The 124882-nt window shown below is 41.2% G+C and overlaps 1 protein-coding gene across 1 annotated transcript; it reads right to left on the bottom strand.

Annotated features, from left to right (window-relative positions):
* Positions 1-54896: 54896 nt before the first annotated feature.
* On the bottom strand, positions 54897-120973 carry LOC147703314 (uncharacterized). Its single transcript, XM_086929494.1, has 3 exons — positions 120869-120973; positions 111156-116798; positions 54897-54950 (listed from the first exon to the last, which is right to left on the bottom strand). The coding sequence occupies exons 2-3, from the start codon at positions 116757-116759 to the stop codon at positions 54897-54899; spliced, it is 5658 nt and encodes a 1885-aa protein (XP_086785620.1). The 5' UTR covers positions 116760-116798; positions 120869-120973.
* Positions 120974-124882: the final 3909 nt, after the last annotated feature.

Raw genomic sequence — 124882 nt, forward strand, 5'->3', positions numbered from 1 at the left:
AATGTTGTATTATGCTAAGAGTCCAGCAATTATGCTTAAAAAATTAAGCAGAGCTCTTTTGCATGGTTCTGAAGTAGATGTGAAGAATATTTGTCAAGAAATTGAGTTCTGTTACTTTGCTGGTAAAGAGAACAATGTTGATATTGAACCACTAGAAGAAGGTAATGTGGAAGACAGTGTACAGATTTTCAGTACAGATAAGTTTCACAAGGAAATTTCCACGTTTATGGTGAAATCAAGTGAGAGGCCTAATTTCACTTGTGTGTGTTGTCGACGGACTTATTATAAGAATCAGACTAAGTTAGTGGATATATATGCAAAAAGTGATATGGAAAACAATAGTGAATGGAAGGATTTTGCCACATACTTGATGGTAGAAAATTGTTCTGATTTGGGAGCGGACCAACGTATGTGCACTTATTGCTATAACAAAGTAAACCAAAACCAGATGCCTGCTAGAGCGGTTTATAATAGTCTGGAATTAGATGACATTCCTTCTGAATTGAAGGATTTAAATACTTATGAATCTATTTTGATTCAAAGTGTCCATCCCTTCCAGGCTATTGTACGAATGGAGCCAAAGACAGGGAAGTTGCCTCCATCAGATTTACAGAGAGGATTAAAGGGAAGGGTTGTTTATTTGCCTTTGGATTTGAAGAAAAACATTAATACAATTGGAGTAGAGAAAGTGGAAGAGGAACCTCTGGTTATCATAGTTAATGGTGTTCCGACAAAGAGTAAGAAAATCTGGCAAGATTTAGTGGATGTTAGGAAAGTCAAAAAGGCAACATTGTATTTGATAAAAAATAATTAGTACTACAAGAATGTATGTGTTGCAGAAGAGGAAGTAAGTGAAGAAGAGGACAGCGATTTGTGTCCTAGACAAATTGAGAAAGTAGAAGCCTCTAAAAAGGAAGAAATATATGAACATTATAGTGTTCATCCTTTGCATTCCAAGGAAGTCATGGGGAATGCTATTGAGTTGTTTCAAATGAAACAAGCCAAAGGGAGTCCCATTAGTGTTTGGGAGGAAAGTTTGGAAGCTCGATGTTTTCCACAGTTATTTCCCACAGGTCGAGGAGGACGATATGATGAGCGACCTGTTCAAATTCCTGCTTCAGAATACCGGACTTTACGATTGTATACAGAAGATCCTAGGTTTCGACAATGCATTCCCTATTTATTTCATCTACTGTTTGAAAGTGATCTCTCTGGATTGTCTTATGCAGTGAACCACATCTTGAAAAGTGGTGTACAACTGCGAAATATCTCGGCAAGGGACTTTATGGATAAAGTCACTGTGCAAGACAGTATTTTGGATTCTCACCTGATTAATCTCATGGCTTGTCAGCGTGGTTCTAATGAGTATTGGTACCGCCGTCATGGTGACGTAAAATGTATGCTGAGGAACTTAGGAACTCCCACATGGTTCCTCACTCTCAGCTGTGCTGAGTATGGCTGGGAAGACTTACTTGAATTTCTACGAGAGGTAAATGGAAACATTGAAAATATTGAATTCAAGACACCCGGAGAACTGTGCTCTTTGGATCCAGTGAATGTATGCAGGTACTTTAATCATAGATTTGAAGCGATGATGTCTTTCATCACGAACAAGAAAAATCCACCTCTTGGAGAGGTGTTGGATTTCTTCTGGAGAAAGGAGTATCAAGCAAGAGGTGCTCCTCATATACATATGCTGCTATGGATCAAAGATGCACCCAAATTTGGAACAGATCCGGATGACTTAGTGATGAGTTTCATAGAACAGTATGCTACATGTGCTGTTCCAAAGACAAACGAAGACAAAAGTCTAAGAGAACAAGTTTTACAGTTTCAAAGTCATCGTTGTGGAAAGTACTGTCGTCGTAAATTCAGAAACAAGGACAAGTACTACACCAAATGTCGTTTTGCATTTCCACGGTCGGTGATATCAAAAGGAAGAGTTAACAATTTGATGTCATCGCTGCGACATAATGTGACGAGGAAATCACCCAAAAACACATACAATTTGAAAAGAAACGAAGAGTCCAAGTACATCAACGACTACAACCCAGTGATTTTGTCCATGTGGAATGCTAACATGGATATACAGTTTGTGGCTGACAACTGTATGGCTGTGGCTCGGTATGTGACGTCTTACATCACCAAAAAAGAAAAGACAGAACTGAAGGATATGTGGGAGGATATTTCCCATGAAAAGAGCCTCAGTAAGAAGTTGTACAGTTTCAGTCTGAAGATGTTGTCGCATCGAGAAATCGGAGCTTACGAATGTTCTGACCGGTTATCTTCAGCAAGTCTCTATGCCAAATCTAGGAGTATCATTTGGGCGAGTCTTGGTCTTGCTGCAACGCGTAATCGAGTTCTGAAACCTGTACGGGAAATTGAGTATTTGGCGGAGAAGGAGCCAAACAGTACAGATATTTTGAAGAGCAACATGTTGGATACATATTATCCAAATAGAAGCAGTCACCTGGAGAATGCTTGTCTGTATGATGTTCTTCAAAATTACGTTTTCAAGAGCAACATCAAAGAAGATATTGATAAAGGAGTGTATGCTGTAATTGGAAGTGAGGGATGTCTGGTCAAGCAAAAAAAATGTCAATTGATAAATCATCGAAAATTGGATTGCGAATCTCCCGAAAGAAAAGAGTTTTTCTATTTAGCTCTTTTGCAATTTTTCAAGCCTTGGCGTGCAGAAGAGGAACTGCTTGGGGCTTTCCTCTGTTACGAAGACTTTTTCAATGCAGCCAAGGAGTCCATAGAATGTCCTGTTTTTCCAAAATATCTACAAATGTTGAATGCAGAAATTGAGCAGGAAGCAACAATTGCAGCCGAGATTGCTAGAGACAGTTCTCAGGACAGTCAGAGTTCTGTTTCATTTAGTCAGGATCCACTAGGAGAACCAGTTATTGAAAATGAAGCTGCCACTGCCATGATTGAAGTGGAAAGAGCCATGGCACATGCTCAGAAGGATGCGGTTAACTTAGAAGAATTGAAAAGACAACTTAACATTGAGCAGAGGAAAATATATGACGAAGTTACCAACCAAATTGAGCATGGATTAAGTCATGAGACGGAGGAGTGCTCATGTACGTCGTTGAAGCCTGTCCGACTGTACGTGAGTGGAGAAGCAGGAACTGGAAAAAGTTTCCTTATTAAAGCAATTTCATGTTATCTGCAGAAAAGGACTGAGTCATCGCTGTCTTGTGTTGTGACCGCTCCAACTGGACTGGCAGCTCATAACATTAAAGGGATTACTTTGCATCGGTTACTGATGCTGCCAGTGGAGCATGATAACAAATTACAATACCACAAGTTATCTGGAGATGCTTGTTGTGAAGTATCTAGAGTCCTGAAGAAGATGAAACTTCTTATCATTGACGAAGTAAGCATGGTTTCCAATGTCATGCTTGCTTTTGTGCATTTGAGAATGCAGGAAGTTCTTAAAACAGAGTATGATGTGTTATTCGGTGGCAAACACATCATTGTTTTTGGTGATCTTCTGCAGCTGACACCAGTGAAAGGACAACCAGTGTTTAAACTGCTTACACATGAAGATACCAAGAAGTGCCTAGGGAGCATTGGCAACGTTAACATATGGTTAAACTTCAGTTATGCTGAGCTGCGTGAAAATATGCGTCAGGCGAAGGACGAAGATTACAAGAATATTCTACAAGATATTAGAATTGGGAAAGTGACTGAGCGTGGTAAAGAAGCTTTACATGCACGCTTACTGTCCAATTTATATCCAGAAGAAGACGTTTTGCCAGAGGATATTTTTCAGAAAATTACTGTGAAGAAATCTGGAATATGTTTGATGCCAACTCTTGCAGAATGTTCCATCTTCAACAACAAAATGTTGAATTTAGAAAAACAAGAGATTGTGAAACTGGAAGCTATTGACAAAATAGAGCATATGGGAGCAACAATTATTTTGTCGGAGAATTTGAAATCTAAATTGGATTCATTAGAGAAGACTATATCTAAAACTGCGGGTTTTGAAAAGACTTTGAATGTGTGCTTAAATTGCCGAATCATTTTGAGAAGGAATTTACATGTTGAAAGAGGTCTGGTAAATGGATCAATGGTTAATGTTGTTGATTTTGAGAAATACAGAAGTAGAGATGGAATTGAATTTTTAAAAATTAAATTTGATGGCATTGAGGAAGTACAGCTAATTGGTCGTTGCTCTGCTAGATTTTTGCTTGTTAAAGACTTATATGTTCGCCGTAAGCAGTTTCCTGTTTGCTTGGCATATGCGGTGACAATTCATAAATCGCAAGGTTTAAGTGTAGATACTGCTTTAGTGAATATTGGCAGTTCTGTATTCAAAGAGGGTATGGCTTATGTAGCATTGTCATGAGTCAGAACTTTATCGGGTTTGTACTTGATTGACTGTGATGTCACAAACATTTGTGCGGATCTAGATTGTGTTAAGGAATACAATAGGTTAAGAAGAGAGTATGCGCCACATTTGCCTCAATATCCTTTGATTGAGAAACGTGTGGTAGGCCGGAAACGAAGAAATATCAGTAATAGTAGGGAGGTTGTAGCAAAAAGACAAAAAGTCGATGAACCCAAAATTGTAAGCAGGAATAAAATGAATTCTGTTGAAAATGTTGTTGGTTTTAAATTTGAAAATAGTTCTGGTGTCAACTGCTATGCTAATGTAGTTGTTAATGTTCTCTTTTCACTAGAGACTTTCAAAGAACAGATTGTGATCAATTCGGAACAAAGTTTATGCTGTTTGTTGAATTCTGTGTTAGAGAAATGTAGTGCTGATAGAACCAGAGTAGAAAGTGTGTCTGAAATTCGTTTTCTGTTAGACGAATGTTCAGGTCAAACAGAATTCTCTGAAAATATTCAGCAGGATTGTCAGGAGTTTTTAATGTATATGCTTGATGTATTGCAAGATGAGGGTGTAGATGTAGATTATCTATTTGGCCTTTCTTATCAATGGCAGCATGACTGCGAGAACTGTAGGCTATCAAGTACTACTAGTGTAGACTCAGAAAGATTTATATATTTAACTTTGCCTGACAGTAAATCAGTATCCTTCAATAAGCTAGTAAAGGCAGCCGATCAAAACATGGAGTGCAGCCAATGTAAGTCTGGAATGCTGTCCACGTTAATTTTACGAAGTTATGGCCAGTATGTCATTTTAATGTTCCAACGATGTAGGCCTGATGGAACTAAATTGACAACTTTAATTAATAATTTTGTGGCTTCGCAGTTGTCAATATCAGGAAGGACTTTTATAACTACTGCAATTATATATCATAACGGTCCTTCAACTAATTCAGGTCATTATACAGCTTATTTGAAATCTGGAAACGGTTGGTCATTCTGCAATGATTCTGTTTTAACTTTCAAAAAAAGATTGCCTTTCCACCTTCAAAATTCTTACCTGGTGTTCTTACAACCACAATTTTAGGAAAGGAAGCTTGGGATTTGTTTAGAGGAATTTACAGAGGTTCTAATGGCTCCTACTCTATATGGCCGTGTGGATAATTGTAGTACAGAGCGAAAACTGTTTGTTTTTATAAGCTAAGTCAAGCAGCAGATCAAAATAAAGAGTAGAGGAAATGTAAGTCTACAATGCTGTCCATATTTTTTATGGAAACTTATGGGTGAAATGTAATTTTACAATTTGAACTACATAAACTGGATGAAAAAAAAGTTGTTAAGTCTAATAAAAAAATTTTGGGCAACACAGTCATCGATTTCAGGAAGAACATTTGCAACTGCAGCTATTATATAATATGCTGGTCCTTTGACAACATCTGGATATTACACAGCTTATTTGAAATTTAAAAAATGGCTAGTCTTTCAGCAAACATTACTAATTGAGTACGAAGCAATGTTGCCTTTTGACTTGATTTTTGAAGTCAGAATTTAGGGTAGGTAATTGGACTATAATGATTCTAGGTGTTGCTGTAACTTAGTGTGCTGTTTTAAATTGCTTTGTATGTCTCAGTTTTCTTAAAACAATTGAGTTTATCTTTCAGAAAGTGGCGGGCAGAAAATAGTAACAGCACAACAGAGTATAAGCTGTTCATAGGATATCCTTTGACGTCATAGAAAGTAAGTTACTTTGGAGAAGTTCCTATTTCTGCTTATTTATATTATTTGGGTTTTTTAAACACAATCATTTTGATTGTGTTTTTTTTCCCCGCTGTTATATGATGAAAACCTTCAACTCACTGTTTTCAGTGAAATTTGATATTTTCTGATAACAGCAAAAATAAACCATTAAATATGTTTAATTAATTTTCTACTTTGAATTGTGATTTCTAATATGTATATGGATTGGTGTGGCTCACTGGTTAGAGGCGGCAGACCCGGAAGCAGAGGTCGGCCCGGGACCAGGTTCGATTCCTGACGTGGCAGGGTCTTGGGCCATGGTCAGCGGACTCGATAATTCTCGCCTCGGTGCCTACTCCAACCATGGGTCCCACTCAGCAACTCTGGGCAATAGCTTGCTTAATCTCTACTAACGGCCCCATCAGCGCCGGGGATGCCTGGCTTCACCTTGGGGATGCCCAGGAGGGACCATCTCACAGGGAAAGCCAGGATGGGTTCCCCAGCGGTATACAGCGCCGGGACGCCTCTTTGCTGGGGCAGCTGTGCGCTTTACAACTATACCACATTTAACATTTAACATTCATTTTGTCTCATGCTCACACTTTTTTTACCACCTTGTATTAATTAAAAAAATTTTGTTCTTTCTTACACAGATTAAAAGTATAAAAAAGATAATTTAGTACGGTAATGACAATTATAAGATAAGTGTTTAGTACTCTTTATGTTACATGTCTATCAGATTTAACTTTTATTAGTTCCACTGCTTCTTTTCTTTAATCCTTAGTTTCCTGTCTCTGCTACATCCTTCATTTCTTTTTCTTTTACTTACTTATACTACTCTTTTCACTTCTTTTATCAGTCCCTCTTTCAACAGTAATTGTGTGTTACTCCCTCTATTTGTCTTTCTTTTCACATTACTCTCTGTTTATTTACTCGTCTTTTTAAAAAAAATATTTTCTTTAGTTCGCTCCCGGTTCGCGTACCCGAACGCTAACCGGGAAGCGAATCAAAAGAAATAGAGGATGCTAGAGTGCTAAACATTCTAGCAATTTTTTTTAAAAGGGAAGGTAGTTCTGAAAAGAACTTTTTTTTATTCTTTTTGATGTTTTATATTTTTTTGTGTTTTTTTTGAGGAAGGGGAAACAAAAATGGTTCACTTCAAAGGGCTCAACAGGAGCAACAAAAAAAACCAAATTACTTTCTTGGACGTTTTTGACATTGATGATTTTCAAATGATCTATTTATTAAAGTAATACTCATCTCTCTGCATGAAATTAATTTTCCACATGCTACACATGTCAATCTCATCTGCCCAAAGTTCTTTTGGAGATTTGGGACCGTTTCCCTTGCCTCTGACTCACTTATTGCTAAGTCATTGGTGGATATTTTAGCCGGTCGGGGGTTATCCACCAAATCTCGAAGTTGTGCTTTAGAATAATTAAGAGGGTGCCAACTCTCCATGTGCCGATGCATGGTATGATTACCATAGCTATATTTTTTTTCGGTCCCTCTCGAGAGGTTTTTTTTGCAGATGAGGCAGGTAACGTACCTGGCATTAACTTTCTTTTCATGAGAAGGAAAAGATAAAAATTGCCAGATAAAATTCACTTTCACATGGGACGTTCTTGGCATTTCTTTCAGAAAGCCACTTGTCCCTTGCTCCTGTTCCTCGTCTTCCTCTTCTTCTTCTTCCTGGTCGAAGATGACCTGGCTAGTCGGTCCTCTCTTCTTTGGTGGTGGTGGAGGTGGTGGAGATCCACCAGCTGCAGCTAATACAAATGCCATGTCTTAGCAAACAAAAACAGGTCTTTCTCTCATAAAAATGAAAGTCGGAGTGAGGAAAAAAGGTGGGACTTTCATCATTTGAGAAAAGAAAATGTTCTAAACCAATGAAAAGTGTTTATTTTACGTCATATGATCAAGCGTTCCATCATTAGGAAACTAAAAGTAAAATGAACCAATGAAAAGTTTTATGAACTAGTCACATGACCTGTTATGCTTACGTTCCGCGCTCCGCGCTGCGCCTCGGATCGATTCCGGGGCTTTACGTTTCGCGCCTTGGTTCGCGTTCCAGAACGCTTCCGGGTGCGCTAACGCAGCACGTCATAAGTGGCATTACGTAGTAACGCGATATGTTGCGTTTACGGGACGCGTCACGATGTGCCTTTCTAACGCGGTATTTGCACTAGTGGACCGGCAGGGAAACAAGAAAAAATAATTTAAACTATAATATAAATTGAATTAAAAAAATATAATACAAATATATATAAAATATATTTGTGAATTAGAATAAGAATATATGTTACAGCTATAGATATTAGCTTTTAAAAAACCAATGAAATTCACTGAAAAAACCATAGGTTATAGACCATATATAGTTAGGGATTAGCATTTACAAAACCAAGAAAATTCACTGAAAAAACCATTGGTTATAGACCATATATAGTTAGGGATTAGCATTTACAAAACCATAATTTACTCGCCCAAAACCATAGAAATTTGCATATATAGTTAGTTGCAATAACTATATATCGCGCACCCGCAATCCACTGCTGATGATGTCACATATTACATCATTCATGACATGGTCAGTGACATCACTGATGACATCACTGATGACATCTCAAATGACATCACTGATGACATCTCAAATGACATCACTGATGACATCACTGATGACATCTCATTTGACATTACTGATCACATCACTGATAATATCATTCATGTGATAATACGATGAACCTCTTCAGACTCTAATATAACCTTAGATACAATCAGTGTAAACAGACACTCACAGATTGTCACTCATCCATGGAGTTACTCATACATCTAGTCAGTCATGAAAAGAATCAATCACTCCTCCATTTCCTCAACTATACAGTTATACACACATTACTAATTCAAACATATTCTAACACATATTTACTCTCTTATACAATCCCTGATACAAGTTCACAATGATCCATACAGCCACTCACACATTCACTGGCTCTTATGCACAGTTATTTATATATGTCAACTCTCACATGTACTGTGTTTTACATATGTACTTACTTTGACATGTAGCACTGAGATATCCATTCACTCACCAATACACTCATGCACACAGTCAACCGCCCATGCAGCTGTTTCCACATGCACTTTTGAACCCATACATCTAGTGAATCAACTGCTCACACATCTATGCACAGAGTCATACACCTCCAAGCCACCCACACACACACACACTCAGTCTCCCATACAAATACTTAGGCAACCAATCAATAATCCATATAGTTACTCATATAGCTACTGATCAACACATGCAGCAGTTTACAGAACAACAGATATAATGATGCACAAATTAAGACAGTTTAGTCACTAACCCATGCACTCAGTGAGACACATTTAATCACTCTCTCATACAGTCAGTAATGCACCTACTAAATCCTTCATCCAGACACTTATACATCCACTCATTCTTCAATATTAAGACATATTTTAACTTTACAGAAACATACAGTCACTGGATGATGTCATCAGTGATGTCATCAGTGATGTCACTGACCATGTCATGAATGATGTAATATGTGACATCATCAGCAGTGGATTGCGGGTGCGCGATATATAGTTATTGCAACTAACTATATATGCAAATGTCTATGGTTTTGTGCGAGTAAATTATGGTTTTGTAAATGCTAATCCCTAACTATATATGGTCTATAACCAATGGTTTTTTCAGTGAATTTTCTTGGATTTGTAAATGCTAATCCCTAACTATATATGGTCTATAACCTATGGTTTTTTCAGTGAATATATATATATACATATATTTATATCCCAAACAAGATTGCCTGTCAAGGGAGGCGCCTCACAACAAGTTATGTATTTGCCCAAGAATTCTTTATTGGAAGGGTTCAAAGCGAGGGAACACCAGCCATGCTTTCACACTGTAAAAGTTCCGCCTGACGCGTTTCGTGGATGTTTCCACTTCCTCAGAGGCAGACAAACTGAAGAGGCAGCTGCACAGCGTTTTTAAGAGCATCACACCTGATAACAGACCTCCGCCCAGTGGGTGTGGCCACAACCGTGGCCTGATGGTCTTCGTAGTGCTCTCGTGTTACTTCAGTGAGAAGCCATGCATTTGCCCCCAAATTGTTTCAATAAATCACCACAGTGGGCGGTGAGGCACAGCTCGAGTCCCCGCTCTCACCGTTTATCTTCCAAAAGTTCGGCTCTTGTTCCATAGGCAGCGGCGTGTTACCGTCGTTGCTGGAGTGCTATTCAAGCACCGGAGTTCGTCCGCGGCTCAGGCAGGCCGCAATCAATCCCATACAAGATTGCCTGTCAAGGGAGGCGCCTCACAACAAGTTATGTATTTGCCCAAGAATTCTTTATTGGAAGGGTTTAAAGCGAGGGAACACCAGCCATGCTTTCACACTGTAAAAGTTCCGCCTTACGCGTTTCGTGGATGTTTCCACTTCCTCAGAGGCAGACAAACTGCAGAGGCAGCAGCACAGCATTTTAAGAGCATCACACCTGATAACAGACCTCCGCCCATTGGGTGTGGCCATAACCATGGCCTGATGGTCTTCGTTGTGCTCTTGTGTTACTTCAGTAAGAAGCCATGCATTTGCCCCCAAATTGTTTTAATAAATCACCACAGTGGGCGGTGAGGCACAGTTCGAGTCCCCGCTCTCACCGTTTATCTTCCAAGAGTTCGGCTCTTGTTCCATAGGCAGCGGCGTGTTACCGTCGTTGCTGGAGTGCTATTCAAGCACCAGAGCTCCTCCGCGGCTCAGGCAGGCCGCAATCAATCCCAAACAAGATTGCCTGTCAAGGGAGGCGCCTCACAACAAGTTATGTATTTGCCCAAGAATTCTTTATTGGAAGGGTTCAAAGCGAGGGAACACCAGCCATGCTTTCACACTGTAAAGGTTCCGCCTGACGCGTTTCGTGGATGTTTCCACTTCCTCAGGGGCAGACAAACTGAAGAGGCAGCAGCACAGCGTTTTTAAGGGCATCACACCTGATAACAGACCTCCACCCTGAGGAAGTGGAAACATCCACGAAACGCGTCAGGCGGAACTTTTACAGTGTGAAAGCATGGCTGGTGTTCCCTCGCTTTGAACCCTTCCAATAAAGAATACTTGGGCAAATACATAACTTGTTGTGAGGCGCCTCCCTTGACAGGCAATCTTGTTTGGGATTGATTGCGGCCTGCCTGAGCCGCGGAGGAGCTCCGGTGCTTGAATAGTACTCCAGCAACGACAGTAACACGCTGCTGCCTATGGAACAAGAGCCGAACTTTTGGAAGATAAACGGTGAGAGCGGGGACTCGAGCTGTGCCTCACCGCCCACTGTGGTGATTTATTGAAACAATTTGGGGGCAAATGCATGGCTTCTCACTGAAGTAACACGAGAGCACTACGAAGACCATCAGGCCACGGTTGTGGCCACACACACTGGGCAGAGGTCTGTTATCAGGTGTGATGCTCTTAAAAACTCTGTGCTGCTGCCTCTTCAGTTTGTCTGCCTCTGAGGAAGTGGAAACATCCACGAAACGCGTCAGGCGGAACTTTTACAGTGTGAAAGCATGGCTGGTGTTCCCTCGCTTTGAACCATTCCAATAAAGAATTCTTGGGCAAATACATAACTTGTTGTGAGGCGCCTCCCTTGACAGGCAATCTTGTTTGGGATTGATTGCGGCCTGCCTGAGCCGCAGAGGAGCTCCGGTGCTTGAATAGCACTCCAGCAACGACGGTAACACGCCGCTGCCTATGGAACAAGAGCCGAACTTTTGGAAGATAAACGGTGAGAGCGGGGACTCGAGCTGTGCCTCACCGCCCACTGTGGTGATTTATTGAAACAATTTGGGGGCAAATGCATGGCTTCTCACTGAAGTAACACAAGAGCACTACGAAGACCATCAGGCCACGGTTGTGGCCACACCCACTGGGCAGAGGTGTGTTATCAGGTGTGATGCTCTTAAAAACGCTGTGCTGCTGCCTCTTCAGTTTGTCTGCCTCTGAGGAAGTGGAAACATCCACGAAACGCATCAGGCGGAACTTTTACAGTGTGAAAGCATGGCTGGTGTTCCCTCGCTTTGAACCCTTCCAATAAAGAATTCTTGGGCGAATACATAACTTGTTGTGAGGCGCCTCCCTTTACAGGCAATCTCGTTTGGGATTGATTGCGGCCTGCCTGAGCCGCGGAGGAGCTCCGGTGCTTGAATAGCACTCCAGCAACGACGGTAACACGCCGCTGCCTATGGAACAAGAGCCGAACTTTTGGAAGATAAACGGTGAGAGCGGGGACTCGAGCTGTGCCTCACCGCCCACTGTGGTGATTTATTGAAACAATTTGGGGGCAAATGCATGGCTTCTCACTGAAGTAACACAAGAGCACTACGAAGACCATCAGGCCACGGTTGTGGCCACACCCACTGGGCGGAGGTCAGTTATCAGGTGTGATGCTCTTAAAAACGCTGTGCTGCTGCCTCTTTAGTTTGTCTGCCCCTGAGGAAGTGGAAACATCCACGAAACGCGTCAGGCGGAACTTTTACAGTGTGAAAGCATGGCTGGTGTTCCCTCGCTTTGAACCCTTCCAATAAAGAATTCTTGGGCAAATACATAACTTGTAGTGAGGCGCCTCCCTTGACAGGCAATCTTGTTTGGGATATATATATATATATATATATATATATATATATATATATATATATATATATATATTCACTGAAAAAACCATAGGTTATAGACCATATATAGTTAGGGATTAGCATTTACAAAACCTTATTTTACTCGCACAAAACCATAGAAATTCGCATATATAGTTAGTTGCAATAACTATATCGCGTACCCGCAATCCACTGCTGATGATGTCACATATTACATCATTCATGACATGGTCAGTGACATCACTGATGACATCACTGATGACAACTCAAATGACATCACTGATGACATTATCCACTGACTGTATGTTTCTGTAAAGTTAAAATATGTCTTACATATTGAAGAATGAGTGGATGTATAAGTGTCTGGATGAAGGATTTAGTAGGTGCGTGACTGACTGTATGAGAGAGTGATAAAATGTGTCTCACTGAGTGCATGGGTTAGTGACTAAACTGTCTTAATTTGTGCATCATTATGTCTGTTGTTCTGTAAACTGCTGAATGTGTTAATCAGTAGCTATATGAGTAACTATATGGGATATTCATTGGTTGCCCAAGTATTTGTATGGGAGACTGAGTATGTGTATGAGTGGCTGGGACGTGTATGACTCTGTGCATAGATGTGTGAGCAGTTGATTCACTCGATGTATGGGTTCAAAAGTGCATGTGGAAACAGCTGCATGGGCGGTTGACTGTGTGCATGAGTGTATTGGTGAGTGAATGCATATCTCAGTGCAACATGTCAAAGTAAGTACATATGTAAAACACAGTGCATGTGAGAGTTGACATATATAACCGTGCATAAGAGCCAGTGAATGTGTGAGTGGCTGTATGGATCATTGTGAACTTGTATTAGGGATCGTATAGGAGATTAAATATGTCTTACAATATGTTTGAATTAGTAAGGTGTGTATAACTGTATAGTTGCGGAAATGGAGGTGTGATTGATTCTTTGCATGACTGAGTAGATGTATGAGTAACTCCATGGATGAGTGACAGTCTGTGAGTGTCTGTTTACACTGATTGTATCTAAGGTTATATTAGAGTCTGACGAGGTTCATCGTATTATCACATGAATGATATTATCAGTGATGTTGTCAGTGATGTCATTTGAGTTGTCATCAGTGATGTCATCAGTGATGTCACTGACCATGTCATGAATGATGTAATATGTGACATCAGCAGCAGTGGATTGCGGGTGCGCGATATATAGTTATTGCAACTAACTGTATATGCGAATTTCTATGGTTTTGTGCGAGTAAAATAAGGTTTTGTAAATGCCAATCCCTAACTATATATGGTCTATAACCTATGGTTTTTTCAGTGAATTTTCAAGGTTTTTTCAATGCTAATCCCTAACTATATATGGTCTATAACCTATGGTTTTTTTCAGTGAATTTCATTGGTTTTTTAAAAGCTAATATCTATAGCTGTAACATATATTCTTATTCTAATTCACAAATATATTTTATATATTTTTGTATTATATTTTTTTAATTCAATTTATATTATAGTTTAAATTATATTTTCTTGTTTCGCTGCCGGTCCGCGAACCGGTAAACGTTCCGTTAGTGCAAGTACCGCGTTAGAAAGCCACATCGTGACGCGTCGCGTAAATGCAACGTATCGCGTTACTACGTAATGCCCCTTATGACGTGCTGCGTTAGCGCACCCGGAAGCGTTCTAGAACGCGAACCAAGGCGCGAAACGCAAAGCCCCGGAAACGATCTGAGGTGCCGCGCGGAACGCGTAACGTAAGCATAACAGGTCATGTGACTAGTTCATAAAACTTTTCATTGGTTCATTTTACTTTTAGTTTCCTAATGATGGAACGCTTGATCATATGACGTAAAATAAACACTTTTCATTGGTTTAGAACATTTTTTTTTCCCAAATGATGAAAGTCCCACCTTTTTTCCTCACTCCGACTTTCATTTTTATGAGAGAAAGACCTGTTTTTGCTTGCTAAGACATGGCATTTGTATTAGCTGCAGCTGGTGGATCCCCACCACCTCCACCACCACCAAAGAAGAGAGGACCAACTAGCCAGGTCATCTTCCAACAAGAGGAAGAAGAAGAGGAAGACGAGGAACAGGAGCAAGGGACAAGGGTGTTTTTGAAAGAAATGCCAGGGACGTCCTATGTGAAAGAGAATTTTATCTGGCAATTTTTTTCTTTTCCTTCTCATGAAAAGAAAGTACCTGCCTCATCTGCAAAGATAAACTCTCGAGAGGGACCGAAAAAAAATATAGCTATGGTAATTATACCATGCATCGACACATGGAGAGGTGGCACCCTCTTAATTATAGTACTGCACAACTTAGAGATTTGGTGGATAACCCCCGACCGGCCAAAACATCCACCAATGACTTAGCAATAAGTGAATCAGAGGCAAGGGAAACGGTCCCAAATCTCCAAAAGAACTTTGGGCAGATGAGATTGACATGTGTAGCTTGTGGAAAATTAATTTCATGTGGAGAAAGGAGTATTACTCTAATAAATAGATCATATGAAAATCATCAATGTCCAAAACGTCCAAGAAAGTAATTTTTATTTGTTGCTCCTGTTGAGCCCTTTGAAGTGAATCATTTTTGTTTCCTCTTCCTCCAAAAAAACACAAAAAAATATAAAACATCAAAAATAATAAAAAAAAGTTCTTTTCAGAACTACCTTCCCTTTTAAAAAAAATTGCTAGAATGTTTAGCACTCTAGCATCCTCTATTTCTTTTGATACGCTTCCCGGTTAGCGTCCGGTACGCGAACTAAAAAAAATATTTTTTGAAAAAAGACGAGTAAATAAACAGAGAGTAATGTGAAAAGAAAGACAAATAGAGGGAGTAACACACAGTTACTGTTGAAAGAGGGACTGATAAAAGAAGTGAAAAGAGTAGTATAAATAAGTAATAGAAAAAGAAATGAAGGAAGTAGCAAAGGCAGGAAACTAAGGGTTAAAGAAATGAAGCAGTGGAACTAATAAAAGTTAAATCTGATAGACATGTAACGTAAAGAGTACTAAACACTTACCTTATAATTGTCATTACCGTACTGAATTATCATTTTTATACTTTTAATCTGTGTAAGTAAGAACAAAAAAATTTAAATTAATACAAGGTGGTAAAAAAAGAGTGAGCATGAGACAAAATGAATACATATTAGAAATCACAATTCAAAGTAGAAAATTAATTAAACATATTTAATAGTTTATTTTTGCTGTTATCAGAAAATATCAAATTTCACTGAAAACAGTGAGTTGAAGGTATTCATCATATAACAGCGGGGAAAGAAAAACACAATCAAAATGATTGTGTTTAAAAAACCCAAATAATATAACTAAGCAGAAATAGGAACTCCTCCAAAGTAACTTACTTTCTATGACGTCAAAGGATATCCTATGAACAGCTTATACTCTGTTGTGCTGTTACTATTTTCTACCCGCCACTTTCTGAAAGATAAACTCCATTGTTTTAAGAAAACTGAGACATACAAAGCAATTTAAAACAGCACACTAAGTTACAGCAACACCTAGAATCATTATAGTCCAATTACCTACCCTAAATTCTGACTTCAAAAATCAAGTCAAAAGGCAACATTGCTTCGTACTCAATTAGTAATGTTTGCTGAAAGACTAGCCTTTTTTTAAATTTCAATTAAGCTGTGTAATATCCAGATGTTGTCAAAGGACCAGCATATTATATAATAGCTGCAGTTGCAAATGTTCTTCCTGAAATCGATGACTGTGTAGCCCAAAATTTTTTAATTAGACTTAACAACTTTTTTTCATCCAGTTTATGTAGTTCAAATTGTAAAATGACATTTCACCCATAAGTTTCTATAAAAAATATGGACAGCATTGCAGACTTACGTTTCCTCTACTCTTTATTTTGATCTGCTGCTTGACTTAGCTTATAAAAACAAACAGTTTTCGCTCTGTACTACAATTATCCACAAGGCCATATAGAGTAGGAGCCATTAGAACCTCTGGAAATTCCTCTAAACAAATCCCAAGCTTCCTTTCCTAAAATTGTGGTTGTAAGAACACCAGGTAAGAATTTTGAAGGTGGAAAGGCAATCTTTTTTTGAAAGTTAAAACAGAATCATTGCAGAATGACCAACCGTTTCCAGATTTCAAATAAGCTGTATAATGTCCTGAATTAGTTGAAGGACCGTTATGATATATAATTGCAGTAGTTATAAAAGTCCTTCCTGATATTGACAACTGCGAAGCCACAAAATTATTAATTAACCCCTTCCATGCTGGTGACGAACCCCAGCCGTCATGCACTAAAGTGCTTGTGTGCTGATGACGGCTGGGGTTCGTCATGGCCCGCCCCTGTTCATTTGTTTACCGCACAGGGGCGGAAACCTGCCAGCAGTGAAGGGGTTAAAGTTGTCAATTTAGTTCCATCAGGCCTACATCGTTGAAACATTAAAATGACATACTGGCCATAACTTTGTAAAATTAACGTGGACAGCATTCCAGACTTACATTGGCTGCACTCCATGTTTTGATCGGCTGCCTTTACTAGCTTATTGAAGGATACTGATTTACTGTCAGGCAAAGTTAAATATATAAATCTTTCTGACTCTACACTAGTAGTACTTGATAGCCTACAGTTCTCGCAGTCATGCTGCCATAGATAAGAAAAGCCAAATAGATAATCTACATCTACACCCTCATCTTGCAATACATCAAGCATATAAATTAAGAAATCCTGCTGAATATTTTCAGAGAATTCTGTTTGACCTGAACATTCGTCTAACAGAAATCGAATTTCAGACACACTTTCTACTCTCGTTCTATCAGCACTACATTTCTCTAACACAGAATTCAATAAACAGCATAAACTTTGTTCTGAATTGATCACTATCTGTTCTTTGAAAGTCTCTAGTGAAAAGAGAACATTAACAACTACATTAGCATAGCAGTTGACACCAGAACTATTTTCAAATTTAAAACCAACAACATTTTCAACAGAATTCATTTTATTACTGCTTACAATTTTTGGATCATCGACTTTTGGTCTTTTTGCTTCAACCTCCCTACTATTACTGATATTTCTTCGTTTCCGGCCTACCACACGTTTCTCAAACAAAGGATATTGAGGCAAATGTGGCGCATACTCTCTTCTTAACCTATTGTATTCCTTAACACAATCTAGATCCGCACAAATGTTTGTGACATCACAGTCAATCAAGTACAATCCCGATAAAGTTCTGACTCGTGACAATGCTACATAAGCCATACCCTCTTTGAATACAGAACTGCCAATATTCACTAAAGCAGTGTCTACACTTAAACCTTGCGATTTATGAATTGTCACCGCATACGCCAAGCAAACAGGAAACTGCTTACGGCGAACATATAAGTCTTTTACAAGCAAAAACCTTGCTGTGCAACGACCAATTAGCTGTACTTCCTCAATGCCATCAAATTTAATTTTTAAAAATTCAATTCCATCTCTACTTCTGTATTTCTCAAAATCAACAACATTACCCATTGATCCATTTACCAGACCTCTTTCAACATGTAAATTCCTTCTCAAAATGATTCGGCAATTTAAGCATACATTCAAAATCTTTTCAAAACCCGCAGTTTTAGATATAGTCTTCTCTAATGAATCCAATTTAGATTTCAAATTCTCAGACAAAATAATTGTTGCTCCCATATGCTCTATTTTATCAATAGCTTCCAGTTTCACAATCTCTTGTTTTTCTAAATTCAACATTTTGTTGTTGAAGATGGAACATTCTGCAAGAGTTGGCATCAAACATATTCCAGATTTCTTCACAGTAATTTTCTGAAAAATATCCTCTGGCAAAACGTCTTCTTCTGGATATAAATTTAACAGTAAGCATGCATGTAAAGCTTCTTTACCACGCTCAGTCACTTTCCCGATTCAAACACCTTGCAGAATATTCTTGTAATCTTCGTCCTTCGCCTGACGCATATTGTCACGCAGCTCAGCATAACAGAAGTTTAACCATATGTTAACGTTGCCAATGCTCCCTAGGCACTTCTTGGTATCTTCATGTGTAAGCAGTTTAAACACTGGTTGTCCTTTCACTGGTGTCAGCTGCAGAAGATCACCAAAAACAATGATGTGTTTGCCACCGAATAACACATCATACTCTGTTTTAAGAACTTCCTGCATTCTCAAATGCACAAAAGCAAGCATGACATTGGAAACCATGCTTACTTCATCAATGATAAGTTTCATCTTCTTCAACACTCTAGAAACTTCACAACAAGCATCCCCAGATAATTTGTGATATTGTAATTTGTTATCATGCTCCACTGGCAGCATCAGTAACCGATGCAAAGTAATCCCTTTAATGTTATGAGCTGCCAGTCCAGTTGGAGCGGTCACAACACAAGACAGCGATGACTCAGTCCTTTTCTGCAGATAACATGAAATTGCTTTAATAAGGAAACTTTTTCCAGTTCCTGCTTCTCCACTCACGTACAGTTGGACAGGCTTCAATGACGTACATGAGCACTCTTCCTTCTCATGACTTAATCCATGCTCAATTTGGTTGGTAACGTCGTCATATATTTTCCTCTGCTCAACGTTAAGTTGTCTTTCCAAATCTTCTAAGTTAACCGCATCCTTCTGAGATGTGCCATGGCTCTTTCCACTTCAATCATGGCAGTGGCAGCTTCATTTTCAATAACTGGTTCTCCTAGTGGATCCTGACTCAATGAAACAGAACTCTGACTGTCCTGAGAACTGTCTCTAGCAATCTCGGCTGCAATTGTTGCTTCCTGCTCAATTTCTGCATTCAACATTTGTAGATATTTTGGAAAAACAGGACATTCTATGGACTCCTTGGCTGCATTGAAAGAGTCTTCGTAACAGAGGAAATCCCCAAGCAGTTCCTCTTTTGCACGCCAAGGCTTGAAATGTTGCAGAAGAGCTAAATATAAAAACTCTTTTCTTTCGGGAGATTCGCAATCCAATTTTCGATGATTTATCAATTGACATTTTTTTTGCTTGACCAGACATCCCTCACTTCCAATTACAGCATACACTCCTTTATCAATATCTTCTTTGATGTTCCTCTTGAAAACGTAATTTTGAAGAACATCATACAGACAAGCATTCTCCAGGTGACTGCTTCTATTTGGATAATATGTATCCAACATGTTGGTCTTCAAAATATCTGTACTGTTTGGCTCCTTCTCCGCCAAATACCCAATTTCCCGTACAGGTTTCAGAACTCGATTACGCGTTGCAGCAAGACCAAGACTCGCCCAAATGATACTCCTAGATTTGGCATAGAGACTTGCTGAAGATAACCGGTCAGAACATTCGTAAGCTCCGATTTCTCGATGCGACAACATCTTCAGACTGAAACTGTACAACTTCTTACTGAGCTCTTTTCATGGGAAATCACATATCCTTCAGTTCTGTCTTTTCTTTTTTGGTGATGTAAGACGTCACATACCGAGCCACAGCCATACAGTTGTCAGCCACAAACTGTATATCCATGTTAGCATTCCACATGGACAAAATCACTGGGTTGTAGTCGTTGATGTACTTGGACTCTTCGTTTCTTTTCAAATTGTATGTTTTTTTGGGTGATTTCCTCGTCACATTATGTCGCAGCAAAGACATCAAATTGTTAACTCTTCCTTTTGATATCACCGACCGTGGAAATGCAAAACGACATTTGGTGTAGTACTTGTCCTTGTTTCTGAATTTACGACGACAGTACTTTCCACAACGATGGCTTTGAAACCGTAAAACTTGTTCTCTTAGACTTTTGTCTTCGTTTGTCTTTGGAACAGCACATGTAGCATACTGTTCTATGAAACTCATCACTAAGTCATCCGGATCTGTTCCAAATTTGGGTGCATCTTTGATCCATAGCAGCATATGTATATGAGGAGCACCTCTTGCTTGATGCTCCTTTCTCCAGAAGAAATCCAACACCTCTCCAAGAGGTGGATTTTTCTTGTTCGTGATGAAAGACATCATAGCTTCAAATCTATGATTAAAGTACCTGCATACATTCACTGGATCCAAAGAGCACAGTTCTCCGGGTGTCTTGAATTCAATATTTTTAATGTTTCCATTTACCTCTCGTAGAAATTAAAGTAAGTCTTCCCAGCCATACTCAGCACAGCTGAGAGTGAGGAACCATGTGGGAGTTCCTAAATTCCTCAGCATACATTTTAAGTCACCATGACGGCGGTACCAATACTCATTAGTACCACGCTGACAAGCCATGAGATTAATCAGGTGAGAATCCAAAATACTGTCTTGCACATTGACTTTATCCATAAAGTCCCTTGCCGAGATATTTCGCAGTTGTACACCACTTTTCAAGATGTGGTTCACTGCATAAGACAATCCAGAGAGATCACTTTCAAACAGTAGATGAAATAAATAGGGAATGCATTGACGAAACCTAGGATCTTCTGCATACAATCGTAAAGTCCGATATTCTGAAGCAGGAATTTGAACAGGTCGCTCATCATATCGTCCTCCTCGAGCTGTGGGAAATAACTGTGGGAAACATCGAGCTTCCAAACTTTCCTCCCAAACACTAATTGGACTCCCTTTGGCTTGTTTCATTTGAAACAACTCAATAGCATTCCCCATGACTTCCTTGGAATGCAAAGGATGAACACTATAATGTTCATATATTTCTTCCTTTTTAGAGGCTTCTACTTTCTCAATTTGTCCAGGACACAAATCGCTGTCCTCTTCTTCACTTACTTCCTCTTCTGCAACACATACATTCTTGTAGTACTCATTATTTTTTATCAAATACAATGTTGCCTTTTTGACTTTCCTAACATCCACTAAATCTTGCCAGATTTTCTTACTCTTTGTCGGAACACCATTAACTATGATAACCAGAGGTTCCTCTTCTACTTTCTCTACTCCAATTGTATTAATGTTTTTCTTCAAATCCAAAGGCAAATAAACAACCCTTCCCTTTAATCCTCTCTGTAAATCTGATGGAGGCAACTTCCCTGTCTTTGGCTCCATTCGTACAATAGCCTGAAAGGGATGGACACTTTGAATCAAAATAGATTCATAAGTATTTAAATCCTTCAATTCAGAAGAAATGTCAACTAATTCCAGATTATTATAAACCGCTCTAGCAAGCATCTGGTTTTGGTTTAATTTGTTATAGCAATAAGTACACATACGTTGGTCCGCTCCCAAATCAAAACAATTTTCTACCATCAAGTATGTGGCAAAATCCTTCCATTCACTATTGTTTTCCATATCACTTTTTGCATATAAATCCACTAACTTAGTCTGATTCTTATAATAAGTCCGTCGACAACACACACAAGTGAAATTAGGCCTCTCACTTGATTTCACCATAAACGTGGAAATTTCCTTGTGAAACTTATCTGTACTGAAAATCTGTACACTGTCTTCCACATTACAATCTTCTAGTGGTTCAATATCAACATTGTTCTCTTTACCAGCAAAGTAACAGAACAGAACTCAATTTCTTGACAAATATTCTTCACATCTACTTCAGAACCATGCAAAAGAGCTCTACTTAATTTTTTAAGCATAATTGCTGGACTCTTAGCATAATACAACATTCTAACTAATTTCCTCACTTTATTATGATGCACTGCTAGCATCCTGAAATGATGAAATACACTCTGGCATACTCTCCTAGAAAGACAAGCCAGTGAATGACCATGCAAACCTGTCACTTGTCTCACTCTGCAAGGATCTAATTCTTGCAACAACTTTATTTTTTGCTTTACACTTTTCTTATTAAATGTCCGTATAAAATCACAAAGCAAATTGATGGAATCCTGTCGCACACTGCAAATAGAACTACACTTCCAGGTGTACACTGGTCCCTTAGGACGTCTCCCTAAAACCTCATCACTTAACACCCCTTCTGCATCTGCAGACACAAGTATTTCTTTTTCAACCGGACGACCATCTTTTACCTCATATGCTCGACCACTGCTGTTAACTGCATGCACCAAATCATTGTCCTGAAAATAACTCTCCTCATTAAAAAATGCCTCACTATTTGAACTATGCATCCATTCTCCTAAGAAAACTTCACAAAAATTGCTTCGATTAACTTCTCTCTTCCATCTACCATTAGATTTGAAAACATAGATTACCTTGTTTAGTTTCCTAATTCTATTAATTGCCAAAATAAATAACTTTCGCTTAATTTCGAAAGTCTGATCAATAATTTTCTCTACATTTTTCTTTTTCTTATAAAATGACACTTTCTGTTGACCTTTTTTAAATTGTTTTAGAAAATTGACAATTACCCTGTTGCGGAACATTCGCCTACGAATGTCCCTGAATATATTTGCCTTTCTACTGCCATGCACAGAGTTATCTCCTGCTCTAGCACAAACTTTTTTGACGGGCCTTTCCTTTCCATTTAAATTGGCTCTCTTTTTCTGGACTAAAACTTGTTCTGTAGTTATACTTTTGTTTCTACAAATGTTTCTAAGGAATGATTTCGTTCTCTTACCTGGTGTTCTCTTCGTGCGTTGAGGTAATTTTAATGTAGAGGTCTGCTGCAAGCTTTTAGTCAACTGCTGTCTTTGATGTTTCGTAGCCTTTCGAATTCTATCCTTAGACGGCATTGTCTAATTTCCAAATAATCTGCAGTTGAATGTGTGGTAAAATATAATAAAAAATGTTATTAACCACTATTACCAAACAGTAAATCAATAACAGTAAGAATTAGATTCAACAATGCTATAAAAATGATTCAATAAAATATTTTTAATTTAACTGTGATAGTGATAATATTACAGGGCTTTCATGCAAATGACTGCCCACCCTGCAACGAAAAGACCACATTAAACTTTACGCACATTAAATTGTGTACTTACCTGCAATAATCCATATGCCAGTGTTTACGTCCCTCCACCCTGCCCCTCCCCTTCCCCGCCTACCTGCCCCACCGTAACTCCCTCCACGACCCGCGGCTGCTGTTTTGCAACATGCTGCATCTTGTAAATCTCTCCTGCATTATAAAAGTGACGCAACAGCAGCACAAAAGAGGCGCACAACGATCATAAACCTTTCGACAAAACTTTAAGGGACAGATGTAGGTCGGTCGGTATTGGCTGAAAAACTGTATTTTCGGCCGTTACCGACCAGTTTACAAAATTTGTTATGTAGGGGGCAATATATTACAGAATCAGTAAAATAAAACATCGGTAAATATACCGATTTCTAGCCACCCATATGTAGGTGGGACTCTTCAAAGTGCCACGAGCCTTAACGAATCGGTATTTTACCATCAAAAACAATTTCACCGATTCTGTAAATGTAGATTTACCTACATGTGGCCTTGGATTTAGGCCCTACATACCGATTGGCCATTTACCGGTCGGTAAATGGCCTGAAACGACCACCTACATCGGGCCCTAAGTGTGCATGCATTTGATTTCAAACAAAGTTTTACAACCTTTTATGTAAAACAATTATACACCTACATTCATGGGGAACAGACTTAAAATGCCCTAATACACATGAAAACGTTTTTTAAAGGAACTTGCACCTTTTTTTCAATAACTTTTAACATGGCTATGTAACTCAAACAATCAAAATGAAAATTTTTCAGGCACACATGGGGGCGTATTTACAAGGGCCTTGCACTACGGGGAAAGTGACTTCAAATGACCAGACACACATGGGGACGTATTTACAAGGCCCTTGAACCCGGGGGAAGTGACTTGAAATTGCTAAGCACACATAGGAGAGTATCTACAATGCCCGTGCAACACTTATGCATCATTTTTTACATATACACCGTAACAATAACAACACAAATGCATCATATATCTGTTCCGCAAAAGCGACGCATTGTAGGAGTCACATCACAAGAACATAATTTCTCATAAGTTTTTTAAAGCATGCCTTTTCCTTAAAAATGATTTTCGGATCATAATTTGAAAACACAGCACAGCTCCTATGTACATACACACCTTGTCAGTACTATTACTTTACATTATCTACAATTACAATTGGTAAAAGAATCCAAAATCGCCTTTGAAAGCAGAATGCAAACACTTGACGCAAAACATCATTTTAAATACACAGCTGACTTTCTTATTTACGCAAAAAAGCATACTAGTCTTTATTTAAAATATATAAACGATAACTCACCTTTACAAATTCTTTTTGAAATTCAAAACAGACTCAGAAACACACCAATTATTCTTTAGCAGAATTAAAGGTATGCACTCCAGAGGCTGGAACCAACAAAGGCACTGAAACGCTGATATTCATCACACATATCTCTCATGTCAGCCAATCAAAACTCTTCCCTCACTATTTTCAAATCAACACCCTCTGCCCTTTCTACCTCTTTTCCATAGCAACTACCGCCTGCCAGACCTGTCATGTTCACAAGTTCATACAACAATGTTTCAAATGAACTCTGAACTCTCGGTACACCTGCTAATCCACTTCAATCTTTCATAACAACATTTTTAAATAACCATTCAAAATACATCTTTCAAAGAACACATCCATGCACCCTAACTTTCTGTTTTCAGCAATGGAAATACACCAATCACTGCTAATGAATCATTTGCACTTAAACTCCAGTTTTTTTCATTACAAACTTCACTATTTCAACTGCCATTTCATTCCCACACTTCATCTGACTGCAGCAAAAACTCCTCTAGCCATGTTTTCAGTCTGGATTCTTGGACATAGCTACATCCACTGGGCTCACAAGTATGCTGATAACAAATTTACACAACCTCAATTTACAAAATGTGGAAATCAAATGGATTGGTCGAAGAGGATTGAAATGTCACCAATTGATACCATTGGTGAAAACCTTTTTACATTTGCCAACCCCTGACCTCATAATAGTGCACTGTGGAGGAAACGATTTGGGCACTTTGACTGGGGTAGGTCTGGAAATGCTCCTAAAAGACACCTTTGAGCAATTGATGACACTTTTTCCTCAAACTGCCTTGGTATATTCCAATATATGCCAAAGACAAAAATGGAGGTGGTCCAATCAATTTTGTTCACAAATTGAGAAATCGAGGAAGCATGTAAATAAGTCTGTTTCAGCTTACATGAGAGACCATGGAATGGGCTGCATCTACAACAATAACTTGCGTTACTACATGCAAGATATCTACAGAGGAGATGGCGTGCATTTCTCAGATGAGGGGAACAGAGTTTTCATACTAAATTTAAGAATGTGTATTGGTTCCTACTTATAAGTTTCTAGAACTTACACAGAACCCAAAAGCTCTTTTCAGAGCTACCTTAACTTAGTTTACTCTTTTGAAATTTCGAATGTACCTTTTTTCACTTATTTTCACTTATATTCGCTTCCCGGTTCGCTACCCAGTTCGCGTACCGGCAGCTAACCACGCAAAAAAATCAATTTTTTTTCTCGACATATATGAGCCTCCTTAGCCACCCTCAGAAAACTTAGGGAGACAGGATACGTCTGAAGTACCCCAATCTACCCATTCTGAACATTATTTACCCTCCATCTTGTATCTCAATTCTACCAAAACACAAAATGGAGGACTCCCGTAACGCTGCAAGTTCGCGTACCGGGAAACGCACTGACAAGCACTCGCTCAAAAAAGGTGGGAAAGTAATATACAGAAAAACCACTGGAGACACTTTCACCAATTAAACATTAGCTCATACTACATACCAATCCCTACAATTTTCACAAATTTCGTTGGAATACCATTTAGCCATTTAGCATGTAGAACTCTCTAAAATCCCTGAGGTAAATGACTTCACAAACATATCGGAAGTGTTGGAAATGACAACCAATTAAAATATTACTTTCAATTTCTACTATTATATCATGACATTTGATTGGTTATGTACCTGAATATATATAAACAAAGAGAGAGAAACACAGCCATTTTGACTACTACTTCGTGAAGTGCATAACCACTACAAATCAACTGATTACTTCAAGTTATATTTAAAAGGTAAGATATTATTTTTAAAACTGAAGTATGTTCTGTACTGAAAGCTAATTAGAAAAACATTTTCTGACAGTTATATTCTATCACTCTGTAATACTTATAGAATAAAATAGACTTCTCTGTTTTAGTTATGGCAGGGCCAGTCCTAGGATTTGCGAGGCCCTGGGCTAAAAGAGAACGTGCGCGAGGCCCCCTCCAATTTACATAAGTGGCCCCTTGCAAAGAGAACATTCACAGACACTGTGGGGGCCCCATTGACCAGCATTTTTACGCCCCCACAGTTTTAACTTTTACTCCACACGCATTTCTCACACCTTCATAGGTGTGAGAATTGATTGTGGTCTAAAAGTTAAAACTGTGGGTGCGCCAAAATGCTGGACAATGGGCCCCCCACAGTGTCTGTGAATGGTCTCCTTGCAATTGAGGGAGCGTCTCCTTCTCCCTCCCCTATGCCTCCTGACACCATCCATGAGAGGCCCAAGGAGGGGGCCCCCTCCAATGGACCTTAATTGCAGGCGACACCTTTCTTTGTGATAGATCTCCAGGAAAACAAAAGGACACATCACCAGTGCGTGGCCCCATGCTGGTGGGCTGAGTGCGAGGCCCTGAGCGGCAGCCCACGCTGCCCATGCCTAGCGCCGGCCCTGAGTTAAGGATGGAGTTAGACTTGTCTAGTATAATTCAGAATTGACTAAGAGTTTATTTGATAATTTTCTTCATATTTCTACTTCCAATTTGATACCATACACTGCCCAACGAAAAAATCACTGTTTAAATAACCAAACTGCCTGTCTGTACTGAAACCCAACAGTGCCCTATCTGTACTGATATATTTTTTAAAAATTCATTTTTCAGAATACAAAATCGAAGGACAACAAGAAAATAACTTGAAAATTGAAGCAGGAACACAAAAGGAGACGGAAGTTGACCATGATTTCTACGACGATTCAATAAACAATGAACTTCTGCAATGTGTGGATGCAGTAGATTTTCTACTGGAAAATGAAGAAAAAAATGATCATGATTTTTTAGAATTTCTTTTAAATTTTGAGAAACAATCAGAATAATAAATTTTTATTTCTTAATTCAAAAATTGTTTGACACATTATTCATTTTTATATGTATATTGTAAACTAGTAGCAAATTGATTATAACGTGAAGTCAGACTTTAAATATACTGTGCAACTTTTTGGTGTTACATACTAACTTTGTTCATAGTTACTTCCTTTCTTCCACTATATAATCTCCAATGTGTATTTAACATCTCTTTATCATCTCCTGCCTCCATGTTGTTTCGGCTTTCCTGACAGACTATGGTATGAATTCCATATACCACAATAACTTCTTTAACAACAGGCAAGATATCTACAAATGAGACGGCGTTTATTAATTTGTAGACTCTGCATTGGTACCTACATGTTGCTACGTAAATAAAAAAAAACAAAAAAAAACAACAAAACGAACAATCAATAAACATACAATAAGTTAAAAGTCAATCATTCTTGTTTCCTTATAGTACGCTCCCCAGACCGCTTTCCGGTACGCGTACCGGGCGCACCCCACGAAAAAAAAATTTTTTTTTTTTTTTTTGGCCGGCGGGGCCCTTTTAAAGCCTCCACATCAAACCTAGGGGGTCAGGGAGGATCTACTATGCCCCCTTATGGGCATTTGCCCCTTCGTTTTGGCCTCCTCTTGTCTCTCGATCCTACCGAGAGACAACATGGCGGCCGCTACGGACTGTTTAGAATGTTGACAGACACCGGAGAGCCAATCACCTTCGCTTTGCAAAGCTCCGTTACGCGATAAGTACGCGAACTGGAGTGCTATCCGGGACGCTGTCACAGATATATCTGTTTTTTAAAACGTTAATTTCTCAAAATCCACTGGAGCACATATATTGAGACCCAGCAAAGGCACATCGGGCTAACAGTCCCTACAATTTTGCCAAGTTTCGTGTAAATCCATTCAGCCGTACGAGCTAAAAGTGAGGCCAAACGCCCTATGGAAAAATAAATGGGAAAAACGCGTTTTGGGACCCCCCTTTTTTCTCGGCCCCCCTTGACGAAACCCCCCAAATTTTCAGAGGCTGATCAGAAACAAAATGTGCCATTTTCCTGAAAATTTCAGCCGATTCCGTCCACAAACGCCAAAGTTATTAGACATAGAATTTTCAAAAGTTCCATAGTGAAAAAATCCTAACTATATATACCTACTGGCGACCGCCAGTAGGTAATATATATATATATATATATATATCTATATATATATATATTCACTGAAAAAAACATAGGTTTCACACCAGTTATAGTTAGGAATTAGCATTTAAAAAACCTATTAAATTCACTGAAAAAACCATAGGTTTCACACCAGTTATAGTTAGCTGGAAATTTTACTGATATAAAACCATTGAAATTCCCACGTTATAGTTAGTCGGACTCACTATAACTTGCGCGTGCAATGCACTGCTGATGACATCACATATTACATCACTCATGACATGGTCAGTGACATCACTCATGACATCACTGATGACACCATCCAGTGAATATGTGTCTTTCTGAAAAATAAATATTAGTGAGTTATGTTTAAATATTTAAATACATTTATTAGTGTTTCACTTTGTGTATAAGTGGCTACATGTGTTGGTAAGTAGCTACATGCGTATGTATATGGGTTATTTGATATTTTTATTAGTATCAGTATGAGTGTCTATATAGTTTGGTGGAGGTATTACTTAGCACATAGATGCATGAGTGACTGACTCTTTGTTTGTATGTGTTTTGAAGACAGCATATGTACAGGACTGTATGGGTGGATGAGTGTCTATATGTGTTTGTTAGTGAGTGAATGACTGTCTCACTAGTGTCTTTATCAGTAACTACATATGTTTTAATCTAGTATATATGAATATTGATGTATATAAGTGAGTATATGTGAGAGTAAGAGATTGTAAGATTTCCTGTTTAAATAAGTATGTGTTTCTATAAGTGATTGTTTAAGAGAATAAATATGTGTAATTTTCAATAGAAGTAAGGTGGAAGTGTGTGTATAACTCTATATTCAAATAAATTGTTGTTCAATAGTTTATTTGCACGTGTGAATATGTGTGTGAGTAACTTTTGGATGAATGTCGGTGTGTAACAGGATGTATAGGTGTATCACTTCATATGATGAGTGAGTATATGTATGAGTGACTATATAGAACTGTTGGTGAATGAGTGGATGTGTATATAGATAGTGGAATTACTGAATTGCTTGTTGTAACTGATATAGGTATCTCCTTTTTTTATTTAAATTTCAGTTTCTATTTTTGAATATGTGTCTCAAGGGTTACATTATAGTGAAAGGAGGTCTGTCAATATGTCACAAGGATGGTGTCATGAGTGATGTCACTGACCATGTCATGAGTGATTTAATATGTGATGTCATCAGCAGTGCATTGCACGCGCAAGTTATAGTGAGTCCGACTAACTATAACGTGGGAATTTCAATGGTTTTATATCAGTAAAATTTCCAGCTAACTATAACTGGTGTGAAACCTATGGTTTTTTCAGTGAATTTAATAGGTTTTTTAAATGCTAATTCCTAACTATAACTGGTGTGAAACCCATGGTTTTTTCAGTGAATTTCAAAGGTTTTTTTAATGCTAATTCCTAACTATAAGTTTCACTTTATAAATAAGACTGTTAGCACTCTAGTTGTTCTTTTTAACACTCTGGTACATTCTCTCATTGGGCTACAGTTGGGCTACATCTAGTTGAATTTTGGGCTACATTTACAATTTTTAGTCTCTGGTGGCCATCTTTGGGCTACATTGGGCTACTTTAGGCTACATTTGGGCTTCATTTTGGCTCTAACATATATTAAGCCCAATGTAGCACAATACATATTTTTCTAAAGTTAATTTTTTTACAAACCACTTTAGAATAGGGCTACCTGTCCCTACAATTATCCCATTTTTTTTTTTTAATTTTTGGGGGGAGCGCTCCCGGAGCGCGCCCCGGGGAGCGCCCCGAAAAGCGTATTTCTGAAAAGCGCTCCGGGGCGCGCTCCGGGGAGCGCCCCGTGAGCGCCAATATCGCAAACGTAAACATGATCGTGACGTATCGCGTAGCCGCGACCGCGTGATACGCACGGCGTAAGCGCACCCGGAAGTACTCGAGCGAATACGATCGCACAACGTAAACTTCGGACGCGCTTACGCTGCGCGACCCGGGGCGCGCCCCCGGGCGCGCCCCGGGCGCGTAGCGTAAGCGCGTCGGGTCATGTGAGCAGAAAATAACACTTTTCATTGGTTCATAACAGTTTTGGTTTCATAATGATGAAGCCCCTGGTCTTGTGACCTGAAAATAACACTTCTCATTGGTTCAGGACAGTTTTTTTTTCTAAATGATGAAAGACCCCACCTTTTTTCCTTATTCTGACTTTGTCCTTTGACTGAGGAAGACCTGTTTGTTGCTCTGTCTACTTTTTTGCTCTAAATAATGGCTTCATTAGTAGCATCAGCTGGTGCATCTGCCCCACCACCACCACCACAACAACCAAGAGGACCAGCTCCAAATTATATTGGTGGTCAAGAACAGGAGGAGGAAGAGGAAGAGGAAGAGGAGGAGGGGAGAAGAAGATGGCTGCCAGAAGAAAATACACCTTACAAACCCAAACCACACTTTATTTGGCAGTTTTTTTCAATTCCAGAGGGGAAAAAAAAGGTGAATGCGCCCAAAGTCACTTGCCTCATCTGCAATGATGAACTTTCACGGGGCAACCCAAATAAAAAATATTCTTTTGGTAACTATACCATGATTCGGCACATGACAAGAAAGCATCCAAACAACTACTCTCGTGCAGAGTTCCGGGAACTGGCCAGTAACCTCCCCCATTCATCAAGGACCCCCTCCCAAAGAAACCAACCCACTTCCTCGGAACCAGAAACATCCGAGGTGATGCCTTGCATTCAGCCGAGATTTGCTGATTTTAAAATTACTTGCACTGCTTGTGGCAAGCTTATCTCCTATGGGGAACAAAGTGTGAAACTCATCGTCCTTGCAGGTGATAATCACAAGTGCCCCAAAAAGAAGTAATTTTTTGGGATTTTTGTTTTTTTGCTCCAGTTGAGCCAGTTTCAATTCCCTTTTTTTGTTTCTCCCCCCAAAAAAATACAAAAAAATATATAAAACTGTTTTGAAAAGCCAAAAAAAGTTCAAAAAACACAAAAAAAATATAAAACAACAAAAAGAAGAAAAAAAAAAGTTCTTTTTAGAACTACCTCCAATTTCTAAATCAAAACTTCATTTTTTAAACACTCTGTCACCTTTTTTCATCATAGTGCGCTCCCAGGGCCGCTCCCCGGTGCGCGCACCGCGCGCTTCCCCCGCGCAAAACGAAAAAAAAAAAAATATTTTAAATGCCCCGCGGGGCCCTTTTATAGCCCCCACATCAAACCTAGGGGGTCAAAGGGGTCTATCCCTGACGCCTTATGGTCAGTTCCCACTTTGTTTTAGCCACCTCTTATGTCTCGATTTTACCGAGACACAAGATGGCGACCGCTCTGGACTGTTTCGAATGTTTACAGACACCCGAGAGCCAATCAGCTTTCCATGCGCACCTCGCGTCACGCGCCCGGAGCGCTCCCTGGTGCGCGCACCGGTGCGCTGCTATAGATATATATATTTTTTTGAACCTAAATTACTCAAAATCCACTGGAGCACATATCTTGAGACATAGCAAAGGCACATCGGGCTACCAGTCCCTACAATTTTGCCAAGTTTGGTGTAAATCCATTCAGCCGTTCGGGCTAAAAGTGAAATCGACCGCCCTATGGAAATTAACATGGGGAAAACGCGTTTTGGGACCCCCCTTTTATCTCGGCCCCCGCTTATTGTATCCCCCCCAAACTTTCAGGGAAGGACCGGAGCTTGACGAGGCCATTTTGAGGAAATTTTCAGGCAGATTCGTCAACCGGCGCCAAAGTTATTCCAAATAGAATTTTGAGATTTAACATTGAAAAAAATCCTAACTATAACTACCTACTGGCGACCGCCAGTAGGTAATATATATATATATATATATATATATATATTATCCCTATGTTAAGCATTTATTTGGACTATAGGTATGTACCTACATATGTGTATTGCTTTGTATAGACCTGTATAATAATTATGTTTTAAAAAAAATATGTTAATCAGTTCTGCTTAACAAATGTACATATTACTTATATTTACATTATTCCATTTTAACATGTATATAAGTGACAGCATAAATAAGTAAATCTTTTATCATAACTATCTACAATTGCTTCACTATTTAATTACAAAAAATAAAAACAAATACATTAATTTAAAGTACAACATTTGAAAGCTGGGGTTTATTAAATGCATCTTTAATCAACATATACTACCTTCCTTATGCGTATATATACTTTCCATGTACTTCGGTATCTGTATATTTATTACTATTCTTCTGACTCAGCATATCCAATGCACTTCTCTATTTCTTGCCCTATAGTGCTCTCAGTATATCCTCTACCTCAATTCTCTGACTCATCTCAAACCTCATTCTACTACTCTTTGCAATGCACTATCCTATTTTTCTCCGTATACCTCTATCAATATATCTTCTACCTCCATTCATCTCAAACCTCATACCTCTACTATGATCCCCAAAATAACCATTTCTAGACTCTTCCCTACCCCTCCTTGCATCATCTCATACCTTTTTACAATTCAGATCTCCCAAACAAGTCTTTCTAAACCCTTTCCTTCAACTCCTCCCCCTCCTACTGCTATGAACTCAACGAAAACAAATTCTAGACCTGTACCCTTCCCTCTTCTATCCTGCCACTATTCCTTTTAAAACCAAATAACAAACTAACATGTCCAAATAAATAAATGTCATATTCCCCAATACTAACTCACCTCCACCTCCCCTTCACTCATCCCAAACCCCCTCACAAGGCTATATATGCCCATAAAAAATTCTAGACCCTTCCCTCTTTTATCCCTCCACTATTTATTTTCAATCCAAATAACAGACTAACATGTCCACCACTCAAATTAATTGCATATTTCCCTATACTAATTCCCACTAATCCTGTTTGAGTTCCGCAGGAGCGTGCTACTCATTGAAACGCGCTTCAACACCTCACCAGGTGTAGCAAGCGCTATATAAGTGCAAACCTTTTCCCTCTTCTATCCCTCCACTAACCTTTTCAATTCAAATAACTGAATAACGTATCCACCCCTCAAATTACTTTCATATTTCACCATACTAATTCACCTCTAATCCTTCGTGGGTTCCAGAGTAGTGTTGCTACTCGTCGAAAAATCGCTTCATCTGAGAGAAACACGTTAGTGATAGATTCCTTACCTTAGAATATCCCGAGTCGTCAGACTGTATCCTGAAAGTTTTCGTCAGCAGTACCCCTGCGCATCGGAATGTGGCGTTTTGCGTCTCTGCGTACGTCGCTGGCGTCGTAGATGGCATGGAGACTACTTAGGCGCCGCCCCTGCTCGCTGACGTCAGTTCTTTCTTTTTCCACGCCAGCAAGCGCAGATCCAGTTAGAGCACATACCCTAGTCACTTTTTGACTATACTTTTGAGACTTTTGTCTCCTTTTTTTGAGTCTTTGACTCCTGGTGCAACGTAGGGATGCCTGGGTTTAAATCCTGCAGGGCCTGTCGCCGTACGATGTCGGTGGCCCATGGCCTCTGTCTCTACTGTCTGGAGCGGGACCATGACTCCCGGTCATGTTCCGACTCTCTGGCCATGGCTCCGAAGGCCTTATGGGAGCGTTACCGTAAGCTGCTGGAGGCCCGGCAGTAGTCGCTGCGCCGTTCGCGGTCCAGGGGTCTATCGAGGGCCCGATCGCGGAGCCATCATCATCGCTCCTCGGGGTCAAAGTCTTCACACTTTGAATCCGGTAGGAGACGTCATAAATAAGAAGTCGAAGAAGCGTTTCCGCTCTCCGACGTCCCTCTGTCAGTTTCCGGATGGGGACGAGGGGGCCGGGGGTACCCCGCAGGTCCTTTGGAGCCTGTGAGTCCCGCGGCCTACCCACCTTCTCTGGGTCCGTCGGTGACTCCTGCCCAGGTGCTAGATTTTCTTGCAGCCATGGACCGCCTCTTCAGGCCTCGGGCTCCCACCGGCGCGCCTTTGGGCCCCACGGTCTCAGTTGAGGGCCCTTCCTTGCCAGTGCCTCCGACTCCGGCGCCGCAGGGACCTCCGCCGGTGGCTCCGGCCCTGGTGCTGCCCGAGGCTCCAATCCCGGTGCTGCAGAGGGTTCCATTCGTCACAGCCTTTGCCCGGTTTTCCGGACAATTTTGCCCCTAGTTGGGACCCTAATTGGGACACGGAGCCAGACCGGCGCCACCCTGCGCCGTTCGACAATTTGTATTTGTGAGAAGTTAGCCTGGCATATGATGTCCACTACTTCTAGTGGGCACCTTGCACCAGTCTAATCGACCCTTATTCATGGTGTTTGTAAAGTCAACCTTATAGAAAGCTATCTTAGTGGTGAACCAGCTGTCTTCAGGCTAAGACTTCAGTAGGCGAGTTAAGCAAGTTGTTTTACCAATTATAATCCCTTGAGTACAAAATGAAAGGACACCTCAGAAGGTATATATCAAATATATATGTATTTAATCTAAACACAACCCCTCTGCACTCTTTATGAGGTCAGAGGTAAAAATACAATACAAGTCACACAGTTAATATACGATAAGTTGCACAGTATACGTTATGCCCTAGGGGCCTCACAAACCATATACTAAGGAAGTGGTATAAGAACTACGAGAGAGTTAGAAAGCAGGCCTGGGGCCTCTGTAATCGCTGGGGCTACTCTAATCGACCAAAGGTTAGGAAGTAGGAGGCCCACGGGAGAGGCGTGCAGTGTCTAAACACAGGCGCGGGTTACCATTGACTTTCTATGGAGATCGTAAAAGTTACGAATATACATTTTAAGGACACTTCCGGATGGACTAGGATGGAACCCTTTTAAACTAGGACACTGCAAGTGTCAAGACCCACGGGAGCACCGAAGTACTCGTGTTACCTCACCCAGTGAAGCCGGGTGCATAGGTGTCTTTTCGTGTCGGGTTTCGTCGTCGTTTTCTATGGAGAGCTGCAAAGAAGTGCTGCAGGTGACCAGAGGAAAAGTGTCCGGGTGGATCGAAGATCTGAAGAACCTGAAAGCAGAAGGGACAGAGTCTGGGTCACTAGCCTGTGACCAGGAAGGAACCAGGCGATGTCAGTGATTTCAGGTGAAGTAGCCAAACTTGTCTCTTCAGCCACGAGGTCCAGGAGGCATCGACGATGACCAGGCGCTGGATTCGAGCTGTCCCACAATAGATCTAGTTGACTGCGGTGTTGGTATCCGGATTGGACCCAACAAGCTGTGGCAACCGCAACACATGCAGGATGTCGAGATTGGCTCTGTTGCAGACCAGCAAGGTCTGTGGCACTTCTCCTTTGCAGGGAAGCTGGAGCAAGCTTGGAGCAACCAGGAAAGCGAGTTAGTTTCAAAATGGAGTCTTCAGGGGGCTCACTAGCCAACGGACTAGAAACCGGGAAGAGGCATCGAGCTCAAATGCAAAAGCGGGGCCCACGGAACACTTGCGGAGTGTGGGGGCCCGGGCTTCGGTGCAAATGGTGCTCGGGGCTGGGGCTTCAAGCACCCGAAAGCACAACTTCGAGATACCTTGTTGAAGGAGTGCAGCTTGCAAAATGCAGGATGTCCAGGAGTTCCGGTCCCACGTCTCTCGTTTCCGCCACGGGTCTCAGCTTCACTGTGGATGTGGGTCGGGGTCAGAGAAGTCTGGAAGTCCAGTTCCTGTGTTGCAGATTCTTCAGGATCCGGCGGGAGCCTAAAAAATGCAGACGGGCTAAGTTGCTGTTGGTGCCTGTTTGAACAGGGTGGTCACTCCTTGACCACAAGAGAGATATCTTCCATCTTCCAGTCAGAATGGAACGTCGAAGGTCCAGGATATGTCTTTCAAAGATTCATCCAGGGTAATCTAAAGTCCTAGGGACACAGCTCCTATACTTATACTAAGGATGGGGGCTGGACTACCTGGCTAGGTCCCTCCTATGGGTGGACCTGAGAAGGGGGTGGTTACACCCCTTTCCCTGTGTCCAGTTTCGCGTCAGAGCTGGGGCTGTGTGCCCCAGCAACCGGTTTGAACTGGACTATGCATGGAGCACCTTGTCTGCCCCAGGCAGTGTCTAGAAGTATTCACTGAATGCAGCCCTCCCTGCCCCAATACACAAAACCACTGTCTGGGGAGGTGCCAGCACCTCCCTGGACAGGAAACCTATTGTCCAAGCCTCCCCTGCCGGAGTTTCGTCCACCAACAGGATGTCCAGGAGTTCCGGTCCCACGTCTCTCGTGTCCGCGATGGGTCTCAGCTTCGCTGTGGATGTGGGTCGGGGTCAGAGAAGTCTGGAAGTCCAGTTCCTGTGTTGCAGATTCTTCCGGAGCCTCAAAAATGCAGACCGGCAAAGTTGCTGTTGGTGCCTGTTTGAACAGGGTGATCACTCCTCGACCACAAGGGAGATATCTTCCGTCTTTCAGTCAGAATGGAACGTCGAAGGTCCAGGATATGTCTTTCAAAGATTCATCCAGGGTAATCTAAAGTCCTAGGGACACAGCTCCTATACTTATACTAAGGATGGGGGCTGGACTACCTGGCTAGGTCCCTCCTATGGGTGGCAGTGTCTAGAAGCATTCACTGAATGCAGCCCTCCCTGCCCCAATACACAAAACCCCTGACAGGAAACCTATTGTCCAGGCCTCCCCTGACGGTGTTTCATCCAGCAACAGGAGGTCAGACTCGTGTCTGTGGCAGCAGCATCCATTTTGTGATGCTGAGGCTCTGTTTAACTTTAACCGGGTAAAGCAATAACTACATATCTTCTCCCTCTAGAAGGGTGGAATGCTACCCCCGCCGCCAGGACTGACAGGGGGTTAGTATTCCAAAGTGTTTGCACCTTACACAACATGTTTTGATAAAGCCAAACCAAAGTTAGCATTAACTGCGAGATGGTTATAATGCACTTAGGAGTATATGGTATGGCTATATCATAGAACAGCTATAAGGAGATGGTTCCGAAAGCTGCAGAGGGGCTCAGCTCATGCTAGGGCACCCTCTCACATAAAACCAAGCCCTCTGCCTCCAGGATTGTCGAGGCCTACCATAGGAGTGGCTTATAGGTGTATATGTGTCTATATATATATATCCATCCATACTAATATAATAAAGAGAGAGCCCAAACCTTTGAGGCGGGTAATCTCAGGAACCACAGCACCAATCACAACACCCAATACAGCGTTGGAAAGGGCAGTTGCAGCAGAAGGACATAGGCTATGCAGATGCCCACCATATACATTTAAAAGGTAAAAGAACCGTGCCAGCAAAGTAGTCCCTTGTGGGCGTGTCTGCATTGTGCTGTGGGCGTGTGCGGGGGCGTGACAAACGCTGGGGGCGTGTGGTACGTTCCGCCCTTCATGCCATGTCTCATATCGTGTGCTAATCCCACCATGCTCCCTTTAAATACCCCTGCACCCCATAATCATAACCCACCCGTACTCCTTAAAATACCCCAACACCCTTAAACACAAATCCATCTTAACCCTATACCCCAAAACCCAAACCTATCCCTAAAAATACACCTGTATCCCAAAACACAAACCTAGCCCTGAACCCTATAAATACCCCCGTACCTCAAAACCCAAACCTACCCCTGGACCCTAAAAATACCACTGTACCCCAAAACTCAAACCTAGCCCTGAACCCTAAAAATACTCCTGTACCCCAAAACCCAAATCTACCCTTGAACCCAAAAATACCCCTGTACCCCAAAACCCAAACCTAGCCCTGAACCCTAAAAATGACCCTGTACCCCAAACCTACCCCTGAACCCTAAAATACCCCTGTACCCCAAAACCCAAACCTAGCCCTGAACCCTAAAAATACCCCTGTACCCCAAAACCCAAACCTAGCCCATAACCCTTAAAATACCCCTGTACCCCAAAACCCACTCCTGAACCCTAAAAATACCCCTAAACCCCAAAACCCAAACCTAGCCCTGAACCCTAAAAAGACCCCTGCACCCCAAAACCCATACCTTTCCCTACACCCTAAAACTACCCCTGTATCCCATAACCCAAAACTATATCTGAACCCTTAAAATACCCAAACACCCCAAAACATATACCTCAGTACCCCATAACATATACCCCTATACCCATACTTACCTTATCCAATTTTTTTTTTTAAAAACATGCTTTTACCATGCATGCATTTACAACGAATTTCGTTGTAAATGTATGTGCGGTAAAAGCATATAAAATGTAATGCCATGCGTTATAATGGCATTGCGGAGTCATGGTACTTTCGTAATGAAAGTATGCGGAGTGATGGTATGCGGAAAGAAAGTTGCGGAATAATGGGTGTTTACCCTCCCCCGGTAAGTACGTTGGTGGCACGGCGGCCCACATCTCCAGCAACATACTCATATTTTTTCACCACCCATTTGAAAAATGCACAGGTCTCTCTCATTGATGGCCAGCACCGACATACACTTTTAGACACACCTCCCGCCACAAGTTCTAGAATTGCGAACTTTAGAGCTGGGGAGCTACGTTTGAATCTCGACATCAGCTCAACATCCTGTGATTCCAGGCAAATCGCTTTGTCTCCCCGTGCCTACCACAAATGAATGTGTTCTTCTGTAATCTAAATTGTGCTCATGCCATGTTGTCGAGTTTGCGCTATATAATATTGCAAGGAAAAATAAAGTAGGGAAACTCGAGTTCAAACACTACTGAACGCGCACTCTTAAGTGCATCAGCAGTGCACTGTGAATCGGAGCGTTTCACAGGCCTGTCACAGATAAGAAATGCTATCAAAACAAAATCCTACAAAACAATATACTACCGGCCGGCAGCAATGCAAACCCGGACAACGTCGGGACGGGCTGCTAGTAGGTAGATATAGGAATACTATATCTAAGTAAGGGGTGATTACACCACCTTATCCAGGCTGTGTGAACAGACCTGTGGTGTCAGTTTGGAAGGCAAACCAGGGATGGCACAATACACGCTGCAGCCCCTGGTAGGCCTAAGGTGCACCTATGCCCTAGGTACCTATGGTACACTATACAGGGGCTCACCAAAGTGACCCAGTAACCAATCTGGTATGTACCTAAAGTACATGGTATCAATTTAGAGAGAGCGCAGCTAGGCTGTGGGTCTGATTAGCAGGCCCACGGCCACAATAAAGTCGAAAAACTAGAGAATCACAGCAAAAAGTGGGGGTGACCATAGGAAGCAGACCCTACTCTCCTACAGTATTCCCCTGTCCCTCCCCCACCTCCGCAGCCTGTTCCACGGGCAGTGGAGGAAGGGGATGACTGGGAGGGGTCTGAGGACCCTCTTGCACAGCAGTGCGGTCGGAACAGGAATGGACAGAAGAGCTAGAGGATGCCGGTACCCTTGCCCTCTCCTCTGACCCTGTTTTTTTTCTCCTCCTGCTGTGGCTATGGAGGCTGCTACGTACACTGTGGTGCTCCGTAGAGCAGCTGAGGCCCTTGACCTGCCTACGGTGACCCTCAAGACTAATCTCCTCACTGAAGTGCTTTAGCCGGGGGCACACTTTTTGGAGCCCCTGCTGCCGTTCAATGAGGCCCTAACTGACGTATTGATGGGCACCTGGTCTAGACCAGCATCGGGGGTCCCCGTGGATAAGAATGTGGCCAGACGCCATCGCCCGGTCCTGGGTGACCCTGCTTTTCTGTCCAACCACCCAACCCCAGAGAGCCTGGTCATCCAGGCCTCTACTTCCCAAAGCGCATTCGCTACCGCTCTGCCGGATAATGAATCCAAGAAGCTAGAACAGTTCGTCAAGAAACTGTTTTCATCTGCCAGCTTAGGGCTGCGGTAGGGGAACACTGCATGCCTCCTGGGCTGCTATTCCCACGCTGTGTGGGACACAGTTGCGCAGGTGCTGCCTCAGTGTCTGCAGGAGGTTCGGGCAGTGCTTTGCCAGGCTGTTGCTGAGGGGAATGATGCAACAAAGTTTGCCATCCGGTGGGACTGGACACTGCACCCTCACTGGGTAGGGCGATTTCCACAATAGTGGCCCTCCGTCACCACACCTGGTTGCTGTCCACTGGTTTTTCAGGTGATGTACAAAGTTCTCTTATAGACATGTCCTTTGATGGTACTCGCCTGTTTGGCGATACAGCAGATAGTGCGCTGGAGCTTTATAAGGACTCCCGGGCTACGGCCAAGTCCTTAGCTCTCTTTCTACCACGCGCCCGGCCTCGTCTGCTTTTCGTTTTTTTCGTGGCCACGGAAGGGGCCGACACGTTCATTCAGCCAGAAGCCTGCGCAGAACCAACCTCAGTGCGGCCGTGGTTCCCGCCGCGGCGGGACAGGGGGACAGCGTGAGGGTCAGTCCACCTCCGCTCCCGCAGCATCCGCCTCAAAGCCTTCCGAGCTTTGGAGCACACCCCCTGACGGTGGGCGGCAGGATTCACCATCACCTTCCCCACTGGTGTTCCGTTACCTTGGACAGGTGGGTGCTGCAAATCATCTGAAGGGGCTACTCCCTCCCCTTCCAGACTGCCCCTCCAGCCATGCCACCTCAGTTACACCACATGTCTGGGGACCATTTAGCGCTTCTCCAGGAGAAAGTCACAGCCCATTTTGTCAAGGGGGCATTGAGCACGTTCCAGGGCTGGAAGTAGGATGTGGTTGTTATTCCCACAACTTTCTGGTCCCCAAGAAGGAGAAAGGGGTCCTGCGTCCTATCTTGGACCTCAGGAACGTCAACCGCTTCCTCCAGAAGAAGAAGTTCAAGATGTTGTCTCTTGCTCAGGTTTTGGCTGCCTCGACCCTGGAGGCTGGATGCTAACATTGGACTTGCAGGAAGCATATTTTCATATCCCCGTCCTGCCGGCGTTACCTGCGGTTCATGGTAGGTCTAGAGCACTTTCAGTTTGCCGTGCTCCCCTTCGGCCTTACTAGTGCCCTTTGGGTGTTCACGAAAGTGATGGCGGTGGTCGCAGCGCATCTGCGCAGATCAGGGGTTCCAGTCTTCCCCTATCTCGATGACTGGTTGTTGAAGGCGGGCTCGCCCCAGGCAGTCGTCTCCCACCTCCAGACTACAGCTGACCTCCTGCATTTGCTGGGGTTCTCCATCAACGTCCCGAAGTCGCACCAGAGTTCACTCTCAGAAGCTCCCCTTCATCGGAGCGGTTCTGGATTCGATGCAGTTTTGGATTTATCCTCCCGAGCAGCGAGTCTGGGATATTCAGGCTATAATTCCAATCCTTCAGCCTCTATCCCGGGTTTCAGTCAGGATGTCCCTCCGGCTCCTGGGCATAATGGCATCCTGCTAGTGCAACATGCTAGATGGCATATGCGGGCTCTGCAGTGGGACCGGAAGTTCCAGTGGGCACAGCATCAGGGCAACCTGTCCAATCACGTCCAGAACTCGGAGGGCACTGCACGACAATTGCAGTGGTGGCTCACGAATCACAATTGGGTCAATGGCAGATCCCTCTCCCTTCCCCAACCGAAGCACACAGTGGTGACGGATGCGTCCCTCCTGGGATGGGGCGGCCACATGGGGGAGGCGGAGATCAGAGGCCTCTGGTCTCTGGCGGAGTCCCAGCTCATTAATCAACCTTTTGGAGCTTCGGGCGATCTGACTTGCACTGAAAGTATTCCTTCCCTCTTTCCGGGGAAGTGTAGTGCAGGTGTTCACGGACAACACCACCGCCATGTAGTACTGGAACAAACAGGGTGGGTGGGGTAGTGGACCCTATGTCAGGAGGCTCTCTGCCTCGGGACATGGCTGGAAAATCAAGGCATCACCTTGGTGGTTCAACACCTGGCAGGTTCTCTGAACGTCAGGGCGGACTAACTCAGCCACCGGTGCATACTGGATCACGAATGGCATCTGAACTCGGATGTGGCGCAAGGTCTCTTTCTGCAGTGGGGAGAGCCTTGGTTAGATTTATTAGCCACCGAAGAGAACGCCCAATGGCATCAGCTCTGCACATTGGAATTTCCAAGGCGACACTCGCTCGGCGAGGCTTTTAGTCACGAGTGAAGCTGCGGTCTGTTGTACGCCTTTCCACCTATACGCAAGAGTGCGGAAGAAGATTCGGCATGACCAGGCCCAAGTCATCCTTGTGGCTCCGGATTGGGCATGAAGATACTGGTATCCCATGCTACTCAGCATGGCGATCGCTCCCCCGATCTGACTGCCTCTTCGGGAGGATCTTCTGTTGCAGCAGATGGGGACGGTCCTCCACCCGAACCTGTCCAGACTCCACCTCCATGCGTGTAGATTGAGGGCGGCAGTTGACAGCTTTCGACCTTCCTTCCGAAGTCTGTGATATTATTCTGGCAGCTAGGCGTTCCTCCAGTTGGTATACGCCTGTAGGTGGAACAAATTTAAGGCATGGTGCACAGCAAAGGCTGTGGATCCCAAGTCCCCGGTTGTTAATCGCTTCCTGAAAGGCATTACACACATTTCCTCCCGCACCTTTCATAATGCCTCAATGGGACTTAAATCTTGTCTCGACCTATCTGATGTGCGCTTCCTTTGAGCCACTTCATAAATGTCCCTTACGTCTTCTCACTCTAAAGACGGCTTTCCTGGTAGCTATCACCTTTGCCAGAAGAGTGAGTGAGCTTCAGGCTCTTTCTTGTAAACCTCCTTTTCTCTCTGTTCATCCAGACAAAGTGGTTTTAAGGACTTGTCCTTCTTTCTTGGCAAAGGTTGTCACGCCCTTTCACATCGGGCAGACCATCACTTTGCCCACCTTCTTTTCACATCTGCATCCTTCAAAAGAGGAAGAGAGGCTCCACCGTATGGACCTAAAACATGCACTCTCATTCTATCTGAAGCGCACACAACAGTTCCGGGTGGATGACCAACTTTTTGTTGGCTTCGTGTGCGCCAAAAAAGGTCTGGCCGTGCACAAATGGATCATCCCTCGGTGGGTCGGTCTGTGCATCAAAGCATGTTACTCGATGGCTAAGAAGGAGCCTCCTGTGTGGCTGTGTGCCCATTCTACTCTGGCAACCAACAGCAGCCACTCCTGCTTTGGAACGCAGTGTTCCCTTGCAGGACATCTGTCAGGCAGCTACGTGGGCCTCGCTGCACACGTTTACCAAGCATTATTGCATTGACAGTCAAGTCCGGAGAGACGGCTTCTTTGGCTGTTCTGTTCTCTGTGACTTTCTGGTGTGATCTTGTTCGCAGACCCGCCACCGGGGTTGGTATTGCTGGGGTATCTATTCTAAGGTAAGGAATCTATCACTAATGTGTCTCTTTCAGATGCACAAGTTACTTACTTGTGTAACGATATATCTGTAAGAGACATTAGCTAGTGATAGATTCCTTACCGCCCTACCCATCCTCCCCGTTCTGCGAACTGATTTCTAGGGTTAAGGTCATCCCTTTCAGGGCCCTAGTTTCATGGCACCAGTAGTCAATTTCTTGCATGGCTCTGCGTTCCTGGTGTGGAAAGCCATGTACAGAACTGACGCCAGCGCGCATGGATGGCGACTAAGTTGTCTCCGTGATGTCCTCTCAGCACCTACGACGCCAGTGACGGACACAGAGCTGCACGACGCTACCTTCTGACGCGCAGGGGTAATGCTGGTGAAAACTTTCCGGATCCAGGTTGACGCCTGGGGATATTCTAAGGTAAGGAATCTATCGCTAACTAATGTCTCTTACAGATATGTCGTTTCACAAGTAAGTAACTTGTGCAACACCTCAACAGGGGTAGCAAGCTCTACATAAATGCTACCTTTTCCCTCTTCTATCCCTCCAATGTCCTCAAACCAATTAACTGACTAACATACCCACCACTCAAATAACTTTCATATTTCCCTATACTAATTAACCAGTAATCTTTTATGGGTTCTGGAGCAGTGTTGCTACTCACAGAAAAATCACTGCAACGCCTTGTCTGGGGTAGCAAGTGCTATATAAAGGCAATTACTATACAATAATATGTCTCAATTAATAATATATAACGCCCTGCCATAGGGCTCCATAGGCGTCCCTTAAGGGAGACTTACATATATCACTAAGGGATGGGGTGGCTTTGCCATTAGGTGTAATGGTAAAGTCAAACTAGCAGTGTCACACACTGCCCTTTCAATCTGCGATGGCAGACTGAGGTCCACTTCATCTCTTTCACATACCGGGTGGCACAAACAGTGCTGCAGCCCTGAGTGAACACAGTCTTACATGGGCTTGGTACCATATTCTAGGGACTTGGAAATAAGTCAGTCCTTGCCAATAGGAGCTATCCAATTAAACATACCTTTTGCAATGCGTGAAAACACTGATACTGAGGTCTAGACAGCAGGCCTCTGTGTACCCTCAAAGTAAAAAAACCAGCAACTAATAGTCCAAATGGAGCAAAACATGTGGGTGTGGGGGAACCTGCACAAACTACAACGAAAGGGTATACATGTATAAGGAAGATAATATATTGAGACTTAAAGTTGTATAGTTATAAACTCATACTTTCAAGTGTTACTGTACTTAAGCTAAGTTATGTGTATTTTTAGAACTATATACCTTTTTATTGTATCTTTTCCTCAGTATTTAAATAGTGAAGCACTTGTAGATTAAATATGTATGATAATATTTAGATATTGTGATAGATAATAAAGAGACCCATAAGCCTCTAAACAAATAACTTATATGAAAACTATGCAGTGACCTATAAACATGTTAATCATAGGAAAATGTATTTAACCATAAGTAATATGTACATTTGTCACGCAGACAAAGAATCTAGATTTGGGAAAAAACATATGTGACCCGGTCCCTGTTTCACCCCCGCCTGGACTGTGCCCCCCTGAAACCTTACCGTTGTCAAGGACTTCCCACTCACGCACTTTTAGACAACCCCCTCGGGTCCGTAACAGTGTCAGAACGAACAGCATGACCCACAGTGCCCCGCCCCTCTCTCTGTTCCAGGAACCTATCACCGGGCCTCAGGCACCGGAAGTACGTCACCGTGAACTCGGAAGTCCCACCTCCGAGGCAGCGACAGCACCAGTGAAAAGCGAACGCCACTGTGAGGACGAGGTCGGAGCATTGTGGCAGGATACTCAGACTGGTGTTGGAGAGCGAGAGGAAGAGCAAGCCGAAGAAGACGAGTGGTCGGAGGACTGGTGGAGCCCTTGAGGAGGTGGCTGAAGAGCGGCCGTAGCTCAACTGGAGAGCTACGGCGGACCGCGTGAGTAGCGTAAACCTCCCCGTGAGCACGCTAGGTGTTCAGTGTATATATTGTATAGCTCTCTCACCTTTAGGCACTTGTCGCACGATAACTGCACTGTGATTATGGTAAAGCACTTCACCTTGCAAACGCCCCTCTTCCCGCCACCGTCACCCTAACACTCTTTTCTCTGACCTACTTCCCTGTCTTCCGTACGTTCCTCTTCCCCATAGAACCCTACCTCACTAGTCCTTCTTTTCTTCCCACGCACGTCCCGGTGTCGGTGTCAGCATACGATTGAGACCCAGTTCGGTCTAACGGTCCCTTCTCTCTCTTATTGCCCTCCGAGGTACCTCCCCAGCAACGGAGACGAAGAACATCCCGAGACCCGGCAACAGAAGATCGTCGACCAGGAAGAACCACCCCGTCTTACCGACTACCTTTGTCATCCTGTCTATTGACTTTCGTACCAATAAAACTCAACTATAGCCCACTATATCCGGCCTCCTTGCCTGATTTTCCGGCCCGCGACACCCCCACGATCACATTTGGTGTCAGAAGTGGGATCAGCTGGAAGCATGGAGGCCGTCATGAAGAGAATGGCCGACTCCCAAGAACAACTGGGGAAACTTATGGAGAAGTTTCTGAAAACCGCCGAAGACGACAGAGGGCAGCTACATGATGTCTTGAAGGGCCAAGGAACCGCTCATGACCAAGCTATGGGCAAACTGACTGACGTCTTAGGACAACCACGGGCCATGGCTTCACTCCCCTCCGTGGTTTTGCAAAAGTATGTCCCGGGGGAAGACCCGGATTATTTCTTTACGAACTTTGAGAGGCTGGCACAAGCGGCAAACTGGCCCGAGGATCGATGGGGCCAATATCTAGGTCCCCTCCTCACTGGAGACCTACACGCGGCCTATCAACAAGCCAACGTCCAAGGCAACAACCCCTATGCCGACATTAAGAAGTGCATTCTAGAGCGCTTGGGGGTCGACGACGACGCGTACAGAGTGAAGCTTAGACAAGCTAGGGAAGGGCCGCAAGAAAATCCGCGCGCTCTATCCTTCCGCATCAAGGACCTTGCCAACCGGTGGCTTAGACCGGAAAACTCCACCAAAGACGAGATATTAGAGAAAATCTATCTTGAACAGTTTTTGAACTCTTTGCATCCCGCCACTCAGAGATGGGTTCGGCAACATACTAGGCTAACTTTGGAAACTGCAGTAGAAATCGCCTGTGCCTATGGCCGTGCTCAGGAGCTGCAACGTGGTAAGGAGGAAACCCCGCACCGACCCCACAACCCCACAGCCAGCCGTCCAACCCACCCGTTGCCCGCTCGAAGACCTGAACCTCCTCCACTCTTACATCCTCCAGTCCTGTATCGTCCCCCCAATCCCGGACCCCAGTGTTACCATTGCGGGAACTTTGGCCACATTGCCCGCATGTGTCCTCAGAAGGAGGTACCCATGGAAATTGGACTGGTTCGGAACTATGTTTGCAACACCCCAAGGGACACCCCACCTCCGTTTCATTGTCCCGTGACCATTGAAGGACAGGAGATGCTGGCCCTCGCTGATACTGGGTGCAGACAAAGCGTTCTTCGGCCGCAAGACTTGGTTCTTCCCAACGGACCACCAACCGGAACAGTGGCAATACAGTGTGTACATGGCGATACCAAACGCTATCCCACCACCCAAGTCTGGGTACAACATTCCGGAGACCCAGGAACCCAACTCACGGTCGGTCTGGTACCAGCGTTGCCCGAACCGGCTATATTAGGTAGCGACTATCCCGGACTCCCAACCCTTCTCCAGGACACTACGGACTCCCTGTCACAATGGTGGAAGGAAGCCCCTTACCCTCAGGGTCCATCCTCTCCTTGCAAAGAACCGAAACCTCACAAATCAAAGAACCAGAAAAGACAGGAGAAGAATCACCCTTCCTTTGCCTATCCAGTGAATGTGGATGACTCACCCTGGCAAACCGATCAAGAGTTCCGTGCCGCCCAACAGGAGGACCCGCTCCTGCAAGAAGCATGGGGAAGGGCCTTAGAACAGGAAGACCCCACACAAGTAGGTCCTTATTTCTTTAAGAAGCGGGGGTTGTTATATCGAAAGGGAGGCCCCTTACAATCCGCCCAACTGTTGATTCCCGGCCCCTTCCAGGACAAGGTCCTCTTTCTAGCACACAGTCACCTGTTAGGGGGTCATTTTGGGGACGAAAAAACGAGCCAGACGGTCCTTGATAAGTTTTACTGGCCCGGGGTTCATCAACACATTAAAACTTACTGTCGCGAATGCGTTGTCTGCCAGAAACACAGCCGATACCGACCCCCTAAGGTACCACTACAACCTCTTCCTCTCATTGATGTCCCATTTACTAGGGTGGGGATGGACATAATAGGGCCCCTGTTACCTTCCCGAACAGGTTGCCGGTACGCCCTGGTCATAGTAGACTATGCTACCCGCTTCCCGGAGGCCTTCCCATTACGCCAACCCACAGCACAGAACATCGCCAAGGCTCTAATCACACTGTTTTCCAGAGTAGGCTTTCCCCGGGAAATCCTCACTGATCAAGGCACCCCATTCGTTTCCTCCCTACTCAAACAAGTCTGCTCTACGCTAGGAATAAAACAAATCCGAACTTCGGCATACCATCCCCAGACGGATGGTCTAGTCGAGCGTTATAACGCAACGTTGAAACAGACATTGAAAAAACTGTTAGGCCTGGAGGCCAAAAGATGGGAGGAAATCCTGCCTTTGGCCCTGTTTGCCATAAGATGTAAACCCCAGAGCAGTACGGGCTACTCCCCATATGAACTGCTGTATGGGAGGCCCCCGCGCACCCTACTTGATATGGCCCAGGAAGCCTGGGAAGCCGAGCCTGACCGTACCCGCCCTTTGCCAGAATACGTCAACAATCTCAAGACCCATTTAGCCGAGATAAGAGAGATAGTGAAACAGAACATGGAAAAGGCCCAAAATACGCAGAAAAAACAATATGATAAGGGTACCAAGGCCAGGGTATTCGCTGTGGGTGACCTGGTCCTCTTGATGATGCCCTCCTCAGACCAAAAACTCTTGGGCCAGTGGCAAGGGCCCTATGCCATTCAACGACAGGTCACCCCCGTAACTTATGAGATAGAACTCGATCCCACAAGAGGCACGTCCCAGATCTATCATGTAAACCATCTAAAAAAGTGGGAGGGACCCCGTCCTGTTCTAATGGGAAGTAGACCCCCTTTTTCCTTTCCATTCGACCCCTGTCTGGACCCTGCTTTAACTCCGCTACAGGTCCAAGCCCTCCAAACAGCCCTGACCCCTGTAATGAAGGTCTTTTCTTCTTGTCCGGGACGTACTACCGTCACCGAACACTCGATTGAGACAGAACCCGGGAAGGTGGTTAGACTGCGTCCCTATCGAGTCCCTGAGGCCCGCAGAGCAGTCATAAAGAGGGAGACCGAGGACATGTTAAGGATGGGAATCATCGAACCTTCGGTCAGTGAGTGGAACTCCCCTATAGTTCTGGTGCCGAAACCCGACGGCTCTGTCCGGTTTTGTATAGACTTCCGGGAGGTAAACAAAGTCTCCCGTTTTGATACATATCCTCTACCCCGAGTTGACGAAATGGTCGAAAGGATAGGGAAGGCCAAATATATTTCAACCCTTGACCTCTGCAAGGGTTATTGGCAGATCCCCCTCCGAGAACAGGATAAGAAGAAGACCGTTTTCTCTACCCCAGAGGGTTTGTTCCAATTCATTGTCATGCCCTTTGGGTTACACGGCGCCCCTGCCACCTTCCAGCGGGCCATGAATCTGGTACTACTTCCCCACACAGCCTATGCAGGGGCCTACTTGGATGATATAGTCATCTATAGCGACAGCTGGGAACAACACCTCATCCATTTGCATGCGGTTGTCTCTTCCTTGGGCTCCTTTGGGTTTTCCATCAATCCGGCTAAAACCACCCTGGCCGCCCAAACCGTCCAGTACCTCGGTTTCCTTTTGGGTGAAGGTCTGATCCGACCCCAGGAGTCCAAAACCAAAGCCATTGCGACTCTCCCGTTTCCCCGGACCAAGAAAGATCTCCGGGCGTTTCTAGGACTCCTAGGTTACTATAGGAGATTTGTCCCCAACTTCTCTCAAAGGGCTGCCCCTCTTACCGACCTGTTAAAGAAAGCTACCCACACCGAGCTAGCTCTAAACCACCCCAGTCCCCTGGTATGGCAGGCATTTAACGACCTGAAAGACGCCCTGACCTCCAGTCCTGTCCTTGTAAGCCCTGATTATTCCCGGCCTTTTGTACTCCAAACAGACGCGTCCGATCAGGGTTTAGGAGCAGTCCTCTCCCAAATCGACTCACAAGGAAATGAAAAGCCAATACTGTATCTCAGTCGAAAACTCTTTCCTAGGGAACTTAACTATGCTGTTGTAGAGAAAGAAGCCCTCGCAATCAAGTGGGCTATCGAGAGCCTGAGATACTACCTAGAGGGTAGGGACTTTACCATTTACACCGACCATGCCCCCTTGGAATGGATGGCCCGGAATAAAGGACATAACGACCGGGTCCTCCGATGGTTCCTATCTCTCCAACCCTTTCGGTTTCAGACACGCCACCGAAAAGGATCTGAACAAGGCAACGCAGACTTTTTGTCCCGGTACCCCAGTTCTTCCACCGGTACAAGAAAGACAGCCAGGGGAAGGGAATGTGACCCGGTCCCTGTTTCACCCCCGCCTGGGCTGTGCCCCCCTGAAACCTTACCGTTGTCAAGGACTTCCCACTCACGCACTTTTAGACAACCCCCTCGGGTCCGTAACAGTGTCAGAACGAACAGCATGACCCACAGTGCCCCGCCCCTCTCTCTGTTCCAGGAACCTATCACCGGGCCTCAGGCACCGGAAGTACGTCACCGTGAACTCGGAAGTCCCACCTCCGAGGCAGCGACAGCACCAGTGAAAAGCGAACGCCACTGTGAAGACGAGGTCGGAGCATTGTGGCAGGATACTCAGACTGGTGTTGGAGAGCGAGAGGAAGAGCAAGCCGAAGAAGACGAGTGGTCGGAGGACTGGTGGAGCCCTTGAGAAGGTGGCTGAAGAGCGGCCGTAGCTCAACTGGAGAGCTACGGCGGACCGCGTGAGTAGCGTAAACCTCCCCGTGAGCACGCTAGGTGTTCAGTGTATATATTGTATAGCTCTCTCACCTTTAGGCACTTGTCGCACGATAACTGCACTGTGATTATTGTAAAGCACTTCACCTTGCAAACGCCCCTCTTCCCGCCACCGTCACCCTAACACTCTTTTCTCTGACCTACTTCCCTGTCTTCCGTACGTTCCTCTTCCCCATAGAACCCTACCTCACTAGTCCTTCTTTTCTTCCCACGCACGTCCCGGTGTCGGTGTCAGCATACGATTGAGACCCAGTTCGGTCTAACGGTCCCTTCTCTCTCTTATTGCCCTCCGAGGTACCTCCCCAGCAACGGAGACGAAGAACATCCCGAGACCCGGCAACAGAAGATCGTCGACCAGGAAGAACCACCCCGTCTTACCGGACTACCTTTGTCATCCTGTCTATTGACTTTCGTACCAATAAAACTCAACTATAGCCCACTATATCCGGCCTCCTTGCCTGATTTTCCGGCCCGCGACACCCCCACGATCACAACATAGTTATACAAAGAAATACACATATCTAGATACATACAATCAAATTATAAATGTTGACATACACAGGGATATGAGGTACATTAGTGTTTGACTGTGGTGGTTATTTAGGAAAGAGCCAACGCTTGAGTAGCCTTCTGAAGATAAGATAGTTAATCATGGATCTTATGTTTGGGGTAATGAATTCCATAGTTTGTCTGCTTGAACATAGAAAGATGAACCACCTATGTTTTTGTTAGGTCTCGACTGAGTGCGCTGCGCACATGTGCAGTCTCGCTGGCGAGATTTACTGATTTAGAGGGCTTTTATGTATTGGGCTTTACGCCCGCCCCTCTTTCCCATTGGCCGGCGTCACCGTGAATGCTAAACGGTGGCCAGCCATTGGGAAAGAGCTTTTCCTGACGTAGACTTTTCTGTTTTTCAGACGGCCCACTTGGACAGGCTCGCCTGAATTACGTTTGTCGCAAAAGCTTTCTTATCTTTATGGGGCCATGTGTTTCAAACACATGGACACATAAAGACAAGAAGTCGTTTTGCGACAAACGGAAATTATGCTCCTGGAAGAAAAAGGTGAAGCTTACCCGCCCCCCACCCCCTTCCCCTCTCTAGCCCCTGTTGGCTCGGAGGAGCCGTGGATCTGCGGCTGCATTGTTCAGACAGAAGGCTCTTTACTTTAGAGCACCGGAATAGCTTGGGAGGGGCTAGAAAGGAGCGGTGTGTGGAGGAGGGGGAGGGTATACCTCCATGATGTTTGGAGGAAATGGCTCATCTCCTCCTGCCCGGGAGCATTGGGACCCAGATGCTATCGGCCTCTCACAATGCCTCCCTCCCCGCCAGCTTCCTGTGCAGCCTGGGGTGTGTGCATAGGTGATAAGTGGCCTGGCAGATGTGTCGGTGGAGGCTGCACCCAGCGCTGGCAGCGGCTGCCAAGTCCATATCTGCTGACCGGCTGGAAAGTAGCAGAGGCTGCCATAGAAACAGGATCAGGCGGCTCGGCTTGCATGTGTGCAGTGTGCCCCAGTTCGAGTTACGCAGACCGTGTCATTTCCCAGGCTCACCGGAGGAAGCAGCTTTCCTGGAAGGAAGCAGCGCACACCGCAGTGGTAGGCATTATTTCAAGCCTGCCGCTTTTGTGCCCACGTGTGCACCTTTTATTTAGAAGCTGCCACTCTTGGACCGGACCGCCATGCCATGCCTAGAAACACAACATTTGTAGTGCGATCGGTATAACTCAGAATAATTGGCTAGTGCTGGTGCGGCAGGCGTAATAGAATTTAAACTTGAAAACCCGTGGTGCGGCTTACGGGTCATATGAGATCTGTTTAGTGCAGTAATCCACAGTTAGTAAATGCGGTAGGTGCTGTGGTTTACTGACTCAAAGGAGGACCGTACCGCTCTGTTAAATTTCAGTTCGGTGTCTAGCGCTGCTTAGTACAATAAACCGCAGTGCGTGAATGTGGTAGGTGCAGTGGTTTTTGGATTTAAAGGATGACTGTGCCGCTCCATTATATAGCAGTTAGTGACTAGCGCTGCTTAGTGCAACAAGCCGCAGTTCGTGAATGTGGTAGGCGCATTGGTTGTCGGATTCAAAGGAGATCCAGTGCATGCCACTCCTGTCCCTAATTTTACAGCCTCGTACAGCAACCTGTGCTGTGGGCTAACTCCTTCAGAGCGACTGCAGGGATTACACTTGGTATGTATCCGCTTGGTAGATAAGCAGCTTAAGTAATTCCATCACAAGTTAACTTTTGGCACAGTGGCACGTTTGCTATCACTAATGGGCACACTGCCGCATTAGTGTTATTGATGTTGACTCAGTGGTGCTATAACACTTCAAAGGGAGAAACTATTACATTGAAGTGTTGACACAGTGGAAGTTGGAACTATAGCACTTCAAGGGAGACACTCTTACTTTGGTGTTTTAAGTGTTGACTCAGTGGTGCTATAGCACTTTGAGGGAGAAACTATTACATTGGTGCTATTATAGTTGACACAGTGGCGCTATAGCATTTCAAGGGAATAACTGTTACATTGGTGTTATAACTGTTGACAAAGTGGCACTTCAAGGGAGAAAATATTGCATTGGTGCTATTAGTGTTCACACAGTGGCACTATAGCACTTCAAGGGAGAAACGTACATTGGTGTCATAAGTGTTGACACAGTGACAGAAGAGCACTTAAAGGGAAAAATTAGTGCACTGCGGCTATTAGTTTTGTCACAGTTGCACAATTGCACTTTGAGGGAGGAACTATTCCATTGGTGTTATGAGAATCGACTCAGTGGCAGTAAAGAGCTTTGATACAGGGATTATTACAGTGGTTATATTAGTGTTGACACGGTGTTTCCAGAGCACATCAAGGGCAAAACTTCACATTCAAGTTATATGTGTTGACATATTGGCATGAATGTACTTTAACGGAGAAATTAGTGCACTGTAATTATGTAGCTGTCTTGTATTGCACTTGCACATATATATCACTTCATCCCCCTGACAAGGTGCCAAAGTGCATACTATAGTAAAGTCAAGTGTTCAATTCTTTGCTTGACCAATGACTGAGGTTGTTTTGCTGCAGTGCTTCTGGTGACCAACTTTCCACAATGAATGCCACAGGATCACATTTGCAGTCAGTACCCCATCAGAGTGTAATCAAGTTTGAGACTGCCAAGTGCATTTATGTGGACACTTTACAATGTAGAGACACCATGCTGGGCCCATTCACTCCCATGAACCACTGATGTCTATTAAATACATACCAGTCCTGATGATGACCCAGGGATTGATTCAACTGAGTTGAAACAATGACATACCAAGGTTTAGGATTTTGCTCTTCAGTGTCATGTCATCAACAATGGTTTGTACCAACAAATTCGCCAACTGCTTCCAACTCTGGATGGAGAACTGTCCCCTTGTTAAATGTGTCCCTGCACTATTGATTCTGTGTTTTCCTACACACGTGCACTGAGTACCTCACCGTTCACATCCCTCAGCTTGTTCCACAATGTTATTATTTCCTTTTAATATATTCATTTGCTTAATATTATGGGCTGTGTCATATGTTTCTCCTAATCAATCTAAGCATTCATGCTACTTTACTTGCAGTTTTTATTATTCAACAAAGTGAACCATTGTTGTCTATTACATATAATACTGGCCCACTGGAATCACGGGACAGGGAAGGACCAAATTACACCACAGGGTTGGCCAAATGTAGCACATTTTTGTTATAATATTACTTCCTTATATTGCCATTGTTGCACTTTTTTCACAATATCTGGGCAAAGGTTTCACCTCATTAGCACCAGTTTCCAACTGAACACTGACTGGTAAATATTTGCAACCTGCAGAATAATGCATCAGGTGTTGAATTATGTGGCAATGCGCCAATCAATAACCATGCAGAATACACTGCAGCGTCACATAATTCCAGTAGCCCTGATGTAATCACACAGGTTCCTTTATTACTGGGTTGTTTTTATACATTTTTCCTGTTTTGCAGTCTTTGCATAACACCCATCAAGCCCCTGATGAGGATGGAGGTAGGAAGAGCGGTGGGATTAGGGTAAGAAATGGGGTTATTTAGATTTACAGTGAGGGCTGAACCTTAGCAGTGTTTAAACAGAATATTTGAAACAGTAATATCTCGGGACTAATATTATGTCAAGAATATCGAAGACACAAATATCGTGACGGTAAGTTTCTATAGGGAAGCAAAGTTTTACTATAGATAAATCCACATACATGTATCTTGACGATATTTATATATATAGAGATTGACAAAGGCTTCTAGTAAGCCGAAACGCGTCTCTCTATTCCCTTTGATATTGAGGGTGACTTGATTCAATAAATAGATGCTCAATCCTGACTGCCTTGAGTCTGTGCCTTCTTCCATGGATGCCTCTGTGGGAGCTGGATGTTGTGGTATATATATATATATATATATATATATATATATATATATATATATATATATATATAACCTACTGGCGGTCGCCAGTAGGTAGTTATAGTTAGGATTTTTTTCAATGTTAAATCTCAACATTCTATTTGGAATAACTTTGGCGCCGGTTGACGAATCTGCCTGAAAATTTCCTCAAAATGGCCTCGCGGCGTTCCGGTCCTTCCCTGAAAGTTTGGGGGGGATTCGTCAAGCGGGGGCCGAGATAAAAGGGGGGTCCCAAAACGCGTTTTCCCCATGTTAATTTCCATAGGGCGGTCGATTTCACTTTTAGCCCGAACGGCTGAATGGATTTCCACCAAACTTGGCAAAATTGTAGGGACTGGTAGCCCGATGTGCCTTTGCTATGTCTCAAGATATGTGCTCCAGTGGATTTTGAGTAATTAAGGTTAAAAAAAATATATATATTTATAGCAGCGCTCCGGTACGCGCACCGGTACGCGCACCGGGCGTGCCACGCGACTTGCGCGCAGAAAGCTGATTGGCTCTGGGGTGTCTGTAAACATTCTTAACAGTCCGGAGCGGCCGCCATCTTGTGTCTCGGTAGGATCGAGACACGAGAGGTGGCCAAAACAAAGAGGGAAATGACCATAAGGGGGCAGAGTAGACCCCCCCTTGACCCTCTAGGTTTGATGTGGGGGCCATAAAAGGGCCCCGCGGGGCAAAAAATTTTTTTTTTTTTTTTTATTTTCGCGGGGGGAGCGCCCGGTACGCGCACCGGGGAGCGTACCGGGGAGCTTACCATGGGGAAAAAGAATGACAGTTTTAAAAGTAGCTGTTTAGAAAAAAAATGTTTAGTTGTTTTTTTTATACATACACATACATATATATAAATGCATATGCACATATATATATGCATATATGTCTATATGTGTGCGTGTAGAGAGAGGTAGAGAGGTAGAGGTGTAGAGGTAGAGAGGTAGAGAGGTAGCGGTAGAGAGGTAGAGATTAGTAGAGAGAGAAGAAGAGAGAGGTAGAGAGGTAGAGAGTAGAGAGTGAGTAATAGAGAGTAGAGAGTGAGTAGTAGAGAGTAGTAGAGAGCAGTAGAGAGAGTAGCAGAGTGAGTAGTGGAGAGTAGTAGAGTGAATAGTAGAGTGAGTAGTAGAGAGTAGTAGAGAGTGAGTAGTAGAGAGTGAGTAGTAGAGAGTAGTAGAGAGTAAGTAGTAGAGTGAGTAGTAGAGAGCAGTAGAGAGTGAGTAGTAGAGAGTAGTGGAGAATATTCCAAAGTTTGGCACAGCACCACTTTCACAATGAGTCCAATCAAATCATATCACTTAGAGTACTTATTGAAGCGCTGAATCTTGGTGTATATTCAAATGCTTTTATTTTCCTTAAGTTTATGTACCACAGCCAGCCGAAACGTTTCGTTCTGTACAACAGTAGTTTATGGCCCCAACTGTAAAGAATCACCCCTCTTCAAAGGAGTTACAGTAGATCAAGGCCCCCACCCCATGAGATCCGTCACACCACACGCGTTCCTACTATCTGATAACGATCCTGTATTGTGATTGGGGAGAGGATTCTCACTGTGAGGGTGTGTGGGACCGAGCCTGAAGCGGAAGATTCCAGGGATGCCTTTTTGTACATCAAAGTCTTCACAATTATGTGTCACATTAAAAATATATAGCACTCCAACAAAGTAGTAGGATTATAACACTTTAATAACTTATAAATATATACAACGCTCCAACAAAGTAAACACGTTAAAAAAAACCATTTAAAACAAAGCAACAATGGTCTTCTGTGAGGTGGCGTCAGTAGCGGTCTGTTGTGCGAATAGTCCGAAGGCAGCACAACGCGCTGAGATCTGGACGGCACCCAGGTGATGTCCTTTACTTGCCGCACTGGTCTTGGCATCCTACAATGCTGCGCCGAAAAACGGCGTGGGGCGCCCCGGGGGGGAGAGGCGGCGTGAACGGGTCTCCCCAGGTGGATGCTCCTCTGCTGCAATGGGGCGCCCCTTTAGCGTTTCATTTGCCATTCAGTGGTTATCCGCCCGCTTTTGCTGCACTGTGCCTCGTCAGTAGCGGTCTGTTGTGCGAATAGTCCGAAGGCAGCACAACGCGCTGAGATCTGGACGGCACCCAGGTGATGTCCTTTACTTGCCGCACTGGTCTTGGCATCCTACAATGCTGCGCCGAAAAACGGCGTGGGGCGCCCCGGGGGGGGGGGGGGGGCGGGGGGGGGGGGAGGTGGCGTGAACGGGCCTCTCCAGGTGGAGGCTCCTCTGCTGCAATGGGGCGCCCCTTTAGCGTTTCAGTTGCCATTCAGCGGTTTTCCGCCCGCTTTTGCTGCACTGTGCCTCATCCGCCATTCAGTTGTTTATTGCCCGCTCTTGCGGCTACAGCGTCTCGCCCACCATCTAGTTGAATTGCGCCCACTCTTGCGGTGCAGCGATAGGTGGCTGCCACAGGACTCTTAAAATGGCGGCCGGCTCTTCGGATTTGGGCCTGGTCCACTAAAATGGCCCTGGGACACCTTGGAACTCGGACGCTTGCCTGCTAGGGCTTGGGCCCCATTCTCGAAAGCGTCCCCTCAGCCTTGAAGATTCTACAAAAGTCATGGGGGCCCCGACTCCCGCAGGCTTCCGGTGGGGAGCGGCTGCCATGATTGCTTGCGGAATGGCCACGACGGCGCTACGAGATGGTGGTGCTCTCATGCTGACGCCAGCTTCACTCTGAAACATCCAGAAACACTGTAGACTATCAATTCGATGACTTCCGGTGGAGCCTCAACGTGACCCGGTAGGGAAGAACTTGCCCTCCCCTCTTTTGACTGATGGTTCTTGTTGCCTGTCCCCTCTGTTGTCATCTAACGGAACCTTTTTGGATTGCCGAGTGAGAAAAAAAAAGGTGGGGCTTTCATCGTTTGGGAAAAAAAATGTTTTAATCCAATGAAAAGTGTTATTTTTAGGTCATATGATCAAGCATTTCATCATTAGAAAACCAAAAGTAAAATGAACCAATAAAAAGTTTTATAAAGAAGTCACATGACCTGTTATGCGGCTTTGGGCTATAAAAAGCCTACAAAATCCGTTGGCCTGTGAGGCGGCGTCAGTAGCAGACCGATGTGCGAATAGGCCGAAGGCAGCACAACGCGCCGAGATCCGGATGGCACCGAGGTGGTGTCCAGCAAGTTGCTGCACTGGTGTGGCCATCCTACAATGCTGCGCCGAAAGACGGCGTGGGGTGCCCGGGGGGGGGGGGAGGCGGCGCAAACTGGCCTCTCTCGCCTCCCCAGGTGGAGGCACCTGATGTGCAGTGCGGCACCCCTTACCGTTCACTCGCCGTCCAGCAGAGTTGCGCCCGCACTTGCTGCTACAGTAGGCCGAAGGCAGCACAACGCGCCGAGATCCGGATGGCACCGAGGTGGTGTCCAGCAAGTTTCACTGGTGTGGCCATCCTACAATGCTGCACCGAAAGTTGGCGTGGGGTGCCCGGGGGGGGGGGGGGAGATGTGGCGTAAACGGACCTCTTCCGCCTCCCCAGGTGAAGGCACCTCATCTGCAGTGGGGCGCCTCTTAGCGTTTCACTCGCCTTCCAGCTGAGTTCCGCCCGCTTTTGCGGTACAGTGACTCACCCGCCATCTAGCTGAATTGCGGCTACTCTTGAGTACTGCCCGCTCTTGCGGCACAGGGCCTCACCCTCCATCCAGCTGAGTTCCGCCCGCTCTTGCGGTACAGCGTCTCGCCCGCCATCCAGCTGAGTTTCTCCCGCTCTTGCGGTACAGTGACTCAAACGCGCTGAGATCCGGATGGCACCGAGGTGGTGTCCAGCAAGTTTCACTGGTGTGGCCATCCTACAATGCTGCGCCGAAAGACGGCGTGGGGTGCCCGGGGGGGGGGGGGGCAGTGCAAACGGGCCTCTCCCTCCTCCCCAGGTGGAGGCACCTCATCTGCAGTGGGGCGCCTCTTAGCGTTTCACTCGCCTTCCAGCTGAGTTCCGCCCGCTTTTGCGGTACAGTGACTCACCCGCCATCTAGCTGAATTGCGGCTACTCTTGTGGTGCAGCGATAGCCAGCTGCAACAGCACTCTCAAAATGGTGGCCAGCTCTTTGGATTTGGGCCTGGTCGACTAAAATGGCCCTGGGACACCTTGGAACTCGGACGCTTGCCTGCTAGGGCATGGGCCCCATTCACGAAAGCGTCCCCTCTTTTGACTGATTATTCTTGTTGCCTATTTCTTCTGTTGTCATTTAACGGAACCTTTTTGGACTGCCGAAAGGGGTTCTGGTCCGACCGCTGGTTGGTGGAGACATTTTGACTATATCCTGGACCTGCCCGGCCTCGCCCAAAATGGCGCCGGTATAAATGGGACTCGTAACTCCTTGTTGTGTACTGGTTGCCCAACCTTGCTATCACGAGATACGTATGCAGTTTTGAAGCACATGGCGGGCGGGGACGAGAATTGATTGAACATTTGGACATCCCTATTGATATTAAGTTCTGATGTGTTATTGATTACTGTACTATTGAAAGTTCGAATTAACGTCACCCATGGTACTTGCCCGCAAATGTATATCTAGATAATTTTATTCTAACTGGCCCTGTCGTACTTTAATTATAAAATGTACGTCCACCGATTCCGCAAATGTTAGACACCTTAGTTCTTGCAACCTAAAGGGTCGCCCGTTACGTTCTTCTACAGTGTAAATGTCCCCTCATCATATACGATTCCAGTTTGCTCCGTGGCCGGCCCACGTGGTTATAGGCCCGTATTTGTATACTGACATTTTCACAATAAAGGTTTTTAAAACAAAACATGGTAGTAGTACCTACATTGGTAAAGTTTTGAATAATAGCCACTGTTTTCGAATCAGTAAAAGGCAAGTGAAATAAAGCAGTCCAATTACATGACGGTTAAAAGGTATAATACGCAGGAACGCAGTAAGGATAAATGGTCAATGGCTGTTGTGTTTTCCACTCCTGCAACATAAAGTGATCGATAGGAATCCGATATTCATGCCTATCAGCGACTAAGACAGCAGGCCGAGCCTCTTTTGTTCAACGGCTCCCTCATGGGACGAAGAAACGCCCTTTTTCTCGAAATAGGAATATTTTACTTGCAGGACAGTTGTAAATTTCCCGGGAAAATACATTAGCCTGGAACATTGTTAGTGATAAACTGTAAATGCATCTGGGTCCTTTGCTTTACAAGTCAGAGTGAGGAAAAAAAAAGGTGGGGCTTTCATCATTTGGGAAAAAAAAATATTCGAAAGCAATGAAAAGTTATTTTTAGGTCATATGACCAAGCCTTTCATCATTAGAATAACAAAAGTAAAATGAACCAATGAAAAGTTTTATTAACTAGTCACATGACCTGTTATGCTTACGTTACGCGCTGCGCGCCGCACTCTGGATCGTTTCCGGGAAGCTGCGCTTCGCGCACCGGACCACTTCCGGGTGCGCTAACGCGGCGCGTCATATGACGCATTACGCGACAACGCAGGTCCAGAATATAGTCAAAATGTCTCCACCAACCAACGGTCGGAACACAACCCCTTTCAACAGTCCAAAAAGTTCTGTGAAATGACAAGAGAAGGGACAGGCAACAAGAACCATCAATCAAAGGGGGGAGGGCAAGTTCTTTTCTACCGGGTCACGTTGGGGCTCCACCGGAACTGATCGAATTGGTAGTCTACAGTGTTTCTGGATGTTTCAGACTGAAGCTGGCATCAGCATGAGAGCACCACCATCTTGTGGCTACGTTGTGGCCATTCCGCGAGCAATCATGGCAGTCGCTCCCCACCGGAAGTTTATGGAAGTCGGGGGTCCCGGTGACTGTTGTAGAATCTTCAAGGCTGAGGGGACTCTTTTGGGAATGGGGCCCATGCCCTAGCAGTCAAGCGTCCGAGTTCCACGGTTGCCCAGAGCCATCTTTGCAGGCCAGGCCCAAGTCTGTGGAGTCGACCGCCATTTCGTGAGCTCCGTAGCAGCCGCCTGTCGCTGTACCGCAAGATTGGGTGCAATTCCGTTGGATGGCGGGTGAGACGTTGTAATAGCAAGAGCAGGCGCAATTCAGCTGGCCGAGCGAGGCACTGTGTCGCAAGAGCTGGTCGAGTGAAGCGCTGGGGTGTAGCTGAGAAACCTCCACCTGGGGAGGTGGGGGAGGCTCGTTCGCGCCGCCTCTCCCTTCTACTGCACCCCACGCCGTCTCCTGGCGCAGGTATATGTGATGGTCGGACCAGGGCACCGCAGGACGTGTCTTCAGGTCAAACGGATTGTGGGACAAGGTGTGGAGCAGGCGCAATTATCTCGGGGGCCTCCGTCAAGCGGTTCAGGGAGGCACCGCATCACATTGTTTTCCAATGCAGTCAGGTCCACAAACAGCTCCCACTTACTTTGAGAATAGTGAAGCTGCAGCAGGTGCAAATAAGCTTCAGACAGTGTTACAAGCGCTGCTCCGAACCCTCAACTATGGCACCCAACATCCAGGACTTATGCCATTTGTGCAAGGCAGTGACATCGAAGCATCTCAGGGACCAAGCAACATACCATATCCAGAGTCCTTCCCACAACCTCTGCCTTCCTTCTTACCTAGTTATTGTTCTTTCACTCCCACTCCAGGATTTTAGTCTGTGGATGGAAAACCATGAACCTACACTCACCTATAAAAATCTTACTATTGATTGTTTTTTTTGAGCCCAAAATACAAAGGCTTGTTTGGATCGATGTTGCAGCAGGCTGCCATGTAAATAGTTATTTAATAAAATGTTTTACCCTGTTACTTTGCTGGTGTGTTGTATATATTTATAATATTTGCATACTGTTTGTCGTTATTATGGGTGGGGTGGGCGGCGGAGCCAAGCTGTCTTGCAGCCATCATGGTGTCGAGCTCAGTTCCTCTCACTAGTTTCGTATTTGTCATGAGGGGTTGTTCATAATGTTTCTATTTTAGCGAGGTCAAAAAGAGATCCCATTAGTGGCCTACTGATTTTGCTTGATTCCTTTTGTTTTTTAATGATTTTTCACTATCTGCAAAGACTAAACAGAGTATTGCGACTCTGTGCTTGTTTGTAAATAGAGAATGAACCAAAGAGAACCAATTCCAAAACAATAAATGCTAGGATAACAATCAATCAAATGGAGAGGGAAGCAGGCACGACGGATTACAACGGGGGCAAAGGCCTGTGTTACCTACCCTTCACTATGTGCAAAGAGAGAATACTCCTAAAAGAAAAGAGGAGGGGGGGGGGCAGCGTTCAAAGCATATCAGCGTGCATAAATACGAAAATGTTTTTACCTACCACGTACTTGACATTTTAGAGCTTTTGATATTTGCTATTAAAAAAACATTGAAATTCACTGAAAAAACCATAGGTTATAGACCATATATAGTTAGGAATTAGCATTTACAAAACCTTGAAAATTCACAGAAAAAACCATAGGTTATAGACCATATATAGTTAGGGATTAGCATTTACAAAACCTTAATTTACTCGCACAAAACCATTGAAATTCGCATATATAGTTAGTTGCACTAACTATATATCGCGCACCCGCAATCCACTGCTGATGATGTCACATATTACATCATTCATGACATGGTCAGTGACATCACTGATGACATCACTGATGACATCTCAAATGACATAACTGATGACATCACTGATGACATCTCAAATGACATCACTGATGACATCACTGATGACATCTCAAATGACATCACTGATGATATCTCATTTGACATCTCATTTGACATTACTGAGCACATCACTGATGACATCATTCATGTGATAATACGATGAACCTCTTCAGACTCTAATATAACCTTAGATACACTCAGTGTAAACAGACACTCACAGACTGTCACTCATCCATGGAGTTACTCACACACCTAGTCAGTCATGCAAAGTATCAATCACACCTCCATTTCCTCAACTATACAGTTATACACACCTTACTTATTCAAACATATACTAACACATATTTACTCTCTTATACAATCCCTGATACATGTTCACAATGATCCATACAGCCACTCACACATTCACTGGCTCTTATGCACAGTTATTTATATATGTCAACTCTCACATGTACTGTGTTTTACATATGTACTTACTTTGACATGTAGCACTGAGAAATCCATTCACTCACCAATACACTCATGCAGACAGTCAACCGCCCATACAGCTGTTTCCACATGCACTTTTGAACCCATACATATAGTAAATCAACTACTCACACATCTACGCACAGAGTCACACACCTCCCAGCCACCCACACACACACTCAGTCTCCCATACAAATACTTGGGCAACCAATCAATAACCCATATAGTTACTCATATAGCTACTGATCAACACATGCAGCAGTTTACAGAACAACAGACATAATGATGCACAAATTAAGACAGTTTAGTCACTAACCCATGCACTCAGTGAGACACATTAAATCACTCACTCATACAGTGAGTCATGCACCTACTAAATCCTTCATCCAGACACTTATACATCCACTCATTCTTCAATATGTAAGACATATTTTAACTTTACAGAAACATACAGTCACTGGATAATGTCATCAGTGATGTCATCAGTGATGTCATTTGAGATGTCATCAGTGATGTCATCAGTGATGTCACTGACCATGTCATGTCATGTAATATGTGACATCATCAGCAGTGGATTGTGGGTGCGCGATATACAGTTAGTGCAACTAACTATATATGCGAATTTCAATGGTTTTATGCGAGTAAATTAAGGTTTTGTAAATGCTAATCCCTAACTATATATGGTCTATAACCTATGGTTTTTTCAGTGAATATATATATATATTACCTACTGGCGGTCGCCAGTAGGTATATATAGTTAGGATTTTTTCCCTATGGGATTTCTGAAAATTCTATGTCTAATAACTTTGGCGTTTGTGGACAGAATCGGCTGAAATTTTCAGGAACATGGCACATTTTGTTTCTGAGCAGCTCCTGGAAATTTGGGGGGGGTTCGTCAAGGGGGGGCCGAGAAAAAAGGGGGGTCCCAAAACGCGTTTTTCCCATGTTAATTTCCATAGGGCGGTTGGACTCACTTTTAGCCCGAACGGCTGAATGGATTTTCACGAAACTTGGCAAAATTGTAGGGACTGTTAGCCCGATGTGCCTTTGCTAGGTCTCAATATATGTGCTTCAGTGGATTTTGAGAAATTAACGTTTAAATCAAGATATATATCTGTAACAGCGCTCCGGGCAGCGATCCGGTTAGCGAACCTTTCGCGTATCGGAACTTTGCGATGCGAAGCTGATTGGCCCTCCGGTGTCTGTCAACATTCTAAACAGTCCGGAGCGGCCGCCATCTTGTCTCTCGGTAGGATCGAGAGACAAGAGGAGGCCAAAACAAAGGGGGAAATTACCATAAGGGGGCATAGTAGATCCTCGTTGACCCCCTAGGTTTTATGTGGAGGTTTTAAAAGGGCCTAGGAGGGTCCAAAAAAAAAAAAAAATTTTTTTTTTGCGTGGTAAGCGCCAAGTTCGCGAACCGGAAAGCGTTCTGGGCAGCGAACTTTATGGATAAAAGAATGAAAGACTTTTCTAATACTGTATGTTAATTATTTGTTGGTTTTGTTGATTATTTTTTAATTTTTTTATTTTTTAAGCAATTATTTATTATTGTGATTGTGTTTCAAAATTTAATAACATTTCTAACATTTAACTAGTTTATGAATTACATATAAAAATGATTAAAGACTCAAACAATTTTTTAATATTACATACAATTTTATTTTTCGGATTGTTTTTCAAAATTTAATACAACGTCTAGCATTTCACTGTCTGATATGTGTTCTTGTTCAGTGAACATAAGTTCCAACATTTGCCCGTCATCATAATGCAGTAAATGATCCACAGATTCTACACATTGAACTAATTCATGGTCCCGTGATTCATCCATGAAATTTGAGTCATCATTGTCCTCAATAACTTTTTCTGTGTTGTTCTCCAGAACAATTTCGAAGGAAACATTTTGCTCACCTTCCATTTTATTGCTGTAATTTGCATAAAAAATAAATATATCAGTAGAGATAGGGCACTGTTGGGTTTAAGTTCAGACAGGCACTTGTGAGTTTATAACAGAGAAGTAATCTATGGGCACTGTATGGTTTCAGGCGTGAAGTAGTACTATTAAAAAGTGCCTGTGAAGAAGCCTAAGTAAATTCATAATTATACCACAGAAACCTAAATCAGTCCATAATTATAATAAAGAAGCCTTTCTCAATGTCTAACTCTTACAGAGGGATAGTATATAACTATCTGAAAAAGTTTACCATATTTACTTATAGTGCACAATATACTTCAGTTTTAAAAATAACAACTTACCTTTAGAAACAAGTTGATGTTATTAGTGATATTCTAAATGATATATACAACAACAAGTAGTAGTCAAAATGGCTGTGTTTCCTTCTCTTCCTTTATATATATTCAGGTATATAACCAATCAAATGTCAGGTAATAAAAGTAGAAAATGAAAGTAACATTTTCATTGGTTGTCAATTCCAACACTTCAGATGTGTTTTGTGAAGTAATTTACCTCACGGTACTTAGAGAGGTCTACAGGCTTCATGGCTAAATGGAATTTCAATCAAATTTGTGAAAATGAAAGGGATTGTTATGTAGTATGAGCTAATCTATATTTGGTGAGAGTGACTCTAGTCGTTTTTCTGTAAATTACTTTCCCACTTTTTTTTTGGACCGCTTTCCGGGAAGCGGCCCGGTTCGCGAACCTTAAGCGTCACGGGAGTCCACCATTTTGTGTTTCGGTCGCATTAAGATACAAGATGGAGGACAAATAATGTTTAGAATGGGTAGAAGGGGTCATGGTAGACTTACCTTGACCCTCTAGGTTTTCTGAGGGTGGCTGAGGAGGTTTATATGTGCGGAAAAAAACATTTTTTTTAAAAATTCCGCGATGTTAGCTTTCGGTTCGCGAACCGGGTAGCGCCCCGGGGAGCGAATTTTGTGGAAAATTAATGAAAAAAGTTAGAAAAAAATAATAATTGTGAGTGATCAGATGAAGGGTAGCTCTGAGAAGAGCTTTTGGGTTTATGGTACATTTAGGTACTTATAAGTAGGTACCAATGCACAGTCTTAAATTCAGAATGAAAATTCTGTTGCCCTCATCTGAGAAGTGAACTCCATCTCCTCTGTAGATATCTTGCATGTAGTAACGCAAGTTATTGTTGTACAGAGAGCCCATTCCATGGTCTCTCATGAAAGCTGAAACAGATTTGTTTACATGCTTCCTCGCTTTCTCAATTTGTGGACAAAATTGGTTGGACCACCTCCATTTCTGTCTTTGGCATATATTGGAATATACCAAGGCAGTTTGAGGAAAAAGTGCCATTAATTGCTCAAAGGTGTCCTTTAAAAGCATTTCCAGACCTACCCCTGTCAAAGTGCCCAAATCATTACCTCCACAGTGCACAATTAACAGGTCAGGTTTTGGCAAATGCATAAAGGTTTTCACCAATGGTATCAATTGGTGACATTTTAATCCTCTTTGGCCCAACCACTTAATTTCCACATCTTGTAAATTGAGGTTAGGTAAATTTCTGTTTTCAGCATACCTTTGAGCCCAGTGGATGTAACTATGTCCAACAATCCAGACCTTAAACATGGTGGGAGAAGGTTGTTCTGCAGTCAGATGAAGTGTGGTAATGAAAGGGCAGTTGAAACAGTAGGAGTTTGTAAAGAAAAAAAACTGTGGTTTTCAATGCTAATGAATCATTAGCAGTGATTGGTGCATTTCCATTTCTGAAAACAGAAAGTTAGGGTGCATGGATGTGTTCTTTGAAAGATGTAATTTGAATGGTCAAGGAAGAAACATTTAATGAAAGATTGCACTGGATACGCAGGTGCACTGAGAGTTCAGAGTTCAATTGAAACATTGTTGTGTGAATTTGCAAACATGAGAGGTCTTCCAGGAGGTGGTTGCTATGGAAACAAGGCAGACAGGGCAGAGGGGGGAAGGGTTTTGATTTGAAAAAAGTGAGGGAAGAGGTATGATTGGCTAATATGAGAGATATGTGAAATGAATATCTGTATTTCTGTGCTTTCAATAGCTGCAGCCTTTGGAGTGCATCCTTTTTCTTCTGCTGAAGACAATTTGGTGTATTTCTTAGACTGTTTTGAAAACTCAAAAAATATTTGCTAAGGTGAGAAAAAATTTATTTAATTTAGATAGAGAATAGTATGATTTAAGGAGAAAATGATGAAGAAAGCTGTGTTTTTAAAATGTGGTTTTGTCTCTAGTGATATAGTAATAGAATTAGTTTCATAGAGAAATTGTAACTGCATATTTGGTGTAACATTCTGGCATGCAGTAACACAAGTTATTGTGGTACATGGAGCCCATTCCATGGTCTGTTATGTAAGCTGAAACAGATATGTTGCTTTTAAAAACGATTTAAGAAATCAATTACATTTCTGGATATGTACTGCTAGAGCTTCATAGGTTGTTTTGAGCCATATTTATAAGGTATTTGAGTGTCTAAGATGTTATGTTTTCCTTTTAAAATGTAAAGTGTTCCTCATGGGGCAAGTGTCTTGTAAATACGCTCCCACTTGTGCTTGGCAAATTTAGATTTTGATTATGGGAGTTACCTAGCCATGTTAATAGTGTCCCAAAAATGGTGCTAGGGAATTGCAGAAAACACTTTCATGTGTCTCAAGGACATTTTTAGTCATTTCTTCATGAATGCAGGTATACAATTGATTTATATGCTGTGTTTAAAAACGAATTTTGAAATCAATTAAATTTCAGGATATGTACTGTTAGAGCTTCATAGGTTGTTTGGGGTCATATTTAGAAGGCATTTTAGTGTCTTTGATGTTATTTTTCCCTTTTTAAATGGAAAGCGTTCCTCATGGGGCCCTGAGCAGTTCTTAGCCATGTTATTTAATAGGAAGTGGATAACATGGCTAAGAGCATTTGCTGGAAAATGCATGAATATCGCTGACTTTTCTGCGATGTTATGTTTACCTTTTTAAATGGAAAGCGTTCCTCTTGGGGCAAGTGTCTTGTAAATACGCTCCCACTTGCGCTTGGCAAATTTAGATTTTGATTATGGGAGTTACCTAGCCATGTTAATAGTGTCTCAAAAATGGTGCTAGGGCATTCCAGAAAACACTTTCATGTGTCTCAAGGACATTTTTAGTCATTTGTTCATGAATGCAGGTATACAATTGATTTATATGCTGTGTTTAAAAACGAATTTTGAAATCAATTAAATTTCAGGATATGTACTGTTAGAGCTTCATAGGTTGTTTGGGGTCATATTTAGAAGGCATTTTAGTGTCTTTGATGTTATTTTTCCCTTTTTAAATGGAAAGCGTTCCTCATGGGGCCCTGAGCAGTTCTTAGCCATGTTATTTAATAGGAAGTGGATAACATGGCTAAGAGCATTTGCTGGAAAATGCATGAATATCGCTGACTTTTCTGCGATATTCATGTATTGCGGCCGTTTTTTTTCGCATTTGCGAGCAGTTCTTAGCCATGTTATCCAATGGGAGGTGGATAACATGGCTAAGAGCATTTGCTGGATAATGCATGAATATCGTTGACTTTTCAGCGATATTCATGCATTGCAGCTGTTTTTAATCGCATTTGTGATAAACAATTACATTTCTTGATATGTACTTTTAGAGCTTCATAGGTTGTTTGGGGCCATATTTAGAAGGCATTTTAGTGTCTTTGATGTTATGTTTACCTTTTTAAATGGAAAGCGTTCCTCTTGGGGCAAGTGTCTTGTAAATACGCTCCCACTTGCGCTTGGCAAATTTAGATTTTGATTATGGGAGTTACCTAGCCATGTTAATAGTGTCTCAAAAATGGTGCTAGGGCATTCCAGAAAACACTTTCATGTGTCTCAAGGACATTTTTAGTCATTTCTTCATGAATGCAGGTATACAATTGATTTATATGCTGTGTTTAAAAACGAATTTTGAAATCAATTAAATTTCAGGATATGTACTGTTAGAGCTTCATAGGTTGTTTGGGGTCATATTTAGAAGGCATTTTAGTGTCTTTGATGTTATTTTTCCCTTTTTAAATGGAAAGCGTTCCTCATGGGGCCCTGAGCAGTTCTTAGCCATGTTATTTAATAGGAAGTGGATAACATGGCTAAGAGCATTTGCTGGAAAATGCATGAATATCGCTGACTTTTCTGCGATATTCATGTATTGCGGCCGTTTTTTTTCGCATTTGCGAGCAGTTCTTAGCCATGTTATCCAATGGGAGGTGGATAACATGGCTAAGAGCATTTGCTTCAAAGGTTGTTTGGGGTTATACACCATTTTTGGGAAATTATTAACATGCCTGTCTAACTCCCATAATCAAAATCTAAATTTGCCAACCGCAGGTGGGAGCGTATTTACAATACATTTGCACCATGAAGAACGTAAAATAGCATACTAGACACTCAAATGCCTTATAAATATGACCCAAAACATCTTATGAAGCACTAGTAGTGCATATTTCCAGAAATGTATTGGTTTTCATTTAATGATTTACTTCATTGGTAGGCCTTCACATGTTTTTTTACCTTGGTTTTTTTCAGTGATAATCTTATCTGCAACCATGTGTTGGCCTCACCTCAAATAAACAAAACAGGTGATGGACTGAATGTGGATCAATGACACACATTCACCCCAGTCTAAAGATCTGGGCCTAAACAAATCTTTAGATAGGCTACATCTTATCGTCATCCTGAATTAATGATTTAAAATATTAGGGAGTGATTTATGAGTGTTGTATGCCTGTTTTGTACCATTGAGTGTCATTTTTGTGATGCAGTGCTGGTGGAAAATATTTGCTATGTTAAATAATTAGTACGGCATTAAGTTTTAGATGACTGTTATTTATTTACTGTTTGGTAATAGTGGTTAATAACATTTTATATTATATTTTTCCACAGATTCAACTGCAGATTCTTTCATAGTTTGTAAAATGCCTTCCAAAAGTAGAATAAGAAAGGCTAGAAAACGTCAAAGACAGCAGGATGATGTTTTATTGCAGCAGTCCTCTTCCCCAAATACTTGTCAAAACACCAAGAAAGGTCCGGGTAAGAGCACGAAATCATTCTTAAGAAATATTTGTAGTAAAAAAAGTTTTGCTCAAAAAAATGTTTCAGTTCACAAAAAGAAAAGTAATTTAAATGGAAAGGAGAGACCCATCACAAATGTTACTGGTAGAGGAAGAGATAACTCTGTGCATGATAGTAGAAGGAAACAACAGTTTAGGGACATTCGAAATCGAATGTTCCGTAATAGGATATTAGTTAATTTATTGAAAAATATTAAAAAGAAAGGCCAACAGAAAGCGGCATTTTATAAGAAGAAGAAAAATGTAGAGAAAATTATTGATCATGCTTTTGAAATTAAGCGAAAGTTGTTTATTTTGGTAATCAATAGAATTAGGAAACTAAGCAAGGTAATTTCTGATTTAAAAACAAAAAGTAGATGGAAGAGAGTAGTAAATCGTACTAACTTTTGTGAAGTGTTTTCCGGAGAATGGATGCATAGTTCAAGTTCTGAGGCATTTTTTAATGAGGAGACTTATTTTCAGGATAATGATTTGGTGCATGCAGTTGACATCAGTGGTCGAGCTTATGAAGTGAAGGATGGTTGTCCAGTTGAAAAAGAACAACTTGTGACAACAGAGACAGAAGAGGCGCTAAGTGATGAGGTTTTAGGAAGACGTCCTAAGGGTCCTGTGTACATTTGGAAGTGTAGTTCTATTTGCAGTGTGCGACAGGTTTCCATCAATTTGCTTTCTGATTTTATACGGACATTTAATAAGAAAAGTTTGAAGCAGAAAATGAAGTTGTTGCAAGATTTAGATCCTTGCAGAGTGAGACAAATGACAGGTTTGCGTGGTCATTCACTGGCTTGTCTTTCCAGGAGAGTATGCCAGAGTGTTTTTCATCATTTCAGGATGCTAGCAGTGCATCATAATAAAGTGAGAAAATTAGTGAGAATGTTGTATTATGCTAAGAGTCCAGCCATTATGCTTAAACAATTATGTGCTGCTCTTTTGCATGGTTCTGAAATAGATGTGAAGAATATTTGTGAAGAAATTGAGTTTTGTTACTTTGGTAGTAAAGATGAGAATGTTCAAATTGACCCTGTAGTAGAGGGTAATGTGGAAGATAATGTACAGGTTTCCAGTACAGATAATTTTCAGAAGGAAATTGCCACGTTTCAGATGAAATCAAGTGAGAGGCCTAATTTCACTTGTTTATGTTGTCGACGCACTTATTATAAGAATCAGACTAAGGTAGTGGATTTATATGCAAAAAGTGAAAGGGAAAATAATAGTGAATGGAAGGATTTTGCCACATACTTGATGGTAGAGAATTATTTTGATTTGGGATCGGATCAACGTGTGTGTACTTATTGTTGTAATAAATTAAACCAAAACCAGATGCCTGCTAGGGCAGTTCATAATAATCTGGAATTGGTTGAGATTCCTTCTGAATTGAAGGATTTAAATACTTATGAATCTATTTTGATTCAAAGTATCCATCCCTTTCAGGCTATTGTAAGAATGGAGCCAAAGACAGGGAAGTTGCCTCCAGCAGATTTACAGAGAGGATTAAAGGGAAGAGTTGTTTATTTGCCTCTAGATTTGAACAAAAACATTAACACAATTGGAATAGAAAAAGTGGAAGAGGAACCTCTGGTTATCTTGGTTAATGGGGTTCCGACAAAGAATAAGAAAATATGGCAAGATTTAGTGGATGTTAGGAAAGTCAAAAAGGCAACAGTGTATTTGAAGAAAAATAATAAGTACTATAAGAATGTATATGTTGCAGAAGAGGAAGTAAGTGATGAAGAGGATAGCGATTTGTGTGCTGGCCAAATTGAGAAAGTAGAGACCTCTAAAAGTGAAGAAATATATGAACATTATAGTGTTCATCCTTTGCATTCCAAGGAAGTCATGGGGAATGCTATTGAGTTGTTTCAAATGAAACAAGCCAAAGGGAGTCCCATTAGTGTTTGGGAGGAAAGTTTGGAAGCTCGGTGTTTCCCACAGCTATTTCCCACAGGTCAAGGAGGAAGATATGATGAGCGACCTCATCAAATTCCTGCGTCTGAATACCGGACTTTACGATTGTATGCAGAAGATCCTAGGTTTCGGCAATGCATTCCCTATTTGTTTCATCTCCTGTTTGAAAGCGATCTGTCTGGACTGTCATATGCAGTGAACCACATCTTAAAAAGTGGTATACAGATGCGAAACATCTCGGCAAGTGACTTTATGCATAAAGTCAATGTCCAAGACAGTATTTTGGATTCTCACTTAATTAATCTCATGGCGTGTCAGCGTGGTACTAATGAGTACTGGTACCGTCGTCATGGTGATTTAAAATGTATGCTGAGGAACTTAGGAACTCCAACATGGTTCCTCACTCTGAGCTGTGCCGAGTATGGCTGGGAAGACTTACTTGAATTTCTACGAGAGGCAAATGGAAATATTGAAAACATTGAATTCAAGACACCTGGAGAACTGTGTTCTTTGGATCCAGTGAATGTATGCAGGTACTTCAATCATAGATTTGAAGCTATGATGTCTTTCATCACAAATAAAAAGAATCCACCTCTTGGAGAGGTGTTGGATTTCTTCTGGAGAAAGGAGTACCAAGCAAGAGGTGCCCCTCATATACATATGTTGTTGTGGATCAAGGATGCACCTAAATTTGGAACAGATCCGGATGAGTTAGTGATGAATTTCATCGAACAGTATTCTACGTGTGCTGTTCCAAACGCAACGGAGAAGAAAAGTCTAAGAGAACAAGTTCTACGTTTCCAAAGCCATCGTTGTGGAAAGTACTGTCGTTGTAAATTCAGAAACAAGGACAAGTTCTACACCAAATGTCGTTTCAACTTTCCACGACCGGTGATTTCTAAAGGAAGAGTGAACAGTTTGATGTCTTTGCTGCGACATAATGTGACGAGAAAATCACCCAAGAATACATACAATTTGAAAAGGAACGAAGAGTCCAAGTACATCAATGACTACAACCCAGTGATTTTGTCCATGTGGAATGCTAACATGGATATACAGTTTGTGGCTGACAACTGTATGGCTGTGGCTCGGTATGTGACATCTTACATCACCAAAAAAGAAAAGACCGAACTGAAGGATATGTGGGAGGACATTTCCCATGAAAAGAGCCTCAGCAAGAAGTTGTACAGTTTCAGTCTGAAGATGTTGTCGCATCGAGAAATCGGAGCTTACGAATGTTCTGACCGATTGTCTTCAGCAAGTCTCTATGCCAAATCCAGGAGTCTCGTTTGGGCGAGTCTTGGTCTTGCTGCAACGCGAAATCGAGTTCTAAAACCTGTCCGGGAAATTGAGTATTTGGCAGAAAAGGAACCAAACAGTACCGACATTTTGAAGACCAACATGTTGGATACATATTATCCAAATCGAAGCAGTCACCTTGAGAATGTTTGTCTATATGAGGTTCTCCAAAATTATATATTCAAGAGGAACATCAAAGAAGATATTGAGAAAGGAGTGTATGCTGTAATTGGAAGTGAGGGATGCCTGGTCAAGCAAAGAAAATGCCAATTAGTAAACCATCGAAAATTGAGTGGTGAATCTCCAGAAAAAAATGAGTTTTTTTATTTAGCACTTTTGCAACTTTTCAAGCCTTGGCGTGAAGAAGAGGAACTGCTTGGAGATTTCCTCTGTTACGAAGACTCTTTCAATGCAGCCAAGGAGTCCATAGAATGTCCTGCTTTTTCTAAATATCAAGAAATGCTAACTTTGGAAATTGAGCAGGAAGCAACGATTGCAGCCGAGATTGCCAGAGACAGTTCTCAGGACAGTCAGAGTTCTGTTTCATTGAGTCAAGATCCACTTGGAGGACCTATTATCGAAAATGAAGCTGCCACTGCTATGAATGAAGTGGAAAGAGCCATGGCACATGCTCAGGAGGATTCAGTTAACTTAGAAGACTTGGAAAAACAACTCAACGTTGAGCAGAGGAAAATATATGATGAAGTTACCAAGGAAATTGAGCACGGATTAAGTCATGAGAAGAACAAGTGCTCATGTACATCGTTGAAGCCTGTCCGACTGTACGTGAGTGGAGAAGCGGGAACTGGAAAAAGTTTCCTCATTAAAGCAATCTCTTGTTATTTGCAGGAAAGGACTGAGTCATCGCTGTCTTGTGTTGTCACCGCTCCTACTGGACTGGCAGCACATAACATTAAAGGTATTACTTTGCATCGTCTACTGATGCTGCCGGTGGAGCATGACAACAAATTACAATACAACAAGTTATCTGGAGATGCTTGCTGTGAAGTTTCAAGAGTCTTGAGGAAAATGAAACTACTTATCATTGACGAAGTAAGCATGGTTTCCAATGTCATGCTTGCCTTTGTGCATTTGAGAATGCAAGAAGTACTTAAAACTGAATATGATGTGTTATTTGGTGGGAAACACATCATTGTTTTCGGAGATCTTCTGCAGCTGACACCAGTAAAAGGTCAACCTGTGTTCAAAATACTCACGCATGAAGATACCAGGAAGTGCCTAGGGAGCATTGGCAACGTCAATATATGGTTAAACTTCAATTATGCAGAACTGCATCAAAATATGCGTCAGGCAAAGGATGAAGATTACAAGAATATTCTACAAGATATTAGAATTGGAAAAGTGACTGAGCATGGGAAAGAAGCTTTAAATGCACGATTACTGTCAAATTTATATCCCAAACAAGAGATTGTGCCTGAGAATATTTTTCAGAAAATTACTGAGAAGAAATCCGGGATATGTCTCATGCCAACTCTTGCAGAATGTGCCATCTTCAACAACAAAATGTTGAATTTAGAAAAGCAAGAGATTGTGAAACTTGAAGCTATCGACAAATTAGAGCATATGGGATCAACAATTATTTTGTCAGACAATTTGAAATCAAAATTGGATTCATTAGAGAAGACTATATCTAAAACAGCGGGTTTTGAAAAGACTTTGAATGTGTGTTTAAATTGCCGAATTATTTTGAGAAGGAATTTACATGTAGAAAGAGGTCTGGTAAATGGATCAATGGGTAATGTTGTTGATTTTGAGAAATACAGAAATAGAGATGGAATAGAATTTTTAAGAATTAAATTTGATGGCATTGAGGAAGTACAGCAAATTGGTCGTTGTTCTGCTAGGTTTTTGCTTGTTAAAGATTTATATGTTCGCCGTAAACAGTTTCCTGTTTGCTTGGCATATGCGGTGACAATCCATAAATCGCAAGGTTTAAGTGTAGACTGTGCATTGGTGAATATTGTCAGTTCTGTGTTCAAGGAGGGTATGGCATATGTGGCATTGTCACGAGTTAGAACTTTATCGGGATTGTACTTGATTGACTGTGATGTCACAAACATTTGTGCGGATCTAGATTGTGTTAAGGAATACAATAGGTTAAGAAGAGAGTATGCGCCACATTTGCCTCAATATCCTTTGTTTGAGAAACGTGTGGTAGGCCGCAAACGTAGAAATAGCAGTAATAGTAGGGAGGTTGTTGCAAAAAGACTAAAAGTCAATGAACCGAAAATTGTTAGCAGAAAGAAAGTGGATTCTGTTGAAGATGTTGTCGGTTTTCAATTTGAAAACAGTTCTGGTGTCAACTGCTATGCAAATGTAGTGGTTAATGTTCTCTTTTCACTAGAGAGTTTAAAAGAACAGATTCTGTTGAATTCTGAACAAATTTTATGCTGTTTGTTGAATTCTGTTTTCGAGAAATGTAGCACTGATCGAACAAAAGTAGAAAGTGTGTCTGAAGTTCGTTATCTGTTAGATGAATGTTCAGGTCAAACAGACTTCTCTGAAAATAATCAGCAAGATTGTCAGGAGTTTTTAATGTATATGCTTGATATATTGCAAGTTGAGGGTGTAGATGTAGATCACCTGTTTGGGCTTTCTTATCAATGGCAGCATGACTGCGAGAATTGTAGGGTATCAAGTACTACTAGTGTAGACTCAGAAAGATTTATATATTTAACTTTGCCAGACAGTAAATCAGTCTCCTTTAATAAGCTAGTAAATGCAGCGGATCACAACATGGAGTGTAGCCAATGTAAATCTGAAATGATGTCAACATTACTTATACGTAGATATGGACAGTATGTCATTTTAATGATGCAACGATGTAGGCCTGATGGATCAAAATTGTCAACTTTAATAAAAAATTTTGTGGCTTCTCAGCTTTCAATATCAGGAAGGACTTTTGTAACTGTAGCAATTATCTATCACGATGGTCCTTCAACAACTTCAGGACATTATACAGCTTATTTAAAGTCTCGAAACGGCTGGTCATTCTGCAATGATTCCGTTGTAAGTTTCAAAAAAAAATTGCCGTTTGACCTTAAAAATTCTTACCTGGTGTTTTTAAAACCAAAATTTTAAAGAAAGAATCTCGAGATTTCCTGTGAAGAATTGGAAAAGGTTCATCAAGTTGAGGGAATGTAAGTCTGCAATGCTGTCTAGATTATTGGTCCAAAACTTTTAATTATAATGTTATTTTGTAAAATCCGACTATATAAACCTGATGCAAGTAAGTCTGCTTCATAGTAAGCAGTATCAGTGTCATAGGAAAAGGAGAACATGAGTGACAAAGAAGAGTAAGATATTAGTAGTCCAGGATTGTGAAAATAATCTCAAATGTTTTCTTTTTGCAAGTTGCGAAAATAGAAAATGTCGGGATTTGATTGGAAGAATTACAAGACTTGCGAATCGCGGCAACATGATTTGGCCTAGTGGAAACATGTGATAGAATGAGAGAAGTCTTTTTTTCTATGTAACATATTTTTCGTATCGATGGAGGTTTTCTTTCAGAAAGTGGCGGGCTGAAAATATTTATAGCACAACAGAGTGGATGCTGTTCATAGGAGATCCTTCGACGTCATTGAAAGTAAGTTAATTTTAAGGAGTTTTGAAATCAGATTTCTTAGGTTGTATGGGTTTTTTAAACACAGTCATTTTGATTGTGTTTTTTTTTCCCCGCTGTTACATGATGAATATCTTCAAGTCACTGATTTAAGTGAAATTTGATACATTCTGAGAACAGCAAAAATAAACCATTTAACATGTATAATTAATGTTATGCTTTTTGTACTTATGATATACATTTAGAAATGTGAGGTAGATATGGAGAAGCTGATTTTCTGTAAGTGTCAATTTTAATGCTTACAGTGCTGTACTTCTGGGTACTGTTTTTTTTAAAAAAAAAGAAATAGGCCTCACCTCAAAGAAAGCTCTTGAAAGTACACATCTTATTTGCATCCTAAAACAATCATTTAAAATGTTAGACACAATTTTATGATGGCTTTACATCTTTTTTGCGCTGCATTTGCATCACTATTGTGAGACATTAGCAGTGCAAAAAAAGCACCATGTTCCAAAATAGGCCTCAGTTATTCAACATCAAGATACAGTTTTTTGTAAAATATATATATTTAGGATTGTGTAGGGGACGTAGAGAAGCAGAGACTTCTGTAAATGTCAAAGTTGTTGAAAAACTGTTTGTTCTTGAACCTTTTCCCTTGTCTTTTCTAATTTTTAAGTACATGTTTTAATATTTTTGGAAATGTTTGTTCTCTGTTTCACAGATTGAAAGTATGAAAAAATATTTTAAAAAGGTAACAAGAATTATAAGGTAAATGTTTTCTACTCTTTTTACCCGCAATGCACTGCTGATGATGTCACTGACACTATCTCTCATTTACTCTTTATAGCTGTCTTTCTTTTTACATTATTCTCTGTTTACTTCCCTTATACTAACTCTTCTTTTTTTTTAAAAATATTTTTTTAGTTCGCTTAAAGTTCGCGAACCGGTCAGCGAACTTGAAGCGAACCAAAAGAAATAGAGCTTGCCAGAGTGATAAACATTCTAGCAATTTTATTTGAAAGGGGAGGTAGTTCTGAAAAGAACTTTTTTTTTTGTTTTTGTTGTTTTATATATATATTTTTTTTTCTGAACATTTTTTGATTTTTTTGTATTTTTAGAACAGTTTTATGTTTTTTTTTGTGTTTTTTATGGAGGGGAAACAACAAAAAAACAGGCATTGAAAACGGCTCAACAGGAGCAAAAAAAAAATTACTTCTTGGGTGCATTAGGGCACTTATGGTTTTCGAACACCATATTAATCAAGTTGATGCTCATGTTCCCATACGACAACATTGCACCGCAATATATACAAGTAAACCTCATATGTTGGAAATTTGGTTGAATATTTGGCACAGTTTCCTGTGCCTCTCTTCCTGACAAAGACATTGATGAGGTAGATCTGGCCACAGGAGTTGTCGGGGGATTGTCTTGTAGGTCCCTTAACTCAGCCCGGCTGTAGTTCAAGGGATGCCACCTGGTCATATGTCGATGCATAGTATAGTTGCCCATACTATATTTCTTCTCTGTGCCTCTTGACAATCTGTAATCACAGATGAGGCAGGTGGCATATTTCGCATTCACCTTCTTCTCCCCTGGAGGGATGGAAAAAAACTGCCAGATGAAACTAGTTTTTCTCTTTGAAACACGGGGCAACTCTGGGATAAATTGTTGTTGATCTGGATCCTCTTCTTCTTCTTCCTCCTCTTCCTGCTCTCTGTTGGAGGTAAATTGACTGGGTGGTCCTCTCTTCTTATGAGGAGGTTGAGGTGGTGGTGGGGGTCCACCAGCTGCAGCAAGTACAGAAGCCATTGCTCAATTGTAGGTAAATGGTCTTTCTCTCACCAAGATGAAAGTCAGAGTGAGGAAATAAGGAGGGGTTTACATGATTTGGGAAAAGCAAAAGTTCTGAACCAATGAAAAGTGTTATTTTTAGGTCACATGACCTAGTCATACATCATTTGGAAACCAAAAGTGAAATGAACCAATGAAAAGTTTGATAAACAAGTCACATGACCTGTTCCGCTTACGTTACGCGGTGCGCGCCGCGTCCTGGATCGCTTCCGGTTCGCGGTCCGGAGCACTTCCGGGAGCGCTAACGCGGCGCGTCATTAGACGTATTACGCGACAACGTGATACGTCGCGCTTCCGCGACGCGTCACAGTTCCGCTAACGTAACGTTGACCGGTTCGCGGACTAGGTCGCGGCATCAAGATGAGCTAACGGAAAGCTTCCCGGTTCGCGAACTAGAAGCGAAGGAAAAAAAATATTTAAAAAAAAATTATTAATAAACATCTAAAATATATTTTAAGATTTAAAGAAGAATACATTTTACAGTTACAGATGTTAGCTTTTTAAAAACCAATGAAATTCACAGAAAAAACCATAGGTTATAGACCATATATAGTTAGGAATTTGCATTTACAAAACCTTGAAAATTCAGTGAAAAAACCATAGGTTATAGACCATATATAGTTAGGGATTTGCATTTACAAAACCTTATTTTACTCACATAAAACCATTGAAATTCCATATATAGTTAGTTGCGCTAACTATATATCGCGCACCCGCAATCCACTGCTGATGATGTCACATATTACATCATTCATGACATGGTCAGTGACATCACTGATGACATCACTGATGACAACATCCAGTGACTGTATGTTTCTGTAAAGTGTAAATATGTCTTACATATTGAAGAATGAGTGGATGTATAAGTGTCTGGATGAAGGATTTAGTAGGTGCATGACTGACTGTATGAGTGAGTGATTAAATATGTCTCACTGAGTGCATGGGTTAGTGACTAAACTGTCTTAATTTGTGCATCATTATGTCTGTTGTTCTGTAAACTGCTGCATGTGTTGAAAAGTAGCTATATGAGTAACTATATGGGTTATTGATTGGTAGCCCAGGTATTTGTATGGGAGACTGAGTGTGTGTGTGGGTGGCTGGGAGGTGTATGACTCTCTGCATAGATGTGTGAGCAGTGGATTCACTAGATGTATGGGTTCAAAAGTGCATGTGGAAACAGCTGTATGGGCGGTTGACTGTGTGCATGAGTGTATTGGTGAGTGAATGGATATCTCAGTGCTACATGTCAAAGTAAGTACATATGTAAACACAGTACATGTGAGAGTTGACATATATAAATTACTGTGCATAAGAGCCAGTGAATGTGTGAGTGGCTGTATGGATCATTGAGAACTTGTATCAGTGATTGTATAAGAGAGTAAATATGTGTTCGAATATGTTTGAATAAGTAAGGTGTGTATAAATGTATAGTTGAGGAAATGGAGGTGTGATTGATTCTTTGCATGACTGACTAGGTGTGTGAGTAACTCCATGAATGAGTGACAGTCTGTAAGTGTCTGTTTACACTGAGTGTATCTAAGGTTATATTAGAGTCTGAAGAGGTTCATCGTATTATCATATGAATGATGTCATCAGTGATGTGATCAGTCATGTCAAATGAGATGTCATCAGTGATTTCATCAGTGATGTCATTTGAGATGTCATTTGAGATGTCATCAGTGATGTCATCAGTGATGTCACTGACCATGTCATGAATGATGTAATATGTGACATCATCAGCAGTGGATTGCGGGTGCGCGATATATAGTTAGCGCAACTAACTATATATGGAATTTCAATGGTTTTATGCGAGTAAAATAAGGTTTTGTAAATGCAAATCCCTAACTATATATGGTCTATAACCTATGGTTTTTTCACTGAATATATATATATATATATATATATATATATATATATATATATATATATATATATATATATAATCAATGCTCGAAGGTGTCCACCTTTGAGTAGCACGCGAACAGCAGCTTGGTTTATGTATAGGTGAGGGCGGGGATCCACTCGTAGACACCGCTCCGTACGGGATCTGCCCGACGCGTTTCGAAGCTCCATTTACTTCTCTTCAGGGGCTTTAACGGAAGCGGTGTGCGCAACCTGCAGACCCACTTCCCCATTTAATATATAACACACCCACCGATGGGAGGCTCAAATGAGACTGTGCATTCTGGGAAGTGTGGTCCGGGAAGCACACAATCAAGTCCTGTATGGACTCCACAAGTGGGCCCGTCCTCGATTCCAAGTACGACTGCTGCTACACAGCAGTGACCCCCAGGGTACCGGGGTGGTGCATACTCCGCGGCTGGACGGGCGCGTATAAATCAATGCTCGAAGATGTCCACCTTTGAGTAGCACGCGAACAGCAGCTTGGTTTATGTATAGGTGAGTGCGGGGATCCACTCGTAGACGCCGCTCCGTACGGGATCTGCCCGACGCGTTTCGAAGCTCCATTTGCTTCTCTTCAGGGGCTTTAACGGAAGCAGTGTGCGCAACCTGCCAACCCACTTCCCCATTTAATATATAACACACCCACCGATGGGAGGCTCAAATGAGACTGTGCATTCTGGGAAGCGTGGTCCGGGAAGCACACAATCAAGTCCTGTATGGACTCCACAAGTGGGCCCGTCCTCGATTCCAAGTACGACTGCTGCTTCACAGCAGTGAACCCCAGGGTACAGGGGTGGTGCATACTCCGCGGCTGGACGGCCGCGTATAAATCAATGCTCGAAGGTGTCCACCTTTGAGTAGCACGCGAACAGCAGCTTGGTTTATGTATAGGTGAGTGCGGGGATCCACTCGTAGACGCCGCTCCATACGGGATCTGCCCGACGCGTTTTGAAGCTCCATTTGCTTCTCTTCAGGGGCTTTAATGGAAGCAGTGTGCGCAACCTGCCGACCCACTTCCCCATTTAATATATAACACACCCACCGATGGTAGGCTCAAATGAGACTGTGCATTCTGGGAAGTGTGGTCCGGGAAGCACACAATCAAGTCCTGTATGGACTCCACAAGTGGGCCCGTCCTCGATTCCAAGTACGACTGCTGCTTCACAGCAGTGGCCCCCAGGGTATCGGGGTGGTGCATACTCCGCGGCTGGACGGCCGCGTATAAATCAATGCTCGAAGGTGTCCACCTTTGAGTAGCACGCGAACAGCAGCTTGGTTTATGTATAGTTGAGGGCGGGGATCCACTCGTAGACGCCGCTCCGTACGGGATCTGCCCGACGCGTTTCGAAGCTCCATTTGCTTCTCTTCAGGGGCTTTAACGGAAGCGGTGTGCGCAACCTGCCGACCCACTTCCCCATTTAATATATAACACACCCCCTGAAGAGAAGCAGATGGAGCTTCGAAACGCGTTGGGCAGGTCCATTACGGAGCGGCATCTACAAGCGGATCCCCGTCCTCACCTACACATAAATCAAGCTGCTGCTCGTGTGCTACTCAAAGGTGGACAACCTGGGAGCGAGAATTTATATGTGGCCGTCCAGCCGCAGAGCAGGCAGCACGCCACTAGCCTTGGGGGTCACGGCAGTGAAGCAGCAGCCGTACATGGGATCGAGGACGGGCCCACTTGTGGGGTCCATACAGGACTTGATTGTGTGCTTTCCGCACCACACTTCCCAGAATGCACAGTGTCATTGGAGCCTCCCATCGGCGGGTGAGTCATATGAAATTGGAGAAGTTTGTCAGCGGGTGCGCACACCACTTCCATTAAAGCCCCTGAAGAGAAGCAGATGGAGCTTCGAAACGCGTCGGGCAGATCCATCACAGAGCGGCATCTACAAGCAGATCCCCGTCCTCTCCTACACATAAATCAAGCTGCTGCTCGTGTGCTATTCAAAGGTGGACAACCTGGGAGCGAGAAATTATATGCGGCCGTCCAGCCGCAGAGCAGGCACCACCCCGCTAGCCTTGGGGGTCACGGCAGTGAAGTAGCAGCCGTACATGGGATCGAGGACGGGCCCACTTGTGGGGTCCATACAGGACTTGATTGTGTGCTTTCCGCACCACACTTCCCAAAATGCACAGTGTCATTGGAACCTCCCATCGGCGGGTGTCATATGAAATTGGAGAAGTTTGTCAGCGGTGCGCACACCGCTTCCGTTAAAGCCCCTGAAGAGAAGCAGATGGAGCTTCGAAACACGACGGGCAGATCCATTACGGAGCGGCATCTACAAGCGGATCCCCGTCCTCACCTACATATAAATCAAGCTGCTGCTCGTGTGCTACTCAAAGGTGGACAACCTGGGAGCGAGGATTTATATGCGGCCGTCCAGCCGCAGAGCAGGCACCGCCCCGCTAGCCTTGTGGGTCACGGCAGTGAAGCAGCAGCCGTACATGGGATCGAGGACGGGCCCACTTGTGGGGTCCATACAGGACTTGATTGTGTGCTTTCCGCACTACACTTCCCAGAATGCACAGTGTCATTAGAGCCTCCCATCGGCGGGTGAGTCATATGAAATTGTAGAAGTTTGTCAGCGGGTGCGCACACCGCTTCCGTTAAAGCCCCTGAAGAGAAGCAGATGGAGCTTCGAAACGCGTCGGGCAGATCCATTACGGAGCGGCATCTACAAGCGGATCCCCGTCCTCACCTACACATAAATCAAGCTGCTGCTCGTGTGCTACTCAAAGGTGGACAACCTAGGAGCGAGAATTTATATGCGGCCGTCCAGCCGCAGAGCAGGCACCACCCCGCTAGCCTTGGGGGTCATGGCAGTGAAGCAGCAGCCATACATGGGATCGAGGACGGGCCCACTTGTGGGGTCCATACAGGACTTGATTGTGTGCTTTCCGCACCACACTTCCCAGAATGCACAGTGTCATTGGAGCCTCCTATCGGCGGGTGAGTCATATGAAATTAGAGACGTTTGTCAGCGGGTGCGCACACCGCTTCCGTTAAAGCCCCTGAAGAGAAGCAGATGGAGCTTCGAAACGCGTCGGGCAGATCCATTACGGAGCGGCATCTACAAGCGGATCCCCGTCCTCACCTACACATAAATCAAGCTGCTGCTCGTGTGCTACTCAAAGGTGGACAACCTAGGAGCGAGAATCTATATGCGGCTGTACAGCCGCAGAGCTGGCACCACCCCACTAGCCTTGGGGGTCACGGCAGTGAAGCAGCAGCCGTACATGGGATCGAGGATGGGCCCACTTGTGGGGTCCATACAGGACTTGATTGTGTGCTTTCCGCACCACACTTCCCAGAATGCACAGTGTCATTGGAGCCTCCCATCGGCGGGTGAGTCATATGAAATTGGAGAAGTTTGTCAGCGGGTGCGCACACCGCTTCCGTTAAAGCCCCTGAAGAGAAGCAGATGGAGCTTCGAAACGCGTCGGGCAGATCCATTACAGAGCGGCATCTACAAGCGGATCCCCATCCTCACCTACACATAAATCAAGCTGCTGCTCGTGTGCTACTCAAAGGTGGACAACCTGGGAGCGAGAATTTATATGCGGCCGTCCAGCCGCAGAGCAGGCACCACCCCGCTAGCCTTGGGGGTCACGGCAGTGAAGCAGCAGCCGTACATGGGATCGAGGACGGGCCCACTTGTGGGGTCCATACAGGAATGATTGTGTGCTTTCCGCACCATACTTCCCAGAATGCACAGTGTCATTGGAGCCTCCCATCGGCGGGCGAGTCATATGAAATTGGAGAAGTTTGTCAGCGGGTGCGCACACCGCTTCCGTTAAAGCCCCTGAAGAGAAGCAGATGGAGCTTCGAAACGCGTCGGGCAGATCCATTACGGAGCGGCATCTACAAGCGGATCCCCGTCCTAACCTACACATAAATCAAGCTGCTGCTCGTGTGCTACTCAAAGGTGGACAACCTGGGAGCGAGGATTTATATATATATATTCACTGAAAAAACCATAGGTTATAGACCATATATAGTTAGGGATTAGCATTTACAAAACCAAGAAAATTCACTGAAAAAACCATTGGTTATAGACCATATATAGTTAGGGATTAGCATTTACAAAACCATAATTTACTCGCACAAAACCATAGAAATTCGCATATATAGTTAGTTGCAATAACTATATATCGCTCACCCGCAATCCACTGCTGATGATGTCACATATTACATCATTCATGACATGGTCAGTGACATCACTGATGACATCACTGATGACATAATCCAGTGACTGTATGTTTCTGTAAAGTTAAAATATGTCTTAATATTGAAGAATGAGTGGATGTATAAGTGTCTGGATGAAGGATTTAGTAGGTGCATTACTGACTGTATGAGAGAGTGATTAAATGTGTCTCACTGAGTGCATGGGTTAGTGACTAAACTGTCTTAATTTGTGCATCATTATATCTGTTGTTCTGTAAACTGCTGCATGTGTTGATCAGTAGCTATATGAGTAACTATATGGATTATTGATTGGTTGCCTAAGTATTTGTGTGGGAGACTGAGTGTGTGTGTGGGTGGCTGGGAGGTGTGTGACTCTGTGCATAGATGTGTGAGCAGTTGATTCACTAGATGTATGGGTTCAAAAGTGCATGTGGAAACAGCTGCATGGGCGGTTGACTGTGTGCATGAGTGTATTGGTGAGTGAATGGATATCTCAGTGCTACATGTCAAAGTAAGTACATATGTAAAACACAGTACATGTGAGAGTTGACATATATAAATAACTGTGCATAAGAGCCAGTGAATGTGTGAGTGGCTGTATGGATCATTGTGAACTTGTATCAGGGATTGTATAAGAGAGTAAATATGTGTTAGAATATGTTTGAATTAGTAAGGTGTGTATAACTGTATAGTTGAGGAAATGGAGGAGTGATTGATTCTTTTCATGACTGACTAGATGTATGAGTAACTCCATGGATGAGTGACAATCTGTGAGTGTCTGTTTACACTGATTGTATCTAAGGTTATATTAGAGTCTGAAGAGGTTCATCGTATTATCACATGAATGATATTATCAGTGATGTGATCAGTAATGTCAAATGAGATGTCATCAGTGATGTCATCAGTGATGTCATTTGAGATGTCATCAGTGATGTCATCAGTGATGTCATTTGAGATGTCATCAGTGATGTCATTTGAGATGTCATCAGTGATGTCATCAGTGATGTAACTGACCATGTCATGAATGATGTAATATGTGACATCACCTGCAGTGGATTGCGGGTGCGCGATATATAGTTATTGCAACTAACTATATATGCGAATTTCTATGGTTTTGTGCGAGTAAATTATGGTTTTGTAAATGCTAATCCCTAACTATATATGGTCTATAACCTATGTTTTTTTCAGTGAATTTCATTGGTTTTTTAAAAGCTAATATCTATAGCTGTAACATATATTCTTATTCTAATTCACAAATATATTTTATATATATTTGTATTATATTTTTTTAATTCAATTTATATTATAGTTTAAATTATTTTTTCTTGTTTCGCTGCCAGTCCGCTAGTGCAAATACCGCGTTAGAAAGGCACATCGTGAGGCGTCCGGTAAACGCAACATATCGCGTTACTATGTAATGCCCCTTATGACGTGCTGCGTTAGCGCACCCGGAAGCGTTCTGGAACGCGAACCAAGGCGCGAAACGTAAAGCCCCGGAATCGATCCGAGGCGCAGCGCGGAACGCGGAACGTAAGCATAACAGGTCATGTGACTAGTTCATAAAACTTTTCATTGGTTCATTTTACTTTTAGTTTCCTAATGATGGAACGCTTGATCATATGAAGTAAAATAAACACTTTTCATTGGTTTAGAACATTTTCTTTTCTCAAATGATGAAAGTCCCACCTTTTTTCCTCACTCCGACTTTCATTTTTATGAGAGAAAGACCTGTTTTTGTTTGCTAAGACATGGCATTTGTATCAGCTGCAGCTGGTGGATCTCCACCACCTCCACCACCACCAAAGAAGAGAGGACCGACTAGCCAGGTCATCTTCGACCAGGAAGAAGAAGAAGAGGAAGACGAGGAACAGGAGCAAGGGACAAGTGGCTTTCTGAAAGAAATGCCAAGAACGTCCCATGTGAAAGTGAATTTTATCTGGCAATTTTTTTCTTTTCCTTCTCATGAAAAGAAAGTTAATGCCAGGTACGTTACCTGCCTCATCTGCAAAAAAAAACTCTCGAGAGGGACCGAAAAAAAATATAGCTATGGTAATCATACCATGCATCGGCACATGGAGAGTTGGCACCCTCTTAATTATTCTAAAGCACAACTTCGAGATTTGGTGGATAACCCCCGACCGGCTAAAATTTCCACCAATGACTTAGCAATAAGTGAGTCAGAGGCAAGGGAAACGGTCCCAAATCTCCAAAAGAACTTTGGGCAGATGAGATTGACATGTGTAGCATGTGGAAAATTAATTTCATGCGGAGAGATGAGTATTACTTTAATAAATAGATCATTTGAAAATCATCAATGTCCAAAACGTCCAAGAAAGTAATTTTTTTTTGTTGCTCCTGTTAAGCCCTTTGAAGTGAATCATTTTTGTTTCCCCTTCCTCAAAAAAAACACAAAAAAATATAAAACATCAAAAATAATAAAAAAAAGTTCTTTTCAGAACTATCTTCCCTTTTAAAAAAAATTGCTAGAATGTTTAGCACTCTAGCATCCTCTATTTCTTTTGATTCCCTTCCCGGTTAGCGTTCGGGTACGCGAACCGGGAGCGAACTAAAAAAAATATTTTTTTTAAAAAGACGAGTAAATAAACAGAGAGTAATGTGAAAAGAAAGACAAATAGAGGGAGTAACACACAGTTACTGTTGAAAGAGGGACTGATAAAAGAAGTGAAAAGAGTAGTATAAGTAAGTAAAAGAAAAAGAAATGAAGGAAGTAGCAAAGACAGGAAACTAAGGATTAAAGAAAAGAAGCAGTGGAACTAATAAAAGTTAAATCTGATAGACATGTACACTTACCATATAATTGTCATTACCGTACTAAATTATCTTTTTTATACTTTTAATCTGTGTAAGAAAGAACAAAAAAAATTAAATTAATACAAGGTGGTAAAAAAAGTGTGAGCATGAGACAAAATGAATGTTAAATGTTAAATGTGGTATACTTGTAAAGCGCACAGCTGCCCCAGCAAAGAGGCGTCCCGGCGCTGTATACCGCTGGGGAACCCATCCTGGCTTTCCCTGTGAGATAGTCCCTCCTGGGCATCCCCAAGGTGAAGCCAGGCATCCCCGGCGCTGATGGGGCCGTTAGTAGAGATTAAGCAAGCTATTGCCCAGAGTTGCTGAGTGGGACCCATGGTTGGAGTAGGCACCGAGGCGAGACCCTGCCACGTCAGGAATCGAACCCTGGTCCCGGGCCGACCTCTGCTTCCGGGTCTGCCGCCTCTAACCAGTGAGCCACACCAATCCATATACATATTAGAAATCACAATTCAAAGTAGAAAATTAATTAAACATATTTAATGGTTTATTTTTGCTGTTATCAGAAAATATCAAATTTCACTGAAAACAGTGAGTTGAAGGTATTCATCATATAACAGCGGGGAAAAAAAAACACAATCAAAATGATTGTGTTTAAAAAACCCAAATAATATAAATAAGCAGAAATAGGAACTTCTCCAAAGTAACTTACTTTCTATGACGTCAAAGGATATCCTATGAACAGCTTATACTCTGTTGTGCTGTTACTATTTTCTGCCCGCCACTTTCTGAAAGATAAACTCAATTGTTTTAAGAAAACTGAGACATACAAAGCAATTTAAAACAGCACACTAAGTTACAGCAACACCTAGAATCATTATAGTCCAATTACCTACCCTAAATTCTGACTTCAAAAATCAAGTCAAAAGGCAACATTGCTTTGTACTCAATTAGTAATGTTTGCTGAAAGACTAGCCATTTTTTAAATTTCAAATAAGCTGTGTAATATCCAGATGTTGTCAAAGGACCAGCATATTATATAATAGCTGCAGTTGCAAATGTTCTTCCTGAAATCGATGACTGTGTTGCCCAAAATTTTTTAATTAGACTTAACAACTTTTTTTCATCCAGTTTATGTAGTTCAAATTGTAAAATGACATTTCACCCATAAGTTTCCATAAAAAATATGGACAGCATTGCAGACTTACATTTCCTCTACTCTTTATTTTGATCTGCTGCTTGACTTAGCTTATAAAAACAAACAGTTTTCGCTTTGTACTACAATTATCCACAAGGCCATATAGAGTAGGAGCCATTAGAACCTCTGTAAATTCCTCTAAACAAATCCCAAGCTTCCTTTCCTAAAATGTTGGTTGTAAGAACACCAGGTAAGAATTTTGAAGGTGGAAAGGCAATCTTTTTTTGAAAGTTAAAACAGAATCATTGCAGAATGACCAACCGTTTCCAGATTTCAAATAAGCTGTATAATGTCCTGAATTAGTTGAAGGACCGTTATGATATATAATTGCAGTAGTTATAAAAGTCCTTCCTGATATTGACAACTGCGAAGCCACAAAATTATTAATTAAAGTTGTCAATTTAGTTCCATCAGGCCTACATCGTTGGAACATTAAAATGACATACTGGCAACAACTTCGTAAAATTAACGTGGACAGCATTCCAGACTTACATTGGCTGCACTCCATGTTTTGATCGGCTGCCTTTACTAGCTTATTGAAGGATACTGATTTACTGTCAGGCAAAGTTAAATATATAAATCTCCCTGAGTCTACACTAGTAGTACTTGATAGCCTATAGTTCTCGCAGTCATGCTGCCATTGATAAGAAAGGACAAATAGATAATCTACATCTACACCCTCATCTTGCAATACGTCAAGCATATACATTAAAAACTCCTGACAATCCTGCTGAATATTTTCAGAGAATTCTGTTTGACCTGAACATTCGTCTAACAGAAAACGAATTTCAGAAACACTTTCTACTCTGTTTCTATCAGCACTACATTTCTCTAACACAGAATTCAACAAACAGTATAAACTTTGTTCCAAATTGATCACAATCTGTTCTTTGAAAGTCTCTAGTGAAAAGAAAACATTAACAACTACATTAGCATAGCAGTTGACACCAGAACTATTTTCAAATTTAAAACCAACAACATTTTCAACAGAATTCATTTTATTCCTGCTTACAATTTTGGGTTCATCGACTTTTGGTCTTTTTGCTACAACCTCCCTACTATTACTGATATTTCTTCGTTTCCGGCCTACCACACGTTTCTCAATCAAAGGATATTGAGGCAAATGTGGCGCATACTCTCTTCTTAACCTATTGTATTCCTTAACACAATCTAGATCCGCACAAATGTTTGTGACATCACAGTCAATCAAGTACAAACCCGATAAAGTTCTGACTCGTGACAATGCTACATAAGCCATACCCTCTTTGAATACAGAACTGCCAATATTCACTAAAGCAGTATCTACACTTAAACCTTGCGATTTATGAATTGTCACCGCATATGCCAAGCAAACAGGAAACTGCTTACGGCGAACATATAAGTCTTTAACAAGCAAAAACCTAGCAGAGCATTGACCAATTAGCTGTACTTCCTCAATGCCATCAAATTAAATTTTTAAAAATTCAATTCCATCTCTACTTCTGTATTTCTCAAAATCAACAACATTACCCATTGATCCATTTACCAGACCTCTTTCAACATGTAAATTCCTTCTCAAAATGATTCGGCAATTTAAGCACACATTCAAAGTCTTTTCAAAACCCGCAGTTTTAGATATAGTCTTATCTAATGAATCCAATTTAGATTTCAAATTCTCAGACAAAATAATTGTTGCTCCCATATGCTCTATTTTGTCAATAGCTTCCAGTTTCACAATCTCTTGTTTTTCTAAATTCAACATTTTGTTGTTGAAGATGGAACATTCTGCAAGAGTTGGCATCAAACATATTCCAGATTTCTTCACAGTAATTTTCTGAAAAATATCCTCTGGCAAAACGTCTTCTTCTGGATATAAATTTCACAGTAAGCGTGCATGTAAAGCTTCTTTACCACGCTCAGTCACTTTCCCGATTCTAATATCTTGTAGAATATTCTTGTAATCTTCGTCCTTCGCCTGACGCATATTTTCACGCAGCTCAGCATAACTGAAGTTTAACCATTTGTTAACGTTGCCAATGCTCCCTAGGCACTTCTTGGTATCTTCATGTGTAAGCAGTTTAAACACTGGTTGTCCTTTCACTGGTGTCAGCTGCAGAAGATCACCAAAAACAATGATGTGTTTGCCACCGAATAACACATCATACTCTGTTTTAAGAACTTCCTGCATTCTCAAATGCACAAAAGCAAGCATGACATTGGAAACCATGCTCACTTCGTCAATGATAAGAAGTTTCATCTTCTTCAGGACTCTAGATACTTCACAACAAGCATCTCCAGATAACTTGTGGTATTGTAATTTGTTATCATGTTCCACTGGCAGCATCAGTAACCGATGCAAAGTAATCCCTTTAATGTTATGAGCTGCCAGTCCAGTTGGAGCGGTCACAACACAAGACAGCGATGACTCAGTCCTTTTCTGCAGATAACATGAAATTGCTTTAATAAGGAAACTTTTTCCAGTTCCTGCTTCTCCACTCACGTACAGTCGGACAGGCTTCAACGACGTACATGAGCACTCTTCCTTCTCATGACTTAATCCATGCTCAATTTGGTTGGTAACTTCGTCATATATTTTCCTCTGCTCAACGTTAAGTTGTCTTTCCAATTCTTCTAAGTTAACCACATCCTTCTGAGCATGTGCCATGGCTCATTCCACTTCAATAATGGCAGTGGCAGCTTCATTTTCAATAACTGGTTCTCCTAGTGGATCCTGACTCAATGAAACAGTACTCTGACTGTCCTGAGAACTGTCTCTAGCAATCTCGGCTGCAATTGTTGCTTCCTGCTCAATTTCTGCATTCAACATTTGTAGATATTTTGGAAAAACAGGACATTCTATGGACTCCTTGGCTGCATTGAAAGAGTCTTCGTAACAGAGTAAATCCCCAAGCAGTTCTTCTTCTGCACGCCAAGGCTTGAAAAGTTGCAAAAGAGCTAAATAGAAAAACTCTTTTCTTTCGGGAGATTCGCAATCCAATTTTCGATGATTTATCAATTGACATTTTTTTTGCTTGACCAGACATCCCTCACTTCCAATTACAGCATACACTCCTTTATCAATATCTTCTTTGATGTTCCTCTTGAAAACGTAATTTTGAAGAACATCATACAGACAAGCATTCTCCAGGTGACTGCTTCTATTTGGATAATATGTATCCAACATGTTGCTCTTCAAAATATCTGTACTGTTTGGCTCCTTCTCCGCCAAATACTCAATTTCCCGTACAGGTTTCAGAACTCGATTACGCGTTGCAGCAAGACCAAGACTCGCCCAAATGATACTCCTAGATTTGGCATAGAGACTTGCTGAAGATAACCGGTCAGAACATTCGTAAGCTCCGATTTCTCGATGCGACAACATCTTCAGACTGAAACTGTACAACTTCTTACTGAGGCTCTTTTCATGGGAAATATCCTCCCACATATCCTTCAGTTCTGTCTTTTCTTTTTTGGTGATGTAAGACGTCACATACTGAGCCACAGCCATACAGTTGTCAGCCACAAACTGTATATCCATGTTAGCATTCCACATGGACAAAATCACTGGGTTGTAGTCGTTGATGTACTTGGACTCTTCGTTTCTTTTCAAATTGTATGTGTTTTTGGGTGATTTCCTCGTCACATTATGTCGCAGCGATGACATCAAATTGTTAACTCTTCCTTTTGATATCACCGACCGTGGAAATGCAAAACGACATTTGGTGTTGTACTTGTCCTTGTTTCTGAATTTACGACGACAGTACTTTCCACAACGATGACTTTGAAACCGTAAAACTTGTTCTCTTAGACTTTTGTCTTCGTTTGTCTTTGGAACAGCACATGTAGCATACTGTTCTATGAAACTCATCACTAAGTCATCCGGATCTGTTCCAAATTTGGGTGCATCTTTGATCCATAGCAGCATATGTATATGAGGAGCACCGTTTGCTTGATACTCCTTTCTCCAGAAGAAATCCAACACCTCTCCAAGAGGTGGATTTTTCTTGTTCGTGATGAAAGACATCATAGCTTCAAATCTATGATTAAAGTACCTGCATACATTCACTGGATCCAAAGAGCACAGTTTTCCGGGTGTCTTGAATTCAATATTTTCAATGTTTCCATTTACCTCTCGTAGAAATTCAAGTAAGTCTTCCCAGCCATACTCAGCACAGCTGAGAGTGCGGAACCATGTGGGAGTTCCTAAGTTCCTCAGCATACATTTTAAGTCACCATGACGGCGGTACCAATACTCATTAGTACCACGCTGACAAGCCATGAGATTAATCAGGTGAGAATCCAAAATACTGTCTTGCACATTGACTTTATCCATAAAGTCCCTTGCCGAGATATTTCGCAGTTGTACACCACTTTTCAAGATGTGGTTCACTGCATAAGACAATCCAGAGAGATCACTTTCAAACAGTAGATGAAATAAATAGGGAATGCATTGTCGAAACCTAGGATCTTCTGTATACAATCGTAAAGTCCGGTATTCTGAAGCAGGAATTTGAACACGTCGCTCATCATATCGTCCTCCTCGACCTGTGGGAAATAACTGTGGAAAACATCGAGCTTCCAACCTTTCCTCCCAAACACTAATGGGACTCCCTTTGGCTTGTTTCATTTGAAACAACTCAATAGCATTCCCCATGACGTCCTTGGAATGCAAAGGATGAACACTATAATGTTCATATATTTCTTCCTTTTTAGAGGCTTCTACTTTCTCAATTTGTCCAGGACACAAATCACTGTCCTCTTCTTCACTTACTTCCTCTTCTGCAACACATACATTCTTGTAGTACTTATTATTTTTTATCAAATACAATGTTGCCTTTTTGACTTTCCTAACATCCACTAAATCTTGCCAGATTTTCTTACTCTTTGTCGGAACACCATTAACTATGATAACCAGAGGTTCCTCTTCCACTTTCTCTACTCCAATTGTATTAATGTTTTTCTTCAAATCCAAAGGCAAATAAACAGCCCTTCCCTTTAATCCTCTCTGTAAATCTGATGGAGGCAACTTCCCTGTCTTTGGCTCCATTCGTACAATAGCCTGGAAGGGATGGATGCTTTGAATCAAAATAGATTCATAAGTATTTAAATCCTTCAATTCAGAAGGAATGTCATCTAATTCCAGATTATTATAAACCGCTCTAGCAGGAATCTGGTTTTGGTTTAATTTGTTATAGCAATAAGTACACATACGTTGGTCCGCTCCCAAATCAAAACAATTTTCTACCATCAAGTATGTGGCAAAATCCTTCCATTCACTATTGTTTTCCATATCACTTTTTGCATATATATCCACTAACTTAGTCTGATTCTTATAATAAGTCCGTCGACAACACACACAAGTGAAATTAGGCCTCTCACTTTATTTCACCATAAACGTGGAAATTGCCTTGTGAAACTTATCTGTACTGAAAATCTGTACACTGTCTTCCACATTACCTTCTTCTAGTGGTTCAATATCAACATTGTTCTCTTTACCAGCAAAGTAACAGAACTCAATTTCTTGACAAATATTCTTCACATCTACTTCAGAACCATGCAAAAGAGCTCTGCTTAATTTTTTAAGCACAATTGCTGGACTCTTAGCATAATACAACATTCTAACTAATTTCCTCACTTTATTATGATGCACTGCTAGCATCCTGAAATGATGAAATACACTCTGGCATACTCTCCTAGAAAGACAAGCCAGTGAATGACCACGCAAACCTGTCACTTGTCTCACTCTGCAAGGATCTAATTCTTGCAACAACTTTATTTTTTGCTTTACACTTTTCTTATGAAATGTCCGTATAAAATCACAAAGCAAATTGATGGAATCCTATCGCACACTGCAAATAGAACTACACTTCCAGGTGTACACTGGTCCCTTAGGACGTCTCCCTAAAACCTCATCACTTAGCGCCTCTTCTGCATCTGCAGACACAAGTATTTCTTTTTCAACCGGATGACCATCTTTTACCTCATATGCTCGACCACTGCTGTCAACTGCATGCACCAAAACATTGTCCTGAAAATAACTCTCCTCATTAAAAAATGCCTCACTATTTGAACTATGCATCCATTTTCCTAAGAAAACTTCACAAAAATTACTTCGATTAACTTCTAACTTCCATCTACTATTAGATTTGAAAACATAGATTACCTTGTTTAGTTTCCTAATTCTATTAATTACCAAAATAAATAACTTTCGCTTAATTTCGAAAGCCTGATCAATATTTTTCTCTACATTTTTCTTTTTCTTATAAAATGACACTTTTTGTTGACCTTTTTTAAATTGTTTTAGCAAATTGACAATTACCCTGTTGCGGAACATTCGCTTACGAATGTCCCTGAATATATTTGCCCTTCTACTGCCATGCACAGAGTTATCTCCTGCTCTAGCACAAACTTTTTTCACGGGCCTTTCCTTTCCATTTAAATTGGCTCTCTTTTTCTGGACTAAAACTTGTTCTGTAGTTATACTTTTGTTTCTACAAATGTTTCTAAGGAATGATTTCGTTCTCTTACCCGGTGTTCTCTTCGTCCGTTGAGGTAATTCTAATGTAGAGGACTGCTGCAAAATGTTAGTCAACTGCTGTCTTTGACATTTCGTAGCCTTTCGAATTCTATCCTTAGACGGCATTGTCTAATTTCCAAATAATCTGCAGTAGAATCTGTGGTGAAATATAATAAAAAATGTTATTAACCACTATTACCAAACAGTAAATCAATAACAGTAAGAATTTGATTCAACAATGCTATAAAAATGAATAAAATAAAAGAATTCACAAGGGTGCAGGGGGTATCACTTTGACACCCTCAAAACAGGCACAGGTGCCATGTGGCAGGCATACCAGCCCTAAGGGCAGGTCTGCCTTTCACATGACATAGGTGTGCAAGCACACATGTGCATGCACACCGGAATCGGTATTTTACCATGAAGTTTGATTTCATGCTAAAATACCAATTTGTTAAGGCCTTTGGGACTCAGAAGAGAACCCCCTACATAGCAAATATACAGAATCGGTAAAATTACTGATTCGGTATTTTACCGAACCAATAATTTTTCCGATTCTGTAAATGTAGATTTACCTACATGTGGCCTTGGATTTAGGCCCCTACATACCGATTGGCCATTTACCGGTCGGAAACGGCCGAAATCGGTCGGTAAATGGCCTGAAACGACCACCTACATCGGGCCCTAAGTGTGCATGCATTTGATTTCAAAAAAAGTTTTTAAACCTTTTATGTAAAACAATAATACACCTACATTCATGGGGAACAGACTTAAAATGCCCTAATACACATGAAAAGTTTTTTTAAGGAACTTGCACCTTTTTTTCAATAACTTTTAACATGGCTATGTAACTCAAACAATCAAAATGAAAATTTGCCAGGCACACATGGGGGCGTATTTACAAGGGCCTTGCACTACGAGGAAAGTGACTTCAAATGACCAGACACACATCGGGACGTATTTACAAGGCCCTTGAACCCGGGGGAAGTGACTTGAAATTGCTAAGCACACATAGGAGGGTATTTACAATGCCCGTGCAACACTTATGCATCATTCTCTTTTAACATGGCTATGTAACTCAAACAAATAATCATTCCTATGGACTTTGAAGCCCATAGGAATGATTAGGCATTACCGATTCGGTATTTACCGAATCGGTAATTAAAGAATTCACAAGGGTGCAGGGGGTATCACTTTGACACCCTCTGGCACCCTCAAAACAGGCACAGGTGCCATGTGGCAGGCATACCTGCCCTAAGGGCAGGTCTGCCTTTCAAATGACATAGGTGTGCATGCACACATGTGCATGCACACCGGAATCGGTATTTTACCATCAAGTTTGATTTCATGCTAAAATACCGATTTGTTAAGGCCTTTGGGACTCAGAAGAGAAGCCCCTACATAGCAAATTTACAGAATCGGTAAAATTACCGATTCGGTATTTTACCGAACCAATAATTTTTCCGATTCTGTAAATGTACATTTACCTACATGTGGCCTTGGATTTAGGCCCCTACATACCGATTGGCCATTTACCGGTCGGAAACGGCCGAAATCGGCCGTAACCGGTCGGAAATGGCCTGAAACGACCACCTACATTGGGCCCTAAGAGTGCATGCATTTGATTTCAAAAAAAGTTTTTAAACCTTTTATATAAAACAATAATACACCTACATTCATGGGGAACCGACTTAAAATGCCCTAATACAAATGAAAACGTTTTTTAAAGGAACTTGCACCTTTTTTTCAATAACTTTTAACATGGCTATGTAACTCAAACAATCAAAATGAAAATTTGCCAGGCACACATGGGGGCGTATTTACAAGGGCCTTGCACTACGAGGAAAGTGACTTCAAATGACCAGACACACATGGGGACGTATTTACAAGGCCCTTGATCCCGGGGTAAGTGACTTGAAATTGCTAACCACACATAGGAGAGTATCTACAATGCCCGTGCAACACTTATGCATCATTTTTTACATATACACCGTAACATTAACAACACAAATGCATCATATATCTGTTCCACAAAAGCGACGCATTGCAGGAGTCACATCATTTTACCATCAAAAACAATTTCACCGATTCTGTAAATGTAGATTTACCTACATGTGGCCTTGGATTTAGGCCCCTACATACCGATTCGCCATTTACCGGTCGGAAACGGCCGAAATCGGCCGTAACCGGTCGGTAAATGGCCTGAAACGACCACCTACATCGGGCCCTAAGAGTGCATGCATTTGATTTCAAAAAAAGTTTTTAAACCTTTTATATAAAACAATAATACACCTACATTCATGGGGAACCGACTTAAAATGCCCTAATACAAATGAAAACTTTTTTTAAAGGAACTTGCACCTTTTTTACAATAACTTTTAACATGCACAGCTCCTATATACATACACACCTTGTCAGTACTAATACTTTACATTATCTACGATTACAATTGGTAAAAGAATCCAAAATCCCCTTTGAAAGCAGAATGCAAACACTTGACGCAAAACATCATTTTATATACACAGCTGACTTTCTTATTTACACAAAAAAGCATACTACTCTTTATCTAAAATATATAAACGATAACTCACCTTTACAAATTCTTTTTGAAATTCAAAACAGACTCAGAAACACACCAATTATTCTTTAGCAGAATTAAAGGTATGCACTCCAGAGGCTGGAACCAACAAAGGCACCGAAAAGCTGATATTCATCACACATATCTCTCATGTCAGCCAATAAAAACTCTTCCCTCACTTTTTTCAAATCAACACCCTTCCCCCCTCTGCCCTTTCTACCTCTTTTCCATAGCAACTACCGCCTGCCAGACCTGTCATGGTGACAAGTTCACACAACAATGTTTCAAATGAACTCTGAACTCTCAGTACACCTGCTAATCCACTGCAATCTTTCATAACAACATTTTTAAATGACCATTCAAAATGCATCTTTCAAAGAACACATCCATGCACCCTAACTTTCTGTTTTCAGCAATGGAAATACACCAATCACTGCTAATGAATCATTTGCACTTAAACTCCACAGTTTTTTACATTACAAACATCACTATTTCAACTGCCATTTCATTCCCACACTTCATCTGACTGCAGCAAAAACTCCTCCAGCTATGTTTTCAGTCTGGATTCTTGGACATAGCTACATCCACTGGGCTCACAGGTATGCTGATAACAGAAATTTACACAACCTCAATTTTCAAAATGTGGAAATCAAATGGATTGGTCGAAGAGGATTGAAATGTCACCAATTGATACCATTGGTGAAAACTTTTTACATTTGCCAACCCCTGACCTCATAATAGTGCACTGTGGAGGAAACGATTTGGGCACTTTGACTGGGGTAGGTCTGGAAATGCTTTTAAAGGACACCTTTGAGCAATTGATGACACTTTTTCCTCAAACTGCCGTGGTATATTCCAATATATGCCAAAGACAAAAATGGAGGTGGTCCAATCAATTTTGTCCACAAATTGAGAAATCGAGGAAGCATGTAAATAAGTCTGTTTCAGCTTACATGAGGGACCATGGAATGGGCTGCATCTACAACAATAACTTGCGTTACTACATGCAAGATATCTACAGAGGAGATGGCGTGCATTTCTCAGATGAGGGGAACAGAGTTTTCATACTAAATTTAAGAATGTGTATTGGTTCCTACTTATAAGTTTCTAGAACTTACACAGAACACAAAAGCTCTTTTCAGAGCTACCTTAACTTAGTTAACTCTTTTGAAATTTCGAATATACCCTTTTTCTCTTATTTTCACTTAAATTTGCTTCCCAGTACGCTACCCAGTTCGCGTACCGGCAGCTAACCACGCGAAAAAATCAATTTTTTTTCTCGACATATAGGAGCCTCCTCAGCCACCCTCAGAAAACTTAGGGAGACAGGATACGTCTAAAGTACCCCAAACTACCCATTCTGAACATTATTTACCCTCCATCTTATATCTCAATTCTACCGAAACACAAAATGGAGGAGTCCCGTAACGCTGCAAGTTCGCGTACCGGGAAACGCACTGACAAGCACTCGCTCAAAAAAGGTGGGAAAGTAATTTACAGAAAAACCACTGGAGACACTTTCACCAATTAAACAGTAGCTCATACTACATACCAATCCCTACCATTTTCACAAATTTCGTTGGAATACCATTTAGCCATTTAGCATGTAGAACTCTCTAAAATCCCTGAGGTAAATTACTTCACAAAACATATCGGAAGTGTTGGAAATGACAACCAATTAAAATATTACTTTAAATTTCTACTATTATATCATGACATTTGATTGGTTATGTACCTGAATATATATAAACAAAGAGAGAGAAACACAGCCATTTTGACTACTACTTCGTGAAGTGCAGAACAACTAAAAATCAACTGATAACTTCAAGTTATATTTAAAAGGTAAGATATTATTTATAAAACTGAAGTATGTTCTGTACTGAAAGCTAATTAGAAAAACATTTTCAGACAGTTATATTCTATCACTCTGTAATACTTATAGAATAAAATAGACTTCTCTGTTTTAGTTATGGCAGGGCCAGTCCAAGGATTTGCAAGGCCCTGGGCTAAAAGGGAACGTGCGCGAGGCCCCCTCCAAATTACATAAGTGGCCACTTGCAAGGAGAACATTCACAGACACTGTGGGGGCCCCATTGTCCAGCATTTTGACGCCCCCACAGTTTTAACTTTTAATCCACACGCATTTCTCACACCTTCATAGGTGTGAGAATTGATTGTGGTCTAAAAGTTAAAACTGAGGGTGCGCCAAAATGCTGGACAATGGGCCCCCCACAGTGTCTGTGAATGGTCTCCTTGCAATTGAGGGAGCGTCTCCTTCTCCCTCCCCTATACCTCCTGACACCATACATGAGAGGCCCAAGGAGGGGGCCCCCTGCAATAGACCTTAATTACAGGCGACACCTTTCTTTGTGATAGATCTCCAGGAAAACAAAAGGACACATCACCAGGGCGTGGCACCATGCTGGTGGGCTAAGTGCGAGGTCCTGAACGGCAGCCCACGCTGCCCATGCCTAGCGCCGGCCCTGAATTAAGGATAGAGTTAGACTTCTCTAGTATAATTCAGAATTGACTAAGAGTTTATTTGATAATTGTCTTCATATTTCTACTTCCAATTTGATACATACACTGCCCAAAGAAAAAAACACTGTTTAAATAACCAAACTGCCTGTCTGTACTGAAACCCAACAGTGCCCTATCTGTACTGATATATTTTATAAAAATTCATTTTTCAGAATTCAAAATGGAAGGACAAGAAAACAACTTGAAAACTGAAACAGAAAAACAAAAGGAGACGGAAGTTGACCAGGATTTCTACGACGATACAATAAACAATGAACTTGTGCAATGTGTAGATGCAGTAGATTTTCTACTGAAAAATGAAGAAAAAAATGATCATGATTTTTTAGATTTTCTTTTAAATTTTGAAAAACAATCTGAAAAATACATTTATATTTCTTAATTCAAAAATTGTTTGACACAATATTTATTTTTATATGTATATTGAAAACTAGTAGCAAATTGATTATAACGTGAAGTCAGACTTTAAATATACTGTGCAACTTTTTGGTGTAACATACTAACTTTGTTCATAGTTACTTCCTTTCTCCCACTATATAATCCCCAATGTGTATTTAACATCTCTTTATCATCTCCTGCCTCCATGTTGTTTCGGCTTTCCAGACAGACTATGGTATGAATTCCATATACCACAATAACTTCTTTAACAACAAGCAAGATATCTACAAAGGAGACGGCGTTTATTAATTTATAGACTCTGCATTGGTACCTACATGTAGCTACGTAAATAAAAAAATTAAAAAAAAACAACAAAACGAACAATTGATAAACATACAATAAGTTAAAAGTCAATCATTCTTGTTTCCTTATAGTACGCTCCCCAGACCGCTTTCGGGTACGCGTACCGGGCGCACCCCACGAAAAAAACATTTTTTTTTTTTTTTTGCACGGCGGGGCCCTTTTAAAGCCTCCACATCAAACCTAGGGGGTCAAGGAGGATCTACTATGCCCCCTTATGGGCATTTGCCCCTTCATTCTGGCCTCCTCTTGTCTCTCGATCCTACCGAGAGACAAGATGGCGGCCGCTACGGACTGTTTAGAATGTTGACAAACACCGGAGAGCCAATCAGCTTCGCTTCGCAAAGCTCCGTTACGCGAAAAGTACGCAAACTGGTGCGCTATCCGGTACGCTGTCACATATATATCTGTTTTTTTAAACGTTAATTTCTCAAAATCCACTGGAGCACATATATTGAGACCCAGCAAAGGCACATCGGGCTAACAGTCCCTACAATTTTGCCAAGTTTCGTGCAAATCCATTCAGCCGTTCGAGCTAAAAGTGAGGCCAAACGCCCTATGGAAAAATGAATGGGAAAAACGCGTTTTGGGACCCCCCTTTTTCTCGCCCCCCCCTTGACGAAACCCCCCCAAATTTTCAGGGGCTGCTCAGAAACAAAAGGTGCCATTTTCCTGAAAATTTCAGCCGATTCCGTCCACAAACGCCAAAGTTATTATACATAGAATTTTCAAAAGTTCCATAGAGAAAAAATCCTAACTATATATACCTACTGGCGACCGCCAGTAGGTAATATATATATATATATATATATATATATTCACTGAAAAAACCATAGGTTTCACACCAGTTATAGTTAGGAATTAGCATTTAAAAAACCTATTAAATTCACTGACAAAACCATAGGTTTCACACCAGTTATAGTTAGCTGGAAATTTTACTGACATAAAACCATTGAAATTCCCACGTTATAGTTAGTTGGACTCACTATAACTTGCGCGCCTGCAATGCACTGCTGATGACGTCACATATTACATCACTCATGACATGGTCAGTGACATCACTCATGACATCACCGATGACACCATCCTTGTGACAGAGTGACAGACCTAATTTCAGTGTAATGTAACGCTTGAAACACATATTCAAAAATAGAAACAAACATTTTCAAAAAAATGGAGATACCCAAACCAGTAACAACAACCAATTCAGTAATTCCACCATCTATATACACATCCACTCATTCACCAACAGTTCTATATAGTCACTCATATATATACTCACTCATCATATGCAGTGATACACCTATACATCCTGTTACACATCAGCAGTCATCCAAAAGTTACTCACACACATACTCACACATGCAAATAAACTATTAAACATCCATGTATTTGCATATACATTTATACACACACTACCACCTTACTTCTAAGGAAACTTACACATACTTACTCTCTTAAACAATCACTTATAGAAACACATACTTATTTAAACAGGAACTCCTACAATCTCTCACTATATATACTATACTCACTTATATACATCAATACTCACATATACTAGATTAAAACATATGTCGTTACTAATGAAGACACTAGTGAGACAGTCATTCACTCACTAACGCACACATATACACACTCATCCACCCATACAGTCCTGCACATATGCTGTCTTCAAAACACATACAAACAGTGAGTCAGTCACCAACCCCTGCAGCCACTTATACACAAAGAGAAACACTGATACAAACATTTAAATATTTAAACAATACTCGCTAATATATGTATTCACTAAGATACACTTAATAAGCCAGTTAACCAACCAATTTTTTTAAAAAAAAACATCCATTTACACACTTATTTAAACATTTATTCTTCCATCGACCTTTACAAATACATATATAAAACAAATTTATTTTTCAGAAAGACACACATTCACTGGATGGTGTCATCAGTGATGTCATGAGTGATGTCACTGACCATGTCATGAGTGATGTAATATGTGACGTCATCAGCAGTGCATTGCAGGCGCGCAAGTTATAGTGAGTCCAACTAACTATAACGTGGGAATTTCAATGGTTTTATGTCAGTAAAATTTCCAGCTAACTATAACTGGTGTGAAACCTATGGTTTTGTCAGTGAATTTAATAGGTTTTTTAAATGCTAATTCCTAACTATAACTGGTGTGAAACCTATGGTTTTTTCAGTGAATTTCAAAGGTTTTTTAAATGCTAATTCCTAACTATAACTGGTGTGAAACCTATGGTTTTTTCAGTGAATTTCAAAGGTTTTTTTAATGCTAATTCCTAACTATATAAGACCTGAAAGCCCACCAGGAATCTCCAGTATGCGCCAGGGGACTGCATTGCAGAGAGGTGTAATGAAGCCACAACCCTTTTTACACCTCTCTGCAACGCAGCCCCGTGCATGTTTGAAGAGGGGGAACTAATTCCCCTTGCATACTGGGGGCCCCTGGGGGCCAATTAGCCCACCTCGAACCTCCAGTATGCGCCAGGGGCTGCATTGCAGAGGTGTAATGAGACTATGCCCCTTGTTACACCTCTCTGCAACGCAGCCCACTGCCGCGTTTGCAGAGGGGGAACTAATTCCCCTTGCATACTGGGGGTCCCTGGGGTCAACTAGTCCACCAGGAGCCTCCAGTATGCGTGAGGGAGCTGCATTGCAGAGAAGTGTAATGAGGCCACACCCTTGTTACACCTCTCTGCAATGCAGGCCACTGGCGCGTTTGCAGAGGGGGGACTAATTCCCCTTGCATACTGGGGGTCCCTGGATCATATCTGCCCAAACACCGATATTCCGAACGATTGTAAATGACTTTTCTTGAGAAACATTTGGATTTGGATTATCATGTCCTATACTTTGGAATTTTTGAAAGACTGACTTTGAGGATGCTATAAATTACTCAAGTCTGCCCGAATTGTGTGGGTAAAATTGATACCTAGTCACTTTGAATAAGAATATACTTATGTCTCGTCTAACATTTGGAAGAAATATCTAGTTATATGACAACTGGATACCGACATAACTTGAAGGAAATAAGAACGCCCTGAAGAAGTTCTGTTGTACAGAACGAAACGTTTCGGCTGGCTGTGGTACATAAACTTAAGAGAAAAAAAAGCATTTGAATATACACCAAGATTCAGCGCTTCAATAAGGACTCTAAGTGATATGATTTGATTGGACTCATTGTGAAAGTGGTGCTGTGCCAAACTTTGGAATATTCTCCACTACTCTCTACTACTTACTTTCTCCTACTCCACTACTCTCAAATACTCACTGTCTACTACTCATTCTCTACTATTCTACTACTCTCTACTACTCTCTCTCTACTACTCACTCCCTACTACTCGCTACTCACTACTCCCTACTACTCACTATCTACTACTCTCTACTACTCACTCTCTACTACTCTCTCTCTACTACTCACTCTTTACTACTCACTACTACTCTCTACTACTCACTCTCTACTTCTCACTCTCTACTACTCACTCTCTACTACTCTCCCTCTACTACACACTTTCTACTACTCTCTACTACTCACTCTCTACTACTCTCTGTCTACTAGTCTCTACTACTCACTCTACTACTCACTCTCTACTACTCACTACTATTCTCTCTGCTACTCATTCTCTACTACTCTCTACTACTCACTCTCTACTACTCACTCTCTACTACTCACTCTTTACTACTCTCTACTACTCACTTTCTACTGCTCTCTACTACTCACTCTACTACTTACTCCCTACTACTCTCTACTACTCACTCTCTACTACTCTCTACTACTCACTCTACTATTCACTCTACTACTCTCTACTACTCACTCTCTGCTACTCTCTCTACTGCTCTCTACTACTCTCTACTACTCACTCTCTACTCTCTATTACTCACTCTCTACTCTCTACCTCTCTCTTCTTCTCTCTCTACTAATCTCTACCTCTCTACCGCTACCTCTCTACCTCTCTACCTCTACACCTCTACCTCTCTACCTCTCTCTACACGCACACATATACACATATATGCATATATATATGCATATGCATTTATATATATGTATGTGTATGTATAAAAAAAACAACAAAACATTTTTTTTTTAAACAGCTACTTTTAAAACTGTCATTCTTTTTCCCCATGGTAGGCTCCCCGGTACGCGCACCGGTGCGCGTACCGGGCGCTCCCCCCGTGAAAATCAAAAATTTTTTATTTATTTTTTGCCCCGCGGGGCCCTTTTATGGCCCCCACATCAAACCTAGGGGGTCAAGGGGGGTCTACTCTGCCCCCTTATGGTCATTTCCCTCTTTGTGTTGGCCACCTCTCGTGTCTCGATCCTACCGAGACACAAGATGGCGGCCGCTCCGGACTGTTTAGAATGTTTACAGACACCCCAGAGCCAATCAGCTTTCTGCGCGCAAGTCGCGTGGCGCGCCCGGTGCGCGTACCGGTGCGCGTACCGGAGCGCGGCTATAGATATATATATATTTTTGAACCTTAATTACTCAAAATCCACTGGAGCACATATCTTGAGACATAGCAAAGGCACATCGGGCTACCAGTCCCTACAATTTTGCCAAGTTTGATGGAAATCCATTCAGCCGTTCGGGCTAAAAGTGAAATCGACCACCCTATGGAAATTAACATGGGGAAAACGCGTTTTGGGACCCTCCTTTTATCTCAGCCCCTGCTTGACGAATCCCCCCCAAACTTTCAGGGAAGGACCGGAACGCCGCGAGGCCATTTTGAGGAAATTTTGAGGCAGATCGTCAACCGGCGCCAAAGTCATTCCAAATAGAATTTTGAGATTTAACATTGAAAAAAATCCTAACTATAACTACCTACTGGCGACCGCCAGTAGGTAATATATATATATATATATATATATATATATATATATTCACTGAAAAAACCAAAGGTTTCACACCAGTTATAGTTAGGAATTAGCATTTAAAAAACCTATGAAATTCACTGAAAAAACCATAGGTTTCACACCAGTTATAGTTAGGAATTAGCATTTAAAAAACCTATTAAATTCACTGAAAAAACCATAGGTTTCACACCAGTTATAGTTAGCTGGAAATTTTACTGATATAAAACCATTGAAATTCCCACGTTATAGTTAGTCGGACTCACTATAACTTGCGCGTGCAATGCACTGCTGATGACATCACATATTACATCACTCATGACATGGTCAGTGACATCACTCATGACATCACTGATGACACCATCCAGTGAATATGTGCCTTTCTGAAAAAGTAAATATTAGTGAGTAATGTTTAAATATTTAAATATATATATTAGTGTTTTACTTTGTGTATAAGTGGCTACATGTGTTGGTAAGTAGCTACATGCGTATGTATATGGGTTATTAGATGTTTCTCTTAGTATCAGTATGAGTGTCTATATGGTTTGGTGGGGGTATTACTTAGCACATAGATGCATGAGTGACTGACTCTCTGTTTCTATGTTTTGAAGACAGCATATGTACAGGACTGTATGGGTGGATGAGTGTCTATATGTGTTTGTTAGTGAGTGAATGACTGTCTCACTAGTGTCTTTATCAGTAACTACATATGTTTTAATCTAGTATATATGAATATTGATGTATATAAGTGAGTATATGTGAGAGTAAGAGATTGTAAGAGTTCCTGTTTAAATAAGTATGTGTTTCTATAAGTGATTGTTTAAGAGAATAAATATGTGTAATTTTAAATAGAAGTAAGGTGGAAGTGTGTGTATAACTCTATATTCAAATAAATGGATGTCCAATAGTTTATCTGCACGTGTGAATATGTGTGTGAGTAACTTTTGGATGAATGTCGGTGTGTAACAGGATGTATAGGTGTATCACTTCATATGATGAGTGAGTATATGTATGAGTGACTATATAAAACTATTGGTGAATGAGTGGATGTGTATATAGATAGTGGAATTACTGAATTGCTTGTTGTAACTGATATAGGTATCTCCATTTTTTTAAAAATTTCAGTTTCTATTTTTGAATATGTGTCTCAAGGGTTACATTATAGTGAAAGGAGGTCTGTCACTATGTCACAAGGATGGTGTCATGAGTGATGTCACTGACCATGTCATGAGTGATGTAATATGTGATGTCATCAGCAGTGCATTGCACGCGCAAGTTATAGTGAGTCCGACTAACTATAACGTGGGAATTTCAATGGTTTTATATCAGTAAAATTTCCAGCTAACTATAACTGGTGTGAAACCTATGGTTTTTTCAGTGAATTTAATAGGTTTTTTAAATGCTAATTCCTAACTATAACTGGTGTGAAACCTATGGTTTTTTCAGTGAATTTCATAGGTTTTTTAAATGCTAATTCCTAACTATAACTGGTGTGAAACCTTTGGTTTTTTCAGTGAATTTCATAGGTTTTTTTAATGCTAATTCCTAACTTTTTATATAGACTCATACCTATGTGTTTTTTAGTGAATTGCTAAAGTATGTTTTTGTAAAAATGAACACTATAATGTATATTGAGATAATATTTTTAATTTAAAATATTTTTTTTTATATTTCGCTTTCGGTGCGCGCACCGGTGCGCGTACCGTCAGCGCACTAACAAAAAAAAAGAAAAAAAAATGAAGGAGGGACTGTGTAATAGATAGTAAGACAGATAAAAAGTGTAAAAGGAAGTAACTGAGAAAAGAAAAATGAATAAGGGAGCAAAAGAAAGAAGAAATAGGAAGAAGACTAAAGCAGAGGTTAAGGGAGATTGTAAATGGATGTTGAAAGTAAAAAGAAGGACAGTTAAGTATGGGAATGTCAGGTAGTGACGGAATCAGAGGAAAAGAATAGCAGTGATTGAGGGAAAGTAAATATCAGTGAATATAAGTAAAAAGGGGTGAAAGAGGGTACATGTAAGTGAATAAGGGTAACACATGGGGAGTAATAGAGACAAACAAGAGAGAGAGTAAAAGAAGGACTGTCACAAAGGGACTAAGTGAACCAGTAAAAAAGGTAAGTGAAGGAGTGTGCATAGGCAGAAGTACTGAAAGAAATTGAATGTGGTCGGAAGTAAACATGGAACAAAAGAATAAGTGAGGGAAGCAAAGTAAGGAAATAGGGGTGCGGTAGGGTGACAGAAAAATAGTGAAAATAAAACAAAAGGTGATAACAAAAAAGATTTTGTAAACACACTTACCATATAATCAATGCAAACTTGTATCTATGAAAGATAAAAGAAAAAACACGTTATAATTTCTTAAAAATATATAATAAAATAGAAACAACAGTTCATGAGGTTTAAAAATCTACAAAAGTTTACTAAGAAATGATGCAATAGTGAAGGATACAAAAACAGAAAGAAAGTAATGTAGAAAGAGAAAAAAAAAGGAAAAAGAAATAGAAAGAGAACAAATTCCTAAAGGTAAATAAGATACTAAAAGAATGTAAGATATCAAATCAAAATCAGTAAAGATAAGAAAATAAAAGAAAAATGAGTGAAAAGGAGAGAAGTCTGATTGAGAAACTATAAATAAAAAAGAGGAATAGAAGATGATTGAGAGTGAGTGAAGTAAAGTAACAGAGTGAAGGGATGAAAGGAATGAAGTTAGTATAGAACGATGGATAAAACAGGAGTGAGAGAGTAAGTACACAGAAAGACAAAAGGAAGAACTAAGTGAACTACAGTACAATGGATGCGAAAGAAAAAAAAAGGAGAAAAAGAAAGAGAGGGTTAGGAAACTAAAGCAGTGGTACTGTGAGAATATGAAAAAGATAAAAAGTGGTGGAAGGAACAGAGGAAATGCAGACAGTTCCTATTAGATTAAGAAGTTGTGAATGAAGTGCACTAAAGAAACAGCGATGAAAAAAGAGTGTAAATTAGTAAAGAGAGGTAAATAAGGGTGAAAAAGAAAATGAGTATAAGACAATGTGAACACAATATAAATTACACAATGCAAACTACACAATAACTTCTACAATATGTTACATTATTTATTTTTGCTGTTCTCAGAATATATTGAATTTCACTTAAATTAGTGAGATCAAAGTCTTCATCATATAACAGCGGGAAAAAAAAAACACAATCTAAAAGATTGTGTTTAAAAAAACCCATTCAAACATACATCTCATATAAGTACACTAATCTTTGATTCACTTACTTTTCCGTGAGACCAAATTGCAGATAGTGAAGGTCCTTTTGGTGGAAAAAAGTCTGCTGTGCTCTATAACTTCCATTTCATCGACTTCCTATGAAAAAAGATCTAACAACATCATATGTTACACTTTCCTCACGGCCAATTTGTGTCAGATATATCAGTATTTTTTACTTTGAGATCCACTTAAAGTATCTACATGAGATTGCAGATAGTGAAGGTCCTTTTGGTGAAAAAAAGTCTGCTGTGCTCTATAACTTCGATTTCATCAACTTCTAACAACATCATATCTTACATTTTCCTCACGGCCAATTTGTGTCAGATATATCAGTATTTTTTACTTTGAGATCCACTTAAAGTATCTACATGAGATAAATAATTTCAAATATTAGATTAACTAACTAACTAACTAACTTTTATTAACTATTCCCGTCTTCAAAGGCCAATTCCCTTTACTAAAACTTTGGTTTTAAAAACACTAGATAAGAATTTGTAGAGTCATAAGGCAAACGTTGTTTATAAGTTAAATGAGAATCATTGCAGTAACTCCATCCATTTTCAGATTTTAAGTAGCATGTATAATGTCCTGAGGTGGTCGAAGATCCATCATGATAAATAATAGCTTCAGTTGTAAAGGTCCTTCCAGAAATTGATAACTGAGAAGCCACAAAATTTTTGATAGAAGTTGTCAATTTAGTTCCATCAGGTCTACATCGTTGGAAAACTAAAATAATATACTGCCCATACCTTTGTATAAATAATGTGGACAGCATTGTACAGTTACATTGGGTACACACCATATTATGATCTGCTGCTTTAACTAGATTTTTAAAAGACACTGATTTACAGTCTGGTAAAGTCAAATATATAAATCTTTCAGTGTCTATTGTAGTAGTACTTGATAAACTACAATTGTGGCAGTCATGCTGCCATTGATAAGAAAGACTGAAAAGATTATCTACATCTACACCTTCATCTTCCAAAACACCAAACATATACATTAAAAATTCCTGACAATCCTGCTGAATGTTCTGTGAAAATTTATCTTGACCAGAACACAAATCTAAAATATTTCGAATTTCTGTTACACTTTCTATTTGTGCTGTAACACTGCTACATTTCTGAAACACAGAATTCAATAAACCACACAATCTTTGATCCAGATTTTCAACAATCTGTTCTTGTAAACTTTTAAGAAAAAAAACAACATTAACCACTACATTAGCATAGCAGTTGACACCAGAACTGTTTTCAAACTGAAATCCAACAACATTTTCTCCACAATTCTTTTTCTTCCTGTTTTCAATTACAGTTTTCTCTACTTTTTGTCTTTTTGCAACTACCTCACTACAATTATCCTCATTTCTTCTTTTTCGGCCTACCACACGTTTTTCAAACAGAGGATATTGAGGCAAATGTGGAGCATACTCTCTTCTTAACCTATTGTATTCTTTAACACAATCTAGATCGGCAGAAATCTTTGTCTCATCACACGCAATCAAGTACAATCCTGATAAAGTTCTGACTCGAGATAATGCCACATATGCCATACCCTCTTTAAACACAGATCTTCCAATGTTCACCAATGCACTATCTACACTTAAACCTTGAGATTTATGAATTGTCACCGCATACGCCAAACAAACAGGAAACTGTTTTCGGCGAACATATAAGTCTTTTACAAGTAAAAATCTAGCAGAACAACGACTTATTTGTTGTACTTGTTCAATGCCATCAAATTTTATTTTTAAAAATTCAATTCCATCTCTATTTCTGTAATTCACAAAATCAACAACATAACCCATTGCTCCATTTACCAGACCGCTTTCAACATTTAAATTCCTTCTCAAAATGATACGACAATTTAAACACACATTCAGAGTCTTTTCAAAACCAGCTGTTTTTGAAATACTTTTCTCCAATGAATGCAATTTAGTTTTCAAATTTTCTGACAAAACAATTGTTGCACCCATATGCTCTATTTTATCTATTGCTTCCAGTTTCACAATCTCTTCATTTTCTAAGTCTAACATTTTTTGATTGAAGATGGAACATTCTTGCAGAGTTGGCATCAAACATATCCCAGATTTCTTCTCAGTCATTTTTTTAAAAATATTCTCTGGAAGAATGTTTTCATTTGCATACAAATTTGAAATTAATCGACTATGCAAAGCTTTTTTCCCTTTCTCAGTCATTTTTCCAATTCTTACATCTTGTAGAATATTTTTATAATCTTCATCCTTGGCCTGTCGCATATTTTGAAGCAGTTCAGCATATTTAAAATTTAGCCATATATTAACATTTCCAATGCTTCCAAGGGACTTCCTGGTATCTTCATGCGTGAGCATTTTAAACACTGGTTGTCCTTTTACTGGAGTCAACTGCAATAGATCTCCAAAAACAATAATGTGTTTTCCTCCAAATAACACATCATAGTCTGTTTTAAGAATTTCTTGCATTCTCAAATGCACAAAAGCAAGCATTAGATTTGAGACCATGCTTACTTCATCTATGATAAGAAGTTTCATTTTCTTCAAGACTCTTGAAACTTCAGAACACGCATCTCCAGATAGCTTGTTGTAATGCAATTTATTATCATGTTCAACTGGCAGCATCAATAAACGATGTAGAGTAATCCCTTTAATGTTATGTGCTGCCAGACCAGTTGGAGCAGTTACAACACAAGACAGTGGTGAATCAGTCCTTTTCTGCAGATAACTTGCAACGGCTTTAATTAGAAAACTTTTTCCTGTCCCCGCTTCTCCACTTACATACAGTCGGACAGGGTCAAATAATATACATGAGCACTCTTTTTTCTCATGTCTGAATCCATGTTCAATCTGCTCTGTGACTTCATCATATATCTTTTTCTGCTCAATGTTTAGTTGCGTTACCAAATCTTCTAAGTTAACTCCATCCTCTTGAGCTTGTTCCATAGCTCTTTCCACCTCATCCATGGCAGTGGCAGCTTCATTTTGGATAATTGGTCCTCCTAGTGGATCCTGGCTCAATGAAGTAGAACTCTGACTATCTTGAGAACTGTTTCTAGCTATCTCTTCAGCAATTGTGGTTTCTTGCTCCATTTCTTCATTCAACATTTGCAGATAATTTAGAAAAATAGGACATTCTATGGTATCCTTAGTTGCATTAAAAGAGTCTTCATAACAGAGAAAATCTCCAAGTAGTTCCTCTTCTGTACGCCATGGCTTAAAGAGTTGCAAAAGAGCTAAATAGTAAAATTCTCTTTTGTCTGGAACTTCACAACTCAATTTTCGATGATTAATCAAATGGCCTTTTTTCTGCTTCACTAGACATCCTTCATAGCCAATGAGTGCATATTTTCCATTATTGATATCTTCTGTGATGTTCCTCTTATAACTGTAGTTTTGAAGAACTTCATACAAACATGTGTTCTCAAGGTGAGTACTTCTATTTGGATAGTATGTATCCAACATATTTGTCTTCAAAATATCTGTACTGTTTGGTTCTTTTTCCGCCAAATATTCAATTTCTTGTACAGATTTCAAAACTCGGTTTCGTGTTGCAGCAAGACCAAGACTCACCCAAATGATTGTTCTTGATTTGGCATAGAGACTTGCTGATGATAACCGATCAGAACATTCATATGCTCCAATTTCTCGATGCGACAACATCTTCAGACTGAAACTGTATAATTTCTTGCTTAGACTCTTTTCATGTGAAATGTCCTCCCACATTTCCTTCAGTTCTGTCTTTTCTTTTTTGGTGATGTAAGATGTCACATATCGAGCCACAGCAATAGAGTTGTCAGCAACGAACTGAATATCCATGTTAGCATTCCACATGGACAAAATCACTGGGTTGTAATCGTTGATGTACTTAGATTCTTCATTTCTTTTCAAATTATATGTGTTTTTGGGAGATTTTCTCGTCACAGTATGTCGTAGAGATGACATCAAATTATTTACTCTTCCTTTAGAAATCACTGGTCGAGGAAATGCAAAACGACATTTCGTGTAGTACTTTTCCTTGTTTTTAAATTTTCGACGACAGTACTTTCCACAACGATGAGATTGAAAACGTAAAACTTGTTGCCTTAAATTGTTTTCTTCAGTAGATTTTGGAACAGCACATGTTGAATACTCTTCAATGAAACTCATCACTGTTTCATCTGAATCTGATCCAAATTTGGGTGCATCTTTAATCCACAACAACATATGTATATGAGGAGCACCTCTCGCTTGATATTCCTTCCTCCAAAAGAAATCCAAAACCTCTCCAAGGGGAGGATTTTTTTTGTTGGTAATAAAAGACATCATAGCTTCAAATCTATGATTAAAATATCTGCAAACATTCACTGGATCTAAAGAACACAGTTCTCCTGGTGTTTTCAATTCTATATTTGGTATGTTTTCATTTGCCTCTCGTAGAAATTGAAGTAAATCGTCCCAGGCATACTCAGCACAGCTAAGAGTGAGGAACCATGTAGGAGTTCCTAAGTTTCTTAGCATACATTTCAATTCTCCATGACGACGAAACCAATACTCGTTGGTTCCACGTTGACATGCCATGAGATTGATTAGCTGAGATTCCAAAATACTGTCTTGCAGATTAACTTTCTCCATAAAGTCCCTTGCACATACATTTTGCAAATGAGGTCCACTTTTTAATATATGATTAACTGCATAAGAAAGCCCAGACAAATCACTTTCAAACAGTAGATGAAATAAATATGGAATGCATTGACGAAACCTTGGATCTTCTGCATATAATCTTAGAGTCCGGTATTCAGCTGCAGGAATTTGAACTGGTCGATCATCATATCGTCCACCACAACCTGTTGGAAATAATTGTGGAAAACAACGAGCTTCCAAACTTTCTTCCCATACACTAATGGGACTTCCTTTTGCTGCCTTCATTTGAAACAAGTCAATTGCATTTCCCATTACTTCTTTGGAATGCAAAGGATGAACAGTATAATGTTCATATATTTCTTCAGTTCTAGACACATCAACTTTTTCAATTTGACCAACTGAAGAATCACTATCTTCTTCTGTAGCTGTTTCCTCTACTCCAACACTTACATGTTTGTAGTACTCATTGTTTTTAACTAAATACAACGTTGCCTTCTTGACTTTTTTAACATCCACTAAATCTTGCCAAATTTTCTTACTCTTTGTTGGAACCCCATTAACTAGAATAACTAAAGGATCTTCTTCTACTCTTTCTACACCAATTGTATTAATATTTTTCTTTACATCTAGAGGCAAATAAACAACTCTTCCCTTTAATCCTCTCAGTAAATCTGATGGAGGCAATTTCCCTGTCTTAGGCTCCATGCGAACAATAGCCTGAAAAGGATGGACACATTGAATCAAAATAGATTCATAAGTATTTAGATCCATCAATTCAGAAGGAATATCTATCAACTGAAGATTATTATAAACTGCTCTTGCAGGCATTCTATTTTCATTTAATTTTTTCAAACAATAAGTGCAAATACGCTGATCCAAACTCAAATCAAAAGAATTCTCCACCAACAAATAACTTACAAAATCCTCCCATTCACTATTATTTTCCAATTCACTTTTTGCATATAAATCAACTAACCTAGTCTGAATTTTATAATGAGTCCGTCGACAACACACACAAGTTACATTAGGCCTCTCACTTGATTTCACCTTAAACTTGATAATTTCCTCATCAAACTTTTCAATACTTGAAATTTGTCCATTATCTTCTGCATTACCATCCATTACTATATCTATTTCTACACTGTCCTCTTTGTTCCCAAAATAACAAAACTCAATTTCTTCACAAATAGTCTTCACATCCACTTCAGATCCATGCAAAAGAGCACTATTTAACTGTTTAAGCTTAAGTGCAGGACTTTTTGCATAATACAACTTCCTCACTAATTTCCTTACGTTATTATGATGCACTGCTAACATCCTAAAATGATGAAAAACACTCCGACAAACTTTTCTAGAAAGACATGCTAGTGAATGCCCTTGCAAACCTGTGCTTTCTCTCACTCTGCAAGGATCTAACTCTTGCAGGATCTTCATTTTTTGTTTGAGACTTTTTTTACTATATGTACGTAAGAAATTTCGAAGCAAATCAATTGATTCCTGTCGCACACTACAAATACTACTGCATTTCCATGTGTACACTGGACCCTTAGTACGTCTCCCTAAAACTTCATCAGCTAAGACCTCTTCTGCATCTCTAGATACAAGTTTCTCTTTTTCCATCACACAACTATCTTTCACCTCATATGCACGACCACTGGTGTCAACTGCATGCACCAAATCATTTTCCTGAAAGTAACTCTCCTCATTAAAAAAAGGCTCAGAACTTGAACTATGCATCCATTCACCAGAAAATACTTCACAAAAATTACTCCGATTAATAATTCTTTTCCATCTACTGTTCGATTTGAAAACATCCATTGCCTTATTAAGTATCCTAATTCTATTGATTATTAAAATAAATAATTTTTTCTTAACTTCAAAAGCCTGATCAACAATCTTTTCTACACTTTTCTTTTTCTTGTAAAAAGCAGCTTTTAGTTTACTTTTCTTTTCATTTTTTAGCAAATTTAAAACTACCCTATTGCGAAACATTCGCCTACGAATGTCCCTAAAAACATTTACCCTTCTATTGCTAACCATTCTCTTCTCTCCTGGTCCAATGGAAACATTTTTTGTGGGCTTCTCTTTCCTTTTTAGATTTGTTGACTTTTTCTGTATATTCACATTAGCAATTTCATTTTTTTTCCTACGACATATGTTGCGAAGAAAAGACTTAATTGGCTTACCAGAAGCTTTTCTGGTGTTTTTTGAAGTAGTTGTTGAAGAGGATTCCATAAACTCTGTTGTTGATGTTCTCCTTTTCCGTATGGTATTTTTGATATTTCTTTGCCTTGAAGGCATTTTTGCTTCCTTTTCAGAAGTTGATTTGAATCTGTTGTTCTGTTAAAAAAACACATGAAAGACCACTATTAGCAAACAACAAAGTAATGTTAAAAAGCAAACAATATAAACAATAAATTGCAACATATTTAAGTTTATACAATAGCAACACATGGCTTTATTTTTAAAGGCCTTGCGCCACCAGTGCGTCACTTATTACCCATGTTTAAAGTCAAGCATCAGCTGCACATGGCATTCATAAATAAGGGCCAAATGCAAATACCAATCAATTGCACCCAAAAATCGATTTTTCAATAACATGTAAGAAACACTGCGCAAAACCTAAGTACAACCACTCAATATCATCAAACAAAGTCAGGGTCTGATTTATAAAGGCCTTGCGCCACCAGTGCGTCACTTATTACCCATGTTTAAAGTTTTGCATCGGCTGCACATGGCAATCATAAATAAGGGCCAAATACATATACCAATCAATTGCACCCAAAAATCGATTTTTGAATAACATGTAAGAAACACTGTGCAGAACCTATGTACAACCAATCAATATCATCAAACAAAGTCAGGGCCTTATTTATGAAAGCCTTGCGCCACCAGTGTGTCACTTATTACCCATGTTTAAAGTCATGCATCAGTTGCACATGGCAATCATAAATAAGGGCCAAATACATATACCAATCAATTGCACCCAAAAATCGATTTTTCAATAACATGTAAGAAACACGGCGCAGAACCTATGTACAACCAATCAATATCATCAAACAAAGTCAGGGCCTTATTTATGAAAGCCTTGCGCCACCAGTGCGTCACTTATTACCCATGTTTAAAGTCATGCATCAGCTGCACATGGCAATCATAAATAAGGGCCAAATACATATACCAATCAATTGCACCCAAAAATCGATTTTTCAATAACATGTAAGAAACACGGCGCAGAACCTAAGTACAACCACTCAATATCATCAAACAAAGTCAGGGCCTTATTTATGAAAGCCTTGCGCCACCAGTGGGTCACTTATTACCCATGTTTAAAATCATGCATCAGTTGCACATGGCAATCATAAATAAGGGCCAAATACATATACCAATCAATTGCACCCAAAAATCGATTTTTCAATAACATGTAAGAAACACGGCGCTGAACCTAAGTACAACCACTCAATATCATCAAACAAAGTCAGGGCCTTATTTATGAAAGCCTTGCGCCACCAGTGCGTCACTTATTACCCATGTTTAAAGTCATGCATCAGTTGCACATGGCAATCATAAATTAGGGCAAAATACATATACCAATCAATTGCACCCAAAAATCGATTTTTCAATAACATGTAAGAAACACGGCGCAGAACCTAAGTACAACCAATCAATATCATCAAACAAAGTCAGGGCCTTATTTATGAAAGCCTTGCGCCACCAGTGCGTCACTTATTACCCATGTTTAAAATCATGCATCAGTTTCACATGGCAATCATAAATAAGGGCCAAATACATATACCAATCAATTGCACCCAAAAATCGATTTTTGAATAACATGTAAGGAACACTGCACAGAACCTAAGTACAACCACTCAATATCATCAAACAAAGTCAGGCCTTATTTATGAAAGCCTTGCGCCACCAGTGCGTCACTTATTACCCATGTTTAAAGTCATGCATCAGCTGCACATGGCAATCATAAATAAGGGCCAAATACATATACCAATCAATTGCACCCAAAAATCGATTTTTGAATAACATGTAAGAAACACTGTGCAGAACCTATGTACAACCAATCAATATCATCAAACAAAGTCAGAGCCTTATTTATGAAAGCCTTGCGCCACCAGTGCGTCACTTATTACCCATGTTTAAAGTCATGCATCAGCTGCACATGGCAATCATAAATAAGGGCCAAATACATATACCAATCAATTGCACCCAAAAATCGATTTTTGAATAACATGTAAGGAACACTGCACAGAACCTAAGTACAACCACTCAATATCATCAAACAAAGTCAGGCCTTATTTATGAAAGCCTTGCGCCACCAGTGCGTCACTTATTACCCATGTTTAAAGTCATGCATCAGTTGCACATGGCAATCATAAATAAGGGCCAAATACATATACCAATCAATTGCACCCAAAAATCGATTTTTGAATAACATGTAAGGAACACTGCACAGAACCTAAGTACAACCACTCAATATCATCAAACAAAGTCAGGCCTTATTTATGAAAGCCTTGCGCCACCAGTGCGTCACGTATTACCCATGTTTAAAGTCATGCATCAGCTGCACATGGCAATCATAAATTAGGGCAAAATACATATACCAATCAATTGCACCCAAAAATCGATTTTTGAATAACATGTAAGGAACACTGCACAGAACCTAAGTACAACCACTCAATATCATCAAACAAAGTCAGGCCTTATTTATGAAAGCCTTGCGCCACCAGTGCGTCACTTATTACCCATGTTTAAAGTCATGCATCAGTTGCACATGGCAATCATAAATAAGGGCCAAATACATATACCAATCAATTGCACCCAAAAATCGATTTTTGAATAACATGTAAGAAACACTGCGCAAAACCTAAGTACAACCACTCAATATCATCAAACAAAGTCAGGGCCTTATTTATGAAAGCCTTGCGCCACCAGTGCGTCACTTATTACCCATGTTTAAAATCATGCATCAGTTTCACATGGCAATCATAAATAAGGGCCAAATACATATACCAATCAATTGCACCCAAAAATCGATTTTTGAATAACATGTAAGGAACACTGCACAGAACCTAAGTACAACCACTCAATATCATCAAACAAAGTCAGGCCTTATTTATGAAAGCCTTGCGCCACCAGTGCGTCACTTATTACCCATGTTTAAAGTCATGCATCAGTTGCACATGGCAATCATAAATAAGGGCCAAATACATATACCAATCAATTGCACCCAAAAATCGATTTTTGAATAACATGTAAGGAACACTGCACAGAACCTATGTACAACCAATCAATATCATCAAACAAAGTCAGAGCCTTATTTATGAAAGCCTTGCGCCACCAGTGCGTCACTTATTACCCATGTTTAAAGTCATGCATCAGCTGCACATGGCAATCATAAATAAGGGCCAAATACATATACCAATCAATTGCACCCAAAAATCGATTTTTGAATAACATGTAAGGAACACTGCACAGAACCTAAGTACAACCACTCAATATCATCAAACAAAGTCAGGCCTTATTTATGAAAGCCTTGCGCCACCAGTGCGTCACTTATTACCCATGTTTAAAGTCATGCATCAGTTGCACATGGCAATCATAAATTAGGGCAAAATACATATACTAATCAATTGCACCCAAAAATCGATTTTTCAATAACATGTAAGAAACACGGCGCAGAACCTAAGTACAACCAATCAATATCATCAAACAAAGTCAGGGCCTTATTTATGAAAGCCTTGCGCCACCAGTGCGTCACTTATTACCCATGTTTAAAATCATGCATCAGTTTCACATGGCAATCATAAATAAGGGCCAAATACATATACCAATCAATTGCACCCAAAAATCGATTTTTGAATAACATGTAAGGAACACTGCACAGAACCTAAGTACAACCACTCAATATCATCAAACAAAGTCAGGGCCTTATTTATGAAAGCCTTGCGCCACCAGTGCGTCACTTATTACCCATGTTTAAAGTCATGCATCAGCTGCACATGGCATTCATAAATAAGGGCCAAATACATATACCAATCAATTGCACCCAAAAATCGATTTTTCAATAACATGTAAGAAACACTGCACAGAACCTAACTACAACCACTCAATATCATCAAACAAAGTCAGGGCCTCATTTATAAAAGCCTGGCGCCACCAGTGCATCACTTATTACCCATGTTTAAAGTCATGCATCAACTGCACATGGCAATCATAAAAAAGGCCAAATAAAAATACCATTCATTTGCACCCAAAATCGATTTTTAAATAACATGTAAAAAACACTGCGCAGGACTTATATACTAACATACAATTTCACTTCTAAAACATAACTATCTGCTTCCAAATATTCTCCATAGAGAAAATAAATCTCTATCTAAATTAAATGAATCATTACTTACCTTTAGAAATGCTTTTGGAGATTGAAAACAGTGTCAGACACACACACCAATTTTTCTTTAGCAGAGGAGAAGGTGTGCTCTCAATACACTGAAACCAAGACTGGCATAGAAAATCTCTATCTTTGTACACATATGCCTTAATTCAACCAATGAAAACTCTTCCCTCACTATTTTCAAACCAACACCCATCCCCCTCTCAAACCTTTCTATCTGTTACCATAGCAACTCCCTCCTAACTGAACTCTAAGGTTCAAAAGTTTATCTTACAATGTTGCAAATTAACTCAGCAAGGATGTTTGACCTGTCAATACAGCAGCCTATACAGGGTATTTTTGCTTTTGGTGACTTTTTTTAAACCATTCAAATTGCTTCTTTCACACAACATAACCATACACCCTAACTTTCAGTTTTCAACTATCTGAATCCACCAATCATTGCTAGTGATTCAAGAGCACAGAAACTCCACAATTATTTTTTTGTGAACTCCTACTGTTCCAACTGCCATTTCATTCCCACACTTCATCTGACTGGACCAGAACCTTCTCACATCATGTACTCTGTTTGGGTTATTGGACATAGCTACATCCACTGGGCTCAAAGGTATGCAGCTAGCAGAAATTTTCATAACCTTGATTTATCAAATGTGGAAATCAAGTGGATTGGCCACAGAGGATTAAAATGTCACCAATTGATACCATTGGTGAAAACCTTTTTGCATCTGCCAGAACCTGACCTTATAATTGTGCACTGTGGTGGAAACGATCTAGGCACATTAACTGGGGTAGGTCTGGAAATGCTATTAAAGGACACCTTTCATCAATTGATGATACTTTTTCCCCACACTGCCTTGGTATATTCCAATATATGCCAAAGACAGAAATGGAACTGGTCCAACCAATTTGGTCCACAATTTGAGAAAGCACGGAAACATGTAAATAAATCTGTTTCTGCTTACATGAGAGACTATGGAATGGGTTCATTATACAATAATAACTTGCGTTACAACATGCAAGACATCTACAGAGGAGATGGAGTGCACTTCTCAGATGAGGGGAATAGAATATTCCTCCTGAATTTAAGAATGTGTATTGGAACCTACTTGTAGGTACCTAAATCAACCACAGAACCCAAAAGCTCTTTTCAGAGCTACCCTAACTCTGATCATTCAAAGCGTTTATTTTTTTCTAACTTTTTTCACTATTTTTCACCAAAGTACGCTTTCGGGTACGCTTAAAGGTGCGCGCACCAGGCGCTACCCCCGCGAAAAATTAAAGAATTTTTTTTTTTTTTTTAACGTTTATGAGCCTCCTAAGCCCCCCTCAGAAAACCTAGAGGGTCAAGAAGTCTCTACAGTTCCCCCTTCTATCCATTCCGAACATTGTTTACCCTCCATCTTGTGTCTCGATTGTTCCGAAACACAAAATGGAGGACTCCCGTAACGCTGCCAGTGCGCGTAAAGGAGCGCGCACCCCTAAGCGCTCGTTAAAAAAAGGTGGGAAAGTAATTTACGGAAAACCCAATGGAGACACTTTCATCAAATATAGAATACGCCCTACTACATAGCAGTCCCTACCATTTGCCCAAATTTGGTGAAATTCCATTGAGACATTTAGGCTACAGGCCTGTCTAAATATCCTGAGGTAAATTACATGACAAAAACACACTTGTAATGTTAGAATTTACAACCAATTAAAAAGTATCTCTCATTTTCTACGATTATTTCCTGACGTTTGATTGGTTAAGTACAACAATATATATAAAAGAAGAGAGGGAAACACAGCCATTTTGACTACTGCTTCCTGAAGTACACTTGAAAACAAATTTCACTGACAACTTCAACTAATTTCTCTAAGGTAACTTCTAATTATGGAAGTATATTGTACACGTTAAGTTTATTTCTTAAAAAATATTCTGTTAGTGATATGCTATCCCTCTTTAATAGTTAGAGATAGAGATAGACTTCTCTGTAATAGTTATGGATTGAGTTAGGCTTCTCTGGTATACTAGCTCTACTAATATAGTTAATTTATATGCAATTTTCAGAAAGAAAATGGAAGGAGAAAATAAGGCAAATGATACTTCTATCAAAGTAAAGGTGGAAAAACCAGAAGATGAAAAAAAAGAAGTTGATTTCATGGATGACTCTTTGGATGAACAGTTTATAGAATGTTTGGAAGAAATTGAATCATGTACATATAATTATGAGGAAATTCCGGACAATATTATGTTAGAAATTTTATTAAATTATGAAAAAGAATCAGAGGAATAAATTTATCTTTAATAATTTCAATTGTTTCAGACAATATTCTTTTTTATATGTAATTCATGAAGTATTACCAAAAATGTTTAAAATATAAAGTGAGACTTATAGTATACTGTTCAACTATTTTTCTGTTACATAGTAAGTTTACTCATAGTTACTACCTTTCTCCCACTATATTATCTCATATGAATATTTTACACCTCATTTTCATAAGTGAACAGGATAGACTACTCATGATCCCCTAGAAATTCTCAGGGAGTGCTTAAAAGATCTGTTTCTCCTTTCCAGACAGACTATATTATGAATTCCATATACCACAAAAAATACAATAACAACATGCAAGATGTCTACAAAGAAGATGGTGAACATTAAATTTAAGTCTCTTCATTAGTACCTACATGTAGGTACTTACATAAAATAAAAAAATAAAAAAAAAAACAATTCATAAACATACAATTTTTGAAGTGATTATTTTTCCATAGTACCCTCCTCGATACGCTCCCCGGTGCGCGCACCAGGCGCTTCCCCCGCGAAAATCGAAAAAAAAAAAAAAAAATTTGAGGCCCCGCGGGGCCCTTTAATGGCCCCCATATCAAACCTAGGGGGTCAGGGGGGGTCTACCCTGCCCCCTTATGGTCAATTCCACCCTTTGTTTTTGCCACCTCTTATGACTAGATTTTACCGATAGACAAGATGGCGGCCGCTCCGGACTGTTTAGAATGTTTACAGACAACTGAGAGCCAATCAGCTTTCTGCGCGCAAGTCGCGTGTCGCGCCGGGAGCGCTCACCGGTGCGCGCACCGGAGAGCGCCTATAGATATATATATTTTTTTGAACGTTAATTTCTCAAAATCCACTGAAGCACATATCTTGAGACATAGCAAAGGCACATCGGGCTACCAGTCCCTACAATTTTGCCAAGTTTGGTGGAAATCCATTCAGCCGTTCGAGCTAAAAGTGAAATCGACCGCCCTATGGAAATTAACATGGGGAAAACGCGTTTTGGGACCCCCCTTTTATCTCGGCCCCCGCTTGACGAATCCCCCCCAAACTTTCAGGGAAGGACCGGACCGCCATGAGACCATTTTCCTGAAAATTTCAGGCAGATTCGTCAACCGGCGCCAAAGTTATTCAAAATAGAATGTTGAGATTTAACATTGAAAATTATCCTAACTATAACTACCTACTGGCGACCGCCAGTAGGTAATATATATATATATATAGATTGAGGAGTGAGGAGATAACAACAAGTTGCCGTAAAATTATCCTGGTACTTCGTTTCTTGCAGTTCGTCGTAAGGAGGTGCTGAGAGCGGTGTTTGAAGCATATATAAATATATATATATTCACTGAAAAAAACATAGGTTTTACACCAGTTATAGCTAGCTGGACATTTTACTTATACAAAACCATTGAAATTCCCCCATTATAGTTAGTTGTACTCACTATAACTTGCGCGCCCGCAATCCACTGCTGATGATGTCACATATTACATTATTCATGACATGGTCAGTGACATCACTGATGACATCACGGATGAAGTCTCAAATGACATCACTGATGACATCATCCATGTGACAATCAAATACACCTCATCAGACACTATTATAAACTTTCATCACTCACTGTAAAATAGAAAGTGCCATATTTGAAGCCATTGACACACCAATAGAAATTTCTAAACACCCACTCAGCTATTCATAGAACTTTACACACATCTAATCACTTACCTATAGATTCAGTGTTATATGC

The sequence above is a fragment of the Lissotriton vulgaris genome, chromosome 7, assembly GCF_964263255.1.
Source record: "Lissotriton vulgaris chromosome 7, aLisVul1.2, whole genome shotgun sequence".
Lineage (NCBI taxonomy): Eukaryota > Metazoa > Chordata > Amphibia > Caudata > Salamandridae > Lissotriton > Lissotriton vulgaris.

Excerpts from the sequence above, each read along its gene's own strand:
- LOC147703314 (XM_086929494.1), bottom strand. The coding sequence starts at position 116,759 with ATGCCTTCAAGGCAAAGAAATATCAAAAATACCATACGGAAAAGGAGA. Across the intron at positions 54,951-111,155 it reads GACAAAAAGTAGAGAAAACT|GTTGCAAATATTTACCAGTC; the intron begins GTAATTGAAAAC and ends ATTATTCTGCAG.